Source organism: Impatiens glandulifera, chromosome 2 (genome assembly GCF_907164915.1).
Source record: "Impatiens glandulifera chromosome 2, dImpGla2.1, whole genome shotgun sequence".
NCBI classification, from domain to species: Eukaryota; Viridiplantae; Streptophyta; class Magnoliopsida; order Ericales; family Balsaminaceae; genus Impatiens; species Impatiens glandulifera.
Genome location: NC_061863.1, coordinates 61,725,259 through 61,838,380, shown reverse-complemented (window position 1 = coordinate 61,838,380; position 113,122 = coordinate 61,725,259). Strand labels below are relative to the sequence as shown.

Genomic DNA, 113,122 nt, shown 5'->3' with positions numbered 1-113,122 from the left:
CTGAAAAGAATGAAAAAAAATATTCTTATGATAAGTGATTGAATTCCTAAGATCAATGTATATTATTATTATTATTTACTTCATTTGTCAACTAATAATAATAATATTATTATTTATTTCATTGGTTGTTGGTGATTATTGATGATTATTTATGTTTATTGTACTTATCATTTTGGAGGGAGATTTTTGTTTCCCTTTTATTGTGTACCCATGTTCTCTTGAACAAGGATTTTGATCTATTCGAGTTAATTTTTTATTTATAAAAATTAATAGAACACAATAATAAAAACTAAGTATACATATTTTTACTATTGAAACTAAGTTTTTCTTCAGTACAAACTACTAATCTAATTAGTTCCTCTTCACATTTCACGTCACCATCAACAGTAGAATTAACAATTTAATTAGTTTGACGGATTGTAACTCAGTATTGCATTTTAAAGATGTAATAAGATTGAAAATAGTTGTTAGATTCGAAACAAAAGTCATATAGAGATCTTATTTTCAATAGCTAAAACTAATATTAACGGGAGTCGATAAGCAAAACAATGCACATAAAACGCACAAGGATAATCTTTAAAAAAATAATCACACATATTGCTAGCACCATTATATTTTTGACCTCAAATATTATTTATTAATTTCTAGAAGGGTACTCTAGAATTCGAAATTTTGACATAGGAAAATCAAGATTTTTATTAAAAATTACTGTTTTTGTATCAATTGACTTGGATAATGAAAGATGTTTAAATTTTGACTTAAAAAAATAAAATATTACTTTTTCTCAACTTCTCCGAATTTGAAATAAAAAATGTTATTGAATTTCAAGATTATAAGAATTTATATATATATATATATAAATTATTATCGGAATATATATAAAGTGTAATAATTGTTCACATTCACATTCACATAAATACCAATAAAATAACTGATAGAAACATCCTTATAAATTATATAAATACGATGAGAAAATAAATTTTAAAAATTATATAAATATGATAAGAAAATAAATTTTAATTTATAATCACACATACGCGAAATAATAAATTTGAGTCTAAAAAGTCGCCCAAATATTTCATTTGGGCACTAAAAATTATAGGAATCTTTAAAAGAATGAATTACAATTTTTTAAATTAGTACGGACTAATTAAGATGAGACTTGGCGTGTAAATATTTTTTATTTAGGAATTAGTTATATACATGTAAATATTTTTATTTAGGAATTAATTATATACGTGAGCAATAGATTTTATTATTATATAATTATTTAATGTTGGGAGATTACACTTTCCGGTCAAAATCCCTCTTCTACCTCTATAATCTATATTATATTTAAATAATTTAATGGTGGACCATTTTGCTACCAGGGTTATATTCTCTCTCTATCCAAAAAAATATTAAGCATCATTCATTATTTAATTAATTATATAGGGTCCCATTTGTTATATTTTTATGTTATTGCAAATTAAGATGCCAGAGTTTCAATTATCATATTCAATGTGAAAGAAATTAAATTTAAAATTTAAAAAACAATGTGTGAATCAAAATTCAGGTGTGTTTTATTTAATCATTTAAAAATAAATTACATAAAAAGACTACAATTTTGACTTAATAATTTTAAGAAAAATTAAAATAATAATTAAATATAACCATAAAAATTAAATAAATTTGGAGAGAAATTTAGAAAATTTAATGATAAATCCAACTACCTTCCAACTATTTTTTTTTAATCAATAAACATTATTTTGACAATAATTTAGAATATTTGAAATTGTACTCTTGAGGTCATAAATTTTGTACTTCAACAATTAAGTTAACCTTTTTTTATAAATAAAAATACTACATTTTTTTATCTTTATTAAGTAATATTCATTAAAACTTTTAAATTGCACAAATTATATTGGTCCATTAATTAAATAAACATGATTTAAAAGTGAAACAAATAAATTGCACAAATTAGTTGATAATATTGACTAAACTTAATGGAAATTAATTTACACACATTTTTTAAATGCAAAATAAAAATTCTAGAAATTGTAATGTAATATGTTGATATAGATTAATATTTTTATATTGTTAATAAATAGTAGTAATAAGATTAAATATATTCATGAATTTATTAAATTTAAAAGCTATTTTTTATGAAAAGAATATAATTAAAGAGAATAAATATATATATATATATATATATATATATATATATTTATAGTTTTAAAAAGATTAATCTATCATTAAAGTTTGCTTAAAAATTATTTTGACAAATGTGTATACTGATATAATTTATTAAAAAGATTTGTTATTTTTTAATTAAACAATATTTTAATAGTTTGAAAGAAAAATAAATGAAATCTATAACGATTTGTTATTAGAATAATCCATTTGAAAACTTACCAAAGATATTTGATTTTGTTTACGTCTTTGATCAACTTTTTAAAGTGTGAAGAAAGAAAAAAGAAAAATAAATTATTTTATTATTTCGGACCAAATTACGTTATATACTCTCTTTCATTGTTCCCAAATTTCTTCACCCAATTATTAGTAAAAATACATACTAAATCTCACTGATATAAATCAAAAAAATCTGTAAAAAAAATTAACCCGCCTATCTACTTTCAATGCCAGATGGGCCTGAAAACGAGCTTTTACGCCCGATAGGGTATTTTAAGTTTTGGTCCAGGCCAACAATTTATTTATTTTCAATATCTTAATTAAGTGGGTTCACCTTTAATACTCATATATTTTAACTTATAATTTTTAAATTAATTTTTGTATATTTTATTTTCCACGTGAAATAGGGGACCTTTCATTTAATAAGCAGAAATGTTAATCACTGAATTTTGTATATTTTATTGTGCCCCTCATTAATTGTGTTTTATAGAGTTTATTTAGGAGTTTTAATATATAATGATATATTTGTAATATATTATCATATTAAATAGGGTGAATAATGTGATATGGGTAAATTATATCTAAATGATTTAATTCAATATATCAATTAATATAATCTTTTTATTTAACATTGTATTAATTTTTTTCTTTCTTAATAACACAAAATTATAATATTTCACGTGAATATTGGATATTTTGACCTTAAAATAGGGTTTCAATAAATTTAATTTTTTTTCTCTAGTATGTATTTTTGTTGATATTTTTATATTTTTCAGTTATCATTTAAAGTTTTTCTTAGTTATTACACCTCAACCATCAATTTTATTTATTCATTATTTTTGGTGAATAATGAAGAAGATGGGATCTTTAAACACAGAGAAGAAAAATCTTGAGAAGGCGCCGCTAATTAAGATACGATTTGTAATGTCTGGAAAGAAACTAGGTGTCGCCAACCAAGGAGGAGATGGCGATATAGATAATGAAGGTATAAAGATAACGTCCGAGATCAAGCCTGATAAGCAATTGAATCAATGTTCGAATGAGGTCACGCATATTCCACCGACGGAGAAGTTAGTTGGCGGTTCTTCCCGGCCGAAACGAGCCGCGTCCACTAAAGTTATATGCCGCGACTATGCTGATGTAATTGGTGGTAATACGAGAGTAAAAATTAATAATAAGGAAAACAAATCTATTGAAACTAAAAGGGATAAAATTTATGTTTCTCTATCCCGAAGTGAAATTGAGGAGGATTTCTTTACTATGACTGGTCAACGTCCTCCTCTTAGGCCAACAAAACGACCCAAGAAGGTGCAAGACAATTTAGATGTAAGTCAACAAACAAACAATATAATTAATCATTCCATCAATTTATTTTAAAGATGTTAATGTAATATTTAAACATAACAAAAATAAATAAATAAATACAAATTACAATTGTTCATCTTTGTCATTAAACACACTTGAAAATTCATCAAATTATTAACTAATTGTTCATTTGTTTGTGTAGGATGTTTTTCCGGGATTAGAATTAACCAAAATAACGGCTAGCAAGTACAAAGTTTCCAGAAAGAATGGATAAGTCCACCACTTCTAATCATAAGTGATTGAATCCTAGTTAGTAATCGATGTATATTATTATTATTAACTACATCATTTGTTTTTAACAATGGTGATTTGTATAACAATTGTGATGGATGCTTATTTATGTTCCTTGTAATTCTTTTATTTTATTTTTATTCATGTTCTTGCAAATTAAAATCCTAGGGTTTCAATTTTCATGTCCAATTTGAAATCAAAATGTGATAATTTATTATTCCTGCAATTTTCATGTTCAATTTATGTTGCATAATGTGTGAATCAAAATTTATTATTCCTGCAATTTTCTAAATCAATTTTTTTTTAATGATTTAGAAATATATTATTTGGAGAGAAATTGTAGAACTCTTTAATGATGATAAATAAATATTCAAGGCTTATCTTTATATTATTTGTATGTTTTTGTGAATTTTTTAATTTTATTTTATGCTTAAATGATTATGTAATTTTTAATATACATAAAATATTTAAAAATAATAATTAAATAAGTCAAACTACCTTCCAACTATTTTTTTTTTATCAATAATAATACATTTTTTTAAAAAGTATTGAGGTCATATTAAGTTAAACTTTTATTTTTATAAAAAAAAAATTATACATTCATTTATTTTTAACATATTTTTATCTTTGATCTATTAAGTAATCGTTAAATCTTTTATCTGTAACTTGATTAAAAATAAACATGTAGACATTATTTTCGTAAGAACTTGATTATGATAAAAAAATATTTAAGATGAAGATTAAAATAAAACAAAACATTATTTAAAAGTGAAACAAAATAAATTGCGCAAATTAGTTGATAATATCTACTAAATTAATAGAAATTTAATTTACACATGTTTTATAAATGCAAAATGAAGATTTTAGAAAGGGTCTCATCTAATTAAGCTATAATTATGCCTATATAGATGACTATATTATATTGTTAATATTTAATAAACGTAATATATTCATGAATGTATTAAACTTAAAAACTTTTTTTTTATTAAAAAATATAATTAAAGAGAATATATATAAGGTTAACTTGTATTAGTCTATTTAATCATCATTAAAATATAATTTAAAATTAGTTTGACAAATGTTTAAAATGATATTAATTAATAAAAAGATTTATGTTATTTTTTTAATTTTAACAATTTATTAATCGTTTTTAAGTAATAGTTTGAAAGAAAAGGAATTGTTTGAAAACTTATAAAAAGTTATTTGATGCCAACGGCCTATCCTACTTTTAATGGCAGGCTTATGGGCCTGTAAATGGGCTTTTAGTCAGGCCTGATAGGGTCTTTTAATTAAGTTTAGGCCCAGGTACAAACTGTTTACTTTTCGTTTTTCTTGTTCTTGTTTTGTGATGGATTGACGCTAAAACTGCCTCACCCACGGTGTATATACTGTATACATACATAGATTTCTTCTAAAAGTTCCCAAACTTGAGTAATAAGATAGATCAACAGAAGTTTGCTCTGATCGGCCGGCCGGAAAATGATGACAATTTATCAAAATCAACAGAAAGAACCAAAGGGAGAGGTGCGGATGGCTCCGGCGAGATCGAAGCTTCACAATATGATGCTTCCGCCGAGTTTGACTTGGGGTAATTCGAGGCCTATTTGGTCGTTGAACCAGAGGGGGAAACCTATCGCTAAAATACAATCCATCGTCGTTGATCGGGGGAGAGAATCAGAATCGGCATCGACATCGACGACGAAATATTTTGAGAAGGCGCCGTCGCTGTCGCCGGCGGCGGTTGGATCAGGTGATTCCGGTTTGAGATCCAGCGGCGGAATTGATGGAGACGGAGGTATCGGTGCGGAGAGGGAGAAAATAATATCGGATTTGAAGTGTGCTACGAATGAGATGCATTTAGCGTTTATGAAGGAATGTTCGAAGCCGGCGGCGGCGGCGGTGGTGGTGCAGTTAGATGCGAGTTCATCATCGCGGCTGCCGTGGAATTTGCGGTCGAAGAAAGTAGATGTATGTAATAATAAGTCTCAAGATGATGATGAAAAAAAGGAAAGAAAAGATGAGAAGAAACAGAAAGGAAAGAAGAGATTCTCAATTAGCTTATCACATAGTGAGATTGAAGAAGATTTCATGGCGATCGTCGGTCGTCGGCCTCCAAAAAGACCCAAGAAACGAAGCAAGATTGTGCAGAACGAATTGGATGTAAGTAAAAGTAAATTCAATCAATCAATAATTAAACTTGATCATACAAGATCTTTTTCTTAAATCTAATTACTCCATTGTTTCGTTCATCGATGATTCATGCAGGATCTTTTTCCGGGACTAGGGTTAGCACAAGTAACAGCCGGAAAATACAAAGTTTCCGGTCCTCGTAACTTCTGATAACTGATTCATTCATTCAAGCCCTAAGATATGACCATCAATTTTTTTTAATTTTTTTTTTTCAGAGTGTAGGATTTTTTTATTTTGACTATATTCATTATATTGTCATTATATGAATAAAATAAGTTGTAATTCATTGATTTAATTATATATATTTTTTATTTTAAAATAGAACTTTAAAAATCAAACATGGTCCTTCCTTTATCGCTTATAATTCTTAAGACTTGAACTAGGCAACTAATTTATTAATTTAATGCATTTTTAATTAATTTTTACACTACAAGGCGTCTCATTAAACCTAATAAATTATATTCCTATTATAATCTCAAAATTATTTTCTTATCTGTAATTCAAGTTAAAATAAAATATATTATGTTTTAAAAAACAAATTAATAAATTTAAAATTTGAAGGAAATATAATAATTTTTTTTTTTTAAATCCTATAAGAAACCATCCAAACTTCGATATAAGAAATATATTTTTTTGTTTGGTAAAAAGGATGTGACTGGATTATTCTTGGTTTAATTAAGATGTTAAAAAGTAAATTTGAATAAAATATATTTAAGGTATAAATATATAATAAAAATTTAAAATATTGTTATAGTTGATCATTTAAGTGATATATTAGATGATAAAAATAAGAGTGAATAGGGAGTTTTTTTTTTTGTTTATATGCAAATAAAATCCAACCCAACTAACAAGTTTTTAAATACTGCTCTATTTAAAAACTAAGCCTAAATATGTTTTGTTATCTGCACATTGTCCAAGTTATCATAGTCTTTCCATATTTTTTATGCAAAATTATTAAGGATGTTGTTTAATTTGGGAATAATTCAACCAAATTTATACCGAGGTCTTTGTCTGTTTTTTATGAGGTAGCCGTAACTTTTAACTTTGATATTTAGTGGATTATTTTTTAGTCAATTCATCAAATTTTAAGGATGGTATTTGACTCATTCATAAAGTGATAGCTTACACCATGAGTTATCTTTGGAAAAAAAGTATTAAGAATCAAATTGATTTTGTAATTAGGAACAAATAGATTTATTGTATTGACCTGAAGAACATTTATGATTATGTTATTAATGAAATATAACTTTGGTTGAGAAAAAAAGGAAATTTATTTTAAATCGTAAAATTAATTAAAATATTAATAAACAAATAATTAATATTAAAATAAGTCATAGTTATAAAATTAAAAGTTCATTTATTTATGCAAATAGTTTTTCTATATTTGAATTTATTTATATAAAATAGTCCATAATCATTAGTTTTTTTTTTATAAAAATTGTAAAATCATATAATTTAAAAAATTTAACAACTATATTTTAACTACCTTAGTCCAAATATGTTTTGTAAGGGTGTATTGGCCCAAACAAAACACTTGTTAGGATTTTAAAAGAGTTGTTTGAAGTGTTTATAATATAAAGAAGGCTTAGAATGAGCAATATTACAAAAAGGAGCATTTGTTCTTGATACATGATTCCAAAATGGCTTTGATCAGACCCATCATGGAAATTGAAATTTGCTTTGTAGATCTCTAATAACTAATAAGCTGAACATAATATACTTACTTTGGGGATTGTGTGAGCAGTTAATGGATTGAGGGAATGGAATGAGCTATATATAAATCATAATTAAGATCCTGATCTTATTTATTATTGATGATGAGAACTAAAGACAGACAGACAGATTTCGGCTAAGTTGTCCGGTCAAATCCACCACCACCGTGGCCAATCTGCATGTGTAACCACTCTGGTGACGATGAATTCCTATCGTATTCATCTCTTGGACCTCCTCCTTGTGAACCAAACCCCACCCCAGCTGCTGCACTCTCAAACGTCGTCTGTTCATCATCACCGTTCAATTAAACAACTTTTAACTCAAGTCTCCTACAATTAATAATAAACTTTTAACATACTATTTCTTTTGAACCAAATCCTCCTTGATCAATGTTCATTCTTGAATTTACTGCTTCCAGCTTCATAGATAGAAACTGCAATGCCCAGTCAATCATTTCCTCCCAAACAAACATCAACAACATTGCATAATCTGACTGATCAAAATAAACCACTTGCCTCAACTTGACGCTGTAATGACTGAATGTAATTGATAATCTCATCAAGAACAAGGGCCTTCCCAATTACCTAAATCAATGCAATACAACACAATAGATTTATCAGGTCAAAAAAGGTGGCAAGGGAAATTGGTCATTTGTGAAAATTGCGTTGGCCCGTTTAAGCTATTCACAGATACCCATCCACCTTATTACAACCAGGGACAAGATCTTGTAGAATCCTCATCCTCTCACTTATCTTTTCTCTTCTAGCCTGTCAACCAACCAAACCAAAACCAGTTCTAATCAGAAGACTAAAACCTTAATGTTTGATGAGGAGTTAAGTGATTAACCTCATAATTCCATCATCAATCAATCAAATAAGAACTTTGCACATAAAAAACAAGCTTATATAATAAATACAAGTACATGATAAATTTTTATCTGGTAAAAGTTCAAAGAGAAATTAGTACTCTTTCTGCTAGACTGTGGCTGTCAGTAGCTTGGCCCCTTCTTGCTCTTACATGAATGTAATCTTTAGGTGGCTCTGGTGTCATGGCTGTTTTTCCCGCTTGTTTGTTTGAATTTGCATCCCCTCCGGATCCCAACGATTTTGTCCGTTTTCCAATATCACAATCATTCTGTCCAAATTAGAGTGTTCTTGTAGCATTAAAATGAAGCTAGCTAGCTGTTGGTTGATGATTAATTACCAAGCTTAGATTGATTGATTGATTGATTGACCAATATGGTAAAAGGACTGTTAAATAAATACGAGCAGCTACAATTCAAATCCATGATGAAAAAACAAGCTACCTACCAAAAAGCTAGCATACTAGAAAATCAATGCAAAGAACATTTGCTGTTTGACAGATTACGGCTACAAGTCCGATTTCCAATCCTCTAGTGTTAAGTTATTGAAAAATGAATCTAAATGAATGTAGTAGTGGTTACCAGTCCATTAGCAGTGCTAGTTGAAGCACCTTTCCCGGACTCGTCGTTTCTAGATGCCGCCGCATCTCGCCGCTTCCTGGAGGCGGTGGTGGTATGATCTACTACTAGCTTGTGATTTATGGCAATCAAGTCTGTATCATCGTCGTCGTCGTCAGGAGGAGAGGCAAGTCGTCGATTTATATCTGAGTTATCATGAGTAAAATGACCTAAGATCTGCTCGAACTGTTGTACTCTCCTCATGTCCAATCCAGCGCCGGATTCTCTAAGATTCGCACTTCCAGACATAGGAAACTGCCAAATATCCGCCAAATTGAACGACGGCGCATTCACCCGTTGAAATGCGGTACCGTTGTTGATTATCGTGGATGGATCCATGTCAAGGAATAACGCAAATCACCATGATCTTTGGTTTAAGCTCAATAATCAGGATCGTTACAAGACCTTTACAAGTCCAACACCAGTTCGATCTGTTAGTATTGATGATTTCGGAGGAACTGGAATGGAACTGATGAGAACAGAGTTCTTCTTCTTCTTCTTCTTCTTGTATATATGTGGCCGAATATCTCAGCCTCTAAAACCTACTACGCTAAATATATTCCAACCCATCAAGCTTACATCTTCTTAATCATTCCTAAAACATTGCTATAATTGGATTTAATACATTAATCATCATAATCATTAATTAAACAAACACTTCCTATACCCTAATTAATTAATCATCTACACACTTACTTACTTATTATGCCTCCTCACAATCCCACCAGCTTCATGTTAATTGAAATCTTCCAACTTCAAGCTGTCTTATACCTTAATTATCATCAATTTAAATTAATTTATGCTTAAAACAAATAATTTTATAATTTAGTGCAATCTTTTTCTTATGATCAAGTGTTGCTGATATCATGCATAATATGTTGACTAATCCTTATACTTTGCACAATTAAATTATATTTGTGAAATATGTAAACAAAAAATAATTAACTAAATATACTAGTTTATATGAAAAGTAATCAAATTATTCTTATTTATTTATATTCTAAAATATAATATAATAAGTGGTTATAACAGTTATATTAGTGTTTTATAATCAAGTTGGCTCAATTATTTACTAAACATTAATTCAGATTCAAAATACTTATATTAGTTTGTATTCTTCTTAAGATAATATCAATTTACAGATACAATTATGCATAATCCAAACAAGACAAGGCAAACCAAATAGATCGATAACAAACCACCCCAAATGTACTTCTTTAACACTAAAGCTTAAAATCAGACATCCCTTATAAGAAGAAGAGGAAAAGTTAAAATCATTAAATAAATAATTTATCTCCTCACTTTCTTGAACTTATAATATCATCTTTCTCGAGTGTATATTTGGGATCTAAGATGACTACAATGGTTGTTGTTCTAATTGAGAGGATGTAATTTTTTGTTTTGATTTAAACTTGTACAAATGAAAATAACATAACTTGATTTTGTCCATAACTTATATTGGATAGGGGGGGTTTTTATGTGATTATGTTTTAAAAAAGGAAAAAGGATATTAGTAATAGATTAATTAATGAGGGAATTCGATGATGGCCTAACACACATACTGATACAGTTTGAAGTTGGGTTGGGCAGCAGTAGCAATCAAAGAGTGATAAGTTAACCGGCCGGCAGCAGCGGGTAGCCCCCACCACCAACAGTTGCCGGTTTTAAGATTATCTTTTAAAGTCCGACAAGTACCATCTCCATCTAAAAGATCTCTACCCTCTTCCTTAAAACAATCATAGTCCTACTCATCATCGGTCCCACCCCACCCCATATCCACTCACTCACTCACTGTTATTATTTTTTATATTTATTCATTCACCACGTGATCGATTGAACCAAGATGAAGACGACATACACCAAATTATTATTAATTATTAATTATTAATTATTAATCCTCTTCGTTTTATTTACAGTTATGGAGAATCAGCTGCCAGCTGCTTTAGTACCACTCTCCACTATTTATTAATTAAAACTTGCTGTCAAATTAAGCACGTGATTCTCGAGCTGTAAAACATTTATCGAATCTATCTTTCATTTCCATTCATTCCGAATACTTCTGAGTGAGTTGATAGACCCTACACGACGACAACAACAAAAACTATCTCCACGGATTAAAATATGACAGGGGAGATTAGAAAATTTATAAATATTTACAAACTTAAGTGAAAAATAATATACTAAAAAGTTATACAAATGCAAAATTCTTTTGAGATAACAATTTCAAGTCTCTTTGTATACAAAACGTTAGCCAATGTATAATTTGCATGCTATAATTGTTGCTTTTATAGTTTTGGGATTCAATTTGTTTTTCTTCCTAGTTTAGTTTGTCTTTTTGTTTATGAGTGTTTTTTCACTCAATGTTTTTGTCGGTTTTCCGTGGTTTTACAAATTTTGAAAAAAAAAAAGGTAGAAGGAGAAATCAGTAGTTAATTGCTTTAAATAGGAAAAGATTATTTGCAACACAACCACAACTTTTTAAAATATATTTTTTAAAATATCTTTAAAAAAATTAATTAGTTAATTTTACTATGAGTATATTGTGAGAAAGTGTCATCACTAGACTAGTACAACTAAAACTAATCAAAATAAAATCAAGTAAGTTCAATAACAAGCATAGACAAATAAAAAAAAAATGAATAACTCGGATCAATCAAACAAAAATACAAAAATGACTGATTTCACCAAAGTCATGAGCTTAATTTAATTAGACTAGTCTCGACCAGCCTCATTGTCAAACTCGTTGTTAAAGGTTCTTCCATCTATTTCTCTCTAGCAAAAAGATCCAACAACAAAACATAATACCTTCAATAAAGCGAAAGAGAAAAAGTCTTTATGCATCAGTTTTGAGTTATTTGAAAATTATATTGTTCCATTTATGTTATTGAAAATTGAATTATTTGGGGTTATCAGGTGAAAACTATTACAAGTATATATTTATATTAAAAAATAATTATTTTGATTAATAATTTGAATTATGTAACACTATTTTATTTGAAATTAATTTTTTTCTACTAATTTGAAATTAATTCAAATAAGTCACACATTGAACCAGACCATAGTTTGATCGCCAAAGGATTAATGACTTTAACCCGTAATCTCTATATATATAATGACGCATAATTTTTAAAGTGTACGGATTGCCGGGTCGAGAGCTCTAGTTAATTTGAATATGTATATTTGAGAGTAATGGATACTTGAGTCGGATTGTGAGTTGACCCGCCCATAAACTTAAAACGGTTAAAAATAAAATTAAAAATGTTATATGTATGGTTTAAACTTGCAACCTAACAAAACAAGTGCAATCCTTTAACCGACTAGGCTAATAACACATTATATTTTAAATTCATCACCAAAGTTAATGAACGCGAGACATTTTAACATTATAAGTTCAACTTTTTAACTAATATATATATATATATATATATATATATATATATATATATATATATATATATAAAATGATGCTTAATTTTTAAAATGTTCGGATTGTCGGATCGAGAGTTTTGGTTAATTTGAATATATATGTGAGAGTAAATAGATAATTAGGTCGAATTGTGGGTTGACCCGCTCATAAAATTAAAACGATTAAAAATAAAATTAAAAATGTTATAGGTATAGTTCAAACTTGCAAACTAACAAAAACAAGTACAACCCTTTAACCAACTAGACTAATAACACTTTATATTTTAAATTCAACACCAAATTTGATGAACGTGAGACATTTTAACAATATAAGTTCAACTTTTTAATTAATTAATATATATATAATGATGCTTAATTTTTAAAATGTTCGGATGAGAGTTGTGGTTAATTTGAATATATGTGAGAGTAAATCAATACTTGGGTCGAATTGTAGGTTGACCCGTCCATAAACTTAAAATTGTTAAAATTAAAATTATAAATGTTATAGATATGGTTCGAACTTGCAACTTAACAAAAAAAAGTACAACCCTATAACCGACTAGACTAATAACACTTTATATTTTAAATTTAACACCAAATGTAATGAACTCGGGACATTTTAACAACATAATTTCAACTTTTTAACTAACTAATATATATATATATATAATGATGTTTAATTTCAAAGTGTCCGTATTGTCGGGTCGAGTGTTGTGGTTAATTTGGATAAAAGTAAATGGATATTTAAGTCGGATTGTGGGTTGACCCGCCCATAAACTTAAAACGGTTAAAAATAAATTTAAAATTGTTATAGGTATGGTTCAAACTTGCAACCTAACAAAACAAGTACAACCCTTTAACCGACTAGACTAATAACACTTTATATTTTAAATTCAACACCAAACTTGATGAACGCGGGCGAGACATTTTAACAATATAAGTTCAACTTTTTAATTAACTAATATATATATATATATATATATATATATATATATAATTATGCTTAATTTTTAAAGTGTCCGGATCAGAGCTGTGGTTAATTTGGATATATATGTGAGAGTAAATGGATATTTGGGTCGGTATATGTGAGAGTAAATGGATATTTGGGTCGGATTGTGGGTTGATTCGCCCATAAATTTAAAATTAAAAATGCTATAGGTATGGTTCGAACTTGCAACATAACATAATAAATAAAACCCTTTAACCAACTAGACTAATAACTTTTATATTTTCAATTGAACACTAAATTTGATGAACGTGGTGGTTCATCAATAGTTTTTAACCAAACATAATTCTCATTTTACTTTGCGCTATAGATTTCACTATTATTAGTGAGCAATAATGGAAGAATTCCGTCATATTTATAGAGATAGGGGACATTCTCGTTTGGGCTATTTTAATGGTAGTCTTTATATTTTCTCTTTCACTCGTAGTATGGAGAAGAAGTGGACTCCAGAGGTCAAACTAATTGAGTTGAGGAATCAAACTGTATCAATTATTTTAGAGATCGTTCGTTCTGTAATGTGAGAGTAAATAGATATCTGAGTCTGATTGTGGGTTGACCCGCCCATAAACTTAAAACGGTTAAAATAAAATTAAAAATGCTATCACATTATTACCGTAATATTTTTTTCACAATTTTTTATATTAATACTTATAAAAATGCACGGGATAATAATATATATTGAGGATGTCTCGTTAATTAATTTTCTGATTTTGGGCTGCGATGGATAGGATTTGTGTGTTGGGCTGGATTATATGGTGGGCCTTCAAATGTTATTTATTTTCTTGCTTTCAAGAAGAAGTAAAAAGGTCGTTTACTAGGAAACCGGAGCAGATCAAATCATCAAAATTTGTTATCAGTTTGGTATAAATTATAAAATAGTTTTTTTTATAGATAATAATCTAGATTACTTTATGCATCATGATTTATATATTAGTGTGATTTTAATTATTTGTATTTAGTATAAATTATGATTTAATATCATAATAGAGTGTCATTTTCTTTTAATGATATCATCATGAAACATATTATTTTTTAAATTCTTATAATTTTTAACAAACATAACCCAAATTACAAACAGTACAATACCATCTGAAATAACCCTTCATTTCATAGAGAAATGCAAGATTAATAGATGATCTTAATAAATAAATAAATAAAATTACTATTGTTGATTATGGGGATTGGGGAATCACTCCAAATTAAGATAAGTATTTAATATTTATGGAGGAATCGCTCCAAAATAATGTTAAAAAGTAAATATATTACTAATTTAGTTATTGCCTAACTATGTATAAAATATGTGATAGAGAATTATTTGACAGAGAAACTAGCTAGAATAGTTGAATATTATTTTATTAGTTAACTTGTGAATTTAGTGAAGCATACGTGTGGTATTGGCATTGGCCAATTAAAAACAGCTTGGTCCCCATCCTCATTGGCTAATGCTCCTTAAACTATCCGAATAAATTTGCTTTTGGATATCCCATTTCCACAAGCATTATTATATCTTAATATTATTTGTGTGGTGGTGGGTGCTCTATAACTTTATAAGTTTTTAAATTAAAAATATAGACCCCTATAATAACCATACTAATATCATATATCTTCATTTTCATTGAAAAATTCTAACCAAGTATAATTAAAAAGTGTGCATATCTACATCTTCACACCTTAATTAGATGAACATTTACTATGTAAATATACAAACATAATCTTGGTAAGGATATATTTAATCTGAGCGTTTTGATCTAAAAATTAATGAATTCTTCGTAATGTATATAAAGGAGGTATTCATATTATTAGAACTAAATATTGACATATCAAATTTGGTCAAACATTTAACCTAATTAAATTCGAGATACTGCATGCATTGATGGACTTTTTCAACCGGCTAAATTTCTAACAAATACTAAAATGGTCCAATTTTCAGTTTGATTATATTTTAATAATTTTTGTGTATCTTAAGTTATTTTTGAAAGCTTTATCGTGCAACTTTCTATTTTATTTGTGTTTTGTTTTGATTCCAATTGTATATATTTTATAGTTTTATTTTGACTACTAAAAAAATAAGCTATTAAATAAAGGATTATATATATATATATATATATTGTATTTTGTATGATCATTTAAATGATATAATTCTTTAATTAAATTGTGAATGATATCCAATAGTCAACTTTAGTTTATTGATTTGCTCATTTGTCAAACAAAATTTATTATTAAATAATACAATCATACATGAAATTATTATGTTCAAATAACATTAATAATAATAATAAACTATGTATAAATTAATATAAAATAAATAAGACTTTTATTATTATTATTATATATTTTTTAAATACAAAGTGTATTATAATAGATAGTTAAATGTCAGAATTTAATATTTAATAAAAATGAGAGTGATGGGATGGAATGTCATGTTAGTTTTTTATATTACTTTTTATTATTATTAAAATAATTAAAAAACTTATCTATAAAATAGAAATTTAAGTATAACTCTTTATTGTAAATAAATTAAGCATATTTCAAAATTTTAGTTAGATTGAAAGGTTAAACAGTTAGATCGTCATTAAATCGACAAATAAATCGATTCACTCCATCTATTTAGAAAACTGTATGGCAATCAATTTCTTTTACCCATAGTTTGTTAGATGATTTATTAGTGAAGCTCGAATTTTAAATAAAACATTATTATTGAGAAATTATATTCTTTTGATCTATTTAATATGAGTTAAAAAAAAATCATCAAATTGAAAGATTATAAAGTTTTGATGAGAAAAGAAGTAAGTTATTTTTGATGGGTTAGGTGACATTTGGCAAGAAATCCATAGGAAATTTCCACTTCAAAACAAGAAAACAAAAATGAATTATATAACTTTTGACTTTTTATAATGTGTGAAAATAACAATGCGGATGGTTTACGCGGACGGACGGGCGGGGTAATTCTGTACTTTTTTTTATTTATTTTTATTTTCTGTAATATGTTTTTGGTTGCTAAAAAAGACCTATTTAGTATTTATTTGACTTTGCACGCTCTTTTCTTTTTATTCTTCTTTCTTTCTTTCTGTGCCTGTCCCCCTTGATTGACAGTGGTGAAAAATCCTCTTTTGCTTTCTCATCTCTTCTTCTTCTTCTTCTTCTCTCTGTTTCTTCCTTTTGCTCTGCGCCGAACGAAGAAGCTACGTACCCTTAAAGACTTAAGGCAGAATCACATCCAGTGATACCATTCAAAAGACCGATTCTTCCCCTTTCTCCTCAATCTCGCATACAATCGCTCGCTCGCTCGCTTCCGATCCTCCTCTCTCTCTCTCTCTCTACAGTTGATCATTGCGATTTTTGATCGGCAGTTTTCGGACCTTTCTTCTCTCTCTCTCTCTGATTGATTTTATCATTTAGGGGATATGGGTGGTTGCGTCTCGTTGCCTCAAAGTTGCGCTGGTGGTCGATCGAAGTTATCCAAGAAAAGAACTCGCCGACGGAAGAAGACAACTCAGCGCAAAGCGTCATCTCGCTTGTCTGAAACCTCTTTGGATATTAAACCTGCCATCTTCGAACAATCCTACGCCAATCCTCCTGCTTTACACGGTCCTTCCTTCAATCTCTTCTCATCTGTATATATGTATTGCCGATTTGCTCATCAATTTGCTTGCTTTAATTTTATTTCGATATTGATCACTCATCCTGTAGTAGTCTTAAACCTAACAAATACGACTTGTTAATTACCATTTAACTTGCAATTTTCTTAAAACCTGCATCTTCCTTCAGAGTCTATAATAATGTCAGAATCCATGGCCGCAAACAGATTATCACTGGCTAAATTCTTCTATGGATGTTATAGCTCATAATAATTTCACTTTCACCTGTAAACTCTCAATTTAGGAAGGTCAATCAACTAGAATTTTCATCTTTGTGATGTTTTCTCTCCATTTGGGTGGAGAAATTGATGGTTGATCTATGTGAGAACCAAAGTGATGTCTGTTGATTGCTGGCATGCCAAATTGACAGATTACATTTTCATTAAAAAGAAAACGAAAGATGTTTAAAGAATTACAGAAGGAAGGAAGGGAGAAGAGAAACAAAAACAAAAGAACAGAAGAGAAACAAATTGACAGATTACTACCTTAAAAGTTGACAGATTACTACCATATCATTGCTATTGTTTTTTGCTTTCTCACCAAAATATTCTCTATTTAAATGATTGTGTTGCATTCTTGTTCACATTTTATTGATTTATCAAAAATGTTGCTTATTGAGCAGGAAGTTTGGAAGAGGCTTGGTTTGACTCTGAGGCAGTTCTTGAGTCCGACTGTGACGAGGACTTTAAAAGTGTGCCCGAAGGTATGAACCAATTTTAAGTGTGTGTGTGTGTGTTCCTTGCATGTTTGGATTTGGCAACAGGAAGATGAGATTGTGCACAATAAAGATAATTTCATGATGTTTGCAGATCTCATACATCCGCATGGATTTGAAGGTGCGGCCGTACCAAATGTGAACCTTGCAAAAGATGCGGCTAATAATGGAGAAAATGATGCAGTTAGACCATCTTCCTCAGGTCAAATACAAAGGGGGTATTCGAATGAATCAAATCAACCAGTTTTCCGAGATGAGGTCTCTTTAGATGAGACTACTTACAGGGATGGAGTATTGGATAATTGTGGAATTCTTCCAAACAACTGTTTGCCTTGTCTGGCTTCCACTGTGCCCTCTGTTGAAAAGAGAAGATCACTGAGCTCAAGTCCACAAAGTGCAACAAAAAAAGCTGCCTTAAAAATGTCCTTCAAATGGAGGGAAGGGCATTCAAGTTCTTCCATGTGTGAGTACCTTAAAACATTTTTTGTTAGATAGATAACTGACTCCACTGCATTTACTTTTTGAAGTTTTCATAAGATTAGGAGCTTGAGATTTTGTTTTTGAAGTTTTACCGTTAGATGAACAGAGCTAGGTTAAAGCCAAATGCTGAGAAACTTGACAGTGAAATTCACATATGATCATCTATTTTAGACAGTGATTTGTTATGGGTTTTAATCTTTCACTTTCTTTCATGCTTGTACTTTGCTTATAGACCTTGTTTGATGTAGGTTATTGAAAATTGGGTAAAAAGACATTAGAGGTGTACAGATTTTTTATTTTAAAAAAACAGAGGGTATTTTGGTTGATGCTTGGAATGATGATTCAATAGTTGATTGGATAGTGGGTTATTTGAAATTAATCTCAAATATCCCACATCAATGAAGGTCAAATAAATCTCAGCTCTTTGTCTGATGTTTTTTTTCCTGTTTCTGTTGCAGTTTCTTCAAAGATGTCTCTGCAAAGACCATTGGCTGGATCTCAGGTTCCATTTTGTCCAGTAGAAAAGAAAATGCTCGATAGCTGGTCGCATGTTGATCCTTGTACTTTCAAGATCCGCGGTCAGAACTACTTTAAGTAAGATAGCATGCGTGTTTTCCCTTCTACATAGCAAAACATCCTTTCAAATATTAATTTACTTTGATTCGCAGGGACAAAAAGAAAGAACCTGCTTCAAACTATGCTGCATATTATCCTATTGGAGTTGACATATACTTGTCTCCACGTAAAATTGATCATATTGCTCGGTTTGTTGAACTTCCTAATGTTACCAACTCAACTGGGAGTCTCCCACCCATTCTTGTTGTAAATGCTCAGGTATACTCTATAAGATTCCTATTTATCTGCTATGTTTCTTCTTTTCAGTATATTTTGAGTTCCCTACTGTCGTCCATCTGTTCCTACAGCTTTTTTGTATTTTTATTTTTCAAGAAATCACAAAAGTTGTATACAATTTAGATCATGAACTAGAAAATAATTTATATACAAAAGCAACAAAAATACGCTTTAATCTGGATCACAACATTAATTTGACTCATGATCCAGAAATACCAATTTTGAAATAGGCTCATTGTTTCTTTGAGCTTTTCTGTTCTATCTTATTTATTTTGTCTTGGCTCTGCAGATTCCACTATATCCTGCGACAATTTTCCAGAACGAATCCGATGGAGAAGGAATGAGCATAGTGTTGTATTTCAAGTTAAATGAATGCTACTCGAAAGAATTACCCTCCTATTTTCAAGATCATATAAGAGTAAGATGGCAGATTACTGTTTTTTATGGTTCATCATTCTTTTTTACATGGTTTGATCTGATCACGCTTTTTTTTTTCTTTCAATTGGAACAGAGGTTGATAAATGATGAAGTTGAAAAAGTAAGAAGCTTTCCAGTTGATTCAATTGCACCGTTCAGGGAAAGGCTAAAGATATTGGGTCGTGTAGTAAATGTGGACGACCTCCATCTAAGTGCAGCAGAGAGGAAGATCATGCATGCTTACAATGAGAAGCCATTGCTTTCGCGTCCACAACATGAATTCTACTTGGTAGGTTATTCATAATCATCTGCGATCATCATCATCCCATTCATTCATTCGTTCACATCATTTCCTATTTGTTGATTATTTTTGTTGTTGTTGTTGTGCAGGGTGAGAACGAGAGCTATCTTGAGATTGACTTGGACATGCATAGATTCAGTTACATATCTAGGAAAGGCTTTGAAGTATTCCTAGATAGATTAAAGATCTGTATCTTGGACTTTGGCCTCACCATTCAGGCAAGTGAAACTCTTTACTTTAACTATATATCGGCCTTAGTTTGATCTGGGATTATTTCAATATTGCATATCACCAAAATCCCCTTATTCAAATCAGAATACCTTTAATTTTCTTAATGGAAATTTGAACTGACAATGTCAATGGCCACAAAACAGGGGAACAAAGGGGAAGAATTGCCTGAGCAAGTCTTATGTTGCGTGAGATTGAATGGGCTTGACTATGGAAATTATCAGCAACTCCTACAGACAGAAGAATCCTTCTAGACTTCCGATCCGATTTTAAAGACAAAATACCTTTTTTTTTTTTTTTTTTTTTTTACAGAAATGTAAAAGTATATAGATATAGATATTTTTTATTCAACAATATCTTCTATCTTTATTTCTTCTTTCTCTTTGTGAATTAATATAGCGTAGAAATATCTGAAACAACAATGGGTTGGGTTTTAGGTAGATATATAAAGAAGGGTCAGCATCCCATTACTTTAGTATTATCCTTGTGATTGAATTGAGTGTTCTTCTCCTTGACTGACTCCGAGGAAGCCACGATCCCATCATTTCCGGCGAGAGCTCTGTACTTGTCTTTCCTGGTAAAGGAAGTGCACTGGTATGAAAGACAGGAAGATAGCACTCCCTGTATGTAGTTAGCAACTTCATGGCTCTGTTTTCCTCCGAATCCACATGTCATCTCCTTGGGAAGCCTTGGGAGGAAGGTAACCTCATATACAGGTCTAGGATTCATGAAAAAGTAAAATGGGTCCATCCCTTTCCAACCCCTGGCTGTTGTCCCGTGGAACATGCTCATCCGGTTCACCATTGCTACAGGCACCAGCTGGTCGGTCAGTTCTGCGAACAAAGCGGAAAACCGGAGGAGGAAGGGTTCTCGACAGGTGGTTCCCTCCGGACATATGGCTAAGTCACCTTGTTCTAGAAGCTTCTTGATCATGGCCGCGTCAGCAACGCGGTCACGTGATAGCCTGACTGTTTTGATTGGGGAAATGATCTCCGACAGCCTGGAAACGGAATAAGTGACTGCAGGTATGGCACGGCCGAGGGCGGTGGAGAGGAATATGGGGTCGAGCAGAGTCCTATGGGAGCATACGAATAGAACTCCAGATCGACCAGTCTTTTCGCCGGAGGACTTCTCCGGGGGTGGGGGAGGTGATCCCTTGACATAAACGCGAACGCCCAACGCCCAGAAGGCATAATAAACGAGAGACATGGGAAGTAGTGAGCCTGCAGCCATACGAAGGCATGCTAGGATGAAGCCAACAGGAAACCATAAGACGATTAGCAGGGCATCGAACGGAGATGGCTTCTGAACGAGGCGGCCGTCATGGAATATAACGGGCTTTAATAGCTTGTCGCTGGAAACCGCCTTCACTGTCGGTTTTGCTGGAATCACGTAGCCTTCCTAAAAAACAATATTTTAATGTTATTCACATTCTGAACATATGCATGCTCAATCAATATATAATTATGTTACAAGTACCTTGCACAGTGACATGAATGGGAAATCTGTGTGTCGGTCACCGAGCCCGATCTGAGGTAGCTCATCTCCGAAGGTCTTTTTGAGAACATTCGCCTTGTTGTTTCCGACGAGCACTCCACTTTTGTTAACGAAACCTGTTGCTCGTCCCTTATAAACTCCGATCTCGGTTCCTAAAACCTTGTTGACTCCTAGAAACTCCTTGAGAAATGGCTCCACCATTATCCTCGGGTTGGCAGTGAGCACCACTCGGCGACCGCATGCTGAGAAAACTCGCCATGATTCCGGGTGGACGTCGTCTGAGTAAAACTTGGGAAGCACCGCACGTGCCACAGACTCAATGTTGGACAACCTGCAGGCAGAGAGATCTTTTACTAATAGAAAATAAAGAAAGAAAGAAAGATGCAGTGCAGGAGGAGGAGGACTTACTTGGCTCCGGCGAAGGCAGCGAAGATTAGGACCTGAATGCCGGCGGACTCAGAGACGAAGTAATAGAGTATTCCGGCGAGTGGGGAGCAGAGTAGGTAGAAGAAGAGGCGGAGAGGACCCCCTGTTTCGAATGAAACGATGGCGAAATAAGGGAAGGAGCTGCGGCCGCGGAGAAGAGTTCCATCCATGTCGGCCACCACCGTCTGGTTATGGCGGTCAACGGAGGAGCAATTCTCAATGGTCGGGAAGCATGGATGAACTGCCATGATATTACAGCTAGCTAGCTAGTCTTAAATATTATTAAGGGTTATGTATGATGTATATATATATAGAAGAGAAAAAGGACAAGATTATATGAAGAAACAGGCGTTGAGAAATATGAAAAATGACGACAATCTCTAAAATAAAAATGAAGGATTTTGGAGGCGCTCTCTTTGTCTCTGTTTCTTTTGTTGTTGTTGTTGTTTTTGAGAAAGACTGCTTACTATAAAGCTCTCTGTCCTATAAATACCTCTTGGTTGTCTCCGTCGTTGGCGTACATGAATGAATTCCCATGTAATTAATTAATTAACTTAATATGTTTTTTTGACTTTTTAACATATCTCTATGGTGTGGTGCATGTATATATATATATATGTTGTCATTTATGGAAGCTATGAATTTAATTAGCTAGCTAAGCTAGGATCCTACACAATCCTAATTAATATATTTATAACCATCCCCCCCACCCCGGCGGCCCCCCTTTAATCACCACATAGTCTCTCTGATATTGAATTCATTCATCTTTCAAAAAACAAGAAGGTTGACTTCATTCCTCTTTTGAGTTGACATTTGACATTTATTATGAAAATATAACAGCACTTCCCTTTCTCTGGTTTGACTACATTCTACTTTAAATTATACTTTACACAACAATTTATTTAAATAAAAATAAAAGTAGGAAACACTCATACATTGTGACTAATTGATCCTATATATATATATGTTCTTATTGATGGAGGAGTCGTACCCCTGTAAAGGGTATATATATATATATATATTCAAGTGGAAGAAACCCTAGTGAAGTTGGATAATAATGCCCATTTGAGGGCTATGATGAGAGAAGTTGTAACGACTCTTTTTGGCACGGGGATAACAAATATAAGGAAAACTGAGCTACTGGCTAGTATTAGATGTAGATTAAGAAGAAAAATGGAATCATTACAAGAGATTGATGAAAAATAATGTTACTTTTAATTTGTAATTAATTCCATAATTTAATTAATTAAAAATAGAGAAATTAAGGCAAATTTAAAATCATAATTGGCTATTCTGAGTTCTTTTAGGTCAAATCTCGGGAAAAGGAACAATTAAAAGACCTTATTGATGGTTAATTCCAAAACTCTAGGTAATTATATATATTTTAATTTAAGTCAAATTTAAAGGATAAAATGGGTTATTATTTAACACTTTATAAAGCACACAGTTGACCCTTTATAATAGATTGTTTTTTAGAGTTACTTATCCATTTAAATCAAGATACTATTTTGTATGAGTTTAATTCAAACCTTAACAGTTAAATAGATAATAGTAATTATCGAACTTTATAAAATAAATAAAAAAATTGATAACACCTATCTTCTTTTCATGACCTTGTAAGAGAATACAATAATTTACACAAAATTTAAAAAATTTGATGGGTGGTGATCAATGCTGGTACTCACCTTTGAAATGCCCTAGTAAAAAAAAATTGTGGCAAACAATTATCCCACCTAGGCCATATATAAATAATAGTTTATTGTTTAAAAAACTTATAAATATATAAATTTAAAAAAAAAAATCTGTTGGGCATACAAAATAAATAAATTATTAAGGTTTTCATTGTATTTTTTTTTTGTCTGCTATAGCAGCTAACCCATGGGGCTTACCTGCATTAAGGTCCTGATAGTGATTTTTAGAGAATGAAATATTTTAATAAAAAAATAAAAAATATTAATATATAATAATAATTTTTTTTTTTAGAAATATAATGTATTATAATATTTTGTTTAAAAGATTGAGTGATGTAATTGATTATTAAGAGTAAATTAATAATTAATTAGGTTGAAATTATTTAAAACATCTCAACCAAACAAGTTGCTTCTGAGTCTCGCTTAGGGGTGACAATGAGTATGTATACCCAATATCTGTAGGTATCCGATGGTTGAGTTCGGATTGGGATCGGGTATGAGAAGGGAGAGAAGGTACCCGATTGGGATCGGGCTTGGGTTCAAGGATGGAGAGTATGCAAAGCCTAAATTTGTTACCTGTAATATTATAAATAAAATATTTTTTTAATTTATATCACGAGTTTGATTAATCTGTAAGCGTTTTGACTTTAAGCGGAAGTCATTACTGTAATATGTCATTGTAATTCTTTTAATTAAAAAAATAAATAAAAATAAAGTGACTTTTTAAATGCACAAATATCATAATAAATATATTATTTATTTTTGTTCTTGTCCACTCCACTCAACTTTAAATTTTTAATGTTCTCAATAAAATTATTTATCTCTTATAACTTATTATTCTTAATCTTCAATTTTTTCTTAATAAAAAATTTAATTTTCTCTTCTCATCTTTCATCTTAAAAAAAAAATATTTATCTCTTCTCATTTTCCATCTTAAAAAATTTATATATCTCTTTCAATTTTTTTTTTATCTCTTCAAGATCTACTAAATAGATAACTAATCAGTAAATATATATTTTATGTTTTTTTTTTTCATCAACATTTTAAAATTTTAAAAAATTATGTTTTCTTTTCTTAAATCTCTGCAATCATATAAATATTTAATTGAGTAATAGGATACTCAATAAATCGAAAATAAAGATATAAATAAATATACTCGTCGGTTCGAGGACGGGTACTTCACCCGATGCAACTAAAAAATTTAAATTCTACCATAATAAGTAACAACCCTTAGTATTGGTGTGTCTAAAGTGAAAAAAGACAAAAAAAAAAAAAAAAAAAAATTAATTTAGGAATTACATTTTCTATTTTATTAAATAAATATAATAAGTTTATATTATTTATAACAACACTACATAATTTTATTAGTTAAATGTTAACCCATATTATTCTTATATCCAAACTCTGTTAATGTTTAATTTTTTATTCAGATTTTATGAGGGAGCGACGGAATGTGGACTATCCTAGGTAGCAATAATGATAATGGTATTAACCTCATATTTTAAAAGAGTATAATTTTTTTTTTCAGATGGACTTGAATTTTGTATAATTGATTATACTCCATTTTGGTTGAAAAATATATTTTTACCGATCCCCGAACTAGTACTCAAGGTAGTGAGGAACGGGTGATTTGAGGTTGAAAGTAAATATGAAATAATTTGATTTTAGATTAAAAAAATCAGAGAAAATAACTCAAATCCCCAATAATGTCTTTCTAGAAAAAAAAAAAAAAAAACTCATTTTTTAATATTTTGATGAATCAAAATTATTTAAATAATTTATGAATTATTCAAATAATCCAATATGAAACTTTTAGGATTAATAATATATATAAATTAAATGTTTAAAATATAATAAAACATAGAATTAATATGTATAAAATATATAAAATATTGAATATATATTAAAAAAATCAATTCATTATAAACATATTTGTATCCAAATTTTTAAAAAATAAATTTGTATTTGTAATTATATCTTATAGTATAATTTGAAATACATCCAAAATCATTTATGTTTCCAAACGGGTCCTCCATAAGATTGACGTACAGTTGACGTGTTTCAATTGTGAGCCACTTGATTCAACTACCTTCGTTCTTTGGATTTGTTCGGTTGTGGATTATTTACATAATCATATATGATATATCATGACTCTTTCTTATTCCCCGTATCTAAGGGGAGTAAACGGGTAAAACCAATTCGTTTTGTCTGATCCGTATTAAATCCAAACTAAGTTTATTCAATCCGTTTTGTCTGATCCATATATTAACTAGTTTGCTTCAGCTTATTAACGTCATTTTATCCAGCTTATTCTCAATTATATTTGATATGATTTTAGCTTATTTAATAGTTAAGCTTGGGTATGTTTGATTTAACTTATACACTCAATTTTTTTTTTTATATTTATAATATTATTTAATAATTAATATTATATATATATATATTTTTATTAATTTAATTTTAAATATTAATAAATAATTTAAATTAAAAAATAATATATATTTCAAAATAAATTATATTAATATATTAATTTTTATACGTTTTTTTAATATATAATTTTAAATATTAATAAATGACTTAAATTAAAAAAATAATATATTCTAAAATAAATGATATGAATAAAAAAATAATTTATTATTATTATTATATATATATTTTTTACATTTCTACCCTCTACTTCTAATCTAATATTTTTCATTTATTTTTGAGTTTCTCTCACTCTATTGTATTATCATTCATTTAAATTGTAACCTGATAATTTTATATAATTAAGGTTAGTTTAATTTCTAAAATTATAAATATAAAAAAAAAAATCATAATGTATTTATATTTTATATTTTACTTAATTATTTTATATATTAAGATACATATATTATAAATAATAAATAAAAATATATTTAAATATATGTTTTTTATTATAATAATTTTATATAAATATATAAAAATATTATAAATATATAAAAATATTATAAATATATGAAATAAATGAGAGTGAATAAATAAATAAATTAAAAATGAATAAAATAGATGAGAGAGAATGAATAAAAAATATTTAAAATTGATTAGAGAGAAAAACGGTAAGATTATAATTTTAAACGCTGAGATTATAATCTTAAACGCTGAGATTATAATCTTAAGCGATGAGATTACAATCTTAAACGCTGAGAAGGGAGGTAGAGAGAAAGCTGAGGAAGGAGGTAAATAGAAAATTGAGTTTAAACGTAAAAGTGTTATTGATTATAATTTTTGGTGAGTTATTACGCAAAGTTACTGCAGCTTATTACACAAACGCACATACTCAATTTATAAACGTTAAATCAAACATGTCCTAAAATAATTTGTATTTAAAAAATCAATATTTTATCATTATATAATAATAAATTTAAGTATTTTTTATCAAAAACAATTTCACTTTATCAAAATCATTAAAAAAAATATAATTTTTTAAATATTCCATAAGATATTTAATAACTCACTCCCAAACAAGTCCTAACATTTCACATCAAATTTAATACTTAAAGAACCAACATTAATTAAACTAGCATTTAGCCCGTGCAAATGCACGAGTAATAATATAAAAAACCGTGAAAAAAAATTACGGATAACAATTTTAATTTTATTTTTAACCGTTTTAAGTTTATGGGGGGTCAACCCACAATCCGACCCACGTATCTATTTACTCAACATCATTATATATTAGTTAGTTAAAAAGTTGAACTTATATTAATATTAAAACGTTCTGCGTTTATCAAATTTGTTGTTAAATTTAAAATATAAAGTCTTAGTAGCCTAGTTGGTTAAAAAAAATTACTTGTTTTTTTTGTTAGGTTGCAAGTTCGAAACATACTTCTAGCATTTTTTATTTTATTTTTAACCGTTTTAAATTTAAAGGCGGGTCAACCCACAATCCGACCCAAGTATCCAAATTAACCACAGCTCTCAACCCGGCAATCCGGACACTTTAAAAATTAAGCATCATTATATATATATATATATAGATAAATATATATATATATATATATATATATATATATATATATATATATATATATATATATATTAATTCATATTTTAAAACTAAGTTGCGAAAATTAAATTATAAAAAATCCAAATAATTTATTATATTCATGACCAAATAAGCAATAAAATCTTGTAAATACATCAAATATTGTAACCCTATCTCAAATATAATAAACCAATTCAAATCAAGCAACTCAAAATGAAAACCAAGAAAATTAAATAAATAAAATTTTGTGAAATAATTGTTCAATTCATTTAACAACTAATTTTTGTTGTTGTCTCAAAATAACAAAATATTAATTTATCTTAAGAATTTCAATAAAATTATTTGATAAGATTAATTGTTCAATAAATAATATTTATTATCACATATTTAATACTGGTTATAAATACCATTATAAATTTTAAAAGTATATTTATGAAAACTTTATTAATATTAAGTTTAGTATTTATAAATAATAATAATTAAATCAGATTAAATAAAAAAATCAAGAAATTTAAAATAAATTAATTTAAAATAAGTCTATTAAGCACCTACCAAAAGTTAGAGATTGTTATGTGATAAGTTTTATTCCTTTTGTTAAATTATTAAGATTAATCAATAAATGGCAAAAAAAAATTCTTTTATTTTTTTTACAGTAAAATATTAACAATAAATATGGTCCATTTTAAGCAAATATTTCATCAATGAAAATTATTTTTTCCAAAACAAACTTTTTTAGTAATAAGACCATTTAAAGTAAATATCTCATGAATAGAAAACTAGAAATATATTGAATTTCTTACCAATAAATGTCAGAATAATCCCAAAAGGTAAAAACAGATCTTCCCACCTAACAATTCTCTGTTATTGTTAATAGATAATGTCTAATAAATAAATATTATGGATAAAAAAAAAAGACACGTCCCCATGACTAGTTTCTTCTATACTATATATATATATCAGTTATCACCACCATGAAGCATCCAGACAAAGAGCAAACCCTAGCTAGCTACTATATTACATACACAGATATGGCCGCAGCAGCAGCAGAAGGAAGAGAAGTGAAGGTGCTAGGGGCGTGGGCGAGCCCATTTGTGATCAGGGTTCGCATTGCTCTCAACGTTAAGTCCGTGGATTACGAATTTCTAGAGGAGATCAAAATGGGGGTCAAATCGGAACTTTTGCTGAAATCGAACCCGGTCCACAAGAAGGTCCCTGTTCTCCTCCATGCAGACAAGCCGATCTCTGAGTCTCTCGTCATTGTTCAGTACGTTGACGACGTCTGGAACTCATCCGGTCCGGCCATTCTCCCTTCTGATCCTTATGATCGCGCCATTGCCAGGTTTTGGGCCGCTTACATTGACGACAAGTGGTTCCCATCATTGAATGGAATAGCGATGGCGCAAGATGATGAGGGGAAGAAGGCAGCTTTTGAGCAAGTGTTGAATGGGGTTGTTTTGTTGGAAGGGGCATTCATTGAGACCAACAAAGGATCTGGAGATTTTTTCGGCGGTGAGAAGATTGGGTACATTGACATTGCTTTGGGATGCTTCTTGGCGTGGATAAGGGTCACTGAGAAGTTGTTCGGAGTTAAGGTTTTCGATGAGGCTAAGGTGCCCAATTTAAGCAACTGGGCGGAGAAGTTTGGGTCTCATCCGGCGGTGAAGGACGTCTTGCCGGAGACAGAGAAGCTGGCGGAGTTTGCTAAATTATTGTTTGCAAAGTTGAACGCACCACCACCATCCACTCAGAATTAAGAAACTGAAGGTGTCTCTGTTTGTGTTTGTAAACTGTAATGGGATCGATGATGATGGTGATATTCAGTTATGTTATCTATTAGGAAGGAATAAAGGAACTTTATCTAAGTTGGGAAATTAAATAAAATATGAAGTTTATGAAAGATAATAAATATATGTCATTCTTATCATCATTTTTCTTTGTATTTTAAGGTAAGAGATGAGCAGTGGGATGATGAATTACACATGCACTAATAGCATCACCGTAACAAACAATTTAATGCTAACCCAACCATGCATTTAACATATTAAAATTATGAATAAAATGAGTAATTTAATGTAATTTTTTTTATAAAATTAATAATAAATTAAATTGAAAATTATTAGAAAATTAAGAAGTTATGTCATTATAAAATATATATATATATATATATATATATATATATATATTTAATTGTTATTTAACTGTGGATTTTAAAATTAAAGATGGGAGATTGTGCGGTAAAGAATTTTGTAACTAGATGAGCCTTTTTTTTTTAATCTTATTTAAAAATGATTTTTGTTTTGCTTTTAATTTTAATTTTTATTTTGATCCTCTTTTAAAAAACTATATTTAAAATATTAATAAAATATCAAAATATTCTCATTTATTACTATTATCTATATATATATATAATGATGCTTAATTTTTAAAGTGTCCGGATTGTCGGGTCGAGCGCTGTGGTTAATTTGGATATATGTGAGAGTAAATGGATACTTGGGTCGGATTGTGAGTTGACCCGCCCGTAAATTTTTTACCGTAATATTTTTTTCACGGTTTTTATATTATTATTACTCGTGCAAATGCACGGGATACATATTATTTATTGATAAAGAAGCTCCCTAGCTTTCCTTTTATGTATTTTTTAATAATAAAAAAATAACCAAATTTTTATATAATATTCATGATATATAGATCTGTACGAATCTGATGCTCACATTAAAATTAAGAGAGTGTTAATTAGTAAGAACTTAAATGTATTTCTAATTTTCTATTGATGAGATATTTGCTTAATTTAAATCGCCATATTTATAAAGATTAATTTATAAATAAGAAGAATATATTTTGGCATTTTATTGATGATTTGGATAATTTAAATAATTCCATTAATTATTTAGCTCCAAACAATTATTGGCCGGCTGGTGCAATTCTCTGTTTTACATTTTGGCGTTGTCCTAATCTAAAGAATTGAACTTTTTTTGGTTCATCCATACTTTGATATTGATCGGCTGATTATTTGAATTTTATACGTATCAAAATAATTAATAGGTTTTTAAGTTGAGTTTGTGTTTTTTTTTCATTTTGGAAAATATCTATTGTAAATGTTTAATAGACTATACGAGTATACACCTTTATAATATCTTTTATATAATGTTTGAGTTATGGTCACATCTTGTTTGTTTGGAGATTTTTTTTATTTTCCTTTTATTAAGATTTATTATGGGTAACGATATTTGAGTTTGAGACGTTACATTTAACATTAGAGTCGACATAATGGTAAGATTAAAATGTCACGGGAAGTATCTCTTAAATCCTACGGGAACAAAGTACAACTTGAGTCACTTATAAAGTTTTAATCGGAAGAGATTGATAATATAAATGAAAACTCAACTAGGATTCTGACTAAGTCGGTGAGATTATGAAAATTAAAGTAAATATTGACAACTTATAAAAGTTATACTAATAAATAATTGATTTGGTGTGAATATATTTCTCAACAATAGAAAATTAAGTAGTGTTTTGTAAAAAAAATATAAAAATAAAATAGCTAGATATGTCTTCTTATTTTCCTCTTTTTTAAAAATGGTTTTTGATTTTTCTATAGTTTTTAATTTTATTTATCGCCTTAACAAGTTTTACATTTTTTTTGCTTTTCCTAAATTTTACTTTCATGTCATGTGAAAAAATAAATATCTTATTTTCCTTATAAAATACCATATTTTATGTTATTGTTTAAATAAGCACATACTATATATTATGGACGATTAGTCAAAATAAATATGGACGATTAGTCAAAATAAATATCTCATCAATAAAAGATAATTAAGTGAAGAATTGTCTAAAAAACATTAAAATCTCCTTGAATATCATCGAGAATTTCTAACAACAATTCAACCTAACATAAAATACATAATCAATCAGATAGCTCTAAGTCTTAGATGGCTTGTTTGGCCGTTTGTGAGTGTTAAGTTTGGGAATAAGGAGAATACAAAATTCTGTCATTAACCCATAGATGGATTATGTGAATTCAAAATTATTCAAATGAGATATATTTAAAAAGAATTAAAATTGCACAAGGTAAAAATGGGAAACGACATGACATCTTTTTAATCAAAATATAAGTCAAAGAATGCTTCATTGATCATAAACATAACTATAACTATGGATAGGATAAGATAAGATAAGAAATAATGTATAAGAATGCATAAGTATAGTAGATTGACACATTTATTACTTCTCAAGCATGGAGAAAAAATTGAAAATTATGGTAATGACATTGACTAGTAAAATGATACTTATCGACAAGTTTATACATTGGTTGGGTTTTGAGGTCGGCTATCAATTAAAGACAGACTTAAAAGATGGTAGATAGATGATGTTAGTTATGTAAAAAATAATTAAAGTTTGGATCATATATTTTCAACTAGTGAAGGAAAGGGCTGATGGATGATGTTAGTTGTTTGTTATGTAAACAATAATTAATGTTTGAAAATTTCAAATTCACTATTAGCAAGGTCATTTGGGTTAAATGCAACAAGCTAGGGCAGTAGGATATTTAATTAAAATTTATTATGTTGATAAACATAAAATATTATAGTCTAGTTAGTGGTTCTGAAAAAAAAAATTAAAATTTTTATTTGTTGATGGGTACAAATCTCAAAAAAAAAAAATAACTTTTTATCAACTTTTTAAATTAGAAATATAAAAAATAAATCTATAACTTTTTTTTTTTAAGTGGGCTGGGTTAGCCCATAACTCGAAGTCGCTTTGACTATTATGAGTTATGAGTCTTATGACTACTAGCATTTAGCCCGTGCATTTGCACGAGTAATAATATAAAAAACCGTGAAAAAAATTACGGATAACATTTTTTATTTTATTTTTAATCGTCTTAAGTTTATGGGTGGGTAACCCACAATCCGATCCAAGTATTCATTTACTCAACATCATTATATATTAGTTAGTTAAAAAGCTGAACTTATATTAATGTTAAAACGTCCTGCGTTTATCAGATTTGGTGTTGAATTTAAAATATAAAATTTTAGTAGCCTAGTTGGTTAAAGAGTTGTACTTATTTTGTTAGGTTGCAAATTCCAAACATACCTCTAGCATTTTTAATTTTATTTTTAACCGTTTTAAATTTAAAAGCGGGTCAACCCACAATCTGACCCAAGTATCCAAATTAACCACAGCTCTCGACCCAGCAATTCAGACACTTTAAAAATTAAGCATCATTATATATATATAGATTAGTTAATTAAAAAGTTGAACTTATATTAATATTAAAACGTTTCGCGTTTATCAAATTTGGTGTTGAATTTAAAATGTAAAATCTTTGTAACCTAGTTGATTAAAGAGTTGTACTTGTTTTGTTAGGTTGCAAGTTCGAAACATACCTCTAGCATTTTTAATTTTATTTTTAACCGTTTTAAATTTAAAGGCGGGTCAACCCACAATCCGACCCAAGTATCCAAATTAACCACAGCTCTCGACACCGGCAATCCGGACACTATAAAAATTAAGCATCATTATATATAGAGAAAGATTAGTTAGTTAAAAAGTTGAACTTATATTAATGTTAAAATGTCCCGCGTTTATCAAATTTGGTGTTGAATTTAAAATATAAAGTTTTAGTAGCCTAGTTGGTTGAAGAGTTGTATTTGTTATGTTAAGTTGCAAGTTCGAAACATACCTTTAGCATTTTTAATTTTATTTTTAATCGTTTTAAATTTAAAGGCGGGTCAACCCACAATCCGACTCAAGTATCCAAATTAACCACAACTCTCGACCTGGCAATCCGGACACTTTAAAAATTAAGCATCATTATATATATATAGATTAGTTAGTTAAAAAGTTGAACTTATATTAATATTAAAACGTCCCACGTTTATCAAATTTGGTGTTGAATTTAAAATATATAGTTTTTGTAGCCTAGTTGGTTAAATAGTTGTATTTGTTTTGTTAGGTTGTAAGTTCGAAACATACTTCTAGCATTTTTAATTTTATTTTTAACCGTTTTAAATTTTAAAACGGGTCAACCCACAATCCGACTCAAGTATCCAAATTAACCACAGCTCTCGACCCGACAATCCGGACACTTTAAAAATTAAGCATCATTATATATATATAGATTAACGAAGGAAATTGAATTTTTTGTTTTTTTTTTAAATTAAAGGAAAATTAGCTTGATTTCACGCCAGAATTGAATTTATTTTATATATAATAATTTAAGGTAATGTAGGAAAGTGTTCGTATTTGAGTTTGACAAAAATGCTTAAAAAAAAATCTAGTGATCCGGAATTACAAATGTTCATGTTAATTGGTCCGGAATTTATTTTAAGACAATTAGGAGTTTATTTAAATAAAAGACCTCTTGCATAAAATAAAAATTCAAAATATTTTATAATTAAATATTTTAAATAAAATCATTAAGTTGAAATATAATATATATATATATATATATATATATATATATATATATATATATATATTAAAAAAGGAGTAAATTTTAAATTGAATATAAAATGGTATATTAATTGGTTTTGTAATTGGCCCATTTGCCCCTACACATTAATTGGTCGGCTTCGAATCCTTCTATACCGCGTGTACGCGTTAATGTGGGCAATGGGCATTCTTTCCACATTTATTTATTTATATATATATATCACCATCATCCTCTCCTCTACTTACAATTACATCCACAGAGAGAGATCAGATATGGCGGAAGCAGCAGCAGCAGGAGGAGGAGAAGTGAGGGTGCTAGGGGCATGGGCGAGCCCATTTGTGATCAGGGTTCGCATCGCTCTCAACATCAAGTCCGTGGCTTACGAGTTTATTGAGGATTTAAAAATGGGGGTCAAATCGGACCTCTTGCTCAAATCGAACCCTGTCCACAAGAAGATCCCTGTTCTCATCCATGTCGATAAGCCCATCTCCGAGTCCCTCGTCATTGTTCAGTATGTTGACGAGGTTTGGACCTCAGGTCGGTCCATCCTCCCTTCTGATCCCTATGATCGTGCCATTGCCAGGTTCTGGACCGCTTACATCGACGACAAGGTTCGTCATTTTATAATTATTAGCTAATTAAATTGTAGTAGTAGTACCCAATAAATAATATATACCCACAAATGATGTGTTTTCTTGTCCAGTGGTTCCCGTCTTTGCATGGGATAGCCAAGGCGCAGGACGAGGAGGCCATGAAGTCAGCTTTTGAGCAAGTCATAGATGGGCTTCTTCTACTGGAAGGGGCGTTTGTTGAGACCAACAAAGGATCCGGCGACTTTTTCGGCGGTGAGAAGATTGGGTACATTGACGTTGCTTTAGGATGCTTCTTGGGATGGATCAGGGCAACTGAGAAGATGAACGGGGTTAAGCTTTTCGATGAGGCCAAGGTCCCCAATTTAAGCAAATGGGCGGAGAAGTTCGCCTCTGATCCGGCCGTCAAGGACTTGTTGCCGGAGACAGATAAGCTGGTGGAGTTTGCTAAAGTGTTGTTTGCAAAGTCTAAGGCACCAGTACCACCATCCACGCACAATTAAGATACAAAAATCCCATCTCATTTAATATCCTACCTATCATGTCTTCTTCCTTGTCCCTTGCAAATGTTTTCTAAGTAAAATAATGTTAATTGATCAGTTTGAGGGTGATTTTAAGAATTTGATTTTTTTTTTTAGTAAATGTATTTAAAATATATTAATAATGTGTTTTTCTTAAATAAATGATATTATGTGATGAATGATAGTGATGTTTAATTTTGATTGAATTTATAAAATATATATACTTAAAATATTATTTCAAAAAAATATGTTTACAAAACATGGGATAAATTCCTCTAATCTTAACTAACCCTCAAAAACTGACCTAGAACAAACTTATATTATCATGCTTTCCAATCTCCTTAGTGCATGCAAAAATTAACATGGCCCATTTGAATATATAATTGTGTCTTAATAAATCCGTCAGATTATTTTAAGGAATATATACAATTTATTTATTATAAAGATGATAGTGAGATAATTTAATTAGGATAAATTATTATACAGGTGAAACTCTTAGCTCAGTAATCGAGCGTAAGTTTGTATGGTTTAAGTTTACACACTTGAGCCATCTTTAGAAAATAGGATAATCTATTATCTATTTGAGAAATGATAAATACAACGAATGACTAGCGAAAGTAAGGCCACGAATCCTACGTGGCCTTGCCAGCTAGGAGAGAGAAAGAAAAAAAAAAATTAAAACGTTTCTGCTCCTCTTTCTTCTTTCTTCTTCCCTCTCTTTCTTCTTTTAATTTATCACATCCGGCGAACGAACCGGCGTCTTCTCTGGCGATTTATCACTCCGGCATCCCGACTTCTACTTTCTTCTTTCGCTCGAAAATGGTAAGACACTTCTCATTCTTTAATATTTCAGTTTCAGAATCGTCCGCCTTCGTGTTCATTTCGTAATATTTTCTTTTTAGGCTGGTGTTTCAGGTAAATCTCCATGCAAGGCCCCAAGATCTCCAAGGACAAGGTAAATAAGACATCTTCTATTTTAGAATCGTAGGGTTAGCGTTTTGCGGTTAGGGTCAGGGTTTTGCAGTTAGGGTTAGGGTTTCAGAGTTTAGGGTTAGGGTATTGCTGCATTATGGTTCTCGAAACAAAGTTTTCGTTACACGAAAGTCTGATTTAATTGTGTATGGTTGTATTATGGTTAGCCAAAACTAAATTTATTGGGTATTTGCTGAATTTAGGGACCCGAAATAGGATGTTATGGGTCCCGAAAGTGGGATAACTTCATGTTTGGCTGAATTTAGGGTCCCGAAAGTGTGATTTCGGGACCCGAAATAGGCTGTTATGGGTCCCGAAAGTGGGATAACTTCATGTTTGGCTGAATTTAGGGTTCCGAAAGTGTGGTTTCGGGACCCAAAATAGGCTGTTTCGGGACCTGAAAGTTGGATTTCTTAATGTTTGGCTGAATTTAGGGTCCCGAAAGTGTGTTTCGGGACCCGAAATAGATGGTTTCGGGACCCGAAAGTTGGATTACTTAATGTTTGGCTGAATTTAGGGTCCCGAAAGTGTGTTTCGGGACCCGAAACGGGTGGTTTCGGGACCCGAAACGGGTGGTTTCGGGACCCGAAAGGTGGTTTCGGGACCCGAAACGGGTGGTTTCGGGACCCGAATTGCTTCATTTAAGTGATTATTTGCTTCATGGCTTTTAAATGTTTATCATTTGTTGTTGTAGGACAAATAAACGTAAAAGTATTGTCCAAGAATCAGCTCCCAATCCAGCTCCCAAAGCAGCTTCCAAACCAGTTCCCAAATCCCCTAGAGCAACAGCTCCCAATGCAGCTCCCAAATCAGTTCCAAAATCCCCTAGAGCAACAGCTCCCAAAGCAGCCCCCCACAACTTATTTTTAACTAGGACATCGTCTAGTGGCCTTTTCAATCTTCTTCAAATGCTGTCTAAGGAACAAAAAGATGCTGTGAAGTCAATAGGCTTTGGCGCTCTACTTTCATTATCGCTTTCTAAATGCCCCGGGGAGATCTCTCGTTATCTAGTCAGAAAGTTTGACTGCAATAAATGTTCATTCACCCTAGAGAATGGCGAGGAAGTGAAAATCGAAGAAGAGGACGTTCATATGGTATTGGGTCTCCCCAGAGGGGAGCTGGATATTTTAGAATATCAGAATAACGAGATTGATGACAAGTTGAGGGCATTTAGGACTCGATGGGGTAACCCCGATAATGGCGCTCCTTTAGCGACTGCTATGCCGATCAAAATCATTGAGAACAAAGCTGCTGACAACAATTTCAAGATAGACTTCGTATTATTTGTTGTCAGTTGCTTTCTCTGGTGTGATCACCTAGGTAACCTATCCAGGTATATCTCATTTCTATTATTTTCAATTGCATGACAACAAATTTGTATTGTTAAATAATCCTCAAATATGTTTTTTTCATTTGCAGGTATAGAATTCTGAAATCTATTTCAGATGTTGACAATATCAAGAAGTTCAATTGGTGCAAATTTGTACTTGAAGGATTAGTTCAATCATGCGCAAAAGTGAAGCAGAATGAAAAACGACATTTCCAAGGACCACATACGTTCTTTATCGTAAGTTATCACTCATTCATTTTCATGTTTTCAAAAATATTTAGTTTTAACATATGTATGTTTTCAGCTATGCTACGTGTATAGGGTGAGCAACCCTGAACTGGGAGGAGTTACTGAGCGACGATTTCCTATACTGTCATGTTGGAATGACACAACGTTGAAGTTTAGGCTGGATACAGAGTTGGATAATGGAGGATTCGGACGTGGAAGCGTTCTGGGACGCATTCCACTACCCGGGATGTGGGATGAGAGCGACGACGAGGATAATGATTTCAGAGAGAACGACGAGGAGGAGAACGAGGAGGGTGATATTGATGGGGTGTCTCAGACCCCAAAGGCGGCGGCGGCAGCAGCAACAGAACCTAGGAATAGGTCACCACCTCTGAACACAGCTCCGGATGAGGTCGGAATAACATTTACAGAGAATTTGGTGTGCGTTACGAAATGTACAGTGATGCTTGAAAAAGCGATGAGAAAAATGGAATCTTTAAGTTCAGGCTGGGATGCAACACCATTGTATGACAACGCCATGCACATCATTTACAGAGCAATGGACAAGAATAAACTTTTCAGGGATGCCATGCATAAATACTTCAAGGATCAAGCACCTTCTGAAACACAATGTGACAAAGATGCTGCTGACAAGGAGGTGGGTCTTGATGAGGCCGGTGACAAGGAGCCTGCTCAAAATGACGGTGGTCTTGATGAGGCCGGTGACAAGGAGCCTGCTCAAAATGACGGTGGTCTTGATGAGGCCGCTGACAAGGAGGTGGGTCTTGATGAGGCCGGTGACAAGGAGCCTGCTGCTCAAAATGTTGAGGGGAATAACACAGATGACGATGGAAAAGAGGTGCCTCCAAGAAAAAGAAGGAAAAATCCCGTGCGACAAATGAAAGTTCCAGCAAACCTTAAATCTCCATATATGACGCAGGACAAGCCGAAGAACTTCGAGTCTGCCCAAATTCATCGTGACGCAGGATATGAATTGCAGGTTCAAAAAGAGGGTGGTGAAGCAGTTCCTCATCGAAAGACATGTTTTCATACCCTCCAGCTTCAACTACAAGTGATTGAAATGTTTTGGCCACAGTTATTCCAGCTTCATCGTTTGTATCCAATCTTCTTTTTACATTTCCGTCAATCACTTTGTAGGATCTAACATGACGTATTCTCTTTGGGCTTAATGTATGGTTGTGCTCAAGAGAAATACTTGTTATCACATATTCCCCTTCATTTCGAACAACAACATTAATCTTTGCTTTACAATCTGTCTTCGTTATTGGTCTAGGCTGATGAAACTTATTTTTTGCCTTCGATTCTTTCATAAAACTCTTGGCACAACCAACGCTGAAATATTTCCTCTTACCACCTACATTTTTGCTCCCTAATTTGGTAATGCCGAATCCCGTTAAGTGGGCATATGATGTGTAGAATTCAAGAAGTTGTTCTTCGGAGGAAAATGTCATTCCAACACTAGGAATGTGACTGCAAAAATTATGTGAAACCGTAAGAAAAAGTCCATAAAACACCCATTTCGGGTCCCGAATCCAACCATTTCGGGTCCTGAAACAACCCGTTTCGAGTCCCGAAACCACCTTTCGGGTCCCGAAACAACCTTTCGGGTCCCGAAACAACCAGTTTCGGGTCCCGAAACCACCCGTTTCGGGTCCCGAAACCACCCGTTTCGGGTCCCGAAACCACCCGTTTCGGGTCCCGAAACCACCCGTTTCGGGTCCCGAAACCACCTTTCGGGTCCCGAAACCACCTTTGTTGTCCCGAAACGACCTATTTCGGGTCCCGAAACAAAACAATGTTTGTCCCGAAATGGTTGGTTTTGACCCTTTCTTGTCCCGAAACGACTCATTTCGGGTCCCGAAACACAAAATTTGTTTACCCGAAACACAACATTTTCTTACAAGACACCACACATTTCGGGACAAGGAAGGACCCTTTCTTGTCCTGAAACCACTAGATCTGTTCAGGGTACCTTTGGGGTTCAACGGGGGTGGATCTGTTCAGGTTAAGTTCTTCATCTACTGGGTTGTTCAAGTTTGGTGCTTCTGTATCCTGAAAATTCAAACCGTTTAAATCCATATATACATCTGTAAAATGTAAAACCCTAGATCTGTAAAATCTAAACCCTAGATCTATAAAATCTAAATTCTGGATCTGTTAAAAAAATAATAAAGATCCTTAAAAAGGATACCATTGAGAAGTAAATGCAGCCGTGGAAAAGAAATAAATGCAGCCGGAGAAGAGAAATAAATGCTGCCGGAGCTGGAGAAGAGAAATAAATGAAGCGTTTCAGAGAAAGAAAGAAATGCAGAAATATGAAACCTTATTGGGTGAAAGAGGATATGCAGAAACGTTTTTTTTTTTTTTTTCTCTCCTAGCTGGCAAAGCCACGTAGGATTCGTGGCCTTGCTTTCGCTAGTCAGTCGTTGTATTTATCATTTCTCTATCTATATATATATAGATATCATTTTATAACTTTCCTTTTTAGAAGAGGCAATATGTTTGACCATTCTCAAAAACAACTTTAATTTGAGCATGGGTATATTTGAATTAGAAGTTTCATCTCTAATTTTTGGGAATAAAGAATAAATGTTGGTAGGGAAAATCAAAAGCCCAAATTAAAGATAGATTACAAATTTACTACAAATTGCACCCAAATCACAAATTACAGATGGAATTATGGATGTAAAAGTATTCATAAATAGGGATGGCCACGGATACCCTACCCGACGGGTAGTGAAGTACCCATCCCCGAACCCGATTTTCATTTCACTACTCGACACCGACCTCGAACCCGACGGGTATCTCTACTTCTATACCCATCCCCGATTCGTCGGGTACCCGATCCCCAACGGGTACCCATTACCCGATTAAATTACTTATAAGATTATAAAGTTTGAAAAAAAGAAAATACAACTTTAATAAATAATTTTAACATTAGTAATATTAAAATATTAAAAATAAAAATTAAACCATTACTTACCTACCTCATAATTTTTGTAAATCTTGAAGAAGATTTAATAGAGTGGAAAAAAGTAGAATGAACATTGAAAAAAACTAGAGATTGAATATGATGAATTATGATAGAGGGTAATATTTTGTTATTAAACTAAAAATTGAAGTTATGTAGAGAAATATTGTTTTGGGAATATAAAATAATTAAAGTTGGAGTGGAGTGTATTTATGATTATGGTTGGAGTGAAGTGTGGATAAGATCAAATTAAATTATGCATATTTATTATACATTTGCAATGATGAAGCATTTTTGAAAAGTCACACATTAAACTTTAATAAAAAAAATCAATAATATTAATATAACCGGGTATCGGGTTTGAGTTTCGCACACTCCCCATCCCCGACCCCGTACCCGACCGGGTACCTTCTCCCTCTCCCCATGCCCGACCCCGACCCCGAACCCGATTTAAAATACCCGAACTCAACTATCGGGTACCTACGGGTATCGGGCATACGAGTACCCATTGCCATCTCTATTCATAAGCGGTTGTACCTCTTAATACAAATTTTCTGACATTTAAACGTGCTCTTAATCCAAATATTCTCCTCACATGAGATGAGGCATTTATACTCAGAAGGACAATAATATCAAATCTTGTTTGATATTATGATATATTTAATAAACTTATTAGAGAAGTTAAAGAGTCAAGAATTGGTATTAAAAAGATCAAAAGTTATGAATTTTCAATTCTTATATAAAATGTTTTAAATTAAAATAAAGATTATGATAGTTAATAATTGTGTCAAAACTTTTTAATTATATATATATAGTACTTAATATGTACAATCAATTAATCAAGAGATGAGTTGTGTCATTATTTGTGTTTTTCGTTTGCTAAGAATAATATATATATATATATATTAACATAAAAAAGGGAAAATTTGACATGCAGAAATACTAAGCAAAATATTAACAAATTTATAAGGTAACTCAAGCCGCTAGCCTCTTCACTTTCAATCAAAAAGTTTTAAATTAAAATGATCATCATATTAATTTTTTCATAGAATAAAATTTTATTTAATATATATATATATATATATAGGAAATAATGTCAATTTGACCATCGAACTATAACGAAATATTCACGTATATCATTGAACTAATTTTTGTTCGTTCATACCACTGTAGTTGAGTTTAATGTTCATCTATGTTACTGCTGGACAAAAATATCCAAATCCGTTAAATTTTTCCGTTAAATGATGACACGTGTGATTGACATGTCATTTTTTTAAAATTAATATATATTATATTTTTATTTTTATTTTTATTCACTATTTTAAATAATAAAACTTAATTTACATTTTAAAAGGTATTAATCAAATAAATTATATATTTTGAGAAGCATTAACATAAACAATAATTCAAACCATAATTTATACATAAACAATTTTTTAATTTATTAAATTATTCTTCAAGAGTACCTTTATACATTCTTTATAATTTAAAAATATTTTTGTCATTTTATTTAAAATATATATATATATTATTTTCACATAATTCATTATTTTTTATAAAAAAATAAATATGTAATCCCGCTTTGATTTTCCACCTACCATTGTAACTTTATTTCCTCTTTGCAGATGCGTGTTCCATCTACCAACTGCCCATCCATTTCCAGTTTCCACACTTACAAGTCAAAGTTCAGTTTAGAGTTTAGACCAACAACTTCTTTTATAAGAAAATAAATCATTTGAAATAAACTATTAAAGTTATCTTAATATTATAAAAATAAAGTATAATTTTTTTTTAATGCTTTCATTATTATTTTATAAAATGAAATTTTTGTAGTGATAAATTTGTGATTTATCTTGATTTGGATAAAGCAAGATTAAAATATAACAATATTTTAATTAAATAAATAATAGGATTTTTTTTTTTTTTTGTTGATGTCAGTCTTATTTGAATGAGATGAGAAACCCGAAATTTATAAAAGAGTTGTATGTAAATAAATTGATGGACAACCTAACAAAAAAAATGATTAAAAAATCAACACATTTAGTTAAAATTATTATTTACCGTAATTAGTAGGGAATGTTGTCCAAAAAATTTTTAAATCAATATTAAGAGACAAATTACATAGGGTATAAATTATATAAAGGTATAAATTGTAACTAGATATAAATAATATAAGTTAATATAAATTGTATAGGTTATTAATCTTTGATATAAATTATAAGAAAAAGTATAAGTTGTATATGGTTTATATTTTTGTATTTTATATATTATAAGAATTTAGTATAAATATTAATTTAAAATTTTAATTATTATTAGTATTATTATTTTATATTTATTTATATTATAAATAATATTGTTTATTATTATAAATTATTATACTATTATTTTAAAATTAATGTAAATTTAATTAATTATAATATAAAATAAATTATGTTTATTTAATTTAAATATTATTAATAATTATAATAAAATAAAATTATTATTTATAATATAAGTAATTATAAAAATTAATAATTAATAAAATTATCATTATAAAAATAAATAAATATTTTTTAATTAAAATATTAAACTATTTAAAAATATATAATATTAAAAATAATTGAAAATAATAATAATATTAAACTAAATAAAATATATTTAATATATTATATAATAATAAGTTATATATAATATTAATAATCATTATAATGACAAATTAAAAATAAGTGATATAAGAAAATTGTTGTAATTAGGAGGATTAGTTATAATTTTATACCAAATATGAGGTATAAATTATTTATTATTATAATTTATATTAATAGTAAAATTCTAACCAAAATCTATATTATATTATACCAATAATATTATACCCTTTTATACATCATATCAAACACATCCCTAATCCCTAGAACATAAACAAGATAGTAATAAAATATATTTTCTTTTACTTAAATAATTATTTCATAACATGTATCCTAATAAAATATATTAAGAAAATTATGTAATCATTATTTAGAAATAAAACTTAATTTATTAAATATAATTAAAAAATAAAACTTAATTTTTCTATTTATACAAAAGATGATATATTTTTAACTATATATAACAGGATGAACCATTAAAACAACTAAACCAAAAAGGTTGATCCAACTAAATTACAAAAAAATAAAAAGTGTATTAGTTTAAAATTGTTTCAACAAAATAACTAATGTTAAATTAATATAATACTAATTACCAATTAAGATTAACTCCTAATAATTTATATGTATTATATTAAGAACTTTATTTATATACATTTTATGAATAAAAAATATAACAAACTATCTTACTAATAATAGACTAATAAAACATTTAACAAATTAACTAGAACTTCTTAGTTGTAGATTCATTTATTAATATAAATTTTGTATAATATAATTATTTAGTTGAGGTTTGATTAAATTATAAACACAAAAACTGAATCTAACCATAAACACCATTAATTTGGACAAAAATGTCTTAAAGAATAAAGTTTGTTAAGATTTTAGAGATCCACATTTAGAATTCAGGGATTTACAAAATCTACAAATATTTAATTTCCAAGATTTCAGAGATCCACAGTCAGCTACAATTAATAAATTGCACAAATATTTTTGTATCGGAAACATACAGAAATAGTTCAGGATTATTTAATTATTATTGTTATTAGTTTTCAAATTTTAGAATGAGATTTGAATAATAGAACATGTTACACATTTAAATTAGATGGTGTTATTGATGTGTATGTATTTTTTTTATAAAATAGTTGGTTTTTATTTATTGAGACTCATTTAAATTTACTACAAAACTTGTTTCAAATAGGAATATACAGTATTAAGATTAAATTAAAATATTGATGTATAAAGAATTTAAACATTTTTTTGGATAAAAAGTAAATTCATTTGTAAGCCTTAAATGAGTATGTACATGGAATCTATCAATTTATTTGTGTTCGATAAATAATTTTTAATTTAATATATTAATAACTTATTTAATATAAGTATATATATTTGATAATGTATATTTATAATAATTTATTTGTATAGACTTAAGAAATATAGGTTAAAAACAAAAATAAAAACTAAAATATTAAATTTATTTTAAAAGTAAAAAAAATGCCAAACTTGCTACTCTAATATTTAGTTTATTAAAATACAATTTTTGTCAATCTAAATTTAATTAAATTACTACTATATATAAAGTTGTATTAAATTTTAATTTTTTTCTCTTTACAAATACAATAAATTTCATTATTTTTTAATCATAAATAATCAAATTTATAATGTTACGAGAATAATTTCAAACATCTATAAAATGTAATTAAATAAGAATAGAAGATGTTATTGTCACTTAATATATATATATATATATATATATATATATATATATATATATATATATATATATATATATATATATTAACATTAAAATAATATTTTAGTATTTACTTTAATTATTTTTTATTAAAATTTAATATATCAAATTATATAAATAATATATAAAGGTAGCGTGTTCATTTATTTTTTCAAATATTAATTTGAAATATTATTAAATTAATTAAAATATTAAATATTTAAAATTTGATAAAATTGATAATTAAGATTTTATTACTAAATATTGAATTTTAAAAACTTAAATATTAATTTAGAGATAAAAAAAATTGAATTGTCAAATAAAAATATATATTAGTTTAAATTTTAAATACTTAATATTTAAATTTATTTTATAATATCTGAAATGAATATATAAAGAAATACATAAAAATTATTATACTCTTATATATTAATTAATAAACTTAATATATTAAATTATATAATTTAATATTTAATAAAAATAAAAATAATGAAAATAAATATTAATTTTAATATTTTTTTTAACTTGAATATTAAATTATAGCTTAATGTAATATATATATATATATATATATATATAAAATAGATAATAAGAATATATATTTATATATAATTATAATTTTTTTTATATATTATTATTATCGGTGAAATTTAAAAAAAAAATGGGACAACGGATTAAGTATGTAACCCGCAAACACACTTAATCATTTAACCAAGCGCAGAATTTGCCGCCCGACAGGCTCGTACCCAGGAACTTAGGGTTGGTATGTTCGGATTGGAGTTTTTGAAAAACTTATAAAGATAGAAGAAAGTAATGATTGGTGATGATTTTGAGGAAGTGATAATTATTTTTGGTAAAAAGATTTAAAGGGTATTGATATATATATATAAATAAAATAAAAAATAATATTTTTAAATGGAGAGTATTTTAGTATTTTGGTTAATGAATTAAGTAATGTGATTGTAGAGGAGTGATTAATTTGGATTGAATTTTTTTAAAAATTCAAAGAAAACAAGCCCTTAATTTTAATATTTTCTTTTAAAATTACATTATTATAATGATTTCGGATCCACACTTATTTGATTAATATTTAAAAATATGGATTTATAATATATATATATATTAAAGAAAGAAAGAATATATTTTGCTTTTCAATTTGTATATTTTGTCGTTGATTGTTCAAAACTACATCGTCATCTGTGACGTTCTGACTCATCTTGTGTGTGTGTGTGGTTCCCACCACAATTGCTAGATACTTCCGGCATTTTCAGACCTAAATTATTAAGGCTATCTGTCTTTCTTTCCAAACCAACAACCCACTATATATTTTCAACTACCGCTTCATAACCTGCTCACTCATCTCTCTCTCTCTCTCTATCTATCTAGATTTGAGTTTTATTAAGGAATGGCAGGTTCATCAGTGAAGGTTATCGGAGCACGGCCAAGCCCCTACGTGAACCGGGTTCAAATCGCCCTCAAACTCAAGTCAATTGACTATGAATTTCTTCAGGAGACATTCGGATCAAAGAGTGAGCTGCTTCTCAAATCAAACCCTGTTCACAAGAAAATCCCAGTGTTGATTCACGACGATAAGCCCATCAGCGAGTCCCTAATCATAGTACAGTACATCGACGAGCAGTGGACATCCGGCCCCTCCATCCTCCCCGCCGACGCTTATGATCGGGCCATCGCCCGTTTCTGGGCTGCCTATCTCGACGACAAGGTACTTACTTTACTCTACTCTCCTTTCTCCTCCGGCCTCTGTCTTTCTTTTTATGTAAAATAGTTGATTTTAATTTTGGGTACGTACGATCGATGGCAGTGGTTCCCTGCTTTGAGAGATTACCGCTCGGCGAAAGATGATGAAGAAAAATCGGCTGTACTGGACAAGGTGAAGGAAGGTTTAGCCTATTTGGAAGAAGCTTTTGTGAAAGGGGGGGCTAAATTCTTTGGAGGTGAGAATATTGGGTATCTGGACATTGCTTTTGGAAGCTTTTTGGGCTGGTTGAAAGCGGCGGAGAAGATAACAGATGTGAAGTTGCTCGATGCATCCACCACTCCCAGTCTTGCCGTCTGGGCTGAGAACTTCCTTTCCCATGACTCTGTAAAGGGTGTCATCCCCGAGACTGAGGAGCTCGTCGAGTTGGCCAAGAAGTTTGCAGCCATCGCTAAAGCCGCCCAACCTAAAAACTAGTCCCAGTTTTCTAAATATGTTTTCATTATTAGTTCAATAATCCATGTTGTAGTAATCTTCGTCCAAACATGTTGTTGTTCTCCTCCTATCTATATATTATTAATGGTCTAGTTCGATTCCAACTTATGTTAATTTGTTTTCACAACCAACTTAAAACACTAATAGACAAGTAGCATTGGACGAAATCAAACACAAAACAGGTCTTGAGAAAACGACATGTGTTATTAACAGTCACAGATTGGAAAGCTGATATATATATTTGGTCAAGGATCATGATCATGGACATACTACACGTTATTATTCTGAAATACAGGAGGATATTTAAATGTTGATTAATTTGAAGTGTTAGGTACGACGAGGGCATGCTTGGTTTTGGCCAACTGGACGAGGTGTTGAGTGTCGAGGATGACACCCTTTACAGCGTCATGGGCAAGGAAATTCTCTGCCCACAAGGCAAGACCGGGTACGGTGGATTCATCTAGCAATTTTAAACCAGTCATCATCTCCCCTGCTTTCAACCATCCCATGAAGCTTCCAAAGGCGATGTCCAGATACCCAATATTGTCTCCTCCAAAAAATGGCTTCCCTTTGCTGGATTTCACAAAAGCCTCCTCTAACAAGACTAGACCTCCCTTTATAAACTCCACTATACCCAGTTTTTCTTCCTCTCCTTCTGCCAACCGGTACTCTCTAAAAGAAGGATACCACTGCCATGCCATCCCAAGCCACAAAACAATCATCATCCTCACCAAAATTCAACTAATATGTTAATTATTAAGTAGTTACTTACTTTGTCATCCAGATAGGCAGCCCAGAAACGAGCGATGGCGCGATCATAGGGGTCTGCGGGGAGGATGGACGGGCCTGATGTCCAGTACTCGTCGATGTACTGTACTATGATAAGGGATTCGCATATGGGCTTATCTTCATGAATCAATACTGGGATTTTCTTATGAACAGGGTTTGATTTAAGAAGCAGTTCACTCTTTGATCCGTATATCTGCTCCTGCAAGAATTCATACTCAATTGACTTGAGATTAAGGGCAATTTGAACCCGGTTCGCGTATGGACTCGTGGACGACCCCAAAAGCTTTACTGAACCTTTTCCAGCCATATCTATCTATATATCTGAGAGACTGAGATGATTTTGGTATGACCAGACCAGATGATGCAAAATTATATATGTGAGATCCTCCCTTCATTCAAATAAACAGAACGTCACAGATGACGATATTTTGCATTATCTAGACGATTCAAAAGACTTAGTATGGTCAATGATTCTAAGATAAATAAATAAGAGTCTTGATTGATTTAGGATTATTTGATTAAATTAATATTTGTGATTCCAAACATTCAGTTATACAAAACCGGACCTCAAATTGTACGGGGACTTCAAATTTCCGAACACATTTAATCTAGATTTGACTTTAGAAACAGAAAAAAAAATCAAAATAATGCAAATACCAATGAAATGAAAATGATTTCATTATAAAGCCCAAATGATATGGAAAAGACCCATGAGGCTCAAAGAACAAAAGTAAACCATGTTTGTCAAAACATGTCTGGAATCTGTGACCATTGTAATTTATTATTAAACACAATCTAGAAACAATACAAAACCAAACAAATCATATAGCCTCCTTCTGTATTATAGAAGGCAAAAAGTTAAGAAGAGAGAGCCCTTTGCTAGTTTTCTTTTCATTCTTTCTTTCCGATGCCATGAGACATGTTATAGATCCCACGTCCCTACAGATTTTATAAACAAAAGGATCAAAATTAGCCACTTACCAAAACAAGACAGCTTTTGAAAAGACAGTGTAATTATAAGCAGAAAAATTGCTCACAATTAGAAAAAGGGAAGTTGCTGCAAAGGCAGCTGGGATAGCAACAGAAGTGATCTTATCAAACGGGCCTTTCAAGTAAGTGTGCTTTGAGATGTTCTGGAAATACTTTTGCTTTTCAAAAAGCTTCTCCCTTGGCCTAAAGGGTTCCTCTGTGGCTGACGGCATCCTGTATGTAATGTATCATCATCATATTATCATCCAATGTTGTCAATTTAATGATATGGGAGATCCAAATCAACTCTTCACATTAACTATAAAATCAACTCACAGACAACTTCTAAGCATAAACAGGCTTTAAAACCCATAGATGGTTGATTTGCATCAAGTAAGATGATTTTGATCTATCCTACAGATATTGAAATTACGCTTCTTCGCATTATAACAACCCTAAAGACATCAGTTCAGATTGTAGTTTTAGGGTTGGACATAGAAATTAAACTTCTTTGCATTATAACAACCCTAAAGACATCAGTTCAGATTGTAGTTTTAGGTTTGGACATAGAAATTAAGCTTCTTTGCATTATAACAACCCTAAAGACATCAATTCAGATTGTAGTTTTAGGGTTGGACATAGAAATTAAGCTTCTTTGCATTATAACAATCCTAAAGACATCACTTCAGATTGTAGTTTTACTTTTAGACATAGAAATTAAGCTTCTTTGCATTATAATAACCCTAAAGACATCAATTCAGATTGTAGTCTTAGTTTTAGACATAGAAATTAAGTTTCTTTGCATTATACAACCCTAAAAGACATCACTTCAGATTGAAGTTTTAGTTTTAGACAGAAATTAAACTTCTTCACATTATAACAATCCTAAAGACATCACATTACTTCATTGAAGTGTTAATTTTCAACACCCATAAACAAGACTAATGATTTTAAGTTAGATCATCTCACATTATTCTAGGGTTTCAAAAAAGAGGTGGTTAAACAACCAAAATGTTTATATAACCTACACCCTCCTTGTATATGTTGTGATCAAGGATCAATACCCCCCCAAAAAGGCACATTTCACCATTTCTTCAACAAAGAGAAGAGTAAAAAGAGATTGTGCACAACTACAGCCATCCATCTCATCATCCATGTAATATTGAGAAATCAATTATCTGCTTCACAGGGATATACCTAGAATCCCAGATTGACTTGGACCAACAAGCACAATCTTTCTTCGAGAAGTAGAGACGATCAATTGTTTGGATGTGGAATCCGAATAGTTCCAAGACCCTCCTCAGAAACGTAGATTAAAAACAGGATAGATAGGTGAATGAATCTACGGGTACCAGACTAAAGAAAGCTAATTAACCAGATCCAGACTGGGTGATAAAATAACTTCCATGTTTCCAGGTTAAAAATCATAAAGAATACATATTTTTTATAGATATATATCAGGTATTATACGCATGTAGAACAAACAGATGCAAAAAAATATATGATATCCATTTTTCAATACAGATCAGAGATAAGAGACAGATAGAGAGAGAAACCTGAGAGAAAATTCGCTGGAAAAAGACGGAGAAGCAAAGCGATGAGTTGAGAGTCAGAGAGAGAAGGCGGTGGGTCGACGATTAGGTATTTGATAAGAAGAAAATAGCTAGGGTGAGAGAGGACCTTAATTTTGGGCCTGTTTTTGACGGAGTCAAATATTTTGGGGCTCCGTTAAATATCATTTTATATATATATGCATTACTTTGAATACATCAACAACTAAATCAAACTATTCATTTCAGATTCAATTTCATCAAAAATTAAGATTTCAAACAACCTATTATCAGATTTGTTTCGAAAATTTTCTACAACGTGCTCGTTTAAATAGATTAATTTGCGTAAATAATAAAAACAAATTAAAATAAAATAGGGTTAGAATAAAAGACAAAAATAACTATAGAGCAATGTGTTTTATTAATATATTTATGTACCAAAAGTCAAAATGTTTAGTCCTCTAGACAAGGGTAAAATAGTAAACTAACAAACTTAATAAATAAAAAATGACAAGCATATCAAAGGACACCATGGTTATTCATGTGGGACAAAATGACCCTAATTATTCATTTATTTCTAATCGTGGTCACTTCATAATTTTTATTAATTTGGTGACCATTTTATTATTTTTTGAACGAAAATATCATTATTGCATAACGCGAAGGTATTCCCGCGTTTCGCGAAGAGAATAGGATTTTATATAAATACTTTAATTTTTTTCATTTTGTTATTTTTTTCTCTCTCTTCTCCGCGTTCTCTCTCGCGCCACGGCAACAGCGGAACCCTAAACGAACACATCATACATATCGACGACCAAAATCCGTTCTAATATCATTTATTCATCTTATTGTTCATCTTATTAATCGATTTATGTTCTTATTTCGTTCATCTTCAAACCCTAAACCATTATGTTGGTCTTAATGTTCATCTTGTTCATATTAGTTGATCAAATTCATTCTTTATATTCATAATATTGATATTTACATATTGATGTTCAGGGAAGATTCATGTTCACGATGGAATGTCCATTCGCGATGGGCTACATTTGTTAGTTGATGCTATTAGTTTATTGTTCATTTTTTCGATGATGATATTTGCAGATGATCCTCTGAATCGGTTCCGTTTAAGGGAAGATTCGTGTGATCTCGCGAAGCGGCACAGAGGTCACGCGAAGTGGCATGGTCGTCGCGCGAAGTAGCACAGTGGTCACAGGGAGGATGGACGGGCCTCATGTTATATTACTATAAGTTATAGATTCTTAATTCGAAAATGATTTATTTAAAATTAATCTCAAATCGATTGAGATTTACACCTATATACTAAGACAAAAATATAGTATAGAAAAGATTGATAGAATTGAGGATACAATGTTTGTTCATAATATTCATCATAACCCTAAACTTATCCAAATTAAATTTCTTAAATACTAAGTAAACCTTAGCAAAAGTCTCAACGATAGTTAGTAACTTAACTATAAGGCAAAACGAACAAATAGGCCTGAATATGAGCATATGACAGAATTTTTTTAATCAAACAAAATAAAGAAAATCATTTTCATTCAGCTGAAAAACAATATGAATCGAATTTGGTGTTTTACACAAATCTAAGTACAACTCTGCCATAGCATGTACGTCTGCCCTTCGCATAACGCGATGGGCCTTTGCGTAACGCGATGCCGCTTCGCGTGACCAGCGTGCCGCTTCGCGTGACCATTGTGCTGCATCGCGTGATGATCGTGCCACTTCGCGAGATCACACGAATCTTCCCTGAAACGGAACCGATTCAGAGCATCATCCGCAAATATTATCATCGAAAAGATGAACAACCAATTCTAGCATCAACCAACAAATCTTGCCCCATCGCGAGGGGACATTCCATCGTGAACATGAATCTTCCCTAAACATCAATATGCAAATATCAATATTATCAATATGAAGAATGAATTTGATCAACCAATATGAACAAGATGAACAAAATATCAACAAGATGAACATTAATAACAACATCATGGTTTAGGGTTTAGAGTTTGAAGATAAACGAAATAAGAACATAAATTGATTAGTAGGATGACAATAAGATGAACAAATGATATTAGAACGAATTTTGGTTGTCGATCAGTATGATGTGTTCGTTTAGGGTTCTGTCGTCGCTGTGGCCGTCGCGCAAGAGAGAGAACGCGGGGTAAAGACAGAAGAGAAAGAAAGAAAGAAAAATAAAGAAATGAAAAAAATTAGAGTATTTATATAAAACTCTATTCTCTTCGCTAAAGTTGAACAACTCTTGCGTTCCGCAATAAAGGTATTTTTGTTCAAAAAAAATAAAGTGGTCACAAACAATAAAAATTATAAGGTGACCACGAATTCAAATAAGTGAATCATTAGAGTCATTTCGTCAAATTTTCATTATTTATAGATAGAGTTATCATTTTATCAATTTTTTTATTTATAATATAAATCATTAATCAACATATTAAATTATTTTATTTATTTTAATAAGATTATATAACTAAATAATTATAAAAATTCAACTAATTAAAAACTGAAATTACCTAATTTTTTCTTCAACAAAGTTTTAATACAAACTTGTTAAATAGATAGAGTTATCATATTATTAATTGTTTTATTTTTTTTATTTATAATATAAATCATTAATCAAAATATTAAATTATTTTTATTTATTTTAATAAGATTAAGTAACTAAATAATTATACAAATTCAACTAATTAAAAACTGAAATTAACTAATTTTTTCTTCAACAAGAGATATAATACAAACTTGTTAAATAAAATATTTATAATAATTTAATTAACAAAAATTGAATAGGAAGAAATTATTAGATATGGGCAATCGCTGCCTACTAATAATGCAAATTTCAAAAAATTCTTTTTAAACATTAGTATATATATATTTCACCCATGTTTTATTCAAATCAAATGTGATATCTTATTAGCGCAAATATTATTAAAAATTAGTAGTGGAGGTGTTTTTCCCAAGTTGCCTTCCTTCCCAAGCCAACACCGCATATAATTAATTTAAATTCTCCAGTTCTATGTAGATTCTTGTTTAACCGGAGGAAGAATGGCAGCAAGGAAAGGTTCAGTAAAGCTTCTGGGTATATCACCGAGCGTGTACGTGAACCGGGTTCAAATCGCACTGAATCTAAAGTCAGTTGACTATGAGTTCTTGCAGGAGGAAATATACGGCTCAAAGAGTGAACTGCTTCTTAAATCAAACCCGGTTCATAAGAAAATCCCAGTATTGTTTCATGAAGATAAGACCATATGCGAGTCCCTTATCATAGTAGAGTACATCGATGAGTACTGGACATCAGGACCATCAATCCTCCCCGCAGACCGATATGATCGCGCCATCGCCCGTTTCTGGGCTGACTATTTGGACGACAAGGTAAGTATGTAATCAATCAATTAACTACCTTTTTTTTGCCTATTCTAAAGTAGACTTAGTGGAATGAATTGTGACAGTGGTTCCCTTCTTTGAGAGAGTACCGCTTGGCGCCCGAGAAAGAAAGATTGAAGAGGGTCGAGGAAGGTTTAGCCCTTCTGGAGGAAGCTTTCCTGAAAGCCAGTAAAGGTAAGGCGAAATTCTTTGGAGGAGACAATATTGGGTACCTGGACATTTCGTTTGGTATCTTATTGGGATGGTTGAAAGCAGCAGAAAAGATGACCCATGTCAAGATTCTAAATGAATCCACCACACCCGACCTTTTCGTGTGGGCAGAGAACTTCCTTTCCCATGAGTCTGTAAAAGGTATCATTCCAGACACTGATGTGATCGTAGAGATTGCCAACATGTGTGCATCCATGGAAAAATCTCAACCTTTGAATTAATCCAAGTTTCATACCTAGGATTTGTTTACAGAAATCCTAGGAAATTATTCTACTGTCGACAAGAATCTTCCAAATCCATTATAAAATACTACTGTAATCCATTAATTAGTTCATCAGATCTAAGGTGAAAAAAAGATAAACAAGCATGTATCTTTGAAGCACAATAAGAGAAAAACTCAATCAAAAAGTTGCATCAAACAAGTGAAATTTTATTTAACTATCTTCCGACCGACAATAGATGAATTTAGTCGCCACCTGCCTTCTGGTAAACATAGGTCAGGCCGCACTTACCGCAGTAATGACGATCGAAGTGATTCGCCATGAAGGTTCCGGCGCCGCATTCAGCATTCGGACACTCCTTTCGAAGCCTTTGCACCTTCCCAGACTCGTCCACTTTATAGAATTGGAGAATAGAAAGCTTCACCTTCTTCTTCTTGTGCTTCAGCTTCTTTGGCTTCGTGTAGGTCTTCTTCTTCCTCTTCTTCGCTCCACCACGAAGGCGGAGAACCAGATGGAGTGTCGATTCCTTTTGGATATTGTAATCGGCTAGGGTTCGACCGTCCTCCAGCTGCTTTCCAGCGAAGATCAGGCGCTGCTGATCCGGCGGAATCCCTTCCTTGTCTTGGATCTTCGCCTTTACATTGTCGATGGTGTCCGATGACTCGACCTCAAGGGTTATGGTCTTCCCTGTCAGGGTTTTCACAAAGATCTGCATCTTCGTTCTCTCTCCTCTCTGGTTACACCAAAGCACGACGGCGGGGAGAAGATGCACAAAATGAATGGAAAATTATTAGGTTAACAAGCTCGAAACTGGGCCTGGGATTAAGCCCAAACCTCTTCTCTTAGACCCATATAAGAAATTTGTATTTAAAAAACATAACAAATATTACATTACAAAATCTTCTTAAGAAAAATAATATATATATATATATATATATATATATGTGGTAAGAAAAGTAACATTACCTCCAATATAAATGAAGAAGTTTTAAGACATAATTGATCATAATTTTTAATTATTAAAATATTTGTTGTTACTTCAATTATTTTAATATTATACATTACAGATGTGCTGGGTTCAAATCCACCCCAAAAATTATATAAATAACTTATGTTTGGTCACTTTTGAGTATGTGAGACTAAATTTCTTAGATTTTTAAATAAATAAAAAATTTATAAAATTTTATAAATATTAGGGTAAATTGTTTGGGCGGTTCTCTAATTACTCCAATAGTTCACTTTTAGCCCTTAAATTATTTTTTAAAACAAATTATTCCTTCAACTTTTAAACCGTTAAGTTTTTAAGTTAAACATAACTATTTAAGCTTAAAATATTATATTTTATATATTATATTTAATCATTATTTTTTATATTTATATATATAATTATTAAATCGCTTATATATAATATTATATATATATATATATTATTAAAATTTATATTTATATAATTATTAATCTTTTATATATATATATATATATATATATTATTTATTTTTATATATAGATATCTATATTTATGTCTATATAAAATAAAGTTTAAAATAATTTATATAATATATATATATATATATATATATATAATTTATATATTATCTTTAATTATTAATTTATATATAATTTTATAAAATATATATTTTAAAAAATAATTTGAGGGTTAAAAGAAATTGAGCAGTTAAAAGGTTACTAATTACCATTACTTTTAATCTTTAAATTATTTTTTAAAATATATATTATATACTAGATTTCTTCCTAAATTTTAAAAATTTTCCAGTCCTCAAACCATATATTTTTCTTATACTAGATTTCTTCTTAAATTTTAAATTTTTTCAAACTAATTATTTTTTTATTTAAATATTTAATTAGTTTTTTCTCTTTATTTTCAAGTTTATACCCAAATATTTTTAAGTCAATGCCTAAATTCAAAATTCAAAGCCTTAATTCGTATATCTATAGTTCATATTTGGTTAGTCCTGCCTCTATATATCTATGTTCATATTTGGTTAGTCTGGCTTCGTTGATTAGTCTTGGATTTATTTAAATGTCTATGACTATTAAAATATGCTTGGATGCTTTAAATTAAAATGATTTACAATCTGTTTTAATTTCACGTTTTTAATGAGAAAAAAATTAATATCCAACATTATATTATAATATTAGTATCCAACATTATATTATGCTTTAAATTAAAATTAATGAACAGTCACAATTAAAATTAAAACTATGTTTAGAAAGAGTATCATAACAATGTTTATTTTTATAATATATGGCATATTTTCAAATACAAACTTATGTCCACATATAATTTATTAAATATATATATATATATAATAATAATATATATGTGATATATATGAATATAGTTTTATAAGAAGAAGACCTCTTATTAATTTCATCCACAACTTTCAGGGACTGAACTGGTTCAATGTTTTGAATTTTATAGTCTATGTAACTGTTTTATTTGATAAGTTATCTTTATAAGTCTAACATAATGTTGCGCGTGAAAAAAAAGTTTATTAATTTATGGAACCTGACCCAACTATATGTCCATTAAGACATGGTTACACACATTAGACAATTTCCACGCATCTTCTTCTCCGTCTATTTCCGACCCCCCCTCCCCATAAGCTAAAACCGCTCTTTTTAGTCTTTCACAACTGATCTCAAATATTAAACTATATGGACTTCTTCACTAAATCCAAACCTGTAATTACAATCCGTAGTTATCACGATAAGTACCTCGTCGCCGATGATGACAGGAAAACTGTCCGCCAGAGCAAAAACGGCTCTTCCATGAAAGCACGGTGGCATGTTGAATTCACCAAAAGTACCGAACCCACATCCATCCGCCTGAGAAGCTGCCATGGCAGATACCTGGCCGCCTCTTCCACATACTTCCTCCTTGGTATGACCGGAAACAAGGTTATCCAAGCTGATTCTCTTGAATTTGTAGATTGGCAGCCGATAAGAGATGGGTTTTCACTCAAGTTTCGTTCGGCTGCCTGTGGAACCCTACTCAGGGGCAACGGCGGCCCGCCGCCGTGGAAGAACTCGGTGACCCACGATGAACCTAAACTTAAGTCGGATTGGGTTTTGTGGCAAGTTGAAGAAGTTGATGATGTACAAGACTTGAGCGGTAAGTATTTGTCTTTGTTGTCGTCTGTCTCATCTGTCTCCGACGATTTGTTCGGCGGCTCTGATATTGGCTCCCCTGTTTCCGTTCAATCTATCTATTCGCACAAGTCGGAAACAAAAAAGGTATGTCGAATATTATTATTATTTTTTATTTTTGGGGTCTAATTGTTTAATATAATTATAATTAACTTATTAAAGTTAATCATCGAGGAGGGGATTATTATAAATATAGAATTGATTCTTACCCAAAAAAAAAAACAAATAAGGGAGTTTGTTGATGTGAATTTTATTGAATTTTTAAGAAAATCTTGTTAGACAAAAAAAAAATTGTGTTTTTAATTAGTAAATTATTATAAAGTTTTTTATTATTTATTTAAATTTTATTAAATTAAAGTAAACTATTTTTTTAATTAATAAATTGAATAGTAGAAAGAATATATTGACATAAATTATATTTAAAGAAAACCTCTAATGAGATAATTGATTTATAATTTAGGAGGTTAATAAATAAATGATCAATTTGCCACAAATTTCTATTTCTAACAAATTTTTATTAATTATAAAAATTGTTTGAATTTAGGTGGGATTATAAATTTAATTTGGGTGAATCATAATGTTAGATTAGGGTATGGACTTGACTTGACTTTTTGCAAAACTTAAATTTTAGTTGGATTGTGATATATTAGTTAAGGTTATTCAAAATTAATATTTTATCAGTTATAAATCCTTATAAATATTGTTAGAAATAAAGTAATTTTGTTTATATTTAAAAAAAAAAAAGTGAATGAAAACTTATAGATTAAGTTAAAAGTTAATTAATTTTAATTTTTTAACAAAATGAAAAAATTATTATAATCCTTTTTTATATATAAAAATAATGATTTATATATATGAAAATATTATTAAAATAAAAAGAAAGTTGAGTTGAGTAAGACAAAGGTCTGGTTCTTAGCTGGAATGAAATGTATAAAGTAAGAACTCTATAGATATTCTCGCAGTCACATCTTCTTCTTCTTCTTCATTGATCTTGAAATCTGATTTTCTTGTTTCAGACCGGAATGGATTTGTTTCACAACGCCAAGGCGGTTCGCCTTCGTAGTCACCACGACAAGTACCTTCTAGCGGATGAAGATCAGGATTCTGTTTCACAAGACCGCAGTGGTTCCTCCAAGAGAGCTCGCTGGTACGTTGAAATCGTCTCCGGTACAGACAACATTATCCGCCTCAAGAGTTGCTATGGCCGTTATCTTACTGCCTCCAATCAGCCGTTTCTCCTTGGGATGACCGGTCGTAAAGTCCTTCAGACGCTTCCCTCCCGTCTTGATTCATCGCTTGAGTGGGAGCCTGTTAGGGAAGGCGATCGAATCAAGCTCAGGACTAGGTACGGTAATTTTCTCAGAGGAAATGGTGGAGTTCCTCCATGGAGAAATTCCGTTACTCATGATATACCCAATCGATCTTCCACCAAAGATTGGATCTGCTGGGAAGTGCACGTCGTTGAGATCGTCGAACATTCTTCTCACGGAAATCCTCCGCCGCCGATTTCGGACACCACGGTTTCTTCCGAAACTAGCTCGCCCTCCACCTGTTCGACGAAAAGTCAAAGTTTCGGCAGACAAGAGGTAATCTTCGATTTCATCCCGATTTCTTTGAAACTTCAATTAGACAATAATTGTAATCTTGTCTTGTGTGCAGTCGAGTGATTCGTTGGCTTATTCTCCGCCAAAGGCAAGCGGCGGTCGGACTATTTATTACCATGTGGCAGATGACAATGGGAATTTAGAGAATGAAGATGAGGGACTGTATATAACTTTCAAGGGGAATGGGGTTAATGAATTGACTCGAACATTGGAGGAGGAGACTGGACTTGAAGGGATCATAGTATGCACAAAGAGTCCGTTGAATGGCAATCTTTACCCTCTTCGTTTGCAGCTTCCTCCCAACAATATGACCATGAACGTTGTTGTTGTTCTATCCTCATCTAAAGGTCAGTAACACACCAAGGCCCCTGTTTTGATCTAGGGTTATTTTCAAGTAGTTATTTTAACCAAATTCAAACAAGACCCATTATATTTTTTTGATAAATTCTTAGGATTGTTATCTTATTTAAGGAGATATTTGAGTAATGTGGTTGATGAGATGAATGACTGAATAAGTTATTTGAGAGGTTAAACATAAGCAACCCAAACTGATACGGCCAAAGTGAGTGGGGTTGGTATAATGGGTAGGGTCGAACTAGTAGTGGATTAGTTAGTTGAACATTGAACATTGGTTGCCATAATTGTTGAAAATTTTCTATTGACTATTAAGTTCATCATTTAGTTTATATTTGGTATATTACCTAACCTAAGTAGTAGTGGTTTCATTCACTCAACAAGTGAAAACTGATTGTTGGTCTGTTTAATGTTGTTTTCTGTATTAACAGTGGCAAGAGGGTTTTCAAAAGCAGGAATCCAGTGATGATAAAAGAGAAGAAGGCTGTTTTTTTATTGTATTTTTATTGTATTGTAGATATATGTTGTTACATATACAATTTTGAGACAATTCCTACTTGATGATATCATTGTTTGTTAGCATGACCAAACTTAACAACTTTTGAGACTGTTAGAACATGGAGACATTTTAAAGTTGATTAAAAGTAGAATAAACAAAATGCCCAAATAGTAGGCCAAGAAATTAAATATGGGTTTGCAGAAAACATCACAATTAATAGAAATATAATAGTTCAAGGCACACTACTTAAGATTGGATTATTATTTTTTCTTACAAAATATGCAAATTCTTTCAATCACATCAGTCAGATCCAAGAAAGACGCAAACTTTTAGTTTTAGATGCTGCTAAACAATGTCATCGTATGCGACCATCTCTCTACCCTTCAACCCCATTTTCATCCCTCCCGAATAACTGCTCTGTCCTCCAGGGTGGTTAGGGTTTACAATCATTGAACCCAGCCTGTTGTTTCCCTTGCCATGTCTACTCAAAGGTATCTCATCTCTCAAAAGCTTCGACGAATTTAAACAATCTTTACGCATAACGCCTGCTCTCCATTGAGGTGCAGAATCACCGGCCCAAATTACCTGAACCTACAGTTTATAAACAAAAACCAAATTTGGAATCACGATTTTCTTTACAAAATTTAGTACATTTAAGTGACGACGTACTTTGTTCGAATCCAGGGTGATCCCGAAAGACGGGTCAAGGGAGGCAGATATAGCAGATTCAGCGGCGTCCTTGGATCGGAAGGTGACGTATGCCACACCGTCTGGATGAATCGTTGTCCTGGATATACTTCCGTAGATCTCAAATCTTGATTTCACATCAAGCATCGAACAATCCTGTGAAATTCCTATGACCATCACCGTTGAAGGTGTTCTTGGTGCTGATCTCTCCGGACGCATGTTAATTCCATTCTCGAATGATTCGTCGTCGAATGGTGGCGGCGGCGGCCGACGCCTTTTTGGTTGGGAATGTGGCTCGTGGCGATGGGGATAGGAATAGGGTTTCTCTCTCTTTCGATTCATCGTTTGTGTGTAATTACTATTGAAGCCCGAAAATTTTATGTGAGAAAGCCCTAGATCCTTCTTCTTGTTTTTCTGGGCCCAACAAGGAGTTTCTCTCTCTTACTGCCATAGGTTAGGAGGTGATGATTCCAAATCCAAATATAATATTTTGCAGACGAGCCTTAGCCTCGGTAATATCCCAACCTTCATCCATTCCCGTCCTTACTTGTCACGACGACGCTCGAGAGGCGATGTGAAACTCTTTTTTTCTCGCACCCAAATCAACCCTTATGATGGCTATGGCTGCCCCTCTAACCAAAACTCCAGTTACCTGCGGTTGTCTTGCAAAACCTACCCGTTTCAAGCTACCAAAAAGCCATAAATTCAGTTACATTAAGCCGAATCCATTCCTGAAATTAGAACTTATTCCTTATCCCTCCAGCCGTCTTCCATCTTCGATTATATCGCCTCTTTCTGCAAGGACAACTTCATCTTCATCTTCAGATGATAAAGAAAGAGATGCTGAGACAATATTGCCTTCCTTGGAAGATCGGCCAGTGAATTTCCTATTGCTAGTCGTATTATGGGCATCTGTTTCTCTGGCCTGGTTCGCCTATTCATCGGATGCCAAAGCCGCGGTGGATTCCATCCGGGCATCTTCTTTCGGTGTGAAGATTGCATCTTCTTTACGTGGCTTAGACTGGCCTGACGAAGCTGTTGTATTTTCCTTAGCCACTCTTCCCATTATCGAGCTCCGTGGCGCCATTCCTGTTGGTTACTGGCTGCAACTCAATCCTTTCAACCTCACATTACTATCCATTCTCGGGTTAGATTATTAATTTTAATTTAGAATGTTTCTTTGTTTCTCTGAATTTAATTAGGGCAGTGATATAATAATAATAATAATAATAATAGGAATATGGTACCTGTGCCTCTGATCATGCTATATCTGAAGAGGTTTGCAAGTTTAGTTGCTAGTAAGAACGAAACAGCATCGCGAATGCTTGAGATGGTATTAGAGAATGCAAAAAGGAAGGCCGGGCCAGTGGAAGAGTTTCAATGGCTTGGATTGATGTTGTTTGTAGCTGTACCTTTACCTGGGACAGGAGCTTGGACGGGTGCGATTATTGCTTCGATTCTTGATATGCCGTTTTGGGATGGTTTGTCTGCGAATTTCTTTGGCGTTGTGCTGGCGGGGTTACTGGTTAACTTGTTGGTCAACTTGGGGCTTAAGTATGCTATTGTGGCTGGTGTTATTTTGTTTATTATCTCTACATATATGTGGGGAATCCTTCGAGGGGTTAAGAACTGAACAGGTCTAGTTGATATGTTTGAGAAACATAAATGCTGTTGTTGTAAGTTTGTAACTCCCAACCAACTAACCAAACCTATAGTTCTAAATGTTTTGTTTGTGTTCAAATCGTGGTTTTGGAGTCACACTTTAGAGGCGAAGCAGCCTCCTCCATATAAGTGACAATTTGTTTATAAATTAGGTAAGTGTGCCCCAGTTTGGGCCAGGAAAAAGGCCACATATGGAAGGAAGAAGGATTGGATGTAGCCCTAATGATTTGTGGGCCAACAAATTCTAATGGGTTGGATGGGGGGGTGGAATTCTGGGCCGATTGATTTTTATTTTTTTTTATGGGGGAAAAAATATTATATATATTAAACAGATGTTATTTTAATATGAACATATGCTATTAATGATTGGAAATGAATAGGGTTTTATTTGTGAATTAAAATGGTTAGATGTTTAAGAAGAAATGGCCACTTTGTTCCTCAAAAATGATCATTTTGGGCGGATGACAAAAGCAGTTAGTTAATAATAAAGGAGAAGCTTGAGATGAGATTGGGTTGATAATGAAAATAGACAAGTCAAGTAGAGTTAAGTCTTAATCACGGTCAGCCTAGCCTAGATCAATTTTCTATATATGTATTCCAAAATGTTTGATATTAATTGTAACATCTTTATCTATATGAATCCAATGTTATATTTCCAACTATATATTTTTTTTTGAAGATGAATTCAGTTTTTGACAGTTGTGTGGAATTTAGTTATTGTTTATTTAAATAATTATTTATTTACATGATAATCATAATTCATAAATAAATAAATAAATAAATATGATTTTGTAAAACCCCACATAAAACAAGCTTAGCAAAAGGGAGAGGGAGAGGAGGTGACAAGAAAACGTGCAGTGCACGTGGGCAGTGGGAACAAGGAGAGAGAGAGAGACTTTCTTACTGAACACGTGTCTTAATCAACAACAGTGTCTTTAAGGGCAGTAGCAAGTGGGACGGGGGGTCGGGTCGGTCTTAAGGCCAAACCACCAACGCTCTAACGTCTCCGTCAGTGGGTCCAACGATTCTTTCTTTTTATTTTATTTTATTTTATTTTTCTATTAAATAGGTCCCGCCCTTCTTCCTCCTCCTTATCGAAATGAATGGAGAGTGGGTCCCATTTCCGTGAGTTTGTTTGCCACGTCGCAGAGATTGACGAATTGTCACCATCTGTGGGACCCCATCCTCTCAGTCTTTAATATAACGTGGCATCATTTCACAGGACTCCACTTTGGCTGCTACTCTTTCATTTCATTTCTTCTTTTCTTTTCTTTTCGTTTTATTCCTGAGAAATTCCTATCTATTACTTAATTATGTTTTTTTAATTATTATTACTTTTTTTTATTTTATTATTATTATTATTATTTTATTTTGATAAATTTGATTCCGTTTATAGTTTGGTTATTTTTTATTTTATTTAAAAAAATAAAAGTTAACCTTACCAGAAAAATTAAACAAAACAACAAACGTTAACCTTACAAGAAAAAAAGTAAAAAAAAAATATAAGAAAAATGGTATTCAATCAGTTATCGGATCATAAATTCTCGAGAAAAACGATTAACTCCCGACAGATTTTACTGAACGAATTTTAAAAAACGTCATAATAATAACATTATAAATGATACGCATTGGACGACTATGATAATTAAAAATTCAACGATTTCTCTCTAATTAGATAGTCCACCAAAAAATAATTATGATTATAACTCAAATATATAGGTCTACTATATCAGCTGATTAAATTCAAACATCTCCATAACTACCCAAAGACTCAGATATTACCTAATGAATTCTGGTAATATTCAAAAAAAAATTCAAATAATAGCCACTTTTTGACAATGCAAAAGTAAAATGAGTTGCCGATTCAACTTCTTCGTGACACTACGACTACCCATAATGCAACATTTTTTAATGCACATATCATTCGTAAGAATTTCATTGTAAATAAAGCTTCATCCAAATAACAAAATCTTGAATAGAATCTTTGACTCATAAATTTTTTCCCAACAAAAGTTATATTGAATAATCTTAGCGGACAATTTATTAATCTAAAGATTATGGGAGAAAGTCTATTATGGGAGAAAGTCTTTCTAAAGATTAATCTCATTTTATATATGATTCGACTAACGAAACCACTAAACCAACATGACATAACTGTGACATTTTTACATGTAGCAATTAAATCAAGCTCATACTACGCCGTAGTTAGACTTTTAACACTAATCAAATATCGTTCAAAAAATTAATTAAAACCATCACCATGATGAATCTAGACTATTCACAAAAACTTTTATATATAGAATAAATTTCCCTCCAAATACTACGTCTCTCTGAATAATTAGATATTTTGGTGAACCAACTAGACAAATCACGACCATATACTTACATTTCATTATCCATGCTAAAAGATTATTCGACTTTATTGCAAATTTACTACACAATTTTGATAAAAGAGTCTTATTAAAAAACTAGAAAAATCTTTGTGCATTGCACACGGATAAAAACATATTGTTACAAAGTTCCGCGTTCATCGAATTTGGTGTTGAATTTAAAATATAAATTGTTATTAGTCTAGTTGTTAAAGAGTTGTACTTGCTTTTGTTAGGTTGCGAGTTCGAAACATACCTATAACAATTTTAATTTTATTTTTAACCGTTTTAAATTTATGAGTGGGTCAACTTAGAATCCAACTCAAGTATCCATTTACTTTCACATATATATCCAAATTAACCACAGCTCTCGACTCCAGACACTTTCAAAATTAAGCATCATATTATATATAGAGAGAGAAAAATGATAAACACAACGAAATATTCAATGAAAGTAAGTCCACGAATCAGCGTGGCATGACACGTGGGTAGGTGAGAGAAATTGTTCAAATGTTCCGAAACTGTAATTTCGGGTCCCGAAACGGTAATTTCAGGTCCCGAAACGGCCATTCCGGAATTTTTTTTTCTTCCTGAAAATGACTGTTTCGGTACCCGAAACGGCTATTTCGGGGGAAAAAAAAAGAGATTTTTTTTCTTCCCGGAATGAGTAGTTTCGGGTCCCAAAACGGCCATTTCTGAAAAAAAAAATAAAAAAATTTCTTCTTCTCGAAATGAATGATTTCGGGACCCAAAATGAGCGCTTTTGAAACATGGAGAGACCTAGCAGACCACGTCAGATTCATGTACCTGCTTTCGTTGAATCTTTCGTTGAGTTTATCAATTTTTTCATATATATATATATATATATATATATATATATATATATATATATATATATATATATATATATATATATATATATATATATATATATATAATATATCAAACATTCAGACTTCATACAACTTATTCTCATATTTTATATATTTTTTATCTATTATTTAATTTATTTAATATGAATTTTAATTCATTAACATTTTGGAAGCATTACAAAAATTAAAATATACCGTCCTCTTTGGAGGATTGAGTTTTTTTTCATAAAAAAATATCTTTTGGAGCTTGTTTGGGTCGGTGTTATTTGAATAAATTAGAGATAGAAAAAAATAATAATTGTTGATAATTTTGAAAATAAAATGTCCTTTTTAAAGGATTGAATTTTTTTTCATCAAAAAATATCTTTTAGAGCTTCTTTGGATCGGTATTATTTGAATAAATTAGAGGTAAAAAAAATAATAATAATTTTGAGGAGTGATAATTATATTTGGTAAAAAGACTTATATATTGATATATATAATAAAATAAAAATAATAATTTAAAATAAATAATATTTTATTTAATAAATTGAATTATTTGATGAACAAGTAAAGTGAAATAATAGATAAAAAAAATATTTTTAAATATTTATGATCAAATTATTCTCATTTATTCTTTTATCTTTCTATCGTATTGTTTAATAATTTATTTATATTAAAAATATATAAAAGGAAATTTTAATATATAAAAATATTGATCATATAATTGATGTAATAAAAATTTTGAATCATAAAACCTAAAAAAAAATCTCAACAAAAACTGTATCAAACTGTATCATAACAAAAACTTAAGAGAGAAAAAAAAAAAAAAAAATAAGGTCTTAGGCCTGGAATTTAAATTAGAGAATATTTTAGTATTTTGTTTAATAAAATCAGTGATGTGATTGGTGAGAAGTGATTGATTGAAAAATTAATTTGATAAAGATTATCATAAAAATTTGTAGAGAACAAGGCCTTGGGCCTAGAAGGTTTTTGGGATAAAACCTAATTTTTATTCCAAAACTCAAAACATTTTTTTAATTATAAAATTAAATAATTTTATCATTTAAATACCAAAATTATACACTAATTTTATCCTCTTTCTCTAAGGCTTTGATCGGAGGACGGTTTCCCAAAGTAACCTTATTTGGCGTTCACCTTCCCAAACTAACATAGTTTGTTCATTTATTCTCAAACTAACCTAGTTTACTATTCAAACTTTTATTTATTTATTTATTTATTTTTACATTTAAAATTTATTATATATAAAGTTTATATTTTGATATATATTTTAAATTATTATTTATATAAACTAAATTATTTATATTTTGATATATATTTTAAATTTAATTATTTTTTATAAATTTGATTATTTATATTTTAATATATATTTATATTTCAATTATTATTTATATAGTATAATAAATATTAAATAATTCTAATAAATAATTGATGAATACTAATAAATTAAAAATATTTTAACCATGACAATATAATAATTAAATATTTGCGTTTTTAAATTTATCAATTATTTATTAAATATAATAACAAGATTATCATATTTTTATGGTTAAAATATTAATTAAAAATATTATTATATTTAATAAATAATTGATAAATTTAAAAACGTTTTTAATTTTAAAAATATATAATTATTATATTATTATAGTTAAAATATTTTAAATTTAATAATATTTATCAATAATTTATTAGAATGCTAGAAATATTTATTATACTATATAAATAATAATTGAAATGTAAATATATATATATATTAAAATTTAAATAATCAGTAAAAAATAATTAAATTTAAATTATATATCAAAATATAAATAATTAAATTTATAAAAATAATAATTTAAAATATATTTCAAAATATAAATAATTTAGTTTATATATAATGAATTTTAAATGTAAAAAGAATAAATAAATAAATAAAAATTGAGTTTGAATAGTAAACTAGGTTAGTTTGGGAATGAATGAACAAACTAGGTTAGTTTGGGAAAGTAAACGTCAAACAAGGTTACTTTGGGAAATAATCCTTTGTTTGGATTGGGGTTATTGTAATAACCTATAGGAGGAAAATGTGTAATGATTGGTGATGATTTTGAAGAGATGAGAATATTTTTGATAAAATTATTTAAAAAGTATTGATATATAATAATAAAATAATAAATAGTAATTTAAAATAAGAGTAATGACAGGGGGAGCCAAAATATTGTAACGAAAGTGTAGCGAATGACGTGTGAAAGTGATTAGGATTGATGACTAGGTCTTCTTTAATATATTTATTTATCTCTTCTCCTTTCATTAATAATTTCTCTCTCTTTTCTTCATTTATATTATTTTCTCTTTTTATCTATTAATTTATAATTGTATATTTAAATTAATATATATATATATTTAAAAATAATAACTGTCAAAATTAATAAACATATATATAAAAAATAAGAAGTTAAATATGAATATGATTAATTTTTTAATTTAATTAATTTTTTTGCAATTAATAGTTAATTAATTTATTTATGTATTTTTAATATAAATAATATTAAGGAGAACGAATAAATCAAATCAGTAAAATATATAAATGCGCATATTTTTTAAAATATATATTAAATATAAATATATATAAAATAAAAAGTAAATATATGTATTCATAATTTGAATTATTTCTCTTAAAAAATATTCATATTAAATTATTATTTCTCTTAAAGCTTTAAGTATTCTTATTTAATTTTCTTATAAGATATATATTAAAATTCACCTTCTAAATAATATTATAACTTTTATTTTTATATAACGTTTCTTTATATATATATATATATTTTTGAAGATTAGTAATTTGAATTTTATTTATTATAAATATTAATAATTTGTATTTTAATTTAAAATTACAAATTTATTTTTTTCAATTTTAAAATAAGTAAGGTGACATGTACAATGCCACATCATTCGTTGCCTCATTTGCTACAATTTTTTCGCTCCCCTTATCATTACTCTTAAAATAAAGTGTGTTTTAATATTTTGAGTATTGAATTGAGTGATGTGATGGAGGAAAGGGGAGTGAAAATTTTTTTGAATGGGTTGGGTTATTTAAATAACCTCAACCTAACAAGGCCTAAATCATCACTCTCACACCTACACCATATCCTCTAAAGTCAAAGGGGTAAATTAGAGCATCTCCATCGCATGATTTGTGTCTGCATCGAACAGCGTGGAAAAGGGCAGGTAATTGTTTTTTTTTATTTTTTGCACTGTGGATAAAAGCAAAAGGAAGGCAGTGCCCTCTATGTCATGTCAGTGCCCTCTATGTCATGTCCTACTCTGACATTTCCATTATTATATAATATAATATAATATAAAAATATTAATTATATATTTAATTATACTATTTTTTTTATTATTTTTAAGTAACATTAAATAAATATATATTTAAAAATTTTACTATAGGAATATTAATTATATATTTAATTATAAAAATATTATAATATATTTTAAATTATAAATATTTTAATGTTTAAAGGAAAATTTTTCAAATTTTCCTATAATATATATAATATAGGAATATTACTTATATACTTAATTAATAAATATATATTACTAGGTTAGTTTTAAGGAAGGGTTTAAATTCTCAAATTTTTCTATAATATACTATAATATAGAATATTAGTTATAATAGTATAAATTAGTTATTTATTTAAATTAGTATAAATAAAATTCACATTTAAATTATTTAGAATTTAAATAAGAAGGATTATTTAGATAAGAGGGCGGGCGGAAGCATCGGAGTGTTTTGCCTAAATACAACATGTGCACGAGAATGAAATATTGATTTAACAAAATAAGAGGACAGAGTTCTTGTGTCTTAGTCTTAAATTTTAAAAACTAATTTTTACATAGTTTTTATTAAATAAGTGTTTTTAAGATAAAACCAAGTAAAATCCAAAAAACTATTTCCTCAAACAAACCCTTCTTCTTTTACATAGACTAATTTGATTAAACTTAATCTCAACCTATTGATAGGAAGCTTACTTAATTTTTAAGTTGGGTATTTTTGATATAAACTGTTTTTTTATGTTTATAATATTATTTAATAATTAATATTATATATATAATGTTATATATGTTTATTAATTTAATTTTAAATACTAATAAATAATTTAAATTAAAAAAGTAATATATTTGAAAATAAATTATATTAATATATTAAGTTTTATAATTTTTGTTAATATATAAATTTAAATAATAATAAATGATTTAAATTAAAAAATAATATATTTTAAAATAAATAATATTAATTTTTATAACACTATTGTTTTAGAGAAAAAATTTTATGATGTTATTACGAGTCAATTTTTGTAACACTATTGTTTTAGAAATTTTCTAATTGAGAACGAGAGAATTTATCAATAATTTATTATATAAAATGTAATGCTATTTATATTTATTATCAATTTTATATTATTTAAATTTTATAATTCTTATTTTCATTATATATATATATATATAATAAATTTATGTAATGATTAAAAAGATATTAAATATACAATATAATAAAAAAAAATAATAAGTTAGAGAATTAAATAATTTTTTTAAAACTTAGGAGAAATAATAAATAAAAAAATATTTAAAAATGATGAGAGAAAAAATGGTTGAGATTATAAGTTTAAACGATGAGAAATAAGTTATAAAGAAAAAATGAGCTTAAACGTAAAATATGTTTGATTATAATTTTTTGCGTGAGTTTATTATATAAAATTATTTAATTGCAGTGTATATTCGCTAAATCAAAGGAGTCCGTAATAACAAAGAGTCTAGTTGATTATTTTTAAAAATAACTAGGATGTATCATGTGCATTTGCACGAGTAATAATATAAAAATCGTGAAAAAAATATTACGGTAAAAATGTTTATAGGCAGATCAACCCATAATCCGACTCAATTATTCATTACTATCACATATATATCCAAATTAACCATAGATCTCGACCCGACAATCCATACACTTTAAAAATTAAGCATCATTATATTGTTAAAATGTCACGCGTTTATCAAATTTGGTGTTAAATTTAAAATATAAAGTTTTATTAGCGTAGTTGGTTAAAGAACTGTACTTTTTTGTTAGGTTGCAAGTCCGAACCATACCTATAGTATTTTTAATTTTATTTTTAATCGTTTTAAGATTATAGGTGTGACAACTCATAATCCGAATCAAGTATCCATTTACTCTCACATATATATCTAAATTAACCACATCTCTTGAAACCTGACAATCCGGACACTTTCAAAATTAAACATATATATATATATATATATAATTAATTAAGATATTTTTATGTAAAATATAGAGTTATATATGTTTAAATTTCGTAAGAATAAAATAAAATGGAATGAAACAAACAAACGCAAGGAGAGGTGTGGAAACGGTGGGATGGCTCTGATGGAAAGGAAGGGGTAGGCAGTCTCAATGGAAAAAAGCAGCAAAGACTGACTCACCAGCTGCCATCACAATCACTCTCTGGTCAATTACTGACATCTTATATGTCAATATTAATGGCTGTATCAGCCTATATTTAAATATTTATTATCAATTTTATCTTTTTATGTTACAACTTACAAGTTAATTCGATAGAAGTAGACAAGTTAAGTTTATATAATATCTGATTAGAATTACAAATTATTATATAACTTTTTTATTTTCATATTTAGATTTGCATAGTGGAAACACAACTCCGATGACAAGGGAATGTCAATTCCAAGTTAACATAGGATATTGCTCAATTAAGTCATCAATGAAAAAAAACATTATTACAATATGAAACTTAATGCAAGAAAAAAAAAATACAAGATATCACATGCAATTTAATTAAACTAAGGCCCTTACAACATAAACTTAATAAAGTGAAATTAATCAAATTGTCAAATTCAATGGTGATGCCAAACTTCTTCAGGGAGTAGACTCTTCAATAACTTGAAAAGTATTAAAATAAAATTCTCAAAATTAGGTTAAGTAAATTCATTGATCAGGTTCAATTAATTTTGATTTTGTATTCCAGGAAGAATAGAGAATATCTTTTGCTTTTTCAATCTATTGATTTTTTGAATGATATATATAATGTATTAATAATATTTATAATGCATTTAACTTAATTACATAGACAAAGATAATAATATATAATTGAAACAAGTTTTATCCTTTGAAACAAAAAAAATATATAATTAGATTTATATTCCATTCATTTGAAACTATTATAAACATGTCATTTTCTTTAACATCATCTCAAACCAAAATAATAAGCATAAGTTAAATAATTAGAGAAAAGTCATTTGGTGATGACGTCATCGTCAGCTTGATCTTCAATGAAAATGTCATTTCATTGATCAGAATAACCCATTTTGTTTGTAGAAACTTAAAATAAATGATGGAATGATGCATTAATATTAAAACTTTAACTTTTAAATTTGATTATTACATTTTTATTCTTATTTCTCATAACACATTTAATAGTTTAATAGAAGTCACCCATGACTCCGAGAGTCGGAGAGAGTGTAGAGGATATAATTTTGTATTGATTTTTTCGAGACAGATGCTATATGATCTGTTTTTGATGAGAAATAATTAATTTGTAAATTATTAGTTTGATTTATAAAACTTTTTTCTAGTAAACATAATATATTTTTTATAACAAACAAGCTCAAAATGAATAAAATAAGAATCAAGTTAATTAACTTAATTGAAGGAAGTAGAGATTGAAGTTATAAACTAATTAATGTTTTTTTTTTTTTTTATTTGGGCCGTAATATTATATTGAAAGACTGACATAAACCTTGTTCGGTTAGAATTAATTGAATATCTTATGATGATAAAATATGATTGCTATGATTTTGAAATTTTGAAGAAACGAAGATTTTTTTTTAAAAAAAAAAATTGAGATTAATGAAATAATTTAAAGATCGAAAAAATGATAAATGTTGATAATTTTTGAGAATATGATTATTATTATTTTTTTAAAAGAGTAAAAAATATTAATATATATAAATAAAATATTTTAATAAATAAATTAATATAAAGAGTGAAACTTAATTTTTTTTTTTTTTTTTTAGATTATTAGAATAAACCAAAACAAAACGTGGATAAGAAGGAAGTACAATTATGTTATTTTTTTAAAGTTATATGAATAAAATTCTCATTTAATCTTAAGATTATATAAAAGATTAATGAAATGGACAAAAGAATGAGTTACCAAATTTCCAAGTTAAAACTTGACTTTAATGCCCCCAATTAATTAATTCCCTTTCTTCCTCCTTTAGTAATGTCTAGTTTGCGCCCTAAATTTCAAAGATGAAACCCTGTTTGTTTGACAATTAAACAAAACTAATCATTTAAATCAAAGGGGGCAGGTAATAATAAGCATATTCATTAATTGCATTTAATTACAACTAAGCCATAAAAAGCACCATTCTTTTTTCAACATTCTTCTTCTTCTTCAATAAGGCCAAAACCAAGACGACGGCTGTTCTTCAACAACTTGGAACTCCCAATTGCAACAATTTGCAGACGGGTCACTGTAATAATCACCATCTTCTTCAACCTTGGGAAAACATGGCGCCTCATAAAGACTCTTCTTCTTATTATTGTCGTCTTCTTCTTCTTCTTCTTCACCTGGGCGGGGGACTTGGTATGATTCTGCAACCTCCATCTGCGACGAACTTGAAGACCAACGGTTCCTCCCTTCAACGCAATGCGGGCTTTCTGAATCAACAACGTCACTTTTCGTCGAGCTTACATCTTCCATCTTAACAGGCGGCGCCGCCGCCGCCGCCGACTTCTCCTTACTTTCAGGTTTCTGCGAATTTGATCCCATTACATGATCTGGGTATGAAATCGATCTCTGTTTAAGCTTCTCTTTGAGTTGCAGAACCTGTTAGTTTAATGAATGAATGAATCTATCAATTAACTAATTAAACCAAGAAAAGGAAACAGAACCAACCCATCTAGAAATTCAATTATATAAACCTGATTTCTCAATCTTTCCCTCTCTTGGAGAAGACGGTCATGGTCAGATTGGAGATTATCAAAACTAGCTTTTAAAGAAGCATAATCTTTCTCAAGCTGCTTATTCTTGAACCGGGCTCGTCGATTCTGGAACCAGATAGAGACTTGCCTTGGCTGAAGACCCAGTTCATTAGCTAGTTCAACTTTCCTATCAGGTTCAAGCTTATTATCCACTTCGAATATCTTCTCAAGAGACTGAACTTGCTCACTCTTAAGCCTCCTTTTCTTTTCTGGCTTGTGAAAGTAAACATCATGATGAACTTCCTCGTTGTTATCAATAATATCGTTCTCTTCCATCTTCTGATCTGTCACCAAGAATTGCCCGTTGTTGTCGGCGAAATTAACCATGGAATTGGAACAGGAGCCAGAGTCCCCTGAAAGAGGAGATAAGAAGGTGAGTTATGGAGAAGAAGATATTATGCAGAAAATATGATTACTTACCATGGAAAGAAGGATGATGGGGAGAATTGGAAATCCAGAGTGAGTCGAGAACTTCAGGGGAACAAGGAAGTCTTGGATCGTTGTTTTGGAGCAAAACGGTCATGTTGGAACGGTCGAATTCTGTTCTTCCACTATCACAATCCATGGGTTACAACTTACTAGTTACTATTATTTGCAGGGGAGAATCAAACGGTCATAATTTCCAGTTGGAGAGATGAAGATGATGATGATGGAAGTAGAACACTGAAAAGCAGATAGAGAGAGATGATTAATGGTGTTTAGTCGGTAGCAGAGGAGCGCACTGGTTTAGCAGGCCCCCCCTGTAAGGTTTTAACGTGAGCCGGGATAGACGAAGGCTGGATTTATGTCAAATTACTTTAATACCCTTTTCTTTCTTTTTTTCATATTTTTAATTTATTTATTTTGTTTTCTAAAACTGTTGAAGTCCCACAGTATTTATATTCTGTGAGCATGTAAATAGTGCATTAGTTAAAAAAAAAACAAAAAAAAAAAAAGTTAATCGCTTAGGCACATCATCAGCATTAAATATCAATTTATTATAAAATTAATGAATAAGTTGGAAAAAACTAATTCAATATATGATTTTTTTTTTACTTAGATTGAGTATAACATTATTAACTCATAACATTGGGGTTTAGAAGGAGTGATATCTTGGTATGCAATGCCTTTATGTACAAAATTGCGATACAAGAGAGGTTTTATCACTAAAATGAAATATAAATTGTCAAAATGAAAAAGTAAAATAATATCGAAAGGGGTCGGTTAATTCTCATTAAGAGTGTATTGTCATTTATGCACATATATTATGTCGTTATTCATTCTCCCCAAGAGTATAGCGGTGAAAATGTTGTATTATGACTAGTCGTATGTGTCAAGAAGAAGTTAAATCGATAACTTACTTATTTTTGTATTGTCGAGTATTTAAAGCATTTTCGAGTATTATTGGGATTCATTGGTGATGCCCGAGTCTGTAAATAGTTGTTGGGAATTTTAGATTGTTGTGACTGATATGACAAACCTACATATTTGGGTTATCATTTCAATTATTTTTTGTTAGATTATCTGGTAGGAGAGAAATATGCGAACTTTCAATGATCGTAGTCGTATGATGCGTATCATTGATAATACTATTATTACGATGCTTTCTGAAATTCGTTCAGAAAAAACTAGTAGGGTCTATTGGTGAGTTAATCGTTCTTCTGGAGGATTTGCGAGCTCAATAACTTTTTAATTGATTTTTTTTTTTATTTTTTTTATTTTCATGTAATGTTTTGTCGTTTTAGTTAAACAATTTTTATTTTTATTTTAATATAAATGGACTTTAAAAATAAAATTATTGACTCATAACATTACTTATAATTGAACAATTTTTTTTTAATATTTATTAAAATAAAAATATTATTGTAATTTAAATTTGTAAAAAATATCTCTTACTTTTTTTTTTTGAATCTGTATTATTTGTGTATCCATATACATCAATGTTTTGCCATTGCTTGTATACAAGTACATCCTTGATTGTGACATATAAAAACCCAAACCACACATTTTGTTAGTCACAAGATTTTTTATAAATTAATTATTATACATTTAAATATTATTTTAATACAGTATATCTAGTTTTTTTTTTTTTTCAATTACCACGTATTTTGTTTGTCTTTAATTTTTTAAACTATTATACATTTAAATATCATTTTAGTTGTTATTTTAAACTAATGTGTTTATGTAACAATCAAATTAATGACTTTTGATATATTAGAGTCTAATAATTAGACACAACTTTTGAAACTTATTATAAACATTTATAATTTACATTGAAGTTGCTAACCTTCATATAGAAATTGAGACTTGGAGCTTTTATTTAATAATAGTGATTTTCGAGTTTTTTTTTTTTTTTTTATGTTTTTATTAAAAATATTATTTGTTAAAATATGTTATTTGAATTATTATAATTTTTTATTATTTAAAATTAATTTTTAATAAAAATAAATATATTTTAATATTTTTGTTGATAAATTGAATTATTTATTTATGGTTAAAAAAAATATGATTGAATTGTGTTAATTTTGGATGAAAAATTCAAATCAATCTAATTCTGAAACAATTTTAAAACAAAATATAATGACTCACTTGTTTTGTTTAGACTTTTTATGTTATATTTGTTTTGTTAGAGAGTAATAAATAATACTCGTGATAAGTTGTAATTTAATTAGTTTTTTTTAAATAAAAGGAAAAACGGATTAAATAGGTAACCCGTAAACGCGCTTAATTATTTAACGAATGTCTTTATTTCTATATTAAATAGACATTCAATTCTTAGGCCCTGTTCTTATTCAGGTTTTTCAAATAACTCAACAAAATCAATTATCATATCACTCCCTCTTTCATTCATCAAATCAATCAATTCATTAACTAAAATACTAAAATACTTTTTATTTTAAATTATTATTATTTATTTTATTATATATATGAATACCCTTTAAGTCTTTTTACCAAAAAAAAAATATCATCATTTTTTTAAAATTATCACTCATAATCAATGTTTTATCCCTCTAAATTATTTAAATAACCTGAAACGAACAAGGCCTAAATTTTTTCCTTAATTTTTTAATTTTTTTTAAAAAAAAATTGATATACTAACATACACAATTGTTTAAGCTACACCATAGCTTATTATTTAAGGATGTAATTTACACTGACATATTATTCCAACCGAATATAATTTTAATTGAAAATTTTATTATAGTTAATTTTGCAAACTTATGATTTTTCATGTATTAGTCTTATATATTGTACTTATTTATTATAAAAATTAATACAATCTGAGTTTATTTATAACAAAAACAAAGTTTAATGACATATCAAGTAGCAAAGAATGAAAATGTAAGAAATTAAGATATGAGACTTGTTATTGAATATCATAATTTATTGCCTCTTTTTTATACATTTTGTCTTATTTTATTACTTACATTAATTAAAATAATTTGTATTTGCTATTAACCTTACAAATTATAAATTAATATCTTCTACCTTTCTTTTAACAAAGAAAAATTATTCTCTATCAATGCTAATCGCTTGCTAATTAGTTATTTTATTTTGCAAGCTTGGTGGAGTAAAAAAGAAACCTATTCTGAATATTCAAACATTTATATTGTAAAAATAAATAAGTAATAAAGCCAATTAATCCAAAAAAAGACGTGTGACAAAAAGAAGTAGCCAATTGGGTTCAAGAACTCATGGGCTTGGCCTTAATAATTAATTTCTTACCCATTTATATTTAGCCCAAGTCTAGATTTAAAATATCTATTTTTATAGTATGTTTTTGCTAATATTTAGAATATCTAATCTATCGGTCCATTAGAATGAGAGAAAAGAAGCAAACTAAAAATACTAACATGAGAGAATAAAAAAATAATTATGAACCAATAGTTATCAGTGAAATATACGTTAAATCATACCAGATAATTATAAACACATAAACTATCATTCAACTTTATATATGAAAAAATATATAATAAACTCAAAATTTTATTTATAATATATATTAATGTTTGATTCTTAAATTGCTCTAAACGTCGAGTCGAAAGCTGAGGTTTATTTGAATGGGTGTGAGCATAGAAGTTTACAAAATGCGGATATAAATGTATTTGAATAAAAAATAACCACTATTTTTAACGTCATTTAATTATTTCATTAATCAAATGTCTGCAATGCTCATCTTTTTAGTTTAAAAGCGATTCGGGTGGAGAGTTTGGTTGGGACGTGAATAGAAATATCATTTAGAACAAAAAGGTAAATATTATTAAAAAATAACGCATGTGTCCTAAGATGAGTTTAACGCGAATAAAAATCTCATTTAGAGCTCGTTTGTTTATGTTTTTCAATACTAATACAAATGTGAAAGCTTTATTTTATTCTTGGTCTTCATTTATAATATATATTTCTATTAATTAACTCTTAAATATATATATTAATTCATGTATTTTTATTATGGTTAATATATTTTTTTAATTATTTTTATATTTATTAGATTGATTATTATTATTATTTTTTTTATTTTGAAATGTGTGTGATTTATAAGTAAATTTCGTTCTCAGATTCACATACAAATATTATTATTATTATACCAAGATTTTAAGGGAATGATATATGTTGATATCTATTAAAACTAACAAAGGGGACAATTGTAAAAGTCGGTCAAAATAGTTCGATTTGATCGGAAAACACTTTAAGTTGAAATGAGGGTCAAAACGATGATATATCATACTAATTATTTTTATTCATGAACCGATTAATGACCCAAGAGTGTAGGGCCGTCTCGTTCATTTTTTGAGCCTTAGGCGATCTAAAATTTGGGGCCTAAATCTAATTAAACTTTTGAGTCACTATTGAGAGAAGGATTTAAAAGAGAGTCGAGTAGAGTAGAAAGAAACATAAAACATAATTTTTTTTTATAGTACTACATAAATATTTTTTTTTGGCCTTCTTAATTTTAGAGCCCTGGGCGGTATCGGCCCTACAAGAGTGGCCCCTAATAATAATATATGTTGTGGCTAAAAGAAAATTGAAAAAAGTAAAATAAATATATAATATAATATTAATTATACCTGAAAATAGGTAATAAATATATAATATAATATTAAATATATAATATTAAATATACCTGAAAATAGTAACATTGAAAAAGTAAAATTAATAATTTATTAATTTAATGGGTTACATGGGAAATAGTAACTTTAAAAATATAAAAATAATAATTTATTAATTTAATAGATAATAACGATGACTTTGCATGTAAATTGACCATTTATTTAGAAAAAGATAATTGACATAATTAAAAAATGTGTTTTACAACATTCACATATATTTATTACAACCTTTTAATTAATAATTTCTCTTACATCTATAAATAAAAGATAATAAAATAAATTAAGTCAATAAAACCCGTTTGGTTATTTTTTATTGTACACAAAAAAAAATTATTAATTAAAAACTAACTTTGTTAATTTGTTATTTTTTTTCAATATAAAAATTTATTAATACTATCTCAATATATGATTTAAATTCTAAAATTTCAATATCTGAAATTATTTATAAATTTAAAAAGTGTAAAACAATAAAAAATTTAAAATTGATAAAAATTAAAAATAAAGACAATTATTCTGATAGGCATTAAAAGTAATATCGATAGTGTTCGAGTATAACAAAAAAAACATAATCTCTAATATGAGTTTAATTAAGAAAAATAGTTTTTAATTTTAGAAAAATTAAGTGGCCACTCTTTATTCTAAAAAATAAAGTTCCGATTTAATTAAAATATTTAAAAATATTTTCTAAAACAAATATGAGAATAAAATGACTTTTAAAATTAGAAAACCCAAGTTAATTCTCTTGGACTTGAATTATTTGAATTTTAATAAATTATTTTAGATTTAAATTCATTAATTTTAAACTCTTCATATAGTAATTTGTTTGAAGATTTTGAAAATAAAAATTGAATTTGAAACAAGAAAGAGATTTTGAAAATAAAAATTAAATTTGTAATATAAGAAAGAACAATATTAAAGAAGAAGAAAAATGAATAACCCTTTAAAAGGATATTTTTTTAAAGTTTTTTTTTATCTATTTAAATAAATATGACATTTTTTCTTATACAAAATATATATTTTATACCACCTAGGTAGATGTGACACATCCTATATCCATGTAGTAAGTAATTTATTTAAATAAAACAATGATTTTTTTAAATAAAAAATTATAAAATTTATATAAGGGACTTAAAAAGATAGGTTATCGTTGTAATTTCTTTTCGAATGGCTTTCGGTAAATATAAAAGATTATTTAAAAATAATGAAAGATTTTGTTAATATTAAATTATTTGAATAATTCATACCCATTAAAGTACTTTCTATTTTAAAATTTTAATTTTATTATATATTAATATTATTTGAATCATTTAATTAAATCTCACATTTCCATAATCTAATATAAAAAAATTATTTAATCAATATAACTCAAATAATTAAATACTTATCATACATTTTTAAATAAACAAATAAAATATTTTCAAATGACATATTTGAATACCACTCAAAACGCATGTTAAGTTAAAATGAATGTAATGACTATATGATTCTCCTACTTTTAACAGTAAAAAAACATTCTCTTTAATTAAATCATTTACTAAAATATATTTTATAATTTTTTATTATATATTTATATTTTAAGTTATTTTTCTTTCTAAATTTCAAAATAAATACGATTATTTGCATAATAATTTTAAAAATCTATGAATAAAAATAAAATTATTTATAATATATCTATTATAGTAGTTAATATGATACTACACTAATTTGAATATTTTATATAAAAGTAAATGTTGATTTCTTGTGAGAATTAATTAAAGGTTAACAACTCACCCAATAAATAAAAAAATAATCATTATTATTTAAGTTTAATTTTACATTTAATTATGTATTCACATTTTTATAACTCAACTAAAAAAGATCTTTTAATTTTGGTGAGATTTATAATATGTATATATAAATATAAATATCATCATTTCAAATATATATAAATCCTATTTCATTCTAAGAGATATATTATTCACTTATAAATACTTAATATTTTTGTAACAGCATGTATTTAATTAGTTCTTTTGTATAAAAGAGAGGATAAGAATTCTTTAATATAAATTATGAATTTTATATGTATCATTGTAAAATTTTATATTTAGTTATAGATTAATATTAAGTACTAACATTATACAACATAAGGATAAAAGGAATAAAAAATATTTGATAGATGTTTCTTGAAAATTGCTTATTTTAATTTATTTATTTTTGTAAAAAAAAAAAGAAGGTAACAAAATATATTTATTATAACAATGATAACATCATCTATAGGATTGGTAAACAAAGCCAATTTTCTTACACTTTTTCCTTTTTTAAATTTTCATTAAATTTTTTTCTTTAAAAATATGTATTTGAATAATATGATAAGAAATTGGGAATTTTGACTTGTATTTTTATGATTTAAAAAAGTATTATTATAAAGTGTAAATAATAGCTTCACCCCACCACTTGTTCTTATATTTGTGAGCATCAAACATACACAAATAACATTTTTCATTTGCAAGAATTTATGGAGTCCAATTCGAACCAACAACTTACATGGGATGGCTATGTCGATTGGAGAAACAGGCCTGCCATCAGAGGTCGCCACGGCGGAATGCTGGCCGCATCCTTCGTCTTAGGTATGTAATTAAAAGTTATTTTGAACAAAATCATATTTGAAATGTCTGATGCATGAATGCAGTTGTGGAGATTCTGGAGAATTTGGCATTTTTGGCGAATGCAAGCAACTTGGTTTTGTATCTATCAGAATACATGCATCTTCCACTTTCTACAGCAGCCAATTCCGTCACAAACTTCATGGGAACCGCTTTCTTCCTCGCCCTTCTCGGCGGTTTCCTCTCCGATGCATTCTTTACTACCTATCAAATCTATCTCTCAAGTGCCATAATCGAGTTTCTGGTAATTTTTCTAATCAAAATCATCATCTCCAAGCTGCTTGGCACCTGTTTTATCTGCCCCACAATGAGAAATTATTAATGTTCATAAAAAAAAGGTCATAAGGTTTGATTATTTTGTGTGAAACAGGGGCTAATAGTTCTGATAATCCAAGCAAAGTCATCATCCCTACAGCCTCCGGCATGCAAAATAGGAGACCCCTGCGAGGAAGTTGCAGGGGGTAAGGCTGCAATTCTATTCATCGGATTATATATGGTGGCGCTCGGAGTAGGTGGCATCAAGGGCTCCTTGCCAACTCATGGGGCAGAGCAATTGGACGAAGAAACAACGCAAGGTCGAAAGCAGAGATCGACTTTCTTCAATTACTTCGTCTTCTGTCTTTCTGTTGGAGGCCTAATTGCGGTCACATTTGTCGTCTGGATTGAAGACAACAAAGGCTGGCAATGGGGATTCGCAGTTTCAACATTGGCTATCTTCTTGTCTATCCCTGTTTTTCTTTCTGGGTCCTCTGTTTACAGGAATAAGATTCCGAATGGTAGCCCATTGACGACAGTTTCCAAGGTTGTTTTAGCGGCGGTTTTCAATTCAAGCACGAAAAACGCCGTTGTAAACATTGAACGAGATTTAATGGCTGTCAGAGACTCGTCGGAGAAGACGACGGCGTTGGAAGGCCTCAAGTTCTTAAACAGGGCGTCGGAGAACAAACCCTTCCATTCAATATTTGAATGCTCAATTCAGGAAGTGGAAGAAGTCAAGACAGTCATAAGAATCCTCCCCATTTTCGCCTCCACCATCATACTCAATTGTTGTCTGGCTCAACTGTCCACTCTCTCCGTTCAACAGGCGGCCACCATGGATACGAAACTCGGTTCCTTCAAAGTACCACCTGCTTCACTCCCTGTCTTCCCCACAGTCTTCATCATGATCCAGGCTCCCACCTACGACTATTTCATAGTCCCATTCGCCAGAAAACTAACCAAATCCGAAACGGGCATCACTCATCTCCAGCGAATCGGGGTCGGACTATTCCTCTCAATCGTTTCCATGACGATCGCCGCTTTAGTTGAAACGAAGAGAAGGACGGTGGTGATCGAAAACAACCTTCTAGACTCCCCTAATCCATTACCCATCTCATTTCTCTGGATTTCCTTGCAATACTTGTTTTTGGGTTCAGCCGATCTTTTCACGTTAGCAGGACTGATGGAATTTTTCTTCACAGAGGCGCCTATGAGAATGAGATCTTTAGCCACTTCACTGTCATTTGCATCTCTGGCCATGGGTTACTATTTGAGCAGTGTGATCGTGACGGTGGTGAATGCCATCAGCAGAAGCAGCAGTGGATCTAGTGCGTGGCTCTCAGGCCCCAACTTGAATTATTTCAGGCTAGACAAGTTCTATTGGCTCATGTGTGGATTGAGTGGATTCAATTTCTTCAATTACCTTTTCTGGGCTAACAGGTACAAGTACAGGCGCAATGGAGTCTGACCAGTAAAACATAAGCTAGAAACCAGGTGTATGTAGTATTTATTTGTTTAATTAAGGAGCTTGAAAACTAAAGGAAGGAAACGTTTCTCTAATAAACTTGACCATTTCAGCCAGCATATGCATGGTTTTGGTTTTGACTACATTTGGTTTTGACCATTCAACAATTAATTATACAAGAAAAGTTGGCATGAATTAATTAATTAATGTCTTAGAACAATGCTTGAGACAGGTTTAATTTATTGATCTCACTAGCTAATAGTAATATTAATTAGAAAAGAAAAGGGAAGATAATTTTTTTTATTTATGGTTTGAGAGCCAAAGCCAATCCAATCTTGGCGCTTTTCTGGATAGCAGTGGTGTCGACTTCCCCAGAGATAGTGAGGAGAGATTTGGGACGCCACTCGTGCTGAATGAGAGCACTGGCCTTGCCATAGTTGTTCACACGAGCCTTAACCGATGTTAGAGGGTCCAAAGCGTGCTGTGTTCCGATTGTGAGAACATTCTCGTTGCTGGAAATGCTGTGTGTTATCTCTGCACCAACTGCTGTATTTGTCAAAGGCCTCACTATATGGTAGTATGAAGCAGCAAGACTGTCTCCCTTGTTATTCCTGCCAATAAATAGTCTTATATTAACAATGGAAGAAGCTCCAAATTAAAGAAAAATACTTACAGTACGAGGGAAGCAATGAGATCAGGCGTGGCGTAACTGAAGGCACCATTGCATTTAGTTAAGTTGGAAGAAGAAATGTCAAATGTAAGATCAGTCCCAACAAAGAGACCGTTGTTTCCAGCGACAGCAGAGAAGCTAATTATGGGATTTGCTGTTAAGCCGATACTACTACTTATGCCAGCATACTCATGAAAGTATTGGAGCTCCACCTGTTTTTTTTAATTAATTAATTAATTAATTATATATATCTATGGGTTTGTTCGTTGGTTGAAAAGGAAGAAACATTCATTACCTTTCCAGATCTCTGATCAGGAACAATGAAGCTAAGGATGGTTTTCAGCCCTGGTGCAGCTTCATCAACGGTTATAGTTGTGAAAAGCTATAAATATATATATATATATATTAATTAATTAGTCCAAGATTGTGTTTTGATGAGTAAAATGAATGAATGAATTGAACTGACATTGGAATTTGTGTCAACTTTAACATCGGTTGTGATGTTTTTGTTCTTGAAAGTGGTGGAAACATCACCCAAAAATAAGTCACCTTTCTTGTTTCCTGTTGATGTGATGGACTGGGTCGGGGGCGGTGGCATGCAAAATCATGAATGGATCGATCGATCATTAAACATGCATATTGTTTGTTTGTTTATGAGAAAATGATAAATATATATAATGAAAAAGACTTACGACGCCGTTGGAGGTGTATGTAGTTAGAGTGAACTTATGGTCGTTCTGATAATCCTTGTAAAGAAGATCTGCCAAAACAAAAGGTTAATTATTATAATATTAGAAAGAGAAAGGGTCCGTGTCGTCTGAAAACAAGAATACAATCGGAAATTGAATAAGGTTGTTTGTTACGTACCCCTGGCTTTCTTGCCGATGTCGGAGTAGAGACCCGGACCTTTCACCATTTTTATTGTTTGTATTTTGCCTGCAATTAATTAATGAAGATAAGATGGATCTGTTTAACAGAGAGAGATTGAGAGAGAGAGAAAGAGGGTAAGATGGATGAGGGTTGTTGGTTAGTAGCAATTGGAAGATGAGGAGAGAGAGAGAGAGAGATGAATAGAAAGAATTACAACGACACAAATATGGAAATAACTTACGTGGTGGAAGAAGGATGACGAAGAGAAAGAGAGATAGAGAGAAGCTTTAATGCGGAATTTAGATTTTGATTTGATAAAATTATAAATAAATAAGAGAGAATATGCCTGCCTTATCCTTTACTTCACAATTTAGATGCCACACTCACATTCTCTCTTATCAATAAATAAGATATATTTAGCAAAGATTAATCCTGCCTCTCATTTTATTTAATATTAAATCAGCTTCTATTTCTTAATTGAGTAACTAATGAGAACATGGTCAAATAATGTTTAATTACCTTAAAATTATGTTTATTTGCTGCCGATATAAAATGTGAATGCTTTATTAAAAAAATGGGAGCACTAAATAGTATAAGAAAATCAAGGTGTACAAAGAGCCATATTAATACCAGCTTTTTCCTCTTTTATGAAACGGAAAAAGGACCAAACTAGAATATGCCGTTTGTATGTTGGGAGAAATATCTTCGTTCACTCTTTGGAATTTATTAATAATAAAATGGAACCAATTATATGAACATACAAATTTAAAGGTAAAACACATGTCACAAAGTGTGAGATTTCAGTCTTTATTTGTGGCCTTTTTCCGACCAATATATGATTTCCATAGAATACAAAAATAAAAATAATGAAACATGGAATCCTTCAAACATCATCATGTTCATTCATTCAGCCTTGCCATATTTATATGTTTTCCGAATCCTCTCAATTCTTCTTCCTCTTTCAACTCAACATTTCAACGATGAAGCCCTGCAACTCAATATTGTATACCTAACTTTAGAAGAAGAAGACGAAGAAGAAGAAATACACAAGAATGCAGCACTTCAAAATAATACCTCAGTAAAGGCCTGTTATAGGGTAGTTCCTCAATTTTTTCAGGACTTTCTTGCCCATTTCCATCTGTTATTAACCTATTTCCACCTCCAGATGCTAACGAGTCTATTTCCTTGAGTCCCTGTCAAAAATTTACAACACTTCAAAACCCTCTCTTTCCAACAATAAAGATCGACCCAGGATTTCATATTTTAATAAAAAAATTATACAAGGTTTTCTAGAGAAAACTGAACACAACATTGCATTCATCTATAATTAGCTTTTATCTTATTTTTATGCAGAAGCAAAAAGAAGATAAAACTTTAATTTTCCTTAATGATACCAAAACCAGCTAAAATTTGAAAATGTATAGAACACCAAACAAACCTTGGGGTTTAGTGTCTCAGATGATGTGAGGTAACCACGAGTTTTCCCAGAAAGCTTGAGTTGTTCCTACAGGAAAAAGTCACTCTGGTAAGTTACACTACACAGCTGATAACAGTTAAAAGGAAGAAAGCAAACAGAAAAAAAGATGTCAAACCTCCCCCATAAGAAGGCTAGAATGATTTCGAGAAAATGACACCTACCTGTAAAGCTTGTGGGACAACACCTTTTTTCCCATCAACAACGTTGCACAAGTACAGGACACCAAGATTTGCAATATCCTGTTTTCATTGTCATGGAAATCAAATTCTCAATAAAAAAACAACTAAGTATAAAGATAACAAGAACAATCTCAGTTCAACTAAAGGGGAGACTAATTAAGGAAATATCTATATCCCCACTTTCTCAACTGAGGACTGGAACTTAATTTTACTGGAGACAACTCATACACTTTAAAGTTAAATGCTAGAGCTACAACCAATGCCACGTGGCTTAGCGAAGCCATTTATATAAAGTAAGAATAAAAAATGTGTTCACTCTTTAACTTAAAAAATTACAAAATAAATTAGTGTAAGTTCATCATGCATTAAGATTAAGCAGAAAAAAAAAAACTGACAATACCTGCTTGTACTCCAATGTACCTATCTTTCCATCCTGCAAGCAAAAAAGAGATATGAATGCATAAGTCTATCATCCAAGTCCCATTACATTAAATGGTTATATATCCTTTAAATGAAAATTTTCCTTTCCTCTCTTCCATTTACTTATATACTCTTTATTTATCTTCCTTTAAATGATTGCATATACTTTCATTCCTTTAATAAACTACTGACATAATAGCAAGGAGAATTGAAGAACATACCAGTCCGGAGACCATTCTATGCAATTCATCCAAATCAACACCAATTTGAGATAGATCAAGACGAACATCAGTAACCTGCAGCATTGATTTGGAAATATTCATATATTAGTTGATATGCAAACAATCATATAGTTCATTTCATCTCCTTATACATCTCCAAAATGCCAAAAATCCATTTACAGAATTACACACTTCTCGCGTTCATATTCTGCTGCTGACATAAAAACATTCCATCATGTGTACCTCATTCTTAATCAACTTCGATATCTCAATTTGCTCATCAAGCTTCCCATCCACATTCTCTATTCGTTGTGTCAAATGCCTCTTGGTTGCCTGGTTAAACAAAAAATATTTGGTCATAATGAAAGTTGCTCCAATTATGATATCAATTCACAATCTAGTTCTCCATCAAATATGAATATTATTAATGTAGGGAAGAAGAAATCCATTTTTAGGACTAACATTAGATGCATAAGAACTAATTTAAACATTTTTCACAAGATACATTGCATCTGTCAGTCTTTATGAAGAACAGTTATCAATGTAGAAATGGCACTTCCAATCAACTTTTAAGTCTCGTCTGGAAATGTAGCCTCTATCTCATGAATACAGCATGTCAATGAAAGAAAAATTCGAAACACCTAAACTTAGAAGCTGAAAGGGAAGTTGAAACCACAGGCAGAATAAATGCTAAATTTCCTAAAACAAAACCACAAACTTCACATAAAACTGAAACTTACAGCAAGAGCGTCAGATACATGCTCCAGATGTTTTGTCAAATTTGTTACAGCAGCTTCCATGTTACGCTTTGTAACATACATAAGGTCTTTGAATGACATACCCTGTGAAGTTTATTGAAAGAGAACACTGCATTATAAAAAGAACTAGGTCCGCACTTAATCAGAAGAGATTTGAAACAAATCAAGTTAAATAAAAGCAGATAGCTGGTCACAACATGAAAACTAATATAAAAATTAGCAAGAAAATACTCTGAAAACCAATACCTTCCACCACATGTATCCATAGCCCAATGCTCCCACAGCAGTAGCTGGCACTATAAGATTTGTCAAGTTACCTATAGAAAGAAATGGTGTTTCAGAAAACAATCATTAGGAATGTTCAAAGACAAGACAGTTCTGACTTATGAACATCAAGAAACATGGTAAGTTACAGCAGAGATCCATTTGATAGACTGATAAGAAATAATATTGAATACTAGACTTACCTATTTGGCTAGAACTTCCATTCAGAACAGTTATATGACTTGTTGAGGTCAACCGCCTGACCTCCATTTCCAGCCGCCGCAGCTTAATCAAACAAAAACCATTATTTAAATTATATGTCCAGAGATAACCATATGTTTTAATCTAAGCATAATCCTCGTATTGAAGATTTCAAGTTCAAAAGAGCATGGGTTGTTGTGTTGGGTACACATGCTTGGCTTAACCTGATTTCTGATTTTTTTTTGTGTGTGTGTGTGTAAGAAATTTAAATCGAAAACCTTGCCTGAGAAGAAAGTTTCGTGAACAAAATACAGACTTACCAAAGCTTGGGCATCAGAAGAATCAGAGTCAGATCCCTCCCCATTCTTCCCCAACCCATCTTTCAACAGGGCCTGCAAATACAACATAAGAACTACCAAAATTGTATCCAGATGCAGAAAAATCCACAAGAACGTAACAGCAAACGAGAAAAAGAAAAACCAACGTAATCAACCATAACTTCAACTTACGTCTAGTTGGATCATAGATAAAATAGAGCAATTTAAATATAAAGTGAAATTTGCAAGGAAAATCACCTGAATGTCACCAATTACATCTGATAATTTCCCGTTCTTCAGAAGAATCGCGCCAGTATAACCTACAAAAGGTTAGGTTTCCGCCGAAACCAGATATAAATCAATAGAAAGAAGAAGAAGAAGAAGATGTATAGTGAAACATACGGAAGTTTATTAGTAGAAAAGAAAGGCGCAAACGAATGCGTAAGACGGGTATCTAAATATATATATACCTGTGCCAGCCAAGATGAGGATCTTGGAGATTCCCATTTGCATCGCCATATCTGGTGGTGCCACTTATGAATGAACGAGCCCTAGGTCTCCGGCAGAGTATAGAGAGATAGAGAGAGAGCTGAGTCTTATGTTATAAAAGCTCTTCGTAAGGCGGCGAAAACTGTTGCTTCCGGTAAATAGATTCAATCCAAGCCGTGTGATATAGCAAGAATAAAAATATAAATAAAATAAAAACAACTCCCGGAGATAAAGGCGGTCAAATCGCAAATCAACTCATTCAGAACGATTTAACTCACTGGAATCAGTAAACGATTTACCTTGAGAAGAAAGTAGAGAAAGAGAAAAGTCACTTTTTATTTTTCATAAATATATATATTTTTTTTCTCTTTAATATATATATATATATATATATATATTTTTTTTTTTCAAAATATTTTTATAAAAATATTTAATATATTTTTTTTATAAATAATATATATTTTGTAAGTAAATTATATTTGGAATACTGAAAATACATTAATGTAAAATATTGAAAATGGTAAGACATACATACTAAAATTATAGGATTTTCAAAATTTTGGTATATGAAATGATATTTATAAATTTATAAATTTTTATTTTAATAAATTAAATTCAACGTTCAAATCGTTTAATCAATTTTAATAAAATTTAATTTCTTTTTCTAATTATCGGATTGATTTTATTTCTGTAAACATATTTGATGTTAATTAATTATAAAAATTTAATTTTTGAAATTAAAATAGAATTAAACTTTAATATTATTTTATATGAACATGGTATATGAACATGGTAATGGTATAAATTTTCTTATATCGAAAATTAAACCTGTATAAGTTTTTCAGGTATATTATTTTTTTAATAAAAAAATTATTTGATTTTATCTAGATTAAGGGATTAAAATATCTTTTATATTTAAAATTTTATTAAAAAAAAAAGTATATTATTATCTTTGTAAAAATATTAAATAAACAATATTAATTTTATCAAATATAAAATACAAATAATTTAATATTTTAATTAATAATTAAAAAAATCAAACTAATAAAGATTATGATTGATTATAAGATAAGGGGTTCAAACTTCATCGAAACCAAGCTTAAACCCGTTTAAGTAAAAACAAGAATGTTTAAAGAGTAATGGTTAGAGTTCCCAACAGGTAAGAGCACTCTAACCTTTGACTATCTGTCATAATCTTTCATGGAAAGCAAAGTGAATTGATGTATTGAGACATCATTTGAATATCACAACTTTACACCAATCTTCTTCATTGTCATATCATATCCTTTGACCTATATTCAAAAATGAATACTTTTTCATAAGGGTGGTGACAATTATAGGGTTTTTGGATTGTTTGCTGTATGGAAGCCAAAAAAGTTTTATTCTTCAGGCCAAACCGATTAATACAAGTCAAATAACATTGAAGTTTACCAAAGAAAAAAAAAAAAAAAAAACACTCAATTCACATCAAAGCTCATGTCAAAACCAATGATCTTTGAAAAAATTCAATGATCCATCTTGGTGTCTTTAGATCACCCCTCATAAATCATAATTGACACAACATTGAATCCTTAGGTTTCTTTCTCAATGTTTGATTTGGCTATCAATGCTCTGAATCTTCGCAAAGCTTCTAAACAGAGTAAACTTCCCTTCACATTTCAAACGTGTCTCCCACTGATGCTTCCTCATTCTCTGCTGTGTGTGGGTCTAGCTTGATTTGAGATCTCATGAATCAATTAGAAACTCACATGTGATTAAAAACATTTGAGAGAGATATTTAATTTGACTGTCAAACTTAAACATATATAATCCTAGAGTAGTACTTCCTCCCTATTTAGACTTTTATGCCTCAGTAAAGGAGAAGACACTAATGTTTATAGACTGTTGATGAGCGCTCTTTTGCAGTTTGGTGGTTTACTAGCATTCATGGGTGAAGAAGACGACTCCAGTCCAAGTGTTTTCATAAGGAATTGCCTCTCCTGTAAATTACAATCAATAAAAGTTTACATTTCTAATAACTCACTGCATGCCTTTCTAAACTTTGTTGGACATGAATATGGTAACTTACGCTTTCTGAAAACTTTGGAGTAGACCCAAAGACTCGAGTTACTTGAAGAGGAGAGCTGAACTCTGTGCTCGAGAATGCTGAATTGATCCTACTTTTGTTCTTATCGCTATTCTCATTTGGCATCTTTTCTGAAAGCATAAATAAGAACACAAAATGTTTATCAATGGATAAATAAAATACAATGGCTTTTCTAAAAGAAGAAAATTCACATTCCATGATCACCTATTTGTTTATCTTGATTGAAATGAAATTGATTGGACATGTCACCGGTGGCTGATCCTGTGCTGTTCTCAGAACTGCTTGGCGATGAATCGTATAAATCAGGTTGCCTATTACCCAACGACATGTTTTTACTGTTAATTAGAACTAAGATATTATTGGCCGGCCTAGGAAGAATTTTACCTCCAAAATATTCGTTTATCCTCATTACTAAAGCTCAATTCCGCTATTAATTCTTTCATGTTCTCTAGCTCAAAACCCATTTCCGGAATTTTACTTCCCAACAAATCCCCTCCTTTCTTTCCTCCATTGATAAATTCCTGGATAACCTGAAATGTAATATTTGCTACAGTATAAAAAAAACTATTTATTTTTTGAAATCTTTGATAAGAAAGGCAGCACGTGGTTTACTGATGAAACTGGACCATTTAATATTCATTGATGAAAATAAAACAAACAAAGGGACCACTGCCTTTCCTCTTCTCACCTTCCATGCATTTTCAAGACTCTGTATTGTATTGTCAGCCTTGACCTTGACTGCTAGTGAACTTAGAAGTTCCGCTTGTTGCATCAATGCAGTTATTTTTGGATCATCCTTCTTCAGATATGTTCCTTCAAACTTTTGATTGCTACCATCATCTACTTCCCCATCACAAAAAAGAAACAAATAATCATTACCAAAACCAATTTACAGTAAAAGAAAATGTGACTTGTATACTTACCGCCAACATGTTTTCTCGAGTTGATGATGTTCTGAGAAAGTACAGTAAATGGAGGTCTTATCTGTTTATTCGGAGTTGATCTGCAGTCTTTTTCGGTTAAATTGATACACTCCTAAACCAACTGAAATCTAACAGTTGCTACTCAAAACATTTTTAAAACCAACCTCATTTTCTTGATACATGAAGTAGGTTCTGGTATAACCCTTTTGTTAGTAATTGGATTGAGATAATAAGCAGCAATGTTCTCCTTTGTTGAGGCATCGTGTTTCGCCCTCTTCTTACACAATGTAGAAAATCGGTTTTTGACAGCATTATCAGTCCTGTATGAGTAAAGAAAATCGAAGATGGAATGTAAGTTACGCCTAAAGATTAAATATAGACCATCCATCTATCTCCCATTAGAGAACCTAATGAAATGATAATACCTGCCTGAAACCACCTTTGCTATCTCAGTCCATCTATTCCCAAATATCTTTTGAGCCTGCACACAAAAACCGCACACTCGAGGAATGAACCATGCACAAATATACCAGTTTCATTTTTTCTATCTTCTTCAAATTTTCACAAGGAACTCACCTCACATAAGAGCATGTCTTCCTCTTGAGACCATCCACCTTTCTTGAAATCAGAATTCAAATAAGTGTACCATCTGAAACAGTAATTTTACATTTACATCAACTATATGATGGATGATGCAAAGTATATTGGTTTGTGTTGGATATTTTCTCTATTGGAAAAATTTCAGAGATCTTATTAATTAACCTTCTTCTGCATTGTCTTGGGGTTTTGTCGTTGAATTTGGATGCAATGATTGACCAACTGTATTCAAATGCGAGAAAGAAAAAGGGGGGGAAATGAGGATGAATCCAAAAACACATCAAAATTTAAACCAGAGGAAAACATGTTTAATTTACTTGTCCGTTCCATGCTTGTGGATTTGCTCACGAAGAATATCATCCTCCTGAAACATCATGGTATCTTTCTCAGCCAGTTGAGGGAGAAGTAAGAAAAGAAGAAGAAACAGAGAATCAGATGTAGAAAATACCTCTTGAGACCAAGAGACGATATGCCGTTCCTTTCTATTGGTCATGTCCATTGGTTCTTCTTACTTCTTACTCTTATTCTTCAATGAATCTCACATGCCGAAGCCAAAAACCAATCCTCTTTCGATTTGCTTTATAAAACACGACAGAAGTAAATTCAGTACAGAGATTGCTTTCAAACAGGACAACAAAACTGGCATTCGAACTTTTTCGTTTAATCCTGACAAAATTACGACCTCAAAAAGAGCAAGTTGCGGTCAAAAGATGAATCGCACCACCTGCTTACATATAAATTGAACAATGATAAATAATGAAGCAATCTATTGAGATACGTGATTAGATTCATACGTACGCAATGAGAAAGCGCAGATCCAGATAGGCTGAGTGAAAAATAATAATAAAAAGATCGTCAACTTCAATGGATGATCGATCGGATGATTTCAGGTCTCTGTCTAGAAATGTGGTAGAGTAAATAAACAACGGACTCCTCGCTATTGAGCGCGCGTATTCATTAGGGTTCAAAAAAACTACTCAAATTAAGCTCCTCCCACGGGGTTCTTACATATTAACTAGTGCAGTACATCTTCCCTCCATTAATAACCTGCTAGCGTAGCTGCATATATATAATAATAATAATAGATTAGGTTTTAACTACAAACAAATCTCTTGAATTGAAGCAGTAGAAGAAGTTCATAATTATGGCTATGGCCTATGGAGGACATGTAATAGCAATGAATGCATGATGTGTTAATTTCGTGAGCCAACTTCCACCTTGAGAAGACCACACGCATATATGAATATGATCGATCATCATCATTCCTCAATCAATATCTAGCTGCTTCTGTTTGGCCCCGCTTCGGTTCGGTCTGGCCCGGTCCATCCATAACTATATATCCTATATCATTTATACTTACTTTCTCATCTACTAGTGTCTGTCCATATCTGGTTTTGGTAATATCAATCCAATCCAATCCATGCACCACAATTCCTAGCTAGTTAGGTCCTTTCATCTTTTGCTTTCAAATTTCAAATAAAGCACCTTTGTTTTTGGATACAGGAATCTAAATGCCACTCTATACTTTGTTGAGAATCAGAACCTCTTTCTCTTTTTTAAAAGAAAAATAAAACAAATATACCACATCAAAGAATGTAAGTAACAAAAAAAAAAAATAGAGATACAAAAAAATCATTCTCATATTGGAATATGTTTGTGGTTGGCTCAAAAAAAGGGTGTAACTTTCATCTAGTGAAACCAAAACAAATCTGGTTATTAAAGTTATTTTTATTTATCTCCGATTAGGTTATCTATCAAATAATTAGCGTAATGGAAACCACTCCATATCTAGCCCTATGAACTTCCATCGATCCATCCAAGTCCTCCACTTCTTATCTAGGTCTATGGACTTTCATTGATACACGGCTAAGTCCTCCAAAAGACACTAGATCATCTATCCCTATGGATTTCCATTGATCCACAACAAGTCATCCAAATATTTACCATAGTCGAAGATATTTGAAAACATTAAGTTGGAGGGAATGTCATAATTTTGGGCGATACTAATTTTCAACATTAAATTAAATTTTCAACAACTTACTTATTTTTAGCAGTATTACTGAGATTCATTAAGTGATGTTCGAGTTTTTGAATTGTCGCTGTGAAGTTTGGATTGATGTGACTAATTAATATGCATACCTACATATTTGGATTACCAAGAAAACCGATAGAATCTGTCAGGGAGTTAATCGCTTTCTCGAGGATTAATTATGAGCTCGATAATTTATTAGTGTCATTTTTTTTTTATTCTTATGTCATGCTTTATCGTTGTGCTAAACGATTTTTATTTTTATTTTTAATATACATATACCTTTTTCAAAAAAAAAAAAAAAAAAACTAATTTTCACATTAAAAAAAAGTAGATAGTTCACACTGTTACCTTTTCATTTTGTGTGCTCAGATTCAACTTCCATCAAATTAATAATGTAATAAAATTCTCATATATAGTTAAGTTACTAGAGCCTGAAATCTTATGCTTAAAAAAGTCTTGCCTTCTTACATAAGTTATTTTATGAACTTTGAATGGAATGATTGGTTTTTTTATTATTGTCATCAAGTGAATAATTAGTGAAAGCTGGCCATTTGAATATACGATGTAACTATTGTTACTGTCCTCGTTGCTGATTCAAAAGTGAAATTGCACTTAATTTCACATATAAGTCAAAGCTTAAATTTGAATTTAAATGCACCCCAATTTAGTGTATGGATTCTGGAAATTAGTAGTTGCTAAATTAATAATTAACTTGAAATTGGTGTAATAATATAGTAATCAGTTTAGGTTTCTAAAGGTGGAAGTACTTTTGTATTAATTATATATGCCTTGATATTATGTTTTCATCTGTAACATTATTTTTGGGATCCTGTAAGGAAATATGGATTGTCCCATTTTAATTAATAGTTTACTATAATTTTAAAATAGTTTTGAACTCTTAATTATACTTTTACAGAAGAAGAGAATCAAGAGATTGTTGATATCTAATAGTTAATTAATTAAATAATTAATGTATATTTTTAAAAAGGAACCATTACTGTATAAAAAAATAATCAAATATATATATCCATTGATTATTTATCATAAAAAATAGTTAAGCTAAAACAACAATATCTTGATTTACTTTTTACTAAAAAATAACTTAATTTAAGTAAGAGACCATAACTTTAGTAATATATTTATTTTTCAGATAATAAACTCTTAGGCGGTGTGTTTGGACAAAGGTTATTAAAAAAAAACTTGGGTTATTTTAAAAATAATAATTAATGATAATTTTAAGGAGGTAAAGATATATTTGGGTAAAAATTTTTTATGGATATTAATATATAATAAAAAAAAAATTATAATATTATAATTAATGAATGAAATGATATAATAAAAAAATATAAAATAAAATGATATTTTTTGAATTTGGATTATTTAAAGAACTAAGTACAAAAATAATATATACCTAATAATCTTTCCAAAACCCCTAGACCCAATTTATATCCTAACTCAAAACATGCATATGCCAGCCATGACCCATCCAAAGCAAGATGCTACACAGCCTCGAGACCATAATCAACAATACATCATTTTTTTTAAATTATCAATGCAAAATGATATAAAGAGAATTGTTTAATATCAGCGATAAAAATATTAAAAAATTAAAAGTAAGATATTAAAAATAAAATACTAACACAAAATAGTTCACCAATGATAAAATAAAAAGAACAAATTTTAATTATAAGCACGGAGATCTTTAATAAGATCGATGAGTTCACCAACTACCTCAATTGATTTACCCAATAAAACTTCTCCGATTGTCATAATAATAGAATTATGAATTAAACGCATTGATCGATAATGATCACTAAACGTTCTACGATTTCTTTCAAGTCAAATGATCCACCAGAAGATAAGCAAGATAGGGGCTCAATGACTCAGACCAACTGAACTCACCGTCTCTATTCACACTTTCCAACAACTAACGATGGATTCCGGCATAACCCACTGAATATCAGTCATGTTCCATAATAACCTCCAAATCGCAATCACTCCATCATAGTGTAAGAGCAAGTGAGGCGCCGATTTCACTTCTTTATGACACATTCTACAACGACTTTCCATAATGCACCTTTTTTCATGCACTTATCATCTATCAAAATCCCTCCATGTATGACACTCCATCAAAAGAACGAGATATTCGATGAGAACTTAGAGTCCCACAACTTCTCCCACCGTAAGGAGCATTCTTCGCAATTATAGAGTAACAATGACTAACCTTAAATTATCAATATCTTGTCAACGCAAAATATCACACAAACCTGGATTCACCTCTTTAAGCCTCACCAAGTCAACACTCTATCATGTGAAGCTAATTCTTCAGCATTTAGTCTTCTTCTATACCTAATTCTCGATCATTGCAAAACTATTAGAACTCGTGTCAAACATGTCTTTGACTGTAGCATCTCTACATATAGCAATCGATGCAAGGACCAGGTACGATGAGTAAAGACTTTTGACACTGTACCATACCTTATTCCAAAAACTAATCGAAGAGTCTTCGCCAACCAAAAATCTGCATTGTAAAAAAAAAAAAAAAAAAAAAAAAAGACTATAATTGAATTATTTCATCAATTCAAAAACATCTATAACAAAATGACGAATAATGCAAGCAATTTTTAATGTTGTTTAATAACTAACTAGATTATATATATATATATATATATATATATATATATATATATATATATATATATATATTTATTTATTTATTTATTTATTAGTAAATCCTAATTAAAGTGCTTCAAGATATTATATATATTTTAATTTTGGAACTTGTCGTTACCCTATAGTTCATGACTCCAACCTCAACTATAATATGTATAAGTTACTAAATTTAAAGTAATAATATAGAAAATTTGGTAAGAAATGATGTATATTTTATTAGTGGAATGAAAATTTAAATTTTTTATCTAAAAGTTAAAATTTTAATACACTTATGAAATGAAGCAATATTTCATAAAAAAAAAAATCCTTAAATTTATAACCACAAATATATAATATATTCTTTTACTTATATTATGATATTAAAATAATATCTTATTATAATATGTTTTAACAATAAAATTAACTTTAGTTTCTGATCACTAATTAAGGTTTCTTCAACCGCATACTTCATGACCAATAACATAACATAATCATTAGTGAAGGATTACATGGTCTAGCTAATAATTAAGTTTGTTCTAAAGTACTTTAATTGATATTTTTTACCAATTAATTAAATATATATACAAAACACATTAAAATTTGGAAACTTCATCTCCATCTTTAATAAAGAGAGACAACATATATGAATTATAGAAGTCACCACAAGGCAAGCTGGCGACAAACTTGGTTTAATTTGAGATGAAAACTCATAATATATAAATGGTATATATATATATACTTGAGAATAATCATATATATTTGATTAGACAATGAAATATAAGTATTTTTATTAATATATGACATATCAAACAAATTGATAGTTGTTGTGGGCTCCTCTGAGCTGGAATTTCTGAGATTTGAATTAATGGAAACAACAAACAGTTACCAGCTAGCTAGCAGAACAAATAATATAATAATATATATATTTAAAAAATATATATATTAGGAAATGTCTCTGTGATGGGATTATGCATGTGCCAAGTGGGGGGCAAAACTGTTGATATGATCAATCCATACATCCCCATCTTTGTTGTCTTTTTCTTGCTTGACCATTTACATATATTCATAAAACTCCCGCCAAAATGGATGGACTAAATTTGAGTCACATTATTATTATTATTATCAATTAAGTTAAATTATTAAAAAAAATTAAAATATTAAAAGTTGTATCCACATGCAGAGGGATGGATCAATATATATAAGCGAATCTAAAAGTGGGATGCAGCTGCCACTCAGTGATGACAACAAATTGGCTTTCCCATTCTAAAAAAGAAACGAAAGCAGTTTTAATTTTGACTTCTTGATCAAAAGTGGAAATTATAAAAACAAAATTGGAAAGATATTTTATTTGAAATTTCAAAATTCTATTTACACCTCCACCGTTTCAATCAATTTCTTATTCTTTAGTCAAATTAAGTTTCAGACTTTGTCACCCACAAACGACAACATTTTGATGTGTCGGTATTCGTTGTGATTCGTTATCCCCTTCAGATTAATTATAGCTCGTTTGTCATTTCGATCTTGTTTGATTTTTAATTGAGTTGGTAGGGATGTAATTAGATTTTATATATTGTAACTTATTTGTACTAAATTGTTTTTTTTATGGTTTTCATCTTAATTGAATTAATTAATGAAATATATAGTTTTATGCTTTAAAAAACTCCATTTGGTTCCAAGAGTATTCCGTCCAAATATTTTGGTAGTTTTATTCATTTGCTCCCTTCGAAATATTGTCACAATTTCTTTCAAATACTTAATGGTGTGGACAAAAAAATGTCATGCCAACCATACATGCATAAGGTAGATATTTCCTTCCACGTGGACCATTAATTATGCACACACATAAATAATAACAAATTTAACTATTCGAGAAAAAAATAGTTACAACTATAATTAACAAGAATAAGGTAGAATTTTTGTAACAATGCCACTACAATTTTCTTAAATTATGTTTGGCAGTAAAATTCTTATTTCAACTAGCATGTATCCCTAGCATGAATCCCGTGCATTTACACGAATAATAATATAAAAATTCGTGAAAAAAATATTACAGTAAAAATATTTATAGGCGGATCAACACACAATTCGACTCAAATATTCATTTACTCTCACATCTATCCAAATTAATCACGGTTCTCGATCCGACAATCCGGACACTTTATATATATATAGATTAGTTAGTTAAAAAGTTGAACTTATATTGTTAAAATGTCCCGCGTTCATCAAATTTGGTGTTGAATTTAAAATATAAAATGTTATTAGCCTAGTTAGTTAAAAGATTGTACTTGTTTGGTTAAGTTGCAAGTTTAAACCATACCTATAACATTTTTAATTTTATTTTTAACCGTTTTAAGTTTATGGGCGGGTCAACCCACAATTCGACTCAAGTATCAATTTACTCTCACATATATATCTAAATTAATCACAGTTCTCGACCCGACAATTCAGACATTTTAAAAATTAAGCATCATTATTATATATATTAGAATTAGGCAGTTCAATTCTATTATTTGTATTAGAACTTTAAATAATATTCATCTCCTTTAAAACTTAAAACTAAAACTGGAATTGTTTTTAAAAAGTTTAATACCTAGCTATATAAATTGACCTACATATTTTAAAGTTAGATGAGCACAAATTGACCAAACATCCTAGAGTCATAAATTTTTTTTTATTAATGTCTTAAAATAAAATAAAAATTATTTATTGAACTTGAATTCTAAGACTAGGTTATAAACCATTAAAAAAAAGTTCTACAAACCCATTTTGGGTTAAAAGACTCAAAACATAGCCATTTGGGTTGGGTAGCTAGTTAATATTTGAGCAATGAACCCCTAATTTGTAAAGACCAGATAAATATAATTATATATATTTACGATTTACCTAAATATATTATTAATAGAACGAAATACATATTATCCTACTTTATATTAACTTCGACCCGATCGTCAATCTGGTGAAAAGACTAAGTCATATAATAATAAAATAATAGAAAAATAGAAAAAATAAATCAAATTGTAGAGACCAAAATTTAAAATATTATTTCGCAATTTTGTCTCTATTTGGGACAATACAATTAAAATAAACACAAACTCTTAAGTAATGAAACTAGAAATCGACAATCTATCAACATGAAACTAGAAACAGGTAAAATCAACGGAAACCAAAAACAGGGAGAAAGAAACTGAAAGAATGATAAGTGAGAAAAAAAAGTGATTTTTTTTAATAGGATAAACTCGCGTGTTAACCCGGGCTGCCGAATTTCCGGTCCAACCGGCGGGTTGGCCGGGTTTAATTGGATTGATTGCATTTTTGATTTTTTCATCAATTCAACCCGGTTTAACGACCAGTTCACTGAGTTTGCCGGTTTGACCGGCGGACCGGACCGGGTTTCAAAACTATGCTTTATATTTTCATCAAATATTAAGTACAAAATAACATTTTAACTATTTTTTAACGATCAATCGTTTTAACAGTCAAAATGACCAAATGAAAGTGATAAAAGTTATTACTCATCTTTCATTTGAGTTGTTAATTTGTACCCTGTTAATGGTTTTTGAAAAGATAGAACAGTTTTACCAACAAGTAGAGCTTGTTTGATGTAAGGAAATTAAGTTATAAAATTAAAATTTAATTTATTTGATAAAATACGGGATTAGTTGGGTTATGAAATAAAATTTATGATATAATATCCTCTTATAATTAAAAAATAATAATTCATAAATTAAGTAATTTAATAAATAAAAAATATGTGATGTAAGAGAATCTAAATAATCTTTTTTAAATCTATGTATATAATAAAAAAAAATCCTTTATGGAGACACTCGTATTTCACAAGAACTTATGTTCTAAAATTTTTGATTCAAATCTTCTTCCAAGTTATTAAAAAAAATGGGCCATTTAAGTGTAACAGTGTTACAGTATATCAAAATACTTATAAAAAAAATTAATGTGAATATAAAACTATATATCATAATGTTTTTTTTAACATAATAATCTAATGAAGGGACCTCCACTTCAACTTTTGAAGAAAAACAAATAGAACAAAGCACATCCCTTATTCAAAGAAAATTGACAGCAAAATTAATAGCTCTTCGAAACAAAGCCATACCTTTTTTTTAATGATTCTTTTGTTATATCTGAAAATTGTTTTTGTTAGTTGTTTTATGTTAATTTAATTTTCAATGAATGAGCCTTATATTAAAAAAATATATAATATATATAAAAAAAACATTTAATTGTTCATATCACATGATCCGAGGAAGTATATGATTGGATTATTTCGCTGGGTGATTCCAATTATTTTTACTTAATTTTTTTTTATAAAATTTAAATATTAAATATTTTTATTATTCTAATAATAAAATATTAATAATTTGATTGATAAAGTTTCAGAATTTTTTGAAAAATAAACTTACTCATAAAATTTTTGTTTGACGAATTTGATTGAAAAGAAACTTACTCGTAATTTTATTGATAAAGTTCCAGAATTTTATTATTGTCTTAGAGCTTGTTTGACCTTGGGCAATTTGGAATTTTTATTGGTCTTTTGGATAAAAAAAAATATTTGACGAAAATTTAAATTATTTAAGTTTTTAGTTAGTTGAATTTGTAAAAATATTTTAATATTTGGTTGATTAAAATTGAGATAGTAGATTTTTTTCCTTAAAAAAACTCACTTTAGAAAATTAAAATTAAAATTCCTATTACAATTAATATTTCTTAGATAATCTTAAGCCTTTATAGGTTGGGTTATTAAAATAACCTATGGAGGTAAAAAATGATGAGACGATAATTTTAAGAATTTGAGAATATATATATATATATATTTTATAGAAAGACTTACTTATTTGAGTAAGTGTTTTTTTGAGTTTTGTTTAGGTTTAAAAAAAAACATTTTTTGATTAAAAGTAGAAAAAAAAGTAATTTTTATTTATTTATTTTTTATCAAAATATCCTTTTATCTCTTTAGATTTTTTTTAATAATTAATTTATATTAATAAAAAAAAAAGTAAGGAATAAGTTTGACATTTTAATTGATAAATATATTGATTAGATTGATGATGTGATGATTGAGTTTTGGGATAAAAATTGAATTTTATCTCAATAACTCATTCATCAAACAAGGTATAATAATAATTTAAAATATATGATATTTTAGTGTTTTGATTTGAATTAATTGATTTAATAGATAAGAGAGACCAAAGTGATGTTTAAATTTTTTTAGTTATTTGAATAACCAAAATCCGAACAAGGCCTTAACTTAATTAAATATTATATACTTCCTCACTCATAAATTATATAACTTAATTCATAAACAAAATTACTAAAATATCATTTATTTTATATAAAAAATATATATCAAACCATATTAGTGAAATTAGCGAGATCTCCGTCCCCCACTTACCAACTCACTTTTGTCAACCAATATATTTTTTATTGCCTCTTTATAATTAGTACAAATTTGCACCAGGTGAGATTTAAACCCTTAATCTTTATTATGTATAATGAACACTTAACCCTTACACAATTTAAGATTGTTGATTTATTTTTATAATTTTATGTATGAATATATAATTGATATGATTAAGAATTATATATAATATTAAATATGTATATATAATTATGAGAAATATATATATATATATATATATATATATTAAATTATATAAACAAATTTAAAATATTATTAGTTTAATTGTTTAAAATATTAGAGTTAGATTGTTATAAATGTTATATTATAATTAATTTTGAAGTTGAATTTAAAATATAAAGTGTTATTTATCTTAATTGGTTAAAATGTTAAACTTATACTTTGAGGGTGTGAGTTCGAAACTTGTGTATATAACATTTTTAAGTTTATGTGCGAACGAGTCAACAAAGGATGACAATTTGAAACCGTTCCGTGGTAACTGAATTGTTTGGTTTGTGATGATTTTTTCCCGAAACTGAAAGGGATGAGACGGGAATGGTAAATGAATTCCCCGTCCCGAATCGCCTCATTATCATTCCTATGATCAACCCCGTCCTGACCCAAATACCTATTTATTCTCACATACATATTCAAATTAATCATAATTCTCGATTTCAACCATTCATATACAACCATTCGTATACATTGAAATTAAGCATTTTCACACTAGAGACCTTTTTGGAATAAAATCAATAAGCAATTGGGAAATATGAAAGGAAATCTGTGAGAATCTGTGCCAAAACCCGGCCTACACAACAGAAAAAAGAGATGAAAAAAAGGGCTGCCATCAATCAACTGGATGCATGACAGCACCCACCACATAGTCCGTCCAGTCACATGCACTAACGAATTAGGACTTGTTTGATCATCCGATGTTGTTGGGGGTAATTCTAAAATTAATAAACTATTTAATTGGAAAGTATTAATCATCATTAAAAATGATATCCTATTAATATAAAAAGATGAAAGTAAAATTGAAATGATTTGAGTATGATGAAGAATTGAAAATGGTGATGGGATGGGGATAGAGATGGGTGTCCCTGAGAAAAATGGCAGGGGAGCAGTTGGGGGTGGCCTATGTTCAATGTTTACAAGTTCAATGCATAATCAAAAATATCCCCTTGTTTTCTTCTCCTTCTTCTACGTACCATCTCTTTTGTCCTTTTCCCTCTTATCTTCTCTCTCCTCTGCCTTGCTGCTGACGCAATAATAACAATAATTTCACTTCCAGCTTCTTCCATATCCTATATGGGTTATTTGAAATATATATACTTTTTTTTTTTTATATTTAATATTCATTAAATTTCATACAAGGGTACTAAAAATCTTGATCAGCACATATTATATTCAAGTTAATATATATAATGGATCCTTCATATACGGATCTTGTCCGGAAAATCATAATTAATAATTATCCAGTAATACGTAGTGTATTTACTATCGATCGAGCTAGGACTAGGAGGATTGACTGAAGAAGTGCGAACAAATTCATATTAAATTGAACATATATAATATAAGATCGATCAAAGTACCTTTGCGCCTGAAATGATGAAACAACAACCGCTACTTTATATGAAAGAAAGATACTTACTTTATACAATATATATATATATTAAAAGTAATTCTCAAGGTTTAATTTTCAAAATAAATAAAGGTGGGTACTAATGAGTAATGATGATAATGATGATGATGATTATACGAATGCATGGTGATATTCATCAATTGAAATGCTGTGGCTCCAACCATGGCCAGAATCCTGTTTGGTCATCGATGCCACAGAACATATTGCTGAAGCTCTCTTCTTTAACAGCCGTTGGATCGTTGTTGGGGTAATTATTGAGCTGCTGGTCAGAGGTTCTGTTCTTTGAGGATGAATTAGGTGATGGACCCTGTAAAAATAGTTGATGATGATGATGATGATTACCCATAGCTTTGATCATGGGTACTGCTGGGAACAAGCTTCCTCTACTACTATTCGTTCCTCCTGCTGGCTCTATTGTTGCTGCTGTTGCTGTTGCTGATGAAGATGAATTAGGCATCATGGAAATGTCAAGCTTCATGATCACAACATCAGAACTGCTTTCACTTTCTTCATGATCAGTCTCTAGTTTGTTTAGATTTATGGATTGATCTGTCTGATTATGATATTGATGATGATGATGATGATGATGATGAAGATTATGATGATTATGATTATGATTATGATTATCCTCCCCTGCTTTCAATGATTTTACCTGAGCTTGAAGTTTATGGTTTAGAGTTTGAAGGGCATCGTTGTCTACTTTAAGTGCATCGAATTGTCTCTTGAGAACATCGTAATCTTTCTCCAACTGTTTGGTCTTCCATCTCGCCCTTCTATTCTGAAACCAAATCGCAATCTGCCGAGGTTGAAGTCCAAGGGCTCTAGCCAGCTGCATTTTCCTCTCTGGTTCAAGCTTATTTCCCAATTCGAAATTCTTCTCCAGTGTCTTCACTTGTTCTAAGTTTAGTCTCCTTTTTTTCTCTCCACCTAGTTGAAGTGACCCGTCGTCTGATAAATCATCTTCTCCTACATTTCCTTCTTCATGATGATGGTGATTATGATTATGATTATGATTATGATGGTCACAAGTTGTGGATGCTTCTATCCCACCACCTGAGAATGTCGACATGGATCTTTTCCCTAACACTGATCGAATTACCCACACATAAGTTAGTTTAGTAATTACCCATTATATATTTAAACTAGCTAGCTAGCTAGCTAGATAGCAGAGAGATTGAAGATGAGTAAAGTAAAAGTACATACCATGGAAGTCATGATGGGAGGTGGTGCATGGAGGGAAGAATGGTGAGAGTGAAATAGGAGGATGATTATTATTATTATTATTATTATTGTTATTGTGGAGATGGCCGGGATCTTCTTCTTCATTAGAATGACTAGTTTGAAGCATAAAGTTGGTTGGGAAGAAGGCCATTTCTGTGCAACTAGTCATCAGCCTAATCTTTCTCGATCATATGATCAGATAACAGAGAGATGAGAGAGAGAGAGAGAGAGAGAGAGAGAGAGAGGGGGGGGTTAATTATATTGGTTTTTGATCGGTCGGATCGAATCGAATTGTTGGGTGATGGTGATGATGATGATTAAAGATGGAAAATTGAATCAGTTTTGGGGGGAGATGATCGAGGGTGAGCGCATTAATTGGTGGTGGATGAAGGATGCTTATATACTTCTAACTCTATGAATATCATATCAACATATCATCATCGATCACCATTGTTATTGTTTGTTACACTCATCATCTTTTGAACGTGTCAAGTGTGTGTGTGAAAGAGAGACGTCACTTTCTGTCCGTGTGAAGAGGGGGGAGAGTGATGGGACTTTTCTTTTCCTTATCAAAATTAATAATATTAATAATAATAATAATGATAAAAGAAGTTGGGACGTCTCTTCTTAACTTCTTAGTTTCATTGTAAAAAAGCAAATCGGTTGTTTTTAAGTATGATTTGGATTTTTTTTTTATTTGTTGAATGAAGATGCTAGACTTTAATTTATAACGTTCCACAATCATAAACTCGGTTTATGTTTATTTTTTAAGCTAAACAATTATTTATAATTTAAATCTTAAAATATTATAAATCTATAATTTACTTCTTTTAAAAAGTTGAAATTTTGGGAAAAAATGGGTATGTGAATCCAATCTCGGGGCAGCCATGAAAATGATTCAATTGTTGAGGCCAATATTTGGATTATGATAACAAAAATATGATAGTTTGGTCTAGAGTTCAAGGGTTAAGAATAGGTGTCTAAAAAAATAAATGTCACGAGTTTGATTTTTTACTTAAAACACTCTATATTAAAATATATTTCATGATGATGGGAGGTCATACTAATCTTTTAAATAAAAATTTTTTTATTATGACTATCTAATTCATAACTTATACTACTAGTAACTTGTTTTGGGTTAATTGAATTTGAAAAGGCAAGCCTAGGAAAAGAAGAGTAATTAGATCAATAGAAATGTTCGATCTTCCTTGAAAAAGAAAAAGAAAAAGAAAAATCCCTATCTAACAAGGCCTTATACAATAAAAAGTATTATTAACAATTAATATTATATAAATATATATATATTGATGGGCAAGCTAAGGATATAGTTAGAATGTGAAAGAAAAGGCTGAAGAAGGAAGTGTTGAGGGTAAGTTTGGTTCTAGTTAGTTAGTTAGCTGCGGATATAATAAATCAATTGGTTTAATATATTTTTTTTTTTTGTTTTTGAACCATTGATTTTGTTATCAAACTAAAAGCTAAGGCAGTTGAGGACATTTTTGTAGCTGAAGTATGTTTCGTATTATTAATTAATATAGAATAACCTTAAAATCCTAATTAATTAATTAATGAATTAATATGAATTGATCTTTGTATGGGCTTGAAGATGAAGATGAAGATGGGGGATGGACTGTGATGAGAAAGGGACGTTTGATAATGTCTTGTTGTGTGTCTTGGATGGATCTGTATTTTTTTTAAGCATTTGTTGTACCTCACAAGTCACAACCACCTCTCTTTCCTGCAGAATCAGCAGCAGCAGCAAAAGAAGAAGAAAGAACAAGGGCCCCCCAACAGTTCACCAAACTAGCTAAAAAAGATGGTGCAATTTGGTTGAGTAATTTCCTCTTTACCATATACTACTGGTCCATAAATATAGCTTCTTGCTCAATGTTACATTTTCTAATTATAAATTACTTCTGCTTTTATTATTCATGAATATATTATAATTAATTAACTTCATTGGGACTCATCCCATGCCATCGATAACAAGAATTAAAAGCCATATATCAAATCCCAAAGTAGATTTCTCTCTAATTCTTTCTCATCAATAAACTATATTTGGGTTATATGATTACATTAAGGATTTATTTATTTTTGGAAAATTAAATGAATTGAAAGATATGATTAGTTAATTAGAAACAATTAATGTGATTTGTTTTTAAGTTTTGTTTGAGAGTAATAATCTTTATTGCTAGATCAATCAAATTGTGTTCTAACTATATCACAAAAATTTAGAATCCATACATGTTTTGAGCACTTAATGCAAGAAATTATTAAACAATTAGTAAGCGAAATGTGGGTTTTAAGGGAAGATAGAACTATTTGCTATAAGAATGGTTGTTTTGGTGTGTCCCAAGTAAAATTAATTAAATAAAAATATTGAAATGGCTTGACAAAAATATATATACCTCCACAATAAATATATATAAATGAGAAATAGATAGTTAAGGAACTTTTGTAAAAGTTTTATTAGTAAATTATGTGTCCTTCTATAAGCGAAAATAATAATAGAAAAAAAAATCAATTTTTTATTGCACTCTCATGATACATCATTTTCTATTAAAATTCTCTTAAAAATTTACCTACATTTCTCATTAATATATATATATATATATATATATATATATATATATATATATATATATATATATATATATATATAAGAACACGATAACAAAATAAATAAAAAAAAGAGTTTTTTTTTTTTTTTGTTGTTGTTGGAATTAAAGGAGAACTAGCTAGCATGACACCTACTTCCCCGCTTAAACTCAAAGAGTTTCTAGATGAAATCGAATCCGTGACTTTTTGATCTTTTAAGCCGACTTTTACTACTGAACTACCTTAGTAGGGTTAAGATAATCAAAAAGCTATGAAGAATCCTGTTTTCATGAATCTTCGATTTGTCTATTTAGGTGATCCATTAAATGATAACCGACATTGAGTATTTTTTCACCAATTGCAATGCCGAAGGAGGAGGCGAGTCATCCAAGAACTCGCTTGGACAACTAAGAAGGTCTACAACTAATGAGATGACCCACCAGTTGCAAAAATTATTCGAAAAGGAATTTGGTGAAAAACAAATAAATAAATAAAATTAATGGACAATTTGGATAGCACATATTGAACTAAAACCAACCTAACACAAATGACTCAATTTGCTCATCTCTAACTCCAATGTTTAGATGGTGTTCCACCAAATTTTGTTTTTTGAAATTAATGATATTAATCATTTTGCCGTATTTGTCCGCTTGTGAAATTATAGATTTGATCAAGGATCTTAGGATCAGTTGATTGTTGTATTTATAGTTTGTAAATTGTTTTGTTATTGGGATGGTTATGTTCCTTCATTTGTTATGTTTTTTTTTAATGATTTTGATTTTCTACGTTAGATTCAAATGAATTTTTATAATTAAATCCATTTGAACTTTAAATAGAAAAGACAAAAGGACATAGACAATTATATTCATTTACACCATATCAAATAAGAAAAATTAGAGAAAGGAAGAGCATCATTTATTAATTTTTAAATAAATAAATAAAATAGTCATACATTATATAAAAATATAACAATCAAAACATGACATGTGAGAGTGGAAGAAGACTTATAGTACATGTAATTGGACTTACCAGTAAAGGCTAAACCTTGACAAAGAAGCATAAAAAGTGAAAGAGAACAAATTTCAAAGAGTTTAAGGTCTGTAATAGAGTAATTTACAATGCGATAGAACCCATATAATATTTTTTTTATGGAAAGCTAGAATTACGTCCACTCCACATTAATGACCTTTTACTTCAATTCAAAGCGTTTTCAAAGAGAATCAAACTCGTGATTTTTAGTTTAGAACAACTCTTTTTACTAAGCTACTCTGACGTGGCATGGCAGAACAAAATTCATATAAATTATGCTACATACCTCCACTAAATTCATAAAATGGCTCTGAACAAGAAGAATTAGATTACTAGAGTTGTCAAAGTTTTACGTTCCAAAATAATGAGAATAAATTAGAAGATAATGAGAAAGATAGCCATTCTTTTAAAAACTCCTTAATTTAATTCCATTCTTCTCAACAATTCCAAATGGTTACGGACATTTACCCAATAATTTCACAAAATATTCCACAATAGGTTCCGATCCAAATGTTAGCAACTTCTCAGACAAATCTAACAGAAGATGAGGGGCCGATGACATCGACTTTCATGAGGATCCCGCCATAAATAACGCTCCAACTAAAAAAAGGTTAGATTTGGGGCGGGCTTCTTTTGCCCCTAAGCTTAGTTGCTGATCGAAGTCTAATTATCCCTCCTCCATAGGAGCTTACTCCTTGATTTACATTAAAAATAGTTTTTGTTCTTCTTTCACAATTAGGAATGACTGAGTCTTACAATAATATGCAATTGATTTATTTAGATTTGTTTTCTTACAAAAAAAAATAAAAAAATAAAAAATGATTCACCCATTAAGAAGAAGGTGAGGAATCTGAATTTAAAGATGGGGGTCCCAATGTCATGCAGGGTCTGCCACCTAACCCACCAACAGGTATCATGCACTTCAAATGAGCCCCCTCTCTTCTCTTCGTTTCTCTTCCCTTCCATTGCAAACTGAAGCACTAAATATAAATCTCATCAGACACAACCAGCCAGCCAGCCAGCCAACCAGACACAGATAGATAAAAGCTAGCTAGCTAGCTAACTAGTCGTTTGCGAATAAGCGACCCCACTAACGTCCTCTTATCATTTGTCCGTTTTTGTAGTACTCTTTCTTGACTTCTTCTTCCTCTTGGGTTTGATTGCTCCCACTTTTTACTTCTATTTAAAAGTTTCATTTCGAGTGTGAATCGTAAACCCTTGAACTTTAAGATCTTGTCACTTGAACTACTTTAGTGTGGGTATCGTTTGCATTCTCTCTGTTTCATTTATTAATACATAAAATGTTTTCAATGTCTATTATAAATCAAATACTTTATAATATAAAAGATAGATCGATGGGATTGGTTCAAAGACAAGCCAGCCAATAGAACAGTAAATGTAATAAGCTGTAGCAGCCAGGCACATGATCATTGCTAGGTTACATACTAGTTATTTATTATAATTATAATATTCTTCTTTTGTTCCTCTTAAATATTGTCACACCCACCCCACACCATACGAAGAAGATGAAACATCATGAATTGATAGATGGATTCAGCATCCAAAGGTAGTATATATATTATTTTTATTATATGTTGGTCCCCCAGTCCAGTCCAGTCTAGTCCAATCCAGTCCTGACTCACATCCTATCAAATCTCAATGTAACAGTTTATTTACATACTATAATCCAATAACAAAAGTTTATTTCAATGAAAAAAATGTCACAAAATCTTTACAAAAGAATAGAAAAGAAGAGACAGAAAATTAAAAACCACATGCAGAAGATTAATATATACCAACTTCTATCTTAAAGGATTGGTAAGTTTTTTTTAGTGGGTACTAAGATAGGATAATTCAGAGTTTTTCGGTTAATCAAATCTGTAATCTTTGGTCTCTTAAAAATTACTATCGCCACTTAAACTACCTAAGTAAAGTTTATGTTACTATTATTTACTAAAAGAAGAAAATAGAAAAAATAAACACTGTTTAATTATTCTAAAAATGAATTTATCAATTAAAATTAGTCCCTAGGTAGCTTATAATTAATAAATTAATAGGAAGGATATTCTTCATTCCGGGCAATATGATGTACAAAAGAATCCTCCATGGGAATAATTAAATGTTTGGATATTGTGGATTTGAATAAGTAGGACAATCTAATATTGTAGTGCTTTTGTTGGTATTATTTTTTTGTGACTTGGGATCATGATGGTGATGATGCATGGGTGGAAACTAGCAAGTGTTTTGCCGTCTGCATTAATTAATTTGATGATTTGATTTGAAGGATGGATGGATCATGCATTCCTCCTAGGGAACTTTGGTAGGGACTCAATGTTTAATTCTCTCGTGGAGTGCTTAATTGGCCGCAATATGAGATGTTTTATTCCATTCCAATGGATAGCTAGCTAGTGTTTCCTTATCCACCTTTTTTCTTCTAATACCTTATTCCTCCTCACAAATTATTTTAAGATTCTTTTTTATTATTCTGTAATAATGCAAAGATTGATTTTACAAAATCTAAATATTGCCATTATAATTAAAGTTATCAAATAGAACAATACGTCATTTTTATATTCAGAAGAGTCTGATAACTAAATAATAAAGCACATGAATAAGGGTCACTCTTCACATTTAAACCAATTTTTTTCAATAAGACCTAAATTGAGAGCCAAAACATGGATTGGTTGAAGCTTTCTCACCCATCTGTTACCCCTGCAACAATTTCATTTCGAATCACGAGCCACACTTACCATTGGGATGATAATTAAAAACCGTTTGAATGACAAAGAAATTTTGGGATACCTAGTTGAAATTTTCTTCTTATTTTTTTTTTAACTTGTATGTTATATAGAAAACATAAAATAATATATAATAGTTTTGTATTTACATTAACACAAATCATTTAGTCTAGTAACAATACTATTAAGGTCACACTTTCAACTTTGGTATAAAGTAGTTTTTTTGTGCCATAGATCTTAGTTTCTATTTTTTTGCCCAATAGGTGTCTGCTTAGTTCACCCCACCCTAGAACTCTGCGGACGGTAATTGAACCGATTGGAACGAATTTTTCTGTGTTAAGCGGAGATCGGGGAAGAGCGGGAAAATCCGAAAGACATTGACCAGATATCGAGGCAGATCGGAGAAAACCCAAAAGACGTTGTCTGGGGATCGGTGCGGAAATGATAATTCTGATCCTGTCCCGAATATAAAATTACAATAATGTCATTATATATGTATATATTTTATATTATCATATGAATAAATATATTTGTATTATAACATTCAAGATAAAATTAATAAAAAAAATATTGTGATTTTCATTACATCCCTCCCTAGAGAAAATATCATGATAGACTAGTTTTTAACTAAAAATATTTACACAAATATTTCCTCTCACCTTTTATCTTCTCCATAATTTTTTTTCTTCTTAAATTTACCAATGAAAAGACAAAAGGGATTTTCCATCCCCAATCTGTACAGCCTTGTAGGGATGATGTATAATAAAAATTCCCGAT

General features: G+C 29.9%; 21 protein-coding genes across 24 annotated transcripts; 10 read left to right on the top strand and 11 right to left on the bottom strand.

Moving 5' to 3' along the window:
* Positions 1-3,240: 3,240 nt before the first annotated feature.
* Positions 3,241-3,970, top strand: LOC124925146. The gene is made up of 2 exons (XM_047465116.1): positions 3,241-3,717; positions 3,899-3,970. Exons 1-2 carry the CDS (start codon positions 3,241-3,243, stop codon positions 3,968-3,970), a joined length of 549 nt encoding a protein of 182 aa, XP_047321072.1.
* Positions 3,971-5,400: 1,430 nt separating this feature from the next.
* On the top strand, positions 5,401-6,396 carry LOC124923667. The gene is made up of 2 exons (XM_047463633.1): positions 5,401-6,147; positions 6,253-6,396. Exons 1-2 carry the CDS (start codon positions 5,467-5,469, stop codon positions 6,325-6,327), a joined length of 756 nt encoding a protein of 251 aa, XP_047319589.1. The 5' UTR covers positions 5,401-5,466; the 3' UTR covers positions 6,328-6,396.
* Positions 6,397-8,239: 1,843 nt separating this feature from the next.
* Positions 8,240-9,765, bottom strand: LOC124925145 (transcription factor BPE-like). Its single transcript, XM_047465115.1, has 5 exons — positions 9,335-9,765; positions 8,857-9,024; positions 8,592-8,657; positions 8,406-8,474; positions 8,240-8,323 (listed from the first exon to the last, which is right to left on the bottom strand). The coding sequence occupies exons 1-5, from the start codon at positions 9,707-9,709 to the stop codon at positions 8,240-8,242; spliced, it is 762 nt and encodes a 253-aa protein (XP_047321071.1). The 5' UTR covers positions 9,710-9,765.
* Positions 9,766-16,864: 7,099 nt separating this feature from the next.
* On the top strand, positions 16,865-20,895 carry LOC124927117. 2 transcript variants are annotated; one of them, XM_047467466.1, is made up of 9 exons: positions 16,865-17,369; positions 18,042-18,122; positions 18,208-18,597; positions 19,073-19,208; positions 19,283-19,448; positions 19,756-19,884; positions 19,978-20,172; positions 20,274-20,402; positions 20,559-20,895. In XM_047467466.1, exons 1-9 carry the CDS (start codon positions 17,186-17,188, stop codon positions 20,664-20,666), a joined length of 1,518 nt encoding a protein of 505 aa, XP_047323422.1. In that variant the 5' UTR covers positions 16,865-17,185; the 3' UTR covers positions 20,667-20,895. The 2 variants fall into 2 exon arrangements, with proteins under 2 accessions (XP_047323422.1, XP_047323423.1); XM_047467467.1 differs by having other exon boundaries at positions 16,866-17,369; positions 18,229-18,597; positions 20,559-20,892.
* On the bottom strand, positions 20,869-22,606 carry LOC124925144 (glycerol-3-phosphate acyltransferase RAM2-like). The gene is made up of 3 exons (XM_047465114.1): positions 22,318-22,606; positions 21,892-22,240; positions 20,869-21,813 (listed from the first exon to the last, which is right to left on the bottom strand). The coding sequence occupies exons 1-3, from the start codon at positions 22,581-22,583 to the stop codon at positions 20,869-20,871; spliced, it is 1,560 nt and encodes a 519-aa protein (XP_047321070.1). The 5' UTR covers positions 22,584-22,606.
* A 6,443-nt stretch (positions 22,607-29,049) lies between these two features.
* LOC124926392 (glutathione S-transferase U17-like) lies at positions 29,050-29,794 on the top strand. The gene has a single exon (XM_047466606.1). The coding sequence runs from the start codon at positions 29,061-29,063 to the stop codon at positions 29,784-29,786; it is 726 nt and encodes a 241-aa protein (XP_047322562.1). The 5' UTR covers positions 29,050-29,060; the 3' UTR covers positions 29,787-29,794.
* Positions 29,795-34,716: 4,922 nt separating this feature from the next.
* Positions 34,717-35,695, top strand: LOC124925844 (glutathione S-transferase U17-like). The gene is made up of 2 exons (XM_047465958.1): positions 34,717-35,082; positions 35,175-35,695. The coding sequence occupies exons 1-2, from the start codon at positions 34,744-34,746 to the stop codon at positions 35,562-35,564; spliced, it is 729 nt and encodes a 242-aa protein (XP_047321914.1). The 5' UTR covers positions 34,717-34,743; the 3' UTR covers positions 35,565-35,695.
* An 11,101-nt stretch (positions 35,696-46,796) lies between these two features.
* On the top strand, positions 46,797-47,758 carry LOC124926339 (glutathione S-transferase U17-like). The gene is made up of 2 exons (XM_047466542.1): positions 46,797-47,177; positions 47,277-47,758. Exons 1-2 carry the CDS (start codon positions 46,860-46,862, stop codon positions 47,646-47,648), a joined length of 690 nt encoding a protein of 229 aa, XP_047322498.1. The 5' UTR covers positions 46,797-46,859; the 3' UTR covers positions 47,649-47,758.
* Positions 47,759-47,917: 159 nt separating this feature from the next.
* Positions 47,918-48,790, bottom strand: LOC124926338 (glutathione S-transferase U17-like). The gene is made up of 2 exons (XM_047466541.1): positions 48,439-48,790; positions 47,918-48,355 (listed from the first exon to the last, which is right to left on the bottom strand). Exons 1-2 carry the CDS (start codon positions 48,760-48,762, stop codon positions 47,981-47,983), a joined length of 699 nt encoding a protein of 232 aa, XP_047322497.1. The 5' UTR covers positions 48,763-48,790; the 3' UTR covers positions 47,918-47,980.
* A 319-nt stretch (positions 48,791-49,109) lies between these two features.
* LOC124926342 lies at positions 49,110-51,138 on the bottom strand. Its single transcript, XM_047466546.1, has 3 exons — positions 50,981-51,138; positions 49,493-49,658; positions 49,110-49,394 (listed from the first exon to the last, which is right to left on the bottom strand). The coding sequence occupies exons 2-3, from the start codon at positions 49,655-49,657 to the stop codon at positions 49,347-49,349; spliced, it is 213 nt and encodes a 70-aa protein (XP_047322502.1). The 5' UTR covers position 49,658; positions 50,981-51,138; the 3' UTR covers positions 49,110-49,346.
* A 2,886-nt stretch (positions 51,139-54,024) lies between these two features.
* On the top strand, positions 54,025-54,450 carry LOC124926341 (glutathione S-transferase U18-like). The gene has a single exon (XM_047466545.1). The coding sequence runs from the start codon at positions 54,053-54,055 to the stop codon at positions 54,389-54,391; it is 339 nt and encodes a 112-aa protein (XP_047322501.1). The 5' UTR covers positions 54,025-54,052; the 3' UTR covers positions 54,392-54,450.
* A 425-nt stretch (positions 54,451-54,875) lies between these two features.
* Positions 54,876-55,594, bottom strand: LOC124926340 (ubiquitin-40S ribosomal protein S27a-like). Its single transcript, XM_047466543.1, has one exon. It carries the CDS (start codon positions 55,535-55,537, stop codon positions 55,067-55,069), a length of 471 nt encoding a protein of 156 aa, XP_047322499.1. The 5' UTR covers positions 55,538-55,594; the 3' UTR covers positions 54,876-55,066.
* Positions 55,595-57,475: 1,881 nt separating this feature from the next.
* Positions 57,476-60,512, top strand: LOC124923911. Its single transcript, XM_047463911.1, has 4 exons — positions 57,476-58,080; positions 59,010-59,579; positions 59,653-59,944; positions 60,383-60,512. Exons 1-4 carry the CDS (start codon positions 57,502-57,504, stop codon positions 60,415-60,417), a joined length of 1,476 nt encoding a protein of 491 aa, XP_047319867.1. The 5' UTR covers positions 57,476-57,501; the 3' UTR covers positions 60,418-60,512.
* Positions 60,513-60,793: 281 nt separating this feature from the next.
* On the bottom strand, positions 60,794-61,580 carry LOC124923913 (uncharacterized protein At1g27050). Its single transcript, XM_047463913.1, has 2 exons — positions 61,120-61,580; positions 60,794-61,041 (listed from the first exon to the last, which is right to left on the bottom strand). Exons 1-2 carry the CDS (start codon positions 61,477-61,479, stop codon positions 60,796-60,798), a joined length of 606 nt encoding a protein of 201 aa, XP_047319869.1. The 5' UTR covers positions 61,480-61,580; the 3' UTR covers positions 60,794-60,795.
* A 31-nt stretch (positions 61,581-61,611) lies between these two features.
* LOC124923912 lies at positions 61,612-62,874 on the top strand. The gene is made up of 2 exons (XM_047463912.1): positions 61,612-62,284; positions 62,374-62,874. Exons 1-2 carry the CDS (start codon positions 61,749-61,751, stop codon positions 62,768-62,770), a joined length of 933 nt encoding a protein of 310 aa, XP_047319868.1. The 5' UTR covers positions 61,612-61,748; the 3' UTR covers positions 62,771-62,874.
* A 10,527-nt stretch (positions 62,875-73,401) lies between these two features.
* On the bottom strand, positions 73,402-74,827 carry LOC124928120 (homeobox-leucine zipper protein HAT5-like). The gene is made up of 3 exons (XM_047468649.1): positions 74,517-74,827; positions 74,037-74,449; positions 73,402-73,941 (listed from the first exon to the last, which is right to left on the bottom strand). Exons 1-3 carry the CDS (start codon positions 74,659-74,661, stop codon positions 73,507-73,509), a joined length of 993 nt encoding a protein of 330 aa, XP_047324605.1. The 5' UTR covers positions 74,662-74,827; the 3' UTR covers positions 73,402-73,506.
* A 6,850-nt stretch (positions 74,828-81,677) lies between these two features.
* LOC124925143 (protein NRT1/ PTR FAMILY 4.6-like) lies at positions 81,678-83,620 on the top strand. Its single transcript, XM_047465113.1, has 3 exons — positions 81,678-81,789; positions 81,852-82,069; positions 82,196-83,620. The coding sequence occupies exons 1-3, from the start codon at positions 81,678-81,680 to the stop codon at positions 83,549-83,551; spliced, it is 1,686 nt and encodes a 561-aa protein (XP_047321069.1). The 3' UTR covers positions 83,552-83,620.
* On the bottom strand, positions 83,620-85,384 carry LOC124925996 (mitochondrial outer membrane protein porin of 36 kDa-like). Of its 2 annotated transcripts, XM_047466149.1 has the most exons (7): positions 85,330-85,384; positions 85,086-85,154; positions 84,911-84,978; positions 84,685-84,795; positions 84,514-84,600; positions 84,222-84,430; positions 83,620-84,159 (listed from the first exon to the last, which is right to left on the bottom strand). In XM_047466149.1, exons 2-7 carry the CDS (start codon positions 85,132-85,134, stop codon positions 83,853-83,855), a joined length of 831 nt encoding a protein of 276 aa, XP_047322105.1. In that variant the 5' UTR covers positions 85,135-85,154; positions 85,330-85,384; the 3' UTR covers positions 83,620-83,852. The 2 variants fall into 2 exon arrangements, with proteins under 2 accessions (XP_047322105.1, XP_047322104.1); XM_047466148.1 differs by lacking the exon at positions 85,330-85,384 and having other exon boundaries at positions 85,086-85,258.
* Positions 85,385-85,811: 427 nt separating this feature from the next.
* LOC124925865 lies at positions 85,812-89,556 on the bottom strand. Its single transcript, XM_047465983.1, has 13 exons — positions 89,396-89,556; positions 89,184-89,245; positions 88,929-89,000; positions 88,611-88,692; positions 88,390-88,460; positions 88,126-88,227; positions 87,629-87,718; positions 87,386-87,460; positions 87,145-87,177; positions 86,727-86,804; positions 86,527-86,592; positions 86,163-86,281; positions 85,812-86,076 (listed from the first exon to the last, which is right to left on the bottom strand). Exons 1-13 carry the CDS (start codon positions 89,442-89,444, stop codon positions 86,055-86,057), a joined length of 921 nt encoding a protein of 306 aa, XP_047321939.1. The 5' UTR covers positions 89,445-89,556; the 3' UTR covers positions 85,812-86,054.
* A 1,218-nt stretch (positions 89,557-90,774) lies between these two features.
* On the bottom strand, positions 90,775-94,233 carry LOC124926509 (transcription factor MYB124-like). Of its 2 annotated transcripts, none has more exons than XM_047466747.1 (12): positions 93,469-94,233; positions 93,338-93,384; positions 93,186-93,242; positions 93,000-93,072; positions 92,849-92,904; positions 92,588-92,743; positions 92,424-92,503; positions 92,189-92,340; positions 91,885-92,030; positions 91,705-91,778; positions 91,483-91,610; positions 90,775-91,393 (listed from the first exon to the last, which is right to left on the bottom strand). In XM_047466747.1, exons 1-12 carry the CDS (start codon positions 93,517-93,519, stop codon positions 91,289-91,291), a joined length of 1,125 nt encoding a protein of 374 aa, XP_047322703.1. In that variant the 5' UTR covers positions 93,520-94,233; the 3' UTR covers positions 90,775-91,288. The 2 variants fall into 2 exon arrangements, with proteins under 2 accessions (XP_047322703.1, XP_047322702.1); XM_047466746.1 differs by having other exon boundaries at positions 91,705-91,811; positions 93,469-94,229.
* Positions 94,234-104,664: 10,431 nt separating this feature from the next.
* On the bottom strand, positions 104,665-106,414 carry LOC124926220 (homeobox-leucine zipper protein ATHB-13-like). The gene is made up of 2 exons (XM_047466412.1): positions 105,963-106,414; positions 104,665-105,845 (listed from the first exon to the last, which is right to left on the bottom strand). Exons 1-2 carry the CDS (start codon positions 106,147-106,149, stop codon positions 104,896-104,898), a joined length of 1,137 nt encoding a protein of 378 aa, XP_047322368.1. The 5' UTR covers positions 106,150-106,414; the 3' UTR covers positions 104,665-104,895.
* Between the last annotated feature and the right edge of the window lie 6,708 nt (positions 106,415-113,122).

Coding starts and splice junctions, on each gene's coding strand:
- LOC124925146 (XM_047465116.1), top strand. CDS start 3,241: ATGAAGAAGATGGGATCTTTAAACACAGAGAAGAAAAATCTTGAGAAG. Junction 3,718..3,898: donor AGGTGCAAGACAATTTAGAT/GTAAGTCAACAA, acceptor TTGTTTGTGTAG/GATGTTTTTCCGGGATTAGA.
- LOC124923667 (XM_047463633.1), top strand. CDS start 5,467: ATGATGACAATTTATCAAAATCAACAGAAAGAACCAAAGGGAGAGGTG. Junction 6,148..6,252: donor TTGTGCAGAACGAATTGGAT/GTAAGTAAAAGT, acceptor TGATTCATGCAG/GATCTTTTTCCGGGACTAGG.
- LOC124925145 (XM_047465115.1), bottom strand. CDS start 9,709: ATGGATCCATCCACGATAATCAACAACGGTACCGCATTTCAACGGGTG. Junction 9,025..9,334: donor CTAGCACTGCTAATGGACTG/GTAACCACTACT, acceptor TAATTTGGACAG/AATGATTGTGATATTGGAAA. Junction 8,475..8,591: donor TTGTCCCTGGTTGTAATAAG/GTGGATGGGTAT, acceptor GCATTGATTTAG/GTAATTGGGAAGGCCCTTGT.
- LOC124927117 (XM_047467466.1), top strand. CDS start 17,186: ATGGGTGGTTGCGTCTCGTTGCCTCAAAGTTGCGCTGGTGGTCGATCG. Junction 18,123..18,207: donor CTTTAAAAGTGTGCCCGAAG/GTATGAACCAAT, acceptor TGCACAATAAAG/ATAATTTCATGATGTTTGCA. Junction 18,598..19,072: donor GCATTCAAGTTCTTCCATGT/GTGAGTACCTTA, acceptor TTTCTGTTGCAG/TTTCTTCAAAGATGTCTCTG.
- LOC124925144 (XM_047465114.1), bottom strand. CDS start 22,583: ATGGCAGTTCATCCATGCTTCCCGACCATTGAGAATTGCTCCTCCGTT. Junction 22,241..22,317: donor GCTGCCTTCGCCGGAGCCAA/GTAAGTCCTCCT, acceptor CTCTGCCTGCAG/GTTGTCCAACATTGAGTCTG. Junction 21,814..21,891: donor CATTCATGTCACTGTGCAAG/GTACTTGTAACA, acceptor ATTGTTTTTTAG/GAAGGCTACGTGATTCCAGC.
- LOC124926392 (XM_047466606.1), top strand. CDS start 29,061: ATGGCCGCAGCAGCAGCAGAAGGAAGAGAAGTGAAGGTGCTAGGGGCG.
- LOC124925844 (XM_047465958.1), top strand. CDS start 34,744: ATGGCGGAAGCAGCAGCAGCAGGAGGAGGAGAAGTGAGGGTGCTAGGG. Junction 35,083..35,174: donor CCGCTTACATCGACGACAAG/GTTCGTCATTTT, acceptor TTTCTTGTCCAG/TGGTTCCCGTCTTTGCATGG.
- LOC124926339 (XM_047466542.1), top strand. CDS start 46,860: ATGGCAGGTTCATCAGTGAAGGTTATCGGAGCACGGCCAAGCCCCTAC. Junction 47,178..47,276: donor CTGCCTATCTCGACGACAAG/GTACTTACTTTA, acceptor GATCGATGGCAG/TGGTTCCCTGCTTTGAGAGA.
- LOC124926338 (XM_047466541.1), bottom strand. CDS start 48,762: ATGGCTGGAAAAGGTTCAGTAAAGCTTTTGGGGTCGTCCACGAGTCCA. Junction 48,356..48,438: donor CTGCCTATCTGGATGACAAA/GTAAGTAACTAC, acceptor ATGGCATGGCAG/TGGTATCCTTCTTTTAGAGA.
- LOC124926342 (XM_047466546.1), bottom strand. CDS start 49,657: ATGCCGTCAGCCACAGAGGAACCCTTTAGGCCAAGGGAGAAGCTTTTT. Junction 49,395..49,492: donor CAACTTCCCTTTTTCTAATT/GTGAGCAATTTT, acceptor TAAAATCTGTAG/GGACGTGGGATCTATAACAT.
- LOC124926341 (XM_047466545.1), top strand. CDS start 54,053: ATGGCAGCAAGGAAAGGTTCAGTAAAGCTTCTGGGTATATCACCGAGC.
- LOC124926340 (XM_047466543.1), bottom strand. CDS start 55,537: ATGCAGATCTTTGTGAAAACCCTGACAGGGAAGACCATAACCCTTGAG.
- LOC124923911 (XM_047463911.1), top strand. CDS start 57,502: ATGGACTTCTTCACTAAATCCAAACCTGTAATTACAATCCGTAGTTAT. Junction 58,081..59,009: donor ACAAGTCGGAAACAAAAAAG/GTATGTCGAATA, acceptor TTCTTGTTTCAG/ACCGGAATGGATTTGTTTCA. Junction 59,580..59,652: donor AAAGTTTCGGCAGACAAGAG/GTAATCTTCGAT, acceptor TCTTGTGTGCAG/TCGAGTGATTCGTTGGCTTA.
- LOC124923913 (XM_047463913.1), bottom strand. CDS start 61,479: ATGAATCGAAAGAGAGAGAAACCCTATTCCTATCCCCATCGCCACGAG. Junction 61,042..61,119: donor TCACCCTGGATTCGAACAAA/GTACGTCGTCAC, acceptor TATAAACTGTAG/GTTCAGGTAATTTGGGCCGG.
- LOC124923912 (XM_047463912.1), top strand. CDS start 61,749: ATGATGGCTATGGCTGCCCCTCTAACCAAAACTCCAGTTACCTGCGGT. Junction 62,285..62,373: donor ACATTACTATCCATTCTCGG/GTTAGATTATTA, acceptor TAATAATAATAG/GAATATGGTACCTGTGCCTC.
- LOC124928120 (XM_047468649.1), bottom strand. CDS start 74,661: ATGGATTGTGATAGTGGAAGAACAGAATTCGACCGTTCCAACATGACC. Junction 74,450..74,516: donor CCATCATCCTTCTTTCCATG/GTAAGTAATCAT, acceptor CTCCTCTTTCAG/GGGACTCTGGCTCCTGTTCC. Junction 73,942..74,036: donor GGGAAAGATTGAGAAATCAG/GTTTATATAATT, acceptor TTAAACTAACAG/GTTCTGCAACTCAAAGAGAA.
- LOC124925143 (XM_047465113.1), top strand. CDS start 81,678: ATGGAGTCCAATTCGAACCAACAACTTACATGGGATGGCTATGTCGAT. Junction 81,790..81,851: donor GGCCGCATCCTTCGTCTTAG/GTATGTAATTAA, acceptor GCATGAATGCAG/TTGTGGAGATTCTGGAGAAT. Junction 82,070..82,195: donor GTGCCATAATCGAGTTTCTG/GTAATTTTTCTA, acceptor TGTGTGAAACAG/GGGCTAATAGTTCTGATAAT.
- LOC124925996 (XM_047466149.1), bottom strand. CDS start 85,134: ATGGTGAAAGGTCCGGGTCTCTACTCCGACATCGGCAAGAAAGCCAGG. Junction 84,979..85,085: donor CATCGGCAAGAAAGCCAGGG/GTACGTAACAAA, acceptor TTGTTTTGGCAG/ATCTTCTTTACAAGGATTAT. Junction 84,431..84,513: donor CTGATCAGAGATCTGGAAAG/GTAATGAATGTT, acceptor TAAAAAAAACAG/GTGGAGCTCCAATACTTTCA.
- LOC124925865 (XM_047465983.1), bottom strand. CDS start 89,444: ATGGCGATGCAAATGGGAATCTCCAAGATCCTCATCTTGGCTGGCACA. Junction 88,228..88,389: donor ATGGATACATGTGGTGGAAG/GTATTGGTTTTC, acceptor TAAACTTCACAG/GGTATGTCATTCAAAGACCT. Junction 86,077..86,162: donor TATAACAGGCCTTTACTGAG/GTATTATTTTGA, acceptor ATTGAGTTGCAG/GGCTTCATCGTTGAAATGTT.
- LOC124926509 (XM_047466746.1), bottom strand. CDS start 93,519: ATGGACATGACCAATAGAAAGGAACGGCATATCGTCTCTTGGTCTCAA. Junction 91,812..91,884: donor GATAAACGAATATTTTGGAG/GTAAAATTCTTC, acceptor GTTGGGTAATAG/GCAACCTGATTTATACGATT. Junction 91,611..91,704: donor CAATCAAGATAAACAAATAG/GTGATCATGGAA, acceptor TTATGCTTTCAG/AAAAGATGCCAAATGAGAAT.
- LOC124926220 (XM_047466412.1), bottom strand. CDS start 106,149: ATGACTAGTTGCACAGAAATGGCCTTCTTCCCAACCAACTTTATGCTT. Junction 105,846..105,962: donor CTCCCATCATGACTTCCATG/GTATGTACTTTT, acceptor TAATTCGATCAG/TGTTAGGGAAAAGATCCATG.